Consider the following 121,896-nt stretch of genomic DNA (forward strand, 5'->3'; position numbering starts at 1 on the left):
CCAGAAGGCATTTCTGCTGGCGTGATAGCTGTGGGAATACAAAATCTACCCCAGCACCTACAAAAATTGATAGATTGAAATAACATTATGTAAAAAAATAGAGAAATGCTATTGATTTAAAATGAGTAAATTACAGAAAATAACTTCTATATTTCTATAAAAATTGGAGACCTTAGTTTTGGGATTACCCTCATTTACTGGAATAGAGACAACATACACAGCTGAGGCCAAACTGAATATTTTATAGTTTTGAGACTCTTGTGTGGGCAACTATTTTCATTCATAGCGATTATCCACAAAAAATTTACTATGATAAAAGTTTGTGAATTAAAAACTTTTAGTTCTTACAAAAATATCTGCAACCGTACATATTGTTCACCCATCCAGTAAATGATATATCTGTCCCATAGAAATAACGTTTTTTTGGCTCACCCTTCCCTACAAATCCTATCTATAGATAAACCACTGGTAGATTTAATTGTAATGTATTAATTATTGTTGAGATAAATCTAATAAATGAACTTCAGCTATATTTTCAGCTTTAAATTAGTTTTATAGGGAATTATATCGGGCATTCATTTCAAAGGCTTGTTACAAGATGCCTTGATGTCCCAAGGATGGAAAAATCACAATTCCATCTATAATTCAGTAGGTACTTTGGCAAATTGCTTCTGTGCATGATGTTAGGCTAGGTGGTAATTGCCAAAATTGTATGACCAAGGATATGGTCAGATCCGTCAAATGATCACAATGATGCACACATCCCTCTTTGAAACAAATTTCTGTAGTCAATAACATTATGAAATTCATGTGTGAACTTGACATTTTCAGCTGCCATTCCAAAGGTTTTCAATATTTTACATAATTAGATGATTTAAATGAGTTACCATGGCATACATTTTATATAAATGTAGATTCATTTGAGTGAAAGGGGTGTGATATCATTTACAATAGAGCATTAAACGTAATATAATTGTCTTAGCCACTTATTTTACAGATGGGTAATATTGAACTAGTAAACTCTCATCAGCGGTATTTTCCCCTCTGACTATGAAGAGGCCATTTACAATTTAAATGCCAGCACATTTTGCCAACTTTGATGTTAAAGATTATCTGGTTTTCATGCAAATCCAATGACAAGTACCATATGGATTATTGTTGCTTCAGAAAAATGATTCAGATTTCCATACTTACTAGGAAATCAAACAATTATTTAAAATGTCCGCGTCCTCAACAGCATTTCCATTTGGATTCTGAATTTTCATAAAAATTTTAACTCGATTGGCCCCATGGCAGGCTTAAATATTGTCAGGCTTAAATATTGTCAGACTTAAAAAATATTCTGCATGGAAGATGCATAATCTCCATTTTTGCGATTTATCCCTTCAAGTGGGGACGGAAGGGAGGGATGGGGGGGAGGTGGAGGACTCATTGGGGTCAGTTGCGAATGGATGTGGGAGGGGGTGCGAGAGGGGTGGAAAGAATGTATTAATGCACAGCATATGACGCCTGTTCAGAAAGTATGATGAATTTTAGCGGGTTACGTATATTTGATTTTTTTGTGGTGGTATGTTGGTACTTATGCCGAAGTTCAGCCATTTCGAATGTTCACTTAATTGTTCACAGCTGTTTTGCTTGGACGTGTTTTGGCTTGTCTTCGATTTTTGCCTGTTCCAAAAAAATGGATCATATATCTGTATTAAATATTGCGTAAAAAACAAAATTAAGTGCGGGGACGCATTCTGAATGTTGACTGTGGCATATGGAGAAGATACCTTGGACCAAAGCAATGTTTATTGGTGGTACAAAATGTTCTAAGAGGGCCGAGAAGATGTGAATGGCGAAGAGCGTGCCGAACACCTGACACGTCAACAACAAACAAAAACATTGATGGAGTGAAGGAAATAGTATTGGCCAATCGTTGAATCACCATAAGAGAAGTTGCCGAGGACCTAAACATATTGATTGGCATTTGATTTTTACCAATGATTTGGGCATGACACGGGTCGCTGCGAAATTCATACCAAAATTGCTTAATTTCGACCAAAAACACCAACGCATTAACATTGCTAATGAGGTGTTGGACTCTAGTCCATGACGGCCCTATTGGCTCCAGGGGGTCATAACTGGTGACGAATCATGGGTTTATGGTTATGACGTAGAAACTGAAGCTCAATCATCCCAATGGAAGCTGCAGCACAGACCAAGACAGAAAAAAGCACGCCAAGTTTGGTAGATAGTGAAAGTTTTGCCTACAGTTTTCTTCGATTGCAGGGACATAGTATATCATGAGTTCTTGCCACAGGGTAGCACAGTAAATAAGGAATATTACTGGCAAGTTATGCACCATTTGAGCGAAGCAATCCACCACAAACGCCTGGATTTGTGGAAGAACAATAATTGGCTAAAGCACCATGACAACACCCCTGCTTACACATCATTACTCATGCACAAAATTTGGGCCTAAAACAACACACTAATGATGCCGCAACCACCGTATTCCCCAGATCTGGCCCCCAGTGACTTTTTCTTGTTCCCGAAACTGAAGAGGCCCATTAAAGGATGACCCTACATTACGATTGACAAGATAAAGACTGCATCGAAGGAGGAGCTGAAAAAGATCACAAAAAATGATTTTTTGAAGCGCTTCAAGGATTGGAAAAACTGTTGGCACAAGGGTATAATATCTAATGGCGGTTACTTTGATGGGGTTAAACTAGATATTCATGAATAAATAAATAATTTTTGAAAAAACACAAAAGTCACGATACTTTTCCAACAGGCCTCGTATATACCAATTTTCACCAGGCACAAATATTTTTTGGCTCACAATAATATATGAAATTTAGTACGAAGACGATTCAAAGAAATGCAACTCTTGCAAATTTAAAATGACCTCTCTTCTGAAGAAATTTAGGTAAAAAGGATGCATTGACCTCCTTTTGGACTGATTCGTGTCCAGCTTGAGACTTTGCCCCAACGACCAAGTTTCTTCATCGTTCAAACCAATGGCCCACACCAAAATTTTGGCTGATCATTTGTTAATGTTTTCATACAATAACCCCATCACCAACTAACTCCCTGCCAAAGAGTCTTTACCAAGTAGAAATCTTCTATTGTAATTTCTACTTAAACCTTCATACTTCACTTCCTTCTACTTAACACTTCCAAGATATGTAAAACTGCACTATCTGCTCTAATTTATGCCCTCTTCAAACTCGACCTTCATCTTTCTCAAAAAATCATGTTTTGTTTTATATAATTGATGCTCATCCTATGCCTACAACATTGATTTTCCTAAGTGCTCAGCAATGATTTTAACCCTTGACTGACTGGAAAACTTAACCACAAATTTGATTTTATGAATTCCAAAGACTTTCATTTTCATCTGCAGCCCCCCCTTTCATCATTTCATGCATATAAATTGAAAAGCACGGCCTCACCCCCTTCCCAACACCGCCCATTCCAAGTACTTGAGCAGTCTGAAACACATAGAGGTTGTAGATAAATATACTAACCACAATCTTTTCTCGTATTTCTGTACTTCAACCATGAATTATACCCAGTTTACTCGACCGAAAGCCCAACCAAAAGCCATTAAAAAACTAAATATTTGATAATACAAATTAAAAACCAATTTCTAAAATCACGAAGCTAATGAATGTTATAATTTCATTTAATGTCCACGTCAGCAATGTTTAGGATAAATCAAAGCATAATGCTAATAAAATCAGAACACTTATTGGACTGCAATGAAAATAATTAAATGCAACACAATAAAACCAAATGTTTTCAGCAGGCTATTGACTAGAGCCTGGACTTTAAGAGATAGGCATAATAAATGTACGTGCATCAGTACAGGGGATGAGGAATGGCAGCCAAGAATATTAACAGTGAGATAGTGACCAGCAATCCACAATCCATTGTTACACGTGAAAGAACCAATAGTTGAGCAGTTTAATGAAAGTGAATTGGTCCTTTTGAGTGGATATAATTTGGGTCACTCGGAACAGGAGAATAATGGGAAGAGAGCAAAATCGGTAACAAAATTTTAGTCATAACACGCATTTGCTACCACAATATCATCCAAATAGTCATTTGCCCATCTTTCTTCCCTTATACAGTCTCCTAGGCTAAAACACTGATTAATAACCACTTTGCTTCAACTCTAGGGACATATAGGCCACTTTAATTATTGCTAAACAGAAGATGTATTTAAAAACTTTTAATTTCAAAGGAAAATATATTTTTAAAGGTTTTTAATTCTAAATAATGTTGAGTTGCACTCAGCAATGAAAATATTTCTCCAGCTTAGAATTATACTTTTTTCACAATGCCTCTTTTCCGAAATCATTAGGAGCACAATAAGAGTACCATGGGTTTCCTAGAATAACTGGTCCACCAACAATCCAGCCAATATAGTATGAAGATATTTTATTAAATTGCCAGTGAATGCCACATACATGACGTATGATATCAAGACAGCAAACACCTTCACTTCTCCTGTCCACTAGCATTTGAGTCAACCTCTACTCAATATATGCTCAGTCACCCTTTTTCACTTCTGTATGTAAGAACTTGATGTAATACCAAGTGATAACATGAAAATTACTATATAATTTCCATCGACCTTTCACATTACACCACACACTGCATGTACTCACAACACAAGAGTATCATAGCCTACAAGTTCAACTATTACTGAACTTTATGCAAAAGGCTTGCATTCATGGTGATACCTGTCATGAAATAATAAACATAATCAGTATTCTAAAATGAATACCATGGAACAATAAGATTTTTGGGGCAATATATTTACAAGGAATACATAACGTCATAGGATTATCTATCCCCGATGTTTTACACCTATCATATTGCTAACCTTGGTGACTTCCTAGCAAAACACCACCACCGGCATCAAAAAGTTACTTCAAGCATGTTCAATGCACATATAATCCCATGGGGACTTAAAGGACTTGCTCATCCATGGGGACTTAAAGGACTTGCTCATCAACTTCAATAACAAGTCACTACAATGACAATCACTGTAATGTGAATAATTTCACAAAAATGCAAATGAAAAGTGGTGAAGAAGTAAAAATAATAAGTTCGGGAATTACATAGAAATGGAATCATTTCACGCACTGGCAAAGAAATCATTGAAGTTTTCATATTTATAATGTACATTCATCTTCACTCCACTCAAGGCAGACCAAGGATGGACAGAGTTAATACCATCCATTAATCTTATCAGTGACATCATCACTTAAGTCTTGTCGATAAATAACATTTTAAAAACAGGAGTTCCTTCCAATTCCATTAAAGCATCACCATTGACATTTAATGATTTTTTCCTGTGAAATCACCATGAATTTGTTGCCTAGGAAGTTATTGTGAAATCATAGTGTGCAACCTCAAATAGTACACCCAATTCAGAATATTAAGAAAATATTCACATTTTTATCTTGGACTAAGTTTCACGATTTCACGACCAAATCAGCAATCAATGCCCTTTCAATTCACCGTCAAGAAAGGGCATGCGTGTGACAATTTTACAATGAAACAATAATAGACAATAAAAGGTAAACAATGAGGACTGCTAACTGAAGGTTTATATCAAGAATAAGTATATAGCTTATTACCCAACTTCAACTCTTTTAAATGAATTACCACTGCAAACAAAGGTCATTTTAGCCAAAAAATTAAACAAGTAACAGTTTTCCAACAAGCAAAAGCATTCTGTTAGTGAAGACACTTCCCTTGTACTGGAGACATTCCTGTTCAGCGTTTGTACTCACTTTCTCCATAGTTGATAATGATCACTTACAAGACTATGTCCAACTTATACCAACATAGCAGCTCATTTATTTTACCCTTTATCCTTTTGGAACTGTAACATCCGAATAATTCTTTTATCCTCATTTCACTCATACTTTTGACTGACACACCATCACAGTGCATGCTGCCAACTTCGGAACCCAAACAGGTCCAATTGTGAGGATAAGTTAAGGCCACGAGAAATACCCAGAAACTCCCGTTGCCATGGCACCAAATTGTCCATTAGAGTCTCTTCTTTGACAAATTAATCTGTGTACACAATGAACTGTTGGTCTTCAGGATTAGCAACCTCCACCTGCACATACTGAGGTTGTTGTAGCTGTTGAGCTTGGAGACCTTGAACAGGACGACTCATACTGTTTCTTGACCTATAAGAAGATTTAACATTACCATTTAATGAACAGATGTGAATTTGACTGTAAAATTCTGAACAATCACAGGATTACTTAAGCATTGACATACAAACTGTTTACCCACTAAGTTTTGCAGGATAAATTTAATTTTTTTAATAATTAAAATATCTGTGAAGAGTGGATAGTTGTCCTCCAATGCGCTTTGATGCTAATTCTAGTACAACTACCTTACTACACTAACACATAATAACACTATTAAGGGTATTCCTCTGACATTTATTTGACATACACTATTATAGAATTGCATCGGTTAAATTTTCATCTAAAACTCTACAATTTTGCAGCCTGAAGCATTACATCCAAAATGATAATTTGAAGTGCAAATAAGTTGGGCCATTTTACAGAAAACATTTCAGGACTGGAAACGATAACTTTTTGCACCAGGGCTTCAAGGTTAATCTTCACTTAGGAAAATATATCCCACTGTTATGGAGAAATTGACTTTGTGGAATTACAATATTTGCATTAGTTGAGAAGAACTCCTTTTAAAAGTTATTTTAAATAATTTCATATTAATTACTAAGAATTTGCTAGAATTAAATAAATAACTTTAATTTATAGTGAGCATAGACTCAAAAATGAAGAGGTCTATTGAGAGAAGCCTCTAGGACTCGCAAAGGGGATAAAAATCCAGTTCGGATGCACATCAATTTCTTAAAAATATCTGATCATGAGAATATTTTCATCAGGTCTTAAAAAAAACGGAGGCAACCACCTTGAAAACAAACTGACTTTAAACATCCAAACATCAATGTATGAGCATAAAAAAATGAACTAAGACATTTTTTTTACAAAGCAGCACACAGGAAATCATTATTTCACAATTAATATCATACAAAACACCAGGCACATTAAATCTAAAATGTTAGATTTAAATTGAAATATTTTTAGGCTGCCAGTTTTAAGTAAGGTAACTATGGTAAATACATTTTGTTTTCCCCAATAAATTCTATGTCGGTAGGGAACTATGTAGGTAGGGAACAAGGTAATCCAATGGGATACTGTGCTGAACCACTGCCCCCAGGAGGGCCTGGGTTAAATTTGTGGGGATGCCTATAGGTACCCTTAGCCCCATTTTCCAACAGCCAGTTCTTCTAGGGAAACGTATTATACAAGGTACAGAGAAAGGAACTGACCCCTCTACCCTGCTAAGTGGATTGCCCACACTGTTGGGTTCAGTACTGGGTGAAAACCCCTCACTTAACAAACTGACCTTAAGGTTGATAACTGTGGTTGTCTTCCCACATTCTCCCCCAAAAGCCAACGGATATTGAGGGATCTGGGTTCGAGTCCCAGTCAAGGCGAATGATTTTTACGCTCTGAAATTGTTGCATTAAAATGCACAATAGCGGATGACTCCGTTAAAAGTTACTGTTGCGGCATCTCCCGCAGTTTCTTTGGAATTTGCCAAAATATCTGATTACAGTTTCTATATTTTCAAATTCTTGCAATTGAAAAACATAAATTACTTCATACACATCATAGGCTGTGAATTATCTACCATGAAAATTGGCTAGTACCATGTATAATCCACTTGACTCTGTACTTATTCGTAAGTTTTTCAGCTGACCACACGTTTAATAAAAAATGTCACCTCTATTTCAAGTCTGCTGTATATTCCATTCCTTTGAAACCAAACATTAAGGCAAAAGAATAAAAGCCATTGATTTGTGTCATCACCAATGCGAATCCACATTAACATTTGCTATACTAAGTATTGGCAATCCAAACAAGTACATAATGAGCACTTCACCCTTTAGAAAGCAGTTTTATGATTGCGTTTCAATCACCCCTCACATAATGAATTATAAACATTGGACGTTGTGTCTTTCAATTCCTTTTTAAATGATTACCAGTTTGCGGTCTGTGCCTAATTCTTGGAAAACAAGTCTACTTTTACATTATAGGCGGAGCATCAACATCAGTCATTGAATAATTAACATACACGCTTAATTAACAACCCAAATTTTAATATAACAAGAGAATGCAATAGAAATGTAAAAACAATAGTTATTTGCAATAAATTAATAGAAATTTCTTTTAAATTTAATAAAATAATGATAACCCATATTCTTTAAGATGAAATGCATGGTCCTGTGTAAATCAAAGAATTTTTTTCTGAGGCTCGAACATAGGTCTAAGGGTGATATTTTAACCACTGTTTGCAACAAAATCCATCAACTTATACATGTAAGTGTAAGGGCATTATACAATACACTTTGTATAATTTATGTTCAAGATATGATTCATATTTCACACAGTTATCATTTGTTGTTAGAGGGTGACAAGCAGCAAGTTTCTAATCCCAAGTTCTCAAAGACACAAAAATCATTGTTCACAATTTTTGCACTGTCAATTGTACTACCTTGGTTCTCTAATTCAGCTGCTGCTACATATGCAAATATTTAAGCATTTTCCCATGATGCACAGCCATCCATGGGTGTATATAATTGATTAATAAAAAGTTTTTAAAATCTGATGACTTGATAATCCAGCTAATGATGAATCAATACCCTTTCCATGAGTTTTGGTGTTCTACATTTGAGTTTTTGAGTCTTTTAAAAATCTAAATGAATACTTTGTTTAATTTAGTATTCAGAATATTGATGCAAGCCCATTTAAACTCTGAAAATGAGATAACCATGACCCTTTTGGAAAGTGATATTTCTGTAAGGATTAACCAACAAAAACACAAGTGGAAAAAACTATGAAGTTGCAATCTCACCAAAAAAAAAAGATTTTAAATAAATGAAAATTTGAATGATGCAAGAGTTTTATGTGCTGCTTATTAATTGAATTGGGAAAGACTCTATGCCCATGTATAATACAGTATATCAGTAGTGATGTAGTGTTAGAAGGAAATAATCATTCTTAGGAAGGGGTATGCACCTGGGAAAGAGTATGGATTCATATTCTTATTTAAAGAAGTACATAGCACCTACCCAGGTGTACCCTTGCATGGTCAAATACAATTGTAAACACAGCAGACCTGAGCTAAGGTAAGACATGAAGGAACGAGGAAAATGACCCAACAAAAAATTATTTTACAAAATCTGGAATTTCAAAGACATTCCTACACAGTAACACCTATTATATTATTCATTTTCATTCCTATTCAGGTAAATTTAGAATTGATAAAATTGTGAATTTTGTCCCAACAATACCAACCGTTGCTAGAAAATATGTACAATGGGACTAATTAAAAAAAACGAATGAATGAATTTCAATGGTTAAAAACAAGTTGTTTATGACCAGGATACTATTTTTGATCTGCTTATCATGTGGCACAACATAAAAATGAAAAGATGTTTTCAATTTTGAGCTTAATTTTTGTCGTTTGGAGGACAAATATCCCCAAGATATACATTTTCAAACACTCACAGTCATATATTTACTGCTTATACATAGAGCAACAACACCAATGAATCAATTACACTTGCTGGGGCCAATTTCACCATTTGTAAATTTATAGTGCGATTTTCATGTAGACTCAGCAGGCTATGAATGGAATAGGTATCACAAATACAGGTGCATTTGTAATCTACACCAGAGCAAATGGCACTGTTATTAAAACATTTGGAATAAAATTAGTAATTTCAGGCTTGAATCCGTGTACCTTATCCATTACAGGAAGAAAAATTGCAGCTTTGTTACATCAAGTGAAATTGACCAAGTTGAAATTTTTCTTTCTGTGGAACATTTGGATGAGAATCAGACTATTTCCAACAAAAATACACCCCAGAAAATAAGAAAACAATAATTTTAAACATTGATTTGAAAGTGAGGTACTTACTTTGCCTTAGCATGGGTAAGAATATGAGATTTGAGGTTGGTAGACTGAGCGAATTTCTTGTTACAGCCATCGAATGGACAGACATAGGGACGATCACCAGTGTGTATCCTTACATGGGTTCTTAAATTAAAGTCTAACGAAAAACGCTTGCCACATCCTTCAAAGGTGCACTGAAAAATAAGATCAAAATAGTTAGTCTTAAAACAATTAAAAACAAACAGCAATGCAAATCCAGGCACAGTTTAATTTTCTCTAGACGTTGAAACCTTCATTGACTTTCAACAATGAACCATGTAGTTTGGCTCCCATTAACAATACAAAATTCTAGTGAATCCAGGTCAGAAAAGCAAAAATTAAGGCTCCAAAACTTGGTTACCATGAGCATTAAAGAAAACTCAACATATTAAACAGTTATAATAAAAAATGCAACAAGGTGACATCATCAACAAGTTGTTACTTTCTCTAAGCATTAAATAACCTAAACTTCAACTTTAAATAAATATTTATTCAAACTTTATATTAATTTTCAAACATAGGTCACAATTTGAAAGACTCTCCATTCTCGGGATGTCCTTGGTCACCTTCGACCTGAAGACACTCATTGAAACACGGGTGAAACTGTTGTCAGAAAAACAACCTATGCGGTGACATCCCGAGAATGGAGGGTCTTTCATCTGAACGCCGTGAAAATCTACAATCCCATAGTCACAATTTTACGAAAATAGTTGAATTGGCTTCAGGACTCCTACACGAATCTTCCAAATCGAAAAATAGTAGGTATGGTGAAATGACAAGGATTTCTCATTGGTAATAAATACCAACATCAATGAAATTATCTTTGATTTAAAAAAATTGAGGTCCCAAGCAAAGCAATTATAACAAAGTAATTACACAAAGCAATTATAAAAGGAATGAAATCACATGCCACCATACTTGGTTCTGGGACTTATTTTCTCATTACAAGATATTTTCAAGGCACTTGTTTATATATATTTTTCAGAAAAATAATTCATGAGGAATGTATTTAAATGCACAAACACCACTTCAACCTGACATGATCAGCTTGGAATAAAGCAATAATTTTATGAAATAAACCTACAAAAGAAATAATAAAATAAAAATTTCTAAGATTCATAGTTTACAACTGAGGTTATATCACTAGAGTGATTTAATATAATGTGTTGATATTTTTAACTCCAGCAAGTAATGCTCTGAATACCAAGCCACACTTTGGGCAAGGACAACAAGCTTGGTCTCATGCACTTCATGCATTAGTGTTCAATAATAATTATCATTAATTTAATAGTTGAAGTCAACCATTTGGTCTGGAGATAACTTAAGGAGGCAAAAAAGAGATGATACAAATATTAACAGTACAGGAAATAAAAAATATTTACAAAGACAAAAACAACAATCTCACAAAAATATACATGAATTTTTTCTCAGCCAAGTTGTTTACGTTGCAACGTTAGTTGGGAAGGGCACTAGGATATTTAGGGGCATAACATTCTGTTCTTCTATCCTGAAAATACAGAAGGAATGCTTTCTGTATTAGAAAAATGCCTTTGCGGCTCAATGTAATAACTATGGTCTTCCCTTCCAATATAATAGGTCTTTTCAAATCTTTCTGAAATATGTTTCCATGCAGCATACCTAATGTAAAAATAGACATATGCACTTAAGGCATGCTCTCCTTAATAAATAACTAAAAATATTTTTCATTTTCAATTAACGAGATTTTGAGTTAGCCCTCAATCAGAATTCTACTCCATCGTCTGAACCTACAAACATGCAGTCGAAATAACAGAAAGATAAGGTGTTTCACAGACAATTTACAATCAAACAATGTCTAAATTAAATACAGTTAAATCCCATATTTGCATTATCAGAATACATGTTTTCCCACCACTTACAATAATATTATCAGACCCCTTAAAATTTCCTATCATATATATGTGGAACCTTATATTTATGTAATTTCATGCTGTTTTCCCACTCTTAACATCACTAAGCGTTGGATAAAAAATTTCAATTTAAAAACAGCCATAGCTAAAGCTAAAAAAAGATGGGAGGGAGAAGATATGTGAATGGTATAGCGAAGAATTTGAATATGGCAGGCACTAGTGATTGAAATGTGAATTACTTGAACTCATAACCTCAGTCTGACAGGTAAAGATTAGTGCTATGAAAGAATACAGCATACGACTAGGAGTTAGCTACAAATTAATGCGCTGTAAGAACACCTGTGGGAGACTTCATACCGAAACACAAGTTGAACATAAGAGGAATGAAAATGACTTTGACCCAACATGATGAAGCATGAAAAACACAAGAACTGGAGACTGACAACCGGGGTCATTTGCACTGCCTTGATGGATTAGATATAACAGCGATGGGCTCCCGAATAAGTAGTATTGAAACTTGCTTTATCACATCAAAGCTACACAGAATCAAAAATAATTATGTTTTCTTCACATAATTATAACGTTGGATAACTGTTTGCACCAGTCGAAAAGTAGGACAACTCAGATTCCCAGGTCTTAAGTGATTCCCAATTACCAAAGAAACTGCGGGAGATGCCGCAACAGTAACTTTTAACGGAGTCATCCACTAATGTGCATTTCAATGCAACAATTTCAGAATGTAAAAATCATTCGCCTTGACTGACATCCCAATTAAGGCAAATGATTTTTACACTCTGGAATTGTTGCATTGAATTCCCAATTACTTTGGAATATACATTTTATTGTGCTTGACAATGGATAAATAAGGCGAAAAACATTTTCAACCAAGGGCAAAATAAAAATTCTGAAAAAGCTGATTTTCATGATGGAATCTGAATTGATATGGCAAAACATCTGTGATTGCAGGCCTCTAAAATGAACACAGTAGCGAAAAACCATAATTTGATTTTGAAACGTTCAAGCCAGAAGAATTCCTGTCAAGAATTCCAAGTATGACGAATTACTGAAAGAGAAGTTTTTAATGGATAGATGGTCAAATATACCTGTGAATAGTGTCATCGAAATAGAAAAAGTATTGCACCTACCCACAATATTGGGAATCAAAGATTTCACACTATCCCAATGGTTGGTTAGACAGGTTTAAATATGGGCACAATCTTGTGTAAAAAGGTGACGATGGCGAAAGTAGACACGTTGACATCGAGACTGTAACTCAGTGGAAAAAGTTCCAATTTACTTAACTTCTTGATGGCTATAGCCCAACAGAAATTTCCAATACAAATGAGACATGTTTTAATGTGATGCCAGCAAAAACACTGCTTCAGAAGTAAAAATGTCATGGAAAGTCATGGAAACAAACAAGGGCACTGTCTCATTAATCACAAATGCAGAAAAAGCGAGAAGCTTCAACCACAAGTGGTTGGCGTACCAAAGAATCCTCGGTACATCATATATGGGAATGCCCAGAAGTACCTGGCCTGACCTAGAGATGGCAGTAGTTGTTTGAAAAATATCACCATATCAGAAAGTATGCAATCTATATATGTTTAAAGTTTGAAGATGCCACATTGTTTAGTATTTGTTTGGTAGCCATCAATAGTGTACACTTTCAGTGAATTAGTGAAAATTAGTCATCATTATGTGATACAATGCCTTTACTTGAGAGGCCTCAGCCTAACCAATATAAAAGCTGTAAAAGTTTCACAGCAACAAAGTAGAATTTTTGTGCTATTTCATAACCATGGATGAAATATAGGTCCATTACTTCACACCCAAGACAAAAGAACAATCAAAACAATGGATTCAAAAGGGAAAACCGGCTCCAAAGAAGGTTATGACCATTTCAACTACAGGCAAGGTCACGGCGTCGGTTTTTTGGGATGCGCCCGCGATAATTTTCATTGAATATCACGAAAAAGGGATAACTATCAACAGCAAGTATTATGCAAACTTTTGCAACGTTTGAGCAAAGAAATCAAGCAAACATTGCCACATTTGGCTAAGAAGAAAGTGTTGTGTCATCAAGATTCACCAGCTCACAAATCCGTCATTGCTATGGCCAAAATTCATGAATTTAAGTTTGAATTGCTACTCCATTCACCTCATTTGCCAGATTTCGTCCTCTCAAATTATTTTCTGTTCGCAAACTTGAAAAAATGGCTCAGTGGTCTAAGATTTTCCAACCGTGAAGAAGTGATGTCGGCAGTTAATGGCTATTTTGAGGAGCAAGACAGTTATTATATAAGGGATATTGTACTTATTGAACATCGCTGGGAAAAGTATATAGAGCTGAAAGGTGATTATGTTGAAAAATAAATAATTTTTTTCCCCAAGTTTTTGAGTTTTCTTCGTAGGGTTGGTACTTCTGGGATTACCCTCGCAGGTCAAACATGTAAAAACGTTTCTCACTAGACATACAGTATTTTCCAAAACATGAATGTTCTCAGAAATATTTCTGGATGAGCATCAAGCTCTGGATGCTATAATGATCACCTACTAAACCGACCTTCGGGTTGATTACTATGCTTATGGTTTTTATGGTGACCATTTAATTCCAGTTGAAATTATTAGTGATGATGATAATATAAATAATGACTTCAGTAATTAAGAATGTAAAAATGAAAATTCTCCCCACTCAGCTATTTGCATTTTCTCACATTTTACCTAGAATGCCCCTAGAAAAGTTCAAATGAGGAATTTTAGTGAATTCATTTCTCATGGCTACAATGCAAAATGTGATTACGAACTCTGGTAAGTTATCCAGAAGTCATAGTTGAGCTCTGCTCACCCATATTGGAACTCACTGGTATGACTATGCCTTTATCAGCAATTAAGAATTTACTGCACTCATCTTCAAGTTATCTCAACTTTGGTATGGTGGAAACAATTGTTTTAAAAAAATATAATTATCCTTGCAAAAACATTGTAAAGAGAAAGGAAACCTAAGTAATTTAATGTATAGTTTTGTTGGAAAGACAGTTCGAAAACTATCTTACTTATACTATGACTGGGCTTTAAAATGGTGCTCTGCGGCATAAACATAAATGGAATACAGAAAGACCATATTCCTAGGACACCATTCACTGAATTTTCCAACACATCACTGTCTCAATTATGTAATGAAATATAGCCTGCTTCAAGAAGATAATATAAATGGATTTGCAAAATGGATTCATATGAGGCGAAAGCGTGAGCAAAACATTAGTTTACATTTTTACTAGACTCTCCCCACTATGCCTTCCCCAACTGCTCAAAACACTACCATCTGGCGATCAAAAAGAAGATACCCAGCAATACCTTTTTTGCACCTGTTCCTCATCAAAAACAGATATGGACAACAACCAAACAGACACTCAGGTGGGGAGCATGAGGCATTTTGCCAACCTGAACTAAATCTTCCATCCTTCTCTTGGATGCATCATTGCACTCGCGCCTCCTTCAGTGGCATATACACCTTCAATTGAATAAATGGACTGAGAAATAAGTGCAGAAAAGTTAACTTTTTCAGGTTTTGAGAACGAAATCTTAACTAACAAGGAGCCAGTAAATCTTACTATTAAGTCAATTTCAACTTAAGAGCACACATACAAGATAACTGAAAGCATCTTCCTAAATATATACTTTATTTTCGAGAGACATTCCATCCCCTCCCCAAGTAACACCCAAAAGTGCTTTGTCATCGCAACATTCTGCTTGGCTAAGCTGAAAGCTCTTTTTCCATGAAACTAACAATGGCATTCTTATTAAAATTCTCCCTCCACATTCCTCTCTCACTTAATATAATAACTTAGCTCTGTTGTATTTCATTTACGAGAAGAATGCTATTTAAGTGCAATGGCCAATCCATTTTCAACATTGATTAATATTTGTTCCATTGTATCACGATATTTGCCAGAGAAGATCAAAACAAATGCTCTGAAAACTGGTTCTTACATAAACACAATCCTAATTATAATACATTAATCAACATTGCAGTATTCTGAAATGTCAGCAACATTACCAAATACTTAATGTTGTAATGCTAGTGAAAAGTAAAGTGGACTGCATACATGGAATAGTTATCATTGTTAGTGTACCTCATTCATCAAAGGTAAATTGGTCCCATTAAGGTTCCATTCTGCTCAATATAGTCAAGATTAATTTGAAACTTAAGCTGTACCATTTAGTAATCTTCAAATCTGTAACCACACAGGGGTACACAGGGAGATGGTGGTCACGTTATCACCAAAAACAAGGGAACCTGAACCAATCTAAAAGTCTCTGGACTCTCATGAGCAACACAAGCTCAACATTAAAATCAATGCATTACACACTCCATGGGATGCATCTCCCAAATAATCTCAATGAATGTTTTTGATCCAGTTCACTAAGGGACTATATATTTTGCAATAAAAAATTATTTCAGGTGTTATGCTGGGGCATACAGTTCAAGACTATGGTGAAAGGGATCATAAAGGGATTCTGGAAGGCCATCTGGCAGCTCAACGCCAATCAGTTTTCTGATACTCTAGCTAAACCAGAACCCACCCCTTCCCAAAATAACAACTGTTCATGGCATGCCTCTACTTCAGCGTCCCAGTGTTTCCCATCTTTTCCATATCTGGGGACCAAATCACCTAGAAACTTTTTCCAACTTGGTAATCCTTTGCTTACAAGGTGATAACTTTTTTGCAATGGAGAGAATTAATTGATACATAGCAAGTCATTCTTCACTGTTTAAATTAATTACGTTTTTTCAGTGTTTTTCTTTGAGATAAGCTTCAAATAACACAGAACCCCTATTCTCCCACCATTCTTGCTCATGAAAACCCCCAAATTGATTTTCCATTATTAGATTTAAAGAAAAAACATAACTATGTCTAAAGGGATGGGATAGTTAAGGAATTAACTACTAAGTATCCGTTAAAGATGATAAAAAAATAACTTTTACTCACTTGAAATGGTTTCTCTCCAGTGTGCACCAACTGGTGTCTCTTAAGTTTTGAACTCTCAACGAAAGCCTTTCCACACTCAGCGCACACGTGAACACGAGGCCCATGTGTGTGTAAATGCTTCCTCATGGCAGAATTGTCTCGGAACATTTTGGTGCATCCCTGAAAATGAAGTCATACAAACTGAACAATGATATTTAATAAAAACAAATAAGTCACACTGTAAAGACTTCTACAAAAAAATGAACTATGTAATGGGTTAGCATGGATATGCAGGATTAAAGCTTCATGTCTGAATTGGAGACAATTAATTTTAGATGATTAATACAAATACTTTGTACCAGATGAAAAATAGCATAGATAGCTGGTAAAGAAGGTGATTATTATTTCAGTTGCTGTTTCAACTACATGCACTTTTGCATGCCTTACCACTTAAATACAAATTACCCAGGAGAAACCCACCACAAATCATTCCCAACAATAATTCTATAAATAATGCAAATTCAATTCAATGTGAGGTAAATGTGCACATTTCATTTACATTAAACAATTAAATACTTTGTTCAAAAGATTATCTTTTCCTGAAGGTTGGCTCCTAACGCGACAGAGATGGTGGACTATTACTTGAAAAACTCGAAACATTAATTTAAAATCTTCTTTTCTTATCTTAAAAGGATGTCAGGCACCCACCCCATATGGGTAATATCTCCACGTTGAAAATTCTATTTATCCCTGAACGATTTCCCAGCCAGTAACTTTCATTGGTCCTGCCATTATGGATCAAAATGTGGAATTTGATTGCAAATGTTGATAAACTTCTTCCGGAGTTGCCCAAAAAGGTGGGTCTGACATTGCATTATTTCAAACCCAAAATTAACTCCAGCTGAAGTTAATCATCAAAGCTGTTTTAAACGGTGTGATCCCCGGTGAAGATTTGGCAGTCATGATAACTCACATTAGCCCCTTACTCTGTGGTTACGAGTGACGCAATAACTCTACCAGAATGTTTCAATTTAATCAAAAATAAGCAATTAAGGTAAGGCTATATATATATATATATATATATATATATATATATATATATATATATATATATATATATATATATATATATATATTACATATATATATATACACACATATATATATACTCATACTGAATGAGTTGCTCTACATTAAAAATTCAAATATGTTCACAATAGAAGAGGCTACCGGTTATATATCAAGTGGCAACTGGCTCCAGGTGGTGGCAAAAAGGCGGGGAAATTTACATTTATATTCCAGAGGAACCACCATTCTAGAAAAACATGGCCAGTCATGAATGTGACCACATGGTGGAATTGGTTGCTAAGACATCTAAACATTCATTTTAAGCAACGGAATAAATAAATTGCAATATTCAATAAATGCAAGTAAGTATTATATGAGTAATATGCTAAAGAAAAAGAATACCAGTCAAAATGAAATTTCATAAAAATTTATCACTGAAGTAATTCAATTAGAAACATTAGGCTATAATATTGAATGGAAAATAGCCATAAAAGGTAATTTATGAATTGCTATATTTCAAGCCATGGGACTGGGCTTACATAGATTAAATACATTTCCACTTTCTTTAGTGTCCAAAATCCAAACAGAGAAAAATCATATTTTTTAATCCCATTTGTTAGTTCACTTTCCTTGAGGCTCTCTTATTCAGCAGCATTAACAAAGGCAAAAATACGCCATAATCAGTGGAACCCTACTAAGATATGGAAATGATAAAAATGAGGTCATGGGACTAATTTGTAAGATAAACTCATGAGTATTGATAAATATGATATTAACTGCAGATGAGGAATTAACTGGGAATGTATAATTGGCAGTCATAGTATACGAGTGAACACAATTGATCACAAAGGACACTGCACTCAAATTATTAGAGATGGCACATATTGCGTTAATGTTCCAATTATACTGATCAACTCATCTGATTCTGCGTTCATCTCATTAGAAATGAACCTAACTATTAACACATAGTTTTCTACTTACCTTGTGAGGGCATGCTATGGTCCTGTCAATACTGTCGCTTTGTTGCTTCTTTGGCTTCACTCTGTGTCCCGGACTGAAAATAAAATACCAGAACGTCAACGCAAATAAAATACTGGCCGACGATCAGTAACATTGCGAAAATATAAAACAACGCGAGTGGGGCGGCAATTTAAATGATTGTTCAGATAAATGCTAAATGGAATAATTAGGTAACATTTACTGCAAAATTGGAATCATTGAGCAAGCAAATGGATTTTCTTTCACATAAAAAACGCGAACAAATTTCCTCCATAAGGTGAAATACATAATAAAAGAGATATATATAAATGAGAAATACACCAATAAATACTTACCGAGCAAATTCGGCTAACTGCTTCGGATCGCTAAGGTCCAACCCTGGAATTCCACCGGGAGGTATTTTCTTGCCAGTCATATATTCTGTATAGTCAGGATCTGGTTCAGGATTACTTCCTTCATCTACAAAGAGAAGTGTATACTCGGTCAAAACTGCCAGAGGGAAATTGGAACGACAATAGGACCATGATAAGTACTATTATCAACCTTGTTAAGAGCCCCACGGAATTTTTCGCGGGAATTTTCCACTACACAGTTTTCGCGTAGCATTCATATTGATCATGAAATTAACTACAGCTTGACATGAGGTGCACATTTCTTACGAAATCTTGACTCACAAAACCTCCAAACAATTTCAGCAAACATCTAAAGCGACCGACGACACCACGACCGGGATGGGAATTCAATCGATTAACTAGTCTGCCATTGCGCGTTCACAGGCCAGTCAAGGACAAACACTTAAATAGTATTTGTGAAATGAGCAAGGCATACAGTAACATATCATATACAAATAATTTAATATATGAATGAGTAATTTTAAAAATTCCTCGTTTTTCCAGTAATATACACTTCCACTCAATGCCTCGAAAGGGGTATGCTAGCGGAGCATGTCCGGATCGCGAATGAAAATGGCTACCCTCCGCCATCATATTTAGGAAGCCATTTTCAAAATATGGCTGCGCCCATGTATCCTACATGGCCGGCGAAGTATCAAAACAAAACAAACCAGTTGTTAACACGCCCCAAAAACATTATTACATCAATTACCCCAGTATTCTACATCACAAGAGTCCATCGCCCCATATCGATCAATGCTGGTGACGCATGTACCATGGCTATCACCAACGAAGACAAAGGCATAATGACATTCAAAGATACTTGAGCTGTCTAAAAGCAAATTTGAAGTTAAGTCACTGCAATAGTAATAACGACTCTTACCATCGTCTGTCCCGGAGGCCCACATTGTTACGGAGAATTCACCGTCCAAAGTCTTTATTTGAACTTGTTTCTGCTCCCATTTTCGAGTTTTTGTTTCCGAACCCACATCACTAGAAATATGTTCACTTGCACGTAATCTCCCACCACGTCTAGATTTTTTTGATCCTCTTCTAGAAGGTCCAGGGCTTGATTCAATGTATATTTCGTTTTCCGAGGGAACAGGAATTTGATCATAGACCGATAAAGGGTCAACACCACCAACTACTTCCTCTTGTGTTTGCAGAATTATTTCTTCACGTTCAGGGAGGGGCTGAAGTGCTATCATGGGAGGCCCTTCCACGTCACCAATAGTTGTTTCAACAGTCTCAACTGGTATATCCACAGGGATTTCTTCGATTTCAACCTCTTGAATTTCTGACTGTATTTCTACTTCACTCATAACATCTGACGACGCCATGTTGAAATTCAAAATGGTTGACCTTAGCTTGGATGCAGCAGCCAATGAAAAAACCTGCAATTACCAGTCACGTTACCAACGCCTACCGCCAATGCTACTGCTAGAGCGCAGCGCTATTTTCAAATGCATGCTAATTTTATTTTTCTTAGCCAGTTTAAAGGGAGAATGGACGACAATCGTACCTCCCATTGTATGAATTCCATATTTTATATTTTAAACACATTTTCGGAACTAGCGTATCAGGAAAATAACTGTAACGAGAGAGAATTAACATTATATTAACGCATAACTACCATTAGTGAAGAGACCTGAATTAGTCCTCCAAGCGTTCGTAAGATTTTTTTCTTATGTGCTTTATTTCTTCACCGACTATTGCTTTAAGGTAGAAAAGGTATATTTAAGGCAATTAATGAAATTTATATGTATCGAGGTAATAAAAAGGTGTACTCATGAAATAATTATATCCCTAACACATTTGGTAAATTACTCCTTCCTGAATTGTGTCTTTACAGATTATCTCAGAATGACCTAAATAAAACCAATATTTAAGCATTGAGACAAAAACTGTATCACAAACTATTGGCCAAATTCTGTACTGACTAATTTTTCTTATATATTAAAATATTGATGGTAATAGATTAATTGTCTTTCTAAATAGGAATAATGGATTAGATGAAGCCCAATGTGAATTTATGGAGGGAAAAGGACCCAATATGCATTGTGTTTTCGAAAATATTCAGCCCTGGACATGGATGAGTTCTCCATTGGCATTTTAATGGATCTGAAACAGTTATTGACACTGTCGATCATGCCATTCTATTGAGGAAATTAGAAAATATGGAGTGAGAGGTAGAGCCAAGGTGGTTAAAGTCCTATTGATCAAATAGAAAATAGTTAGCTCCGGTGGCTGATACCTTTTAAGACTCTAAGATGAAATAATTACACCTTGGAAAATAAAACCATAAACCTTGGGGTTCCACAACCGTGAATATTAGGCCCTTGCTTTTAATCATGCATATAAATAATTTACAATTATCTCAGGTAAGTGAAGGAATTGTCCTCTATGCAGATGATAAAGATGATATTGTAAATAAACAGTGATCTTCATAATTTGCAAAATGAGATAAATGAATTTATATCACAAATGATGAGCTGGTCTAATTCTGAAAAACTAACCTTAAATGCCAGCAAAACATTATTACTATTATTGGTAATCTACTGATTAAGGTAGTTTTTGGATGGGCACAAGCTGTCAAAAGGTACAGCGACAATTCCTTTGTTTATATTAACAAAATAAAACCTGACATTCAGCATTACAATAAGCCCTCTTCAATTCCAAATAATTCCTTCCTCCCCTCATTCCATCAAAAATACCTATCCTACCCATTCCTCGTTTTCCTCCACTCTGTCACTGTAATCAACATCCTATTACCCATTGAAGTGTTCAGTATCCATCTTTCCTGCAGCATTTTTATTTCTCTCCGGAGACCTCTCTCCTCCCCCATCATTCCTTCAAATGCCTATCCTACCATCTGTCACTGTCATCAACATCCTATTACCAATTGAAGTGTTCAGTATCCATCTTTCCTGCAGCATTTTTATTTCTCTCAGGAGACCTCTCTCCTCCCCCACCATTCCTACCACTTCCTCATTTGTCTCCTGTTCAGTCCACTTCACCCTTTCCATCCCTCTCCACGCCCGCACTTCAAAAGCAAACGACAAACTTTAAAAATAAGTATCACGTGTTTCCTATAAATGTTTGTGTTGGTGCAAAAAGTGGATTCAATAAAGTTTCTTAGTCTCCTTATTGTTAACCACCTCAATTGGAACAAACATGTTGCATAACTATGTGGAAAACTGGCTAACACTGCTTTTGTGTTTTGTAATCTTGTGCAATTTTTACGCATCACCTTGTTAAAAATATTGTACTTTGGAAATTTCTAGTCTCATCTTACTTACAGTATAATCCCCAGGAGGACATCCTCAGCTCTCAAAAAGGCTTTCAAATTACAAATACTGTAATATGACTCATGGCAAGAGTGCCTAGGGGGGAATCTTATAAACTCCATTTTGAAATCATTTGGAATATCAAACTTGTCTATACATGCATCAACTTGGTATATTTATTAGAAAACAATATTATCCACAAATGAAAAATGCAAGTATTCACAAATATGCAACCAGACAGAGATTGGACATTCATTTATAATTCCATACGACAAAATTATACAGAGGAGGAGGCCTTTCCACTTAGGAATTGTATTTTATAGTCATATACCAAATTATATGTAAGATGCCATGTCTATTAGTACATTTAAAAACCAGCTAAAATTATTCTTACAGGTAAAAAATTACTACAGTGAAAAAGAATTTGTAAATGATAACAAAAAATCTTTGAAATGATTCATATTTGTACATCATTATGTGCTTCCTGACCTGTCCCATATTTTTAATATGTGAAAAATAATAGAACTATTAGAGATATTATTGTAATGATACTACACTGAAAGGACCACTGTATTAACATATATTTTTTGTCTCATCTTATTCCTCATGTAAATGTTGATGAATGAAAAAAATGGGATGAATAAATATTACTTAGCCTTACAAAAAAATGAGACCTATCATTTAAAGAGGGTCTGGTTTCACTTGGAAGATTATTTGAGGGTGTGATTTATTGCTCTAGGATTAGTATGAAGGAATTTAAAACTACAAATTTTCAGAGGAATGTGATTTTAAGTTAGATAAATAAATTTATTTTTATTCTTGTTAGTTTAATGAAACTGAGAAATGGTGAACTCTTACCATCCTTGATTCAACTTCAGATGCCCTGGGTTACTCCACATTATATATATAGAAAAGTATACACTCATCTGGAAATGAACTGTTAAAGAGATACCAGCTAGGGAACATTGGAAGCCTTGGGGACAAAGGAGCTTCTATGAATGTGAAAGAGGCAAAAGAAATACGCAAGGACAGGGCAGTATGGAAGAAATTAGTGCAAGAGAGGGTTTTTCCCAAATGAATTCAATCAGGCATCTTTGACTTTGCATATTTTTTTCAGTATTAGTTCGAAAACAGCACATTTTGGCCTTTACATGGAACTATTAACAACAATAACAATGGTCACATTTACAAACACCCAAGCCCTAGGTGGAGGAAAACTCACCCAGGCGGGAATCGAACCCGCGACCCTTGGAATGGCAGACGAGGACGTTACCCTGCCGCCACCGGGGTCGGCAATCATGCATGGGAAGTCTGAATCAATGGAAGCAATTTCTCTGCTCACCCTATTAAATGGGCTGGGATGGTAGGTTTTAATGGTTTCTAGATACCAAAAAGTACAACATTCCCAACTCGTCAGTTATCATTTTGGGCACATTATAATGGATCTACCTTTTTTTATGTTTTTTGCAGGTCTTGGGTAACCCTATCACTCATTCTGAATAACATGAAACAACTTCAAGCACTTCACAGCACCTTGATATTATTTATTTTTAAAGAGAATTCAAGGCATATGCAGGTTTGACATTTGATTTTGAAATGGTTGAACTATGTTTTTTCCTCACTTAGATCTAACCTGCCAGGGATTATTTTTATGTCATTAGATTTATAAGGAACTCTTTAAGTACCTTTTAAACTGCTGTATCAATGTTAAAATACTTCCTGATACTTCTTTGAGCAGCTTCTGTAATTTTACCTTCTAAAAGGGTGCTGTTTATAAGAGGAAGAATTGGGGGATACTGTAAAAGTGTGCAGGTGAAAGTAAGAGATACCATCAGAATACAATATAGAGGCTGATTTAAAAAAACTTTGAAGAAAAATCAAGGAAAAGGATGGTAAGTTCATTGGGAAAATCCAGAGAATGAGGGGCCATCCTGGCTTATTGAGTGGCAAATTAGTCAAAGACTAATATTCCTTCCAATCTAAGTATATCTCTCTGATATCAATTCATAGTAGCCTCAATATGAAATTATTTCAGACATGACTTAGTGGAACTGCTGCATGATTGAAAAGAACTCAGCCTTGTTAATTTCACATAACAAACTATTACACAAGCCAGGTTTTGTTGCTGTTCATCATCTTTGGGGGAGTTACAGAAACTTAACTGCAGGTATACATACTCCACTTTTGGGAGGGGTGTAGCGGGACATGATGGAAGTGAAGGTGGTTGAGTACAATGCTGTTGCAGGTGAAAGAGTGGCTGGAGACAATTTATTTATTTAGAATTAATCCGAAAACAGTACTTCTTGGCCCTTACAGCCGATTTCAAATGGTGTCAAATCTGATAAGGTATCAGCCATAAGTTTTGCATATGTAAGTGGATCAGCCACAAACAATAGTTTTGCGTACCCCTGAAGTCTTAACTATAGTTTAGGCTGCTGTAGGACCTGCATGCATGATGGCTTACTGCAACTCACATGAACTGGTGCAATAACTAAAAGGGATATTCTCATTTATAATGCCAAGTTCTCATATTAAAGTCTGGACTTAAAAAAAATATATCTGCTTTTTCTCGATTTTTTCTGAATTTATGACCAAAATATTTGCCCAGGCATCTGCTAAATGAATACAAGAACCTTTTGGTTATCTAATTGAACACTTAAGTCATTGTTGAATAGTACTAAAGTACACCATGTAACGCAAATAAGGGATTTGTTCCCATGGGAAAAAATGGCTATTGCTTGGGTATCAGGAATGAAACTTAAGGACCTGATCCCTGGTGTCTAAGACAAAGGTCTCAGGTATCCATGCAAGGATAGCTAGTCTTAGATGGGTGGTTTTTCCTTTTGGTCACAAAGTTTTATATATTGTTAAAATATTAGTATAAACTATAATCACAATTATGCTATGACCCACTTGAAATTACACATTGAAGTCAATGGGACACAGCTAATGGTGCCTCAGTTCCAGCCCCAAGAGCAATAATCCTATGCACTGGTGTACAGGGCATTTCTTCCTTAAATACATATAAACTTATTCCCAAATATCATTTACAGAAATATTTCAATGGTCAAATAATTTCTTTATAGTGAAATTTTCCAATTTGATGCATTAACTCACACCAATGCACAAGCCTAGGAGAAATACACATATTAACTCACGTAATTCCCTAAATACTATTAGTTCGTTATGCATTAAAATGGTTTACATAAGAAGTGCCATTGGTATTTGAAGGAAGTACCACAAAGTCCTGCTCATAAATAAAATATAAACCATTCATAACAAATCAGTAACAGCTAATTCGGATCATGTTCTCTATTGTCACCTGACAGTCTTGTGTGACATATAAACCCCAAGAAATCAAGTGTGGCCCAAACTACGAGGGTCATCCGGAAAGTAGTACCCGTTCGTGAAATAAAGACACAAAAGTAAATATTAACAAACATAAAAAATTTTATTTGAAAGAGGATACTTTAAACTACTTCTCAACATAATCTCCAAGCAAATTAAGGCATTTGTCATAACGTGTGACAAGTTTCTGTATTCCTGCTGCATAGTCCTTCGCCGCCAGCTCATTGAGATACAGGGTCACTCCTTCTTTAAGTTCTTCATCGCTGTCAAATCTTTTTCCTGCCAAAAAGTCTTTAAGCTTTGTAAAGAGATGAAAATCTGAAGGGGCCAAGTCCGGGCTATACGGTGGATGGTCGAAAGTTTCCCATTTGAATTGCTGCAAAAGTTTTTGTGTTATCCCAGCTGCATGAGGCCTGGCATTGTCATGAACGAGAATGACACCAGTAGACAATAGACCTCGCCGCCGATTTTGTATTGCCCGCCGTAATTTCTTTAATGTTTCACAATACGCATTGGCATTAATAGTGTCTCCACGGGCCATAAAATCAATAAGCAATACACCTCGTCGATCCCAGAAAATGGTTGCCATGAGTTTCCTGGTGGACAGAACTGTCTTGAATTTTTTTGGTTTGTTTGGTGAATGAGCATGATGCCACTCCATTGACTGTCGTTTACTCTCAGGTGATGCATAACAAACCCATGTTTCGTCACCAGTAATTATGCGAGTCAAGAAAGAGTCTCCTTCATCAGAATAACGTCCCAAAAACGTCAGTGCTGCAGCCATACGCTTGGTTTTGTGCTCATCTGTAAGCTTGCGAGGGACCCATCTTGCACAAATTTTTGCATAATGCAGATGGTGTTTAACAATTTCATGAACAATTGTTCGAGAAACATTGGGAAAATGCTCACAGATGTCATCAATTGTGACGCGCCGATCGTTCCTCACGAATTCGTCAACTGAGCTCACCAGTTGGTCTGTAATGACAGACGGTCTCCCCGAACGCTCATCGTCGTGTGTGTTCCCCCTCCCCATGTTGAAGTTGCGACACCACCGCCGAACAGACGACTCGTCCATTACATTGTCTCCATACACCTCCTTTAATTGGCGATGAATATCACATGGGCGAACGTTTCTTGCATTGAGGAATTTAATCACTGCCCTCACTTCACAACTGGCGGCGTTCTCAATTTTTTTAAACATTGTAAACAATCACAGAAACAACACAGGCAATGCTAGCGTCACGCAACTTGGCTCAGAGAAGGCAGACAAGCCACTGAAGCTATCTGACCTCGTCCAGCGGCTACTCGCGTCGTCAGCACTTCATGCGGCACGAACGGGTACTACTTTCCGGATGACCCTCGTATTACTTAATTTAAAATAGTAGTAGAAGAGTCAGTGACTTACCTGTAAAATCCCAGGTAGGCAAAATTTGTAATCACCAATGATATCAGGGTCATTGTTGAAACAGGATATTGTTAGCAAAAGTTTCCACTGACAATCACAAGAAACTCATAGCTTAGCAATATCAAGGTTGAGATAGAGTAAACAATTGTTGTGCATGAAAAAATAAACCTGTGCCATTATGGAAAATGACACAACAATTGAAGCATAAGATCACTTTTTATTACTTCATAAAAATCACAGTCTTGACAGCATTTATAACTGTATCATATTATATTTGAATATGAGTGTAATATATACAGCTTTCTTTTTAAAAAATAAGAACAATCTATTCAACCATGTCCATCTCATGAAATTATATGGTTGTAGTTACAAATATGTACCTCATTTTTCCTAATTTAAGGAAGAGGTTAGGCTACAAAGTAGTCAACCATCAACAACCCAACAGTGGGAATTACATTAATGAAGTTTGATAAGCAGCACCACACAATGATGAAAAACTGTTTGGAATCAGTCAGTTTTATGAAGAAGAGGCACAAGATGGAGAAGAAGGATGGTATTTGTATTGCATTACACTACATGCATAGGAACCCATAAACTTAACAGAAAATATCTTCCCATTATATGCATGTAATTACACATTTGTTAAATATTTTTTTCAAAGTCAGCATAAGCAAAAATTACCAACAATGAATACTATAAAATAACATGAAAAGAAACAAATAGTTGTACTGAAAATATTGCCAATAAACCTCGAGAAATCAAACATTCAATGATATAACAGTAACATTCAAATGCTTACATAAATGACCATTGGGCAACCATTTCTTTTTTTAATGTGCTCCTTTATCCTCATTACAAAGCCAACCATCAAAAATGTTTGGCTCATCGCAAAAATTGTGACAATCAAAGAAGAACCTTACCTCTAATATCATTTGTTATCTTTGGTATTTTCACATTAGAGTCTAACTGTCAGCACATCTATTAATTTCACTTCAACCGTATCTCTTGAGAGTTTTTAAATAAAAATTTGGGTTTTGCTCCACAGTTTGAAAAATTTCAAACAAATGGTTTTTATAACATTTCAAATATGCCATTTCATGATGCTAAAAATGAGAGTCTGCAATACATTCCATGAGTGTAATTTATGATTTCAGCCATTTCACTCAAAGTTTAGAACAAGATAAATAACAAGGCAAGGAACAAAATATATTTTATTCAAAATCTGCAACAGAAATTCAATGTGATAGTCAATTGGATTTAAACTTGAACTTTGAGCAAAAGACAAATGCAACACTATAGTGCTGAAGAAGCAAGCTTAAAGCTTAAAATACTGACGCCCTAAAGATTTCAACATAAACAGAATCTTGAATGAGTTTATTGATAAAAAATTTGGAGTGAATTCATAACAATTTTTCAACTGTAAAATTCATATATCATGTACAAACACACAACAAAATAAATAATCAAATATGAACGGCACCAAACATTCCACTACCAAAATTCAACACAATCTGCTATCAGTGGCCATGATGAGCCACATTAAGCATATGATTTATCTGTTGTAGTAAAACAACAAAAAAAAAATAAGACCCTTTTAAAAGTGCCTTGGGGTGATTATAAATGAGGAATGTTGAAATTGAGGTTTAAAAACATTTTTTGAAAATTAATTCCTTACCACACACTTTAACGAATACATACAAGAGGAAAGAGTTTCACATGAAATACACAGGATAAAATGTAAGAGTAAGTAATAGAAAGATTATTCGGAGATGATAAATACCCCATTCAGCACTCGGTCACAGAATGCATTCTAGTTTATACACCATTTGTCCAATCATTTGCACAAACCTTATGCACTCGATATCTAAAGAATCCATGAAATGGGATAAATTCTAGGAATGTTGCAAATACAAATAAATAGAAATTGTAGACTTGACTAGAAATAACTTTAAAAAATCAATTCTCACTTAATCATAACACAAAAAAGTATGACCCCAACACTGTTCAACATACTGTCCTTCCTGTCAACGTTTCATAAAATATTTTCTAAATCAAATTTATCACACTACACACATATTATTATACTTAAAAACTAGCATAAAAAGATGTTCAAAATGTAACAGCAAATAGACAATAATATTTTAGGCATGTGGAATGTCTTGGAAGAGAAGTTAAGCATGAACAGCTTTAATAAATTTCAATGGAATGAATCTAAAACATAAGCAAAGATGCTTAAATCACTTATTTCAAACCAATTCATTGAATGGCTCACAAAAATACTAACATACATAAAATCAAACCTGGTTCACCAGGATTCAATGAAAACAGCTTGATGAAAATTATGCATATGTAATCCAAGATAATAAAATAAAAAAGCTCAAATAAGTTGGGATGACACAAGAAATAACTTCCGCAGTAAATATGGCAGGCTATTTGAAATCATTTGTTAACAGATTTCAAAAGAATAATTTAAAGGGAAGAATCCTCCTTTAGTCCCAGTTGGTTCCTTAAAAAAAGGTGATTTTTGAGGCAAATAAATGAACTCAAACAATAGCAGTTATAGCATACAGAAAGCCAGTCAATGAAAATTATAAGGAAACATTTACGATCGAGATAGCTAAAATTCTGAAAGAATACAATGTCAAGGTGGCTATCCAATGACAACAACACAGAAAAATGTGTGCTTTGAAAAACTATTTTTTTTGTTAAAAACAAAAAATTATTAAGAATCATTTTGATTGGTGTGTACTTCATCTTAATTCCATGGTGGCCTAATATTTTGCAGTGCAAAATTGAGAAAAATACTTCAAAGACATACATGAAATATGGCTTTGAAGAGATATTTCTCAGATGGCGGAAGCACAAGATGTCAGCAACAGAGAAGACCATTAAGAATTTTCAAGATAATGCGATCAACATACACCAAACATTTTTGGAAGTGAGCCAAACTAGTTATGTTTGAGTTTGCTAGTAGTCACCCAACGACATACTTTTTATGTCTCAGCATTACATACTTACTTCAAACAGCTGGACATCCATTTACCGTGAGATCTATTACAATTCATTCCACAGGAGATATAGCTTATGGATAATTCTTAGCACATTTCATTCTGCAACTAAAGAAATACCCTTGGCAGCATTTTCCTTAGTTTGGGCAGCACTTAAATCTGTAATCTCTTTAGACTTTCATTACCATCCTATACTTCCTGGAATTTCCCATTGTGCTATTTCCAGGCAATTGAAGGATTTATATAACAAAAAATCTCACTCACTGACTCATACAAGAGATCAATTCTTGACAGAGAAGGCTGTATTGTAAGTGATCACCAGATATCCTCCTTACGCGCAGTCCTTTACCATCTCCCATACCAGTGAAGTCTAAATCCTCTTGGGGGTCCTGCCCACCAAACACCATCACTTCCGCTTGCACCCCCTCAGGTGATCTCAGAGCTAGACCTGCTCCAGAGGCTACCGGCCTACACTCAAATCCTGGAGGGGCACGTGATTCCACAACCTGTTGCACAAGTGCCAGGATATCTCCTGTGTCCAACCTTGAAGCTCCTGCTGAAAGGGCCACTTCAATAGAACCACTTGATGTTTTCCGAAGACGGCACGTACCACTACCACCCATGCTCACTCCCGAACCCATCTCCTGGCTCTGCCTTCCTATACCCTGAACAATGGAAGGACGGTTAGGATCCACAGATTGGAGGGGTATGGTTGACACTGGGATGTCACCCATCCAGAGTCCTCTGTGTTCCACTTCAGGCACACCGTCCACTTCCTGATCGTCACTTGATGAGGACGAGGATGACAATGAGGGAGATGAGGGGAGGTGCACCTCATCTCCTGTTTCATCCGTTATCGAGATCTGAGGATTGGAAAATGGGATTGTCTGAAAGGTGGACAGACCTTGGGACACAGCTAGCAGTTCTTCCCTGGGGACGTTGGGAGGTGTGGTGGCTGGGGGAGTGACCGATACATTTGGGGAATGCATGGAGGATTCACAGTGCCTCTGGATTCCACTTGTTCCTCTGGTGATGGAACCAGCACCAGGCAAGGTGCCAGTTGCCCTGGTGGTGACTGGTGAAGGGTGTCGCAGGTGAAGACGCCGCAGGTGGTGGGTGAGTGATGGCTCCGTTGCGTGGTGCACTGGTGAGCTCGGAATGGAAGAAGGAGTGGCTGGGGGAGACAGAACAGGGGACGAGGGCGGGAGGGGTGATGCTGGTGTTGAGGCAGGGCACTGCCTCATCCTGCGGATGTGCATTGAATGTAGAAGTTGCATTTCTGCTTGTGTGCGTGGATCAGGAGTAATACCGATTCTCTGGAAATGCAAATTGAGCCACATTAAAAAGGAAACGGGTATTTCAACGACCTCATGCTGCACCAATCCTTGACAATCAATAATCTCCATATTTAAACAATACCAGGAGCACTTTTACACAGATAATATTGTCTAAAAGTATAAATATTAAAATTTTATTAATCTTTATGGAAGACATATGAAATAGGATTCAGAAAACACATTGGTAATTGCTCAAGTTGCACTAATGCAATTGGTAAGTGGCTCAAGTTGCACTAATGAAACATGAAACAAGGAAAGAAAAAGAAATGTCAAATCACAGCCATTGATTTGATTCTGTTTCAAGTATAATGAAGATTGTTCCCCAGTTCCTTGTTGTGTTTAAAGTACACCAGTGGTAGTTTTAGGGGAGGCAACTGACAAATAAGGTCATTTGTGCCATTAGGGATGGATGGGAAAGGAGAAAGGGTGGAGAGAAACCCGGCATTAGCCTACTCTTAACAAAAGGTGCCAAGAAGTCTGTAGTTTAATGTCCTATCCAATGGATGGCGCACTCCCTCAAAGTGCTCTCCACAAAACACCTCAAGTAGGGATTGGGAAAACTGAAAAATATCTGCCAGCTCCAGGATTCAAACCCAGGTCCTCTTGGTGGGAAGCCAGTGCATTAGCCATCCCATCATCCCGATCCCCTTAAAGTATACCACTTCAGACAATAATGCTCTGGGCTTGTTATGGATAAAATGTTTGCAAATAAAAAAAGATACAATAGCAATAAATATATTATCTAGATACAAGATAGAAAATCTGCATTATCTCAAAATAAATGAAAATTTTCAGCCAGCTAAGTTTGCACAGAAAACATATAATCCCTATTATGGTTGGCTCTTGATTTCCAGAAAAGAAAAAAGCAATATGTTTGCAACAGGAAAGCTTCTTGCTCTACCACAGTCATAGAAAATGCTTTAAGCAAGGTTAGCTGGTCCATTTACGGTATTATTTGTAGTTAAATTATTAATAGAATACATATGGTGTACTCACACAACGTGCACTCATCAAAAAAGATCAGAAATGCCAAAAAATATATTTTGTGATATTGCATAATTGGACCATAAATGCTTTATGGCTAATAAATGAAATTTCTATAAGGCAAGTCAGATCCCAAAAGATTTTCTAATTAAGAACTGTGTTTCAGAATTTCATTAAAAATAGAATAATTATGAAGAATACTTTAGAATATATTTTTGTTTTTCAAAATAATGTGAATGTGTGTCAGTTCATTCACGAGCGTTGCATTTATCCCTTATATGACACAAATGAGTAATCCTGCATTGGGTGTAATTTTCCGTGTTGTTTTTTTTGCATGTGGTATTTTTCCTTTTTACGGTTGGTGACCTAACAACCCCCGCCACACGCCCTTGCGGCGGCTCGCGGGGTATTATGTAAATGTAAAAAAAAATGAGTAATCTTATTTCACTGGCATTTATAAATACAAGAACAGCTCTATTTATTAATGCTTCAAGCAATGGTTTTAAGTTTAATTTTTTATCTCCATTAATTAACGTTAGCATTAGTGTACTTCATCACTAATTTCATATCCTTAGAACTGAAAAGATATGTTGTCTCTGATACAATCAAATAATATCAAAACTTAAGTGAAATTTTATTTAAGTTTGACTGTATGCACATTTGCATCAATGAATTTAGTATTTAAAAAAATACAAACTAGTTATAATTGGTTAAAATACACTTTTTGCTATCCAAAGAGTAATACGTTAACACAGAAAATCATGAAAAAGATACTAATATCTTATTAATCATTGCACCAACTAAGGTGATTGCCACTGTTATAATGACAATTTGACAATTATTGAAGTTAGTTTTCCATCCTACACAGAAAAATATGACCAGGCATACACGTATTACCAACATTTTTAACACTATTGATCTCTGCAAAATTTTTACATACAATGAAAAAAATACAATTTTCATCACACTAGCTCATTTTTTCCTTCTAGCTTTGTCTATGATAGGATATCGAGTCATGGGACAAAATTATGGCAAATGTAAGTCAAAAAGTTCATAACAGTACAGATAAGGTTACAAAACTACACCCATTAAATCCTTGCAAAACTACGTAAAATGAGAGCTTCTTCTGTCGAGGCACAATTAATTTCTTATATCACTGCCTTTACCTGTAGCCTTTGACACTCTTGCTGAAGTGCTTTAACTTCCGAACCAGGAGAGGCAGAGGAACTTGATGAAGGAGTCGAGACTCGTTCTGACTGACATCGATATTGTCCTAAGGATGTGCACCCTTCGCTGGCTCGTCTTACAGGACTGAATCTTTCCAATGGAAGGTGCAGTGTGTTCGATTCCTTGTAGCTTTCACGACCTATGCCCAAGAAAAGATGAAGACATATTTGGGCATATAAAATTCATTATAATACCCACAAATGTTTGTTTGCATTTGGTATGTCAGCTTTTATTATTTCACATTATGATTAAAAATATAAATGAGAAATCAATCTACATTAAAACTGAAGGAAACATGTAACAACAACAGCTACATAGCATGCTTCAATGTATTTTTCAATAGGCTGAGTCATGCCGATCCATCATAAATGCACATGCTTACCATATTACTAGACACATTCAACTTAAATTAAGTATACAAAGGTAATCAGGCATTACACCCTCTAAAGGGGAATGATTTATACTCTTAAGTCTGACATCACAACAACAATCACATGTAAATAATAAACAAAGCAATTCAAATCATAGTGTGAAATCATATTGCTTTAAACTACCAGCTTTAATTCATAAGAACAGAGCCATTGATAATTTATTTAATAACACATACATATAAACTTTATTCCGGCATCTTTCTCCATGCATACTATAAGGGCTCTAGCAGTTTCAAGTGCCAAACTCAATTTCACTTGCTTGGAATTAAAAAAAAAAACATTAAATATCTCTAATATTTGGTACATTAAAAAAGACATTTGCTAGCAACATTGGAATCCATTTAATTTCCATGATGCCACAATGATTACCTGAAGAGGCTTTTTATGGAAATTAACAATCTGCATATAACTCCTAAATATTGTGAGAGAATAACTTGTTAACCTCATCCCGCTGGAACAAAAGGGCTTTTTTTAAAGAAAGACATGGACTCACGAAGGTTGCACATAATGTCATAATGGCCTTGTGTCATACAATACCATGAAAAATGGGCCCAGATTTCAAACACTTGTGGACACACACTGCTTGGCGGTCACGACTGTCTACTGTACCTCCAGTGGGATAGGTGGGCCCTATTCCCCCGACACCTGCACTCATGGGAGAGGACAAGGATGCATGAGAGCCTGCCTCCCGTACTGTGGGCAGCCCTGACCACTTGGTCCGTGCCACTCCCCCCCCTGGATGATGATGTGGCGTGGGTGCCTGGAGGGGCTGCAGGCAGGGGGGGGCATATTGGCGATTCATACGGGCCTCCACTTCCATCACCAACTCGGGACTTATCACTATACACAATTTTGGATTGGGCATTTTGGTGAGATGAGAGTGTAGCCATTCCCAATTAAGACAAAAGAATCATGGATCATGAAGAGTTTTTTTTAAGGAGTGTTGGTAGTGAGAAATTTGATGTTGATGGCCCAAAGAAAAGGGGAAAGGTTTGGAGAGTTTGGTTATAACCAGAAAATGGTATTAATTTAGGATTGGGTGACAAAAAAAAGAGAAAAGAAAAAAAAACAAAAATAAGATAAATATTTTTAAGAGCAAAACAAAAATAAACAAAGAAGCAATCACATAGCTCCTATGAATTAAATTATAAGATGCAAATATTACGCCAATGAAAAAATAAAAGAAATAAAATAATTAACTTGCTATGTAAACTTAAGCCAACAAAAAGGCACGTACCTAGCATACAATTGATTTAAAGCAGAACGAGGAAATATAAAGGACTACCAAACATCTTCATGTGACAAATGTTTCAAGTACTCGCTCAATTCAATATCCATGGCACATATCAACCCTTTACCTATACCTATATATTTCAAAAATTTTGCATTATTTTCCATTTTTGCACTCTTGAAAAACATTCAATGAGAATAGCTAACTACATTTAAATATTTTACTCATAAGCAGATTTGGACATGAGGTTTGCCAAAAGTTCAAAATTAGATACAAAAATGTATGCGTAAAATGTCACCTTCCCAGCATTAAGTTCAGTCCACTAATCTCCTTTCCCCCCCACACCTAAACCATCCCCATTTCATGAGAGTATATTAATGTATGAAAATAACTTTTTGTACTTCACCTGAAGATGACTTAGTAAAGTCAAAACCTGGGTAGCAAAAATATTATTTTCCATAGAAATATTAAGAATTTCCAACCTCTGAGGATTCGTTGAGAAACATATGTTGTGAAATGAGCTGTGGAAGATTGAAGTTCAGAACCCCTTATATTTCATGCAGCCCTTGGCCTATAAAAACCAAAGTTATCAACCAAAGGCTGACTTGATTGGTGAGGGTTGAACTCGCATATTACTAAGCCCAATGGCATGTGAAATTCAAACATAAATATAGGGTGGCCAGTTCCTTTCCCTGTATCACCTATGATTTCTCAGGAATTAGTGGCACCTGAAAAATCACAGATTTCAGATAAAGCTGAGAGTACCCATAGATGTCACCCAGAATCGAACCTGAGCCCACTTTACAGTAGTTCAGTGCTCTACTCACGGGACTATCACGTTCCCACCCTTGGCTCTGTAGATAGTTAAAATGATAAAATGCAGAATAAAATAATTGACACCTCAAGTAAATAAAAACACGAACAAGAGTAGACATGCATGTTGATGATAATTGCCAAATTTCAGCAAAAGCTGATATAACATTTAATAAGTAGAAATGTCAAAAATCACTAGAATACCAAAGGGTTACAGCTCAAAATGAAATTTAAATAACTTACTCATAATTGATTATGTTGACGGTTACCATGCATTACATACTTTTCAAGTAAGAACATACCACATAAATGCACAACAGTACAGGGTAGCACAATTTCATTCTAAACTACATAAAATTGGCAAGCATAATAAATACAGACAATATTAAATGCATTTATGATTAGCATATTGTTTGATTGAAATCCTATCAAACAAGATGTAAATATTGTTTGCGGATAACTAAAAAAAAATACTAATTCATAATCAAAAAGAGCACCTAAAAATAAGGATAAAATTGACTTTTTTTTAACATAAACTCATCGTATCCAAGATTTGTTTTTTAAAAATGGCATTGCTGAGCATTGGAAGCCAAGCAACATGGAGTGTTCAACTGGACTTCTGTAACTATTATAGATTTTTTGGGCTGTTTGTGAGCACTGAAGATATTTGAAAGACATTAACATAACTTAATGTAAATTCACCATAAATTAGAAAATAACAAGACAGTATTTACTGAAAATGCTCGTGAAATGATAGGCTATCATTGACAGTGAATGAATGTTCTGGTACTTAGTTCAACGACGTAAATGAAACCTTTGGCAATTTTTCTTTGATCATGAAAAAATATGCAACACATCAATCATTAATTGATTGCATACATTCAATATGGGTTAACAACACGTCAGGTGAATAAAATTGCAACATACTTCCACTTACTAAGTATGATCTTTTCAAAAATCAAGTATAATAAAAATGTACATTTCAAAAATTGAACAATGGCATGCACTCACTACCTTCAACAAAAGAGCATATGACAATAATATCGGTACTTCAATAAATATTCTTCGTATTGTAACATATGACTTCCTCTACATGGAAAGGTTACTGTACCTTAAATGTTTTGAATGTTATATTATTGCATCTTCTGAGATAGAAATATAATTTATCAAAAATAATCATTGTTGTGTATGTGTAAGGTTTACACAAAATCTCACTCGTCAAAATGGTGTTTATGCAATTTAGAAATCCTGACATCTCCTTATGCTTGCATATATGATACTGAGTTAGCTAAGAGTCAATTGTATACCACAATAACACGTTGGAAGAATACAGCCTTATGCAAAAAATTGTATTAGTTTAAAATTTATACTATCCTTGATGCAAAAATCAAATTAAATACTATGCCAAACAATGCACATTGAAGCTATACAAGACAAAACACAAAAATTACATACTTATGAGCATTCATAAGATTAAATTAATGAGCAACTGAAAAGTTGGCCTTTCTCAAACAAAAAGACTACATTACCACCGAGAGTTTGGAGACTACATTTATGAAAGTGTTTATGTCTTACATTAAGGTATTTCAGTTATAACTCATGCATTTTCAAAGCAAAGGTACAGAAGAAAGTATACCTGGGGGCCTTTCGATTACAGTATGCAAGCCAGTCCTCCTTGTCCTAGCCTGACCACCAGTTACGGTGCCTCGACCCACTCCTGCACCACTGCCACCTTCTCCTTCCACCAACATCATTTTCCGTTGCTCCTCCTGCATTTCTTCTGCACTTCCAAGAGCCAGGGTGTGCCGCTTACCGTTACCACGTGTTTGCAAATATCTGTTGAAAAAGGCATGCCATGACTTCAATAAGTAATTTAACAAAATGCAGCACATTTAAGGTAAGAATACTAACACTGTAATAAAGATGAAGAAATATTATGAATGCGACTTGGGTAATTCAGAGGTGAGATAATAAGTTGGCAGTTTCTCATCAGATTCAATGAATTTTTTTATATGCATAGAAATTAAAACAATCTAGTATCATATGAAAGTACAGATTTCCTTTATCCCATATGAGCTACCTGCTCTGATCATGAATCTCATCTCCCTTACCTCCCTTTCTTTACAACATCTCAACGATAGTGAAATTAACTACGACTCAACGGTAACTATTTTATTTTCAATAATAATTTTTTAAGTAAAAAGAAGACATTGCTATACATTCCTATCTCTTCTTTGTCTAGCCAATACGTTTATGGAAGAACTTTTAAACAATGAACAGGAAATAATATTTTAGCAATATGCAGCATTTATTAGGGCCAATATATTAATAACATAACATACTATTGGAATGCCACCAATTGACATTGAGATAACTTCCTTAAATTCTCCAACTGTAAGAAACACTGATAGACGATGTTGCACAGCCACCACTTAAATTACCTTGATTTAAAAAAAATCATTCAGCAATTCATGTGCATGATAGTTGGCAAATATTTATCATATTTCTATGAATTAATATGTATTAACAACTATGTTTTAATTAAGAAGCAATTGCTATTTTTACAATTGACTTTATACATGACATATTGGGGAATGGTTCTGTTTAAATTTCATAAAAATTGTGCAAAAATAAAAAAGTAATGGGTAGTGATATAAGAGAATCCACCGCAGGGTAAGAAAAATTAGCGATCTACTGATATCTGCAAAAGATGCTCTTCCATCTCTCCAAACAGAAGGTGTAAATGAGTGGGAAGGATCAACAAGAATACACAATATAAGTAACTAACAAATGGATCAGCATGAAAGATTACTTCCATTTTGGAATAAAAGACAACTTTGTAATATTCCAAACAATTTTCATTCCAACATGGTAGAGGTTTACCCATGAAATAGCCTTTTACCCTCAGAAAGGAAGGTTCAATGATGAAACCATGGTCATAAAAATAACAAATGTGTGTGTGTACATGGAATATTTCAAAGGTGATTAAGAGTTATGAATTCCACTAAGTTAGGTCTGAAGAATTACTAACAACTCCTTCAATTATTTGATTAAAATCAATATCTCATCTAAAGATGGAATATGATTAGGCAAATGAATTTTTTCAAAATGCTTAACTAAGATAACATTTCCTCATTTCTCTAGTAATTTCCTGCACTTAAAACATGAGTGAATGGATTTGAAGGCATGAAATCAGAAAGAAATGCAATGATAAGCAAGCTCATCTGCAGTAGGATTAAAGTGGGAAATTCAGTCATGCTAGTGAACACATTCAGTTACTACTCCCTCCTTATGTTAATTCTATTTCTATGTTAACTGAACTTGTATTAAGTGGAGGATCATTTACTAATTCTCCTGTAATCAATTTAGAAGGTAAAAAGGGAAGTGGATGTACTGCCTAAGAAGTGAAAGTACCTGATGCAATACGACTAATGAAAAATAAATCAATGAAACATGATATAAACCTTGCTACTGCATATGGATCTGGCTGCTCTTCTTCAGAAACCATTTCAGCTCCATCTGTTTGCCTTCCGCAGTTGACCTCATCGTCTGGTTGACCAGAAACAGATGAACCAGGGACCGAGCAATCAGACATGACAGTTATTGGCTGTGACCTTTGGGTTTGATTTGGATTTGTTGGCTGAAATTTCAAGAGAATACCATCAATATAATTCACTCAAAACTTTCTAGCATAAATATAATATGCATAAGAAAAACTATGGCAGCAGCCATATACAGCTCATGCACACCTTATTCTCCTCAAACCATGGTCACAACATTATCATATTGTCAATGGTTTGAAAAAATTCAATCAGAAACCTTTAAGCTAGCTGTTGCTGACTTTTAAATACAAGCATTTATTTCCAATAAACTTAAAATTTCTGGGGAAACATTAGTATTTGACATTCATTTTGGTGATCAAGAAAGAGGTGTGCATATTACATAGGTGTGTGGGATATAAGGGCTTGCACAATAATAATATCATAAAATTGTAAAACTTCGGAATAAAAAAATGAATATGTATTAACCAATTGCAGCTGTTCTCGACTTCCTGGTTGACTCCATATCCCCTCAACTTGCCGCTGAAAGTACATCTGCAGATTGGCTCCACCATCAGAAGCTCTTCTGCCAAAGCCACCAGCTACATGTAAGAAAAAAATATACCCTTATAAGAAAAAAATATACCCTAATAAGATAACATACAACCATAACCTCATGCGTATACTTAACAAGTATGTACAGCGAGCCTCCACTTTGTTTGTTTACAATACAAAACATTTTATTTATGATGTGCTTTGTGAATAAGTTCATAGCCTACTTTATAATAATAACAAATCCGATGTAGATTCTGTTATATTTATAGACAAGAAGAAAATATGGCAGGTACTGCTATAAGTGGCGAGTAACCATACAGCAAAATATTGCACTGAGCCAGTGAAATACTAGTTGTCATCAGAATATTTCAGCATTTAGTCATAATTTATTTTTTTCAGTTGACCATTTTAAAACATTAAAAAAAACCTTGGTTAAGGAAAAAATTTAGATACTTGAGCCCCCTACGAGTAAGATAGGCAGAATAAAGACAAATAAATATACATCACTGGGTGTGGCTCAGATGGTTAATCATTATCTACAGAAAAAAATATCACATTCCCCCAAGTTTTCTCCTTCACCAGAAACAAATAGGCGACACATTTTAAAAGCAAAGCTTGAATTCGAAATTTAAACTGAAAAGCAATAAAATATCATTTCTATTTATACCACTAAATATTGTTTCATAAAGACGTGCTTTGAATTTTTGTTCTCTACACAAAAGGGGCCAAACAAACCAGTGGTATTATTGTATTGTCTAACATTAAATTTTCATCAATCATGAATACGGAGCTACACTAAAAATGTCATTTTCACTTAGCTTACCACATTTATGTCTACAAAGATATGTAACATGTTCATTCAAAATAGGTCAAGGCATTTAGGAGTCGAGTGATAAAACAGAAGATATTTTAACAAATTGTATTCAACATTATATTTGTGATTTTTATATCCATTTTAGAATTCTACAAGGTCTGTCCCATAAGTAGAATGACTTACTTTTTCCTGGATAGATGGACGGGCGACGGTTTCTCTGGCTGGATTTGAGGGAGGGGAGTCTTAAGGAAAGGCTAGAGGCCCATGGCAGTTGGCTCCCAGCCTTTGTGGAGCATGGACCATTAGTTGGTGAAACCTCTATATCATGACCTCATTACACTCCCTCATGAATCCATTATTAGAACAGCACTATGCCATCAAAGTTTGCGTGAAACTGGGTAAATCCAGGAAAGAGACTCATGACATGCTCAAGACAGCTTATGGTGATAACCCCATGGTTAGATCAAGAGTTTTTGGGTGGCACAAGTTGTTTCGGGAGGGTAAAGAAGATGCTGAAGATGCCTATTGACCTCAAAAAGCGATGAAAATCTTACAAGAGTGAGAGATTTGTTGGACAGGGATCGCAGATTGTTTGTATGGTTTCTGATGAACTTGGCATCCTTGAAAGTGATGTGCATCAACTAGTGACTCAAAAAATGGGCATGAGAAAGGTGTGTGCGAAGTTGGTGCCACAAGTGCTCTCAGACAAACAAAAGGGAAACTCCCACGCGGATCTGCCAAGAGCTTCTCAACCCCGCCTCAGCCACCCTACTGCCCTGACGTTGCCCCACCAGATTTATTCCTTTTCCTCTGCTTCAAATTGATGCTGAAAGGACGTCACCATGGCTTGGTGGAAGCATTACAACAGGCTGTTACAAGGGAGCTTATCAGCATTCCAGGCGCCGCCTTCCAGAAGGCATACGAGGCGTGGAAAACCCACTGGAAGCGTTGTGTGCATGCACAAGAGTGCTACTTCGAAAACTTTGGAGTGGATGTATGAATTCTGGCAATATTTTTTTTTTTGACTCAGTCCTAATACTTTTGGGACAGTCCTTGTATAGACAGGACAGATAACATGATTAATAAACTACTTTTAATGGGAGTTAACCGGAATATGGTGTAGGCATTACATTAATGGGCCAAACAGATATTGAGACCATGGGTAATGTGTGAAATATTTGAGATAAACCAAATTCTTTTGCCATCAAACCAACACGTCATCTCCATCTATGGATTTTACTTTTACTCAACAGTCTCATACTCCTTTACCATAAAATACAAATGTTAACTTTTCAGACAATACAGGAATTGAAATTTTGCTACTTACCCACTCCCATCACAGGCGGTGGTTTCAGCAAGTGATGATCCTTGATGCAGAAGTTTTGCGGTGGTTGATTCTGAAGAAGGGGAAGGTTTTGGGGCAAATTGGTATCTGGAAGCATGCTCGGGTGTAATACAGATGGATCCACTCCCCTCCATGCCCCTTCCCAGCCACCCTCCCTGAGGTGGAGGGCTCCTGTCCTGACAGGGGGTCGCCGCTCAGGAGAGCAGGGTGGCCAAATTGGGCAGCCCACTGAAGGATCGGGGGGGCCATGGCCCCAGCCAGCCCAGCCGTGGTGACGATGTGTAGTTTGGTGTACTGGAAGAACTGGGTAGAAGGCAGTGCGTCTTTCCCAAGCATCATTACGCTCAAAGAAGGGAGAGCCAGGTGAGCCATCAGGATTGGGAGCTGGTGATGTAAGCTGGTGAGTATGTGCTCCAAGTACCTTTAATGTTTAGATTAAAGAAAACTTAATGTAAAATAAATTGATTCACAAAACAAAGGCATCGTTCATTAAAGAAGCACATACTACCTTGATCAAAAAGTTCCCGGAATAACCACCGTGTGGCGCTCCCATCGTTCCGATTTGAGTTCTGTTTTTTTGTTAAATTGGTACATCTGTTGTCGATATTCCCTTTAAATCTTAGTGTCATAACTTGACATTTGCAAAAGTTACGTAGCCAAGAGTACATCTATCTCTGTGTGTGTTGGCGATTTTTTACAATTTCAGAAATGGATTTAAATTTGCAACAACGAACTTGTATTAAATTTTGCGTAAAAAACGGATTTAGTGGCGCACGGACGTTGGAAATGTTGGAAAAGTGTTTCGGCAACGATTCTCTAAAAAAAAACGGTCGTTTACCAGTGGCACGAGCGGTTCAGAAGTGGTCGTGAGTCAATCGAAGATGATGAACGCAGTGGCAGACCATCGACATCGAAAGTCGGTGAAAAAATTGATAAAGTAAAAGAAATGTTGGTCAATAACCGCAAATTAACCATCAGAGAAATAGCGGAGGACTTGAACATTGCCTATGGATCCGCCCAAGACATTGTGGTTAATGATTTGGGTTTCCGTCGTGTAGCAGCAAAGTTGGTGCCAAAAGACCTCAATTTCATGCAAAAAAGAGACCGTGTTGACGTCGCAAAAGACATGATTTGCGAGGCTGAATCCGATCCCACATTCATCAAAAGGATCATTACTGGAGACGAGACGTGGGTTTATGAGTACGACACGCAATCCAGACATCAGGCAAGTGAATGGCGTTCACCAAATGAGCCGAGACCAAAAAAACCACGTCGTTTTCAGTCAAAAAAGAAGGCAATGCTGACGGTTTTCATGGATTACAACGGTGTAGTGCATCATGAATTTTTGCCAGAAGGCCAGACAGTAAACAAAGAGTATTATTTGGGCGTTATGAGACGTTTGCGTGAAGCAATTCGCCGAAAGAGACCAGAAATGTGGGCAGAAAACTCGTGGATTTTGCACCATGATAACGCACCGTCGCACAGTGCTATCATTATTCGTAATTTTTTGACGAAAAATGCAACAAATACCATCCAACAGCCACCGAATTCACCTGATTTGGCTCCCTGTGACTTCTTTCTGTTCAATCGAGTTAAAAAACCATTACGGGGAACGCGTTTTAGCAGCCGAGAGGAAGTAATGGAAAAATCGCAGGAAGCACTGATGGACATACCGAATATAAAAAATGTTTCGAGGATTGGATCAAGCGCTGGCATAAGTGTGTTGCAGTCGATGGGGATTACTTTGAAGGGGACAATATAGATTTAGATGAATAAACTTGTATTTTTAATTTTCTGAATAAATTCCGGGAAATTTTTGATCAAGGTAGTATGTACATTTCATCTAAGCTAACTAATCATTAAAAAATACATATCTATTTAGTTTGGACAGCAATAATTCCTCCACTTGCAGATGTATATAGATTTTAAGGAATTGAATATTTAAATCCTTTTTATAAGGACCTAGCAATAACATAGCAGTAATGGTGTTAATGGTATAACCAGAATACAAAGTAGAAGAATATTAAGTCTCTGAGGATTTCAAGAAGACATATGGGAGATGATATAATTTGGGCATAATTAAAAAACACAATTCAGAAGATAAGAGTAAAAGCAAATGAACATCATTTTTAAAAAGAAGTGTAAGTGCAGCTACAATAATCAATGAAGAAATTATGACTGCGGAAAATACAGCATTTGAAATTACTTCAACAGGTATTATTCCTTTTCTTTTAAATGGGATAGAAAAGAGTATTTTTTCATGAAAAATAATAGAATTTGAGAATAGGAAATAAGAGAATTTGTTCAGGATCAATTATCATATCATATACATCAAATTTTTAAGACCCTTTTTGTACGCCCCACTTTTACAGTTGACTGACAAAATACTTTTCCATAAGTTTGGTATTGCTGGAAAGCATCATTCACAGGCTTGTAGGGAAGCATATCTTCATTTCATACTAACTGGGATCTATTTTACACTTAATTGCTGATTTCAAATTAAAAGCAATTTTCACAGGCTTCGAGGAAAACTCTTGTATGGTAGACTCCAATAAAACATTTTCATCAAATTTGTTTCGTTTTTAGAAGAACATATTTTTATTATATAAATTTTACTGTTTTGAAGAAAAATTTTTTCTATTCACCAAAAACAATATTACTCTTTGTTTGTGCAGTGATGCTAATCACTAAATATGGTTTCCAAGTGAACTTTAAAAGTGCTCAGATGTATTAATTTTCTACTAGCTATTATTGACGACTGAACCCATTGATTATCAACAACATCCTGGAGAACATTTGAGAAAATACAGTCGTTGTGATATCAACAATAATAATATTAGTGGTGTGAGATGACACTGGACAAACAGCACATTATTTTTCTTTGTTGATAATGATTGTAGAAGCAATATTAATTTTAATAGTGGTTTATTATGTGCAGAGTACTTCCTATTCATAGCATCTCACAAGTTACTGACTACCTATATCCAGGAGGGCATTTGACAAAGTTTTCTGATTGTAATTGTCATAACTTTTGTTGCACGGTGACAGTGAATGATCAGTTCATTATTTCTCTTAATCATTTAAGGATAACATGAGTGTATACTGAATTGAAAACAAATCAGGTGCAATTACTATCACACAAGCCAGCTTGTGAACAAACATGAACCATTTTGTGATGCCTTCCTATGAGAGGGAATTTGATGTCAAAGCAATTCAATGTATAATGAAATCTTAACACTGAATCATGGACTTCATTTGGACTAGAATCATGGCTTGCAGTATATATATTTGCCAAATCAGTGAGGTATGCATTCCATTTCCAATCCAGAAGAAATTTACCCATTAGCAATGAACAAGAGCTCCATTCTGTCACAACTTGAATTCTTTGGGTTTTAGTAGTTGCATGAAGAAGAAATGAGCAATAGCCTCTTTCAGGACTGCATTGATAATCCTCCTTAATTAACCATATCAAAATAGAATTACACAACAAAATAGCAGAAAAAAACATTACCTGCTCATGAGCTGTATCTCCAGGGCCAACAGTGTGTCTTCTGGTCATTGTATGACGATCATTAGGCATTATTCCCCAACCAGGGGCAGCACTATTTCTCGCACTCTGCTCTTCAGGATGCAATTCAACATCACCAAACTATGAAGAAGTAAAAGGGAATACCAAATTAAAATTAGAAATGGATTACATACTCAAAATCAGTACAGAAATAGGAGTATGAAACATATTTGGAATATTCATTTCTTACTGTTATTTATAAAAATAATTAAAAACTAAAACTGAATTTTATTTCAAATTTAGGGGAAAAATTGTAGTTATTTTGTTTGCAAACTCATATTTGGCTTTTTCCATCACTTTATTTACTAAATCCATCGTTCAAAGGCAATGAAGGTATTAACTTGAAAGCATTTACGCCATTAGAATGGCATTGCAACTGGCTGTGCTTCATGCATCACTAAGTTCAAAGGAAAAGAACAGCATTAATTTCTAAAACATTCAAGATTATAGCATGAATATATCTGAACAATTAAAACCTGAAAATAGTGGAAATCTGATTAGGTGAGAGAACAAGTCTTAAAATCTCTTCCAAGTCATCACAATCGAGACATTCATCATAAAATGTTGAAATCAAAAGCCCCTGTGAAATGATTAATGATTGCTGCTCTAGTAAAATATCAGGGTTCCATGATGAATGAACATGAACCATTATTTACATCAAATCACATAAGCGACCGATGGTTTACATTAGGCAACCCAGTTCATATACTTTAAATTCTATTTCATATAGGAGAAGCTAAGAGAGATCTCTCCCTTTATTACTTCAATGTAAAAATAAATGGGAAAAAACAATTAGTGAAATGATGATCAATATCATATTTAAATTTCAGTTTGCCTCCTGGGACTCATGACGGTAACATTGCCCCTGGTGAAATAAATGACCAATTAAATCAAAAACCCATTTAATGACAAGGTGGCTTGATGTCAATTACGGCCAACAGTTTTTATCCCAGTTGAACACCTTGAAACAATAAGAGGTTCTTATTTAATGTTGGTACTACATGAATTCCCAGCAATAAATAAATAAAAAGTTCCCCTGATAGTGATGAGAAATGCACAAGAAAATTTATTCTCAAAGCATATATATGAATAATAAAGGCAAGAGCTATTCCATGCCTATAATTCTCACCTTCTCTAGGAACTGAGAGTCATCAAGAATGCAAACCACAGGCATAGCTGCAAGTGGAGAAGATGATCCACCTCCAGCGCTCACTTCTGATTCCACAGGACTGCGATCCACAACACCTGCAAGCAAGCATGATTCGACTCAAACTACATCAAAGTAATTCATTCATTTAGAGAAGTGCTTGATATACAGTCAGCATACTCTTTGTTCAAATGGAGCATGATGTACCCATCTCAATTTTTATGAGGAGTGAGACAAACTCTTTACAAACTTTGTGTGCAAACAAGACAATGAATAAGAACAGAGCAACTTTTAAAAGATTGAAATTTGATATCTCTTGAATGTTGTGCCAACTAATACGTTAATTTAAATATAAATCATCACACATTTAAGACCCACTCATCCGTAGGGGTGCATGCATCCCTAATTAAGGACATTAGATTAAGGGATTAATATACAGAATAATACTTTATAGGTTTCCTCACAATAAAATAGTTCATCTTTCTAATGACTATAATGCTTTTGTGTGAATTTCACATACGGGAGAGTTGAAAGTGAAGAGTTGAAACAGTAACAAGTAAGTTGTACAATAACCTTTCAACCTATAACTCTTATTGAACACTTTGGATATCTAATTCTTAATTGCATCTGCTAAGCAATAATAGGTATTGTTAATAGTATACATACAAATGTGTAAGAAATAAATCAGGAATTACAGTTACTATTTTCTAAAAAATTCATAAAAATGCACAATTTTAGGATGAAATTTCAAACCCCCCACCCCCCCAAAGGGACTGTTTGGAAAAGAATTTCAAAACATTCAAAAAGGGGGCTCCTTCATGCGACTCTCTCAAATTATATATAGAATTGTTAGTGCTGCATCCATAGAGCCACTACTACTCTCAGAGGGATGGAATAGAAAATAAAGATTTCTAATGACGAAAGACAAGATTGAATCAGATGCAACCTTACTAGCCCTTTTTTATTTATTATGCATTAGTCCGAAAACAGCACTTCAGCATTTAAACAATGATATAACAGTATTACAATTATATACACCCAAGCCCTAGGTGGAGGAAAAACCACCTAGGCGGTAATCGAACCCGCGACCTCTGAATTGGTAGGTGAGGGCGCTACCCCGCCACCACTGGGGTCGGCAAAAATTTGGGAAGCTACTGAATTCCTCAATGAGGTCCACTTCAATAATTTTATAATCAACGTTTTTATATTATTATGTTGCCATAGGTTCATTAGAGAAGATCCTGCTGTAAGAATTACACTCCAAATATGTCCATAATTTTTACTTCAATTAAAAGATGGACTAAACTTGTGGCCTCGTCATGCATTCCAATCGTCCATCAATCAATCTTGCTGAAAGGCTCACAAAATGTGTGTCCCATCAAGCTCGTTGATATTGGCCACCACCATGGAAATTGAGGCACACAAGTAATGGCAGTGTGTGATTGCAGCTAGTCAAGTATGAGAGAATGATTTCGAGAGTTCCCATTCATGGGCTGCAGCTTGTCCCAACCAAAGGTAGAGTGCAACATGTCACTGAATACAATGCCTCTCTCTCAGTGAGGAGGGAGTTTCCTTACCAGTGGTGATACTAGCTCTGCGTTGAGACATGGGGAGTGTCGGGGATGGCAGACACGGAGGAGATGGGGTGGCACGAGGAGGAGAAGAAGAAGGCGTCGGTGGAGATATGCCCCTTCTCCTTTTCCTTTCCAATCCTTTCTTTTCCAGCTTGTCCAAAATGAGGTGGTATATTGCACTAACATTATCAAAGCCATTCTGGTAAACAGCCTGAAATGGTAAACGTGCTTAAAATGGAGTACTCATTATTGTTCAAGTCTTAAGATAGCTTTACAAACACACAGCAACCATAATAAACAAAAATATTAACGACAAACAATGTCTCTCACCCCTTTCACAAATGTCAATGATACTGGTGGCATAAGGACAATAAACTGATAAAATATTGCAATGACAGACCAAGGTATGTTTAATGGCTAAATAAGCCTTTTTTGTACACCCAATTTTTCGCACCTTTAAAAAACCACATGTATTTTCAATGGTCCACTCACACAAGCCGGTCTGTCATCTAATGGGCCACCAACTCATTGCAAAGTCCACCCACAAATACCATAGTTTCAGGTACAATTCAATGGAATTAGAACACTCCACTTAACTCTACCTGCACACTAAAGACCCATTTCTTAAATGACCATCTCTTCTGGTTTAAGAAGCTATTGGCTGTAAATGTGAAGTTAGTTTAATACCTCGTAGTAGTGTTATTTAGGGGAGACAACATACAGCAGAGGTCATTTGCACCATTAGGGATGGACAGGAAAGGATGAAGGGTGGAGAGAAACCCACCATTGGTATTAGCCTACTCTTAACGAAAGGCACCAAGGGGTCTGCAGCTTAACGTCCCATCCGATGGATGGCGTCACTCACAGTGCCCTCCACAAAGACCTAAAGCTAAATCTATGGCAGCTAAATCGAGATACTAATGATATACATTCGATGCCCCTGGGATTCGAACCTGGGCCCTCTGGGTGGGAAGCCAGTACAATAGCCACCCTTTTTGAATATTAATGATGAAAGGTACATAGCTGGTACATAGCTTCATCTGCCTTAATGTCAAAGCTTTAAGCATTTTTTAATTCAAATAATGGCTAACAAATATTTGGCCATTACTCATGCATATAATTTGTCAGGCCAAGTAGTGCATGATGGCATCCCATATTATAGTTTTGATGTCAAACTTCTCATGCCATCTAAATGATATTATGTTTTGGGAGTAAAAGAGATGGTTCCTTAATGGAATATAATCATAAGGTAAAATAGCATTGAGCAACTTGTAACCATGAAATATATCTACAAATCTAAAGATTAAAAGAAATGTGACTTCAAATGTTGTGACCTTCATCTTACAAGCATATAAGCATTACAATTTGAACTGTGGAAATTCAACAAATTATATTCCTAGAGAGATAAAAAAAACTATACCTGAGAACTATCAATTTCTCAAAAGATATATTAGAGCATGAAATAAAATAGTAATTTGTTTTCAGCTGGAGTGTGATTCTGAACCACACATTCTGAGTTCCGCATTCAGGGAACAACAAACATTTCAAGTGTACGAAGACAAGTATCACCCTGGAAAGCAGGGAGATGCCACTGAGCATAGGGAAATAAAAAGAATAGAACCGCATAGGGGAAGAGTTTCCTGCTTCTGAAGCAGATGCCTACTCATTAGACAGGCAGGTTAAATGTGTTTTGCTGTCACAATAACAGCCCTAATTAGTCTGTTTCTGCAAACCTAACAAACAGGAACAAGTTTCTCTAGTGTTCACTTCTATCAGAATTGGCATTCCATAATGGCTACATATTCAGGATTGGCGGCATAAACAACTTACTCCATAGGCAGGAAAGATTTCTTAAGGTATTCTGACCTGTTTTAGATACATTAAAAGTATAGCATTTCTATCTGTTAAATAAAAAAGCATGCATGTTTTGGTATGTTTCCATATTTACTAATGAATGTATACCATCATTCTTCACAACGAACAATTCAAAATAATGCTTGCATACCTTGTAAATGACATTTTCTTCAAGCCCTGGCAGCTGAAGCATGTACGCCAGGACCCTGGAGTCGAGTGGGGGTGGGTTGAAGTTTTCTTCATTTTCCTCCAATTTCACCACAGTCTGACCCCCCTCTGTCTCAGCTTTCCCTTCCGCAATCTCACCCCCACCTGGCCCTTCTCCTTCTGGCACTGGGCACTCACCCACAGGTGGCATCATCCATCTGTGATCTAAAACCTGCTGGATGCTAAGTCTTCGTTCCGGATCAACTACTAACATATGCCTAATTAAATGCTCACAATCTGGAAGAAGATTGAGAAATCAAGTTAAGCCAACAATACAGCATCCCTCTGTGTAATATAAAATACCATACTAATGAGTAGTCCCAACTGAGTGAAACCCAAAAGAAAAAGTACATCACAAAATAACCAAGCATCAGATGACCAGAAAGTACATAGTTGGAGGTGAAATGATGTAGCTCCATTTTTGCCAACTTCATGCCTTTTTGACAGTTAAAATTTCAGTTTGTTAAAAACTAACTGCTTTTCATTTCATGGAAATGCAACGTACATCAATGCTGTATGCTACTAGCTGAAAGCTTTTAAGTAACTTTTTATGGATACATGATGATTGAATTGGATGAAAGAAGGAATAATTACTCTTAAATGGCACATGGTAGAGCTCTTTCATGGTTTTCTTACAGACAAAGAGAAACTTTGTTGTTCAACAGAATAAAACTTTACTCTTGACTGGTGTCAATAGGGGGGGATCGAGATGGTGCGGGGGCTAACGTACTGGCTTCCCACCCTGAGGGCGCGGGTTCAAATCCCGGCGGTGTTGAATATTTTTCAGAGGTATCTCGATCCCTACTTGAGGTGCTTTGTGGAGGGCACTTTGAGTGAGTACGCCGTCCGTCGGATGGGACGTTAAGCCGCGGACCCCTTGGCGCCTTTCGTAAAGAGTAGGCTAATGCCGACGCCGGGTTTCTCTCCACCCTTCATCCTTTCCTGTCCTTCCCCTATGGCGCAAATGACCTTAGCTGTCGGTCGCCTCCCCTCAAAACTACTACTACCTGGTGTCAATAAAGAATATCACTCTGGCCTTTCATAGACTTGGCTTTCGAATTTAGCCAAATTAAATAAAACTAATTGAATTGCATTCTGCAGATATATACTTGGTAGGTGCAAAATAAAGCAACATCGAATATTACAATACCAAAATTGAAGGCATCATTTCTAGACGCCTTGAATTTTCCCCCTTCCCATGCTTATCATGGTGGTTATGAAATATTTGCTTTATATTTCCCTGACTTTATCCAATTTTCCCAAAAACATTCTCTAATATTATTCCTAACAAACATTACTGCAGATATTTGTGATGCCACTACCTGTCCCCGAGACCTTTTTAGCTCTTGAGTGAGAAGGAGAGAATGAATAACTTACAATGAAAAAATGGATAGAGTATTAAAATTGAAGGGATTTTCCCAGGAAACCCAGCTCCAGCCCTTTGAACAGGGGACCAGTGAACTCTTTCCTATGCAATTGAACCCAATTGTAATGATACTGTCCTGTCATAGGGGGCCCTTACACCATACTAAAGTTTGCAAATCAATCAGGATTGCCAAATTAAAAGTATTGCTAGGGCAGTAAGGATTTCTGCATTAAAAACCTTGCAGATGGTTATTTGACTAGATGTAAGGTATAAAAGAATCAAGAATCAATGCATGATTAGTGTCACTACTAATAAAACAGCACCACACACTTTTTGGAAATGTAGGTAGAAAATATATTTTTCATGTGTAATAAGACATGACATGATTAAAATATGATCTTATATAAAATAATCTCCCATGTAGACAGTTAAGAAATCCAATTCCTGGAAAGGGTGAATATTGAACTCCATTTTAAAAGAATAATTGGAATGTCACACTGCTCTTTTCTGCATTTGTAGGCCAATCACCATTGGAAAAACTTTAAAGGCCCCACTGGATTCATTCGAAATCCATTTTCGGTCACACTGACACCTGAGACTTTTGTCATGAAAGAGCAGTGTAACAGAAAGCCATTAGGCAAAGATGAATTCCATCATAGAAAGACAAAAAAAGTATAATTAACAGAGGCACATCATATGATAGAATTATTTTCTAAGGATAAATTAAAAAAAAACTAGTATGTATGTACTCTTGTATAAGAAAAATGAACTACATTAAACAATGAGTATGTAACAGAGAGAGAAGAGGGTTTGATTTGTGCAATGAATATAGTAGAGTTTTGGTAATACCAGCTCCAATTAAGACCCTTTTTGTTATGTTCATTGCTTACAAATATTTAAATGCCATTGGAGAATAAATCCTATTTTTTATATTTGAAGGTAACAATTCTACTAGTAATTACTTTTGCAGAAAGCTAGCTTCTTTGCCCAGAGTACGCAAGGCGTTAACTTTTGAACGTGCAATTCACTACTAACAAAAACCTCAAAAAAATATATACCTACATGTCAATACCAACTGGTGTTCATTAGGATAAACTCTAAATATGCTCAGATCAAGAACATTACTTCAACTTAATATGAAAACATAAAAAATGACAGTCACAAAAACATTATTAGAATACTGCAAAAATACTTTTCCATCACACTCACCAACAGACATGAAGAACGGTATGCGGAACATGCCTGCAATTACACGAGCTCTCAGTGACTGCAGAGTGTCACCGTCAAAAGGTAAGACTCCACAGACTAACACATACAGGACCACACCCATGCTCTAAAATAAAATATCGGTTTTAGTTTACTTGAACAAATATCACTCAAGTTTCTAAACAACGCCTGAGAATAGTTAATAAGACAAATATAACGAGCTATCTACCAATTTACACCTACCCAAATATCTGCTTTAGGACCATCGTACTTTCGGCCTTCAAAGAGTTCAGGTGCAGCATAAGGCGGGCTTCCACACCATGTGGACAGTTTTTGTCCAGGAAGGAAGTGGTTGCTGAACCCAAAATCTGAGGAAAAGAGAAGGAAGAAGAGTGTGATTAATAGTGGAAAATAAAAATGGAAACAGGCAATATTATGCCAGAAACATACTTGTATAATAGGGTAGATATCCATGACATTTGAGAAAAAAATTGCTAAGAGATCACAAATGAATGAACAAGTCGAAGAGGGCAAACACATTTATCTATTAGCAATTATGTCATTAAGCCACAAATACCTCAAATTAATTTCATTACTCTAATTGAGGGATGTGCTATTTTTTTCAATATTACGTAATTTCAACAAAAAAGTTGCCCCATTCAACTTCACTCTGATGTGTAGGATAATAATGTCTTGACTATAGTAATTAATTATTACACGATTAATTTATTGGTTATAACAAAACAACACAGTAATCAACCCGAAGGTTGGTTTGGTAGGTGATGATAGAGTTCACCCAGTACTAAGCCCAATGCCGTGTGAAATTCACACATCAGGGTAGGGGAGTTCCTTTCCCTGTACCGGTTTTGGTTTCCCAGGAAGATCTGGTAACCGAAAAACCACATTGCTTGGGTGGAGATGCAGGTGCCCAGAGAGGCTTGCCTGGGAATCGAACCCGGGCCCTCTGATCAGTAGTCCAATGCTCTACCCCTGGACTACCGCGACCCACTTATGATTATATCCAGTTGAAAATCCACCACACATTAAGTGTCTGAATTGAAAAATATATGTACTTATGTCCAATTAATTACAGATGACAGCCAAAATGATATGTTTGAGACTGACCGGCTAACTTGATGTCCATATTTGCATCAAGAAGTAGGTTTTCTGCTTTTAAGTCCCTATGGACAACATTCATTGAATGGCAGTAATTAACAGCACTAACTATTTGCCGGAACACACGCCGTGCTTCTTCTTCGCTCATGCGCCCCTTCTCCACAATATAGTCTGGGGAATCGAAAACATATTATCTTAACTAAGCATAAGTGATTATGATTTGAGAAGAAAAATGCAATTACACAAATATATCATGCATATGATGGCCCAACAACCCGAGACACAATATTTAATGTCAAACAAAAGTAAAGCCTTATAAATAACTTACTGATAACACACCTTACTCAGTTCCACAAGAAAGAGTTGCCATAAATCCAAATCAACATCTAAAATTCACCGGGTAAGCTAGTAACACACCCTAAATGACACAATAACACAATGTCAGAGAATTCATCACTATCTGGAATAATTCTAGCCACGAAATTCTTTCAATAAGAATATTTTTACTGGTACGATGGAAACTGCAGCTTTTAAAATAACAGAAAAGGAATGAGGAAAAAATGTTTATGATTGATCTAATTTGGAGTTCATATAATCATTATTCACACATTATTGTACCAAAGAAACTTTAATGGACAATCTGGAAGCCCTGCTTCCCTCAATTTTTTGTGGGAAATAATCTCTCCATATTTATCACAAGGTAGGAATTACTCTGAAAGGGAATAACTTCATGACTGAATTTATTTATTTAAACATTAGACAAATGGATATCTCCCCTTTTTAGCCAAGATGCTTAAGAAATTTGAAAGAGTCACTAGGCTTCTATGTATACAAAACTTTCTTTCCAAGCCAGTGTCACTTCAGTACACAAGCTGTCTAAGCATTTCTATGCCAATGAATCCTGATGCATTACAGCATCTCTCGAGCGTGATGACGCCATTAACCCAGGAGTTTGTTTTCCCAATGCATATTCAGTGTTTTTATCAGTAAATTTTAACAATGGTTGGTTCTCAAAGACTTTCTGCTGACTCTTTACTATAATTATCCATTGTCTAAACCTCTGAAGATGGAGAAATGCAGTTTTTTGGATGTGAATATCCATTAGGAGATACTACTGTAAATATATGACCTCATCCCTTGGCATTATGAGGTCTACATTAAAAATTGTTGAAGTTTCTCGAGGTAGCTATTTCAAAGAATTTGGTGTAACTTGGAATATACAAAATCCAAACTTGTTTGGGATTGAAGGAGGCTATATTATGTGTTATCAATGTAAGGGCTGTTGATTAAGAAGTTCCCAATCCAAAGATATTTACAATTCGATCACATCCACAATAGAATATTGTACGGCTTGATGATTTGAAACATTTTGATTTGCTGCATTATATATTTTCTCTTATGTACATCGATCATTGTCTCATACTGATCCCTTGTCATTAATAAATATAAAAATCTTAAAAAAGGTTACTATAATCAAAATTAAAATTAAATGTTATGCATTTAACACAGAAAATCTAAATAAGAATAAAACTGTAAAGTTTTACAAGTCATTCTTTAAAGCCGCAACATATTCTAAAAGTAGAGTGGTTCCATAGGGGGGGATTCATTTATGCCATGGATTATTTTAAAACCAGTACGTATGACAAATAATGGAAGATGATTTAAACAAACTGCAGTTCAGCAATCGGATTATCCTCAAATTTCAGGAGTTCAGGATTCCTATCTTAGTAAGACAATTAAATTCACAGAACTCATAAAGTTTACATGAAAATTGATTGGATGTACTTGTGGAACAGAGTAAATATTGTTCAAGTGCCAATAGAATAGGCAATTCAATAGCTCACCAAATATTTCACCATTACTGGCAAATTCTGTGACTAGGTAAATCATTTTCTCTGTTTCCATAACCTAAGGAAGAAAATCCAATATGAACTACTAACCATTAAATATGGACTTGCCATCAAACAATAAGTACTAAATGGGGATACTAGTAGATATTCAAATTTGACCAATGTGTTAATTTAATTCCCTCAATCCCAATTTTCTTTAATTTCCCCAATATTTATAGAAAAAGGTCATTGATTACTACATAGTGATTGGCATGAAAATAAACAATTTTAAAAACCATTAAACCAAATGTCTTACCTGATATAACCGGATTATGTGTGGATGCCTCAACTTCTTCATTATTTGTATTTCCCTAAATATCTTTTTTAAATTTTCTTCATCTAATTTAGTTTTGTCTATTATTTTTACTGCCACCTGCAAAAGAAGAAAGTTTATGCTCTGTGAATAGATGGTTAATGAATATAAGTATATTGCTGATTATCATTATATCAGAAAAATTCTGCTACTTCTCTCGAAATCTATGCATAAAACAAACTATACAAATATGGGTAATTAAAAAATTGGGAATGGAAGAGTTTACCTGGCAATAAAAGAAGGTGACATGTAATGATGCCCACTCTTAAAATTATACAGCAAAAAAATGGCAATTGAGGCATTAGAATATTTGGGAGCAGCAATGACAGGATAAGGGGAGATATTTGAGACAGATTTACAATATATACTTTATAAAAAACGAAAAACAAATACGTATTCATTAAAGATTTTTCAAGAATGCACACCTACATCTGGAAAATCCTGGGTAACCTCAAAGATGATGGCTGACACAAGATGCGCGAGGTATATACACATACATACATACATATAATAAATATATTTCTAGACACACATACACATCTATATATATAAACCATAAACACAGTGATCAACCAGAAGGTCGGTTTGGTAGGTGATGGTAGAGTTCACCCAGTACTAAGCCCGACGGCATGTGAAATTCACACACAGGGTAGGGGGCCAGTTCCTTTCCCTGTGCCGGTTATGGTTTCCCAGGAAGATCTGGTACCCGAAAAATCACATAGCTTGGGTGGAGCTGTAGGTGCCCAGAATGCCTTGCCCGGGGGGAAGCGAACCCGGGACTCTCTCCGGTCAGCAGTCTAACACTCTACCCCCTGGACTACCGCGACCCACATCTATACAGGGTTCGTCCGGAAAATAAGTGTACTGAGCTCAGGAAAATAAATTTATTACACTTTTACATATCTTAAGCTAATATTCCTCAAAATAGGACCCTTGTGAGTCGATACACTTGTTCCAGCGGCGTTCCCATTCCTGGAACGCTCCCGCGAAGGCATCATCGGGAACCTCTCGAAGACTCGTCGTCGACCTCTTCTCTGCCCTCCACGAACATCTTGTGCCACCGAAAGATCATGTTTCTGGACATGGCTGACTCCCCGTAAGCCTGGTTAATTAGACGATTTCCCAAGCTTTACCGCAAATTTGATTGGAAATAACGCTGCTTCCAAAAACTTCGGCATCGCGTTCCGTGACGTGGGTCGAGCGTGGAGGATCGCGGTTAACAGAGCTCCTCACTACACCACAGCTCAGAGCCGACTGCCTTTTTTCAGCGTCGCTTATCAACATACCCCCCCTCCAATCGCAGCCCGTCAGAGCGGTGCTGGGCGCGCCTGGAGCGGCGCGCCCAGCCCAGGAGTCAGTACACTTATTTTCCGGACGAACCCTGTATACTATATATATACATGTATCTATATATGTATATGTATATATATGTATATATATGTGTATATTATATGTGTTATATATATGTATATATATATATGTATGTATATATATATATATATATATATATATATATATATATATATATATATATTATGTATATATAATGTATATATATATATATGTTATGTATATTATATATGTATATATATGTATATATTATATTGTATTACTATATATGTATATGTATTTATGTATATATTTATATATTATATATATATATATATATGTATATATATATTATATATATATATATATGTATATATATAATATATATATATATATATGTATGTATATATATATATATATGTATATATATATATATATGTATATATATATATATATGTATATATATATATATATATATACTACTCTCTACTATATCTATATATAAATCTCACTTGAAGAAGGGCTCTGAGAGGACCGAAAGCTCGCACACTTTACCGTGTGAGTGTCCTTTTAAATGTTGCTATTCTATTTAGTGTTCTATTGTGCCGTCCCATTATTGTGCCGCGTGTGAGTTTTTCCATATAATCGTTATAAATAAATAAATATATATATCTATATATATACCACCACACACACACACACATATACATACATACATATACATATATTCCTTAACATATCCTCCTGTACTATTCTTAAAGTCTGAGTAAACTTTTTACGCACATATAATTCGGATTCTCGCGCCAATACATCAACTGCAAACCAAAATATTAACAGGGGTATGCTTCTGATCATTGAACATATTTTTTTAAATAATTTAATATTTTTTGTGGTTTTTAAAATCTAAGATTCATACCATTGCATTCTACTCCATGTGTATATCAAATGATCATGTGAGACACGGACCGCTACCAAGTTAATTCGAAAATACGCTCTGAATTATAATATATTGTTCTCTGGTTTATAAGGCACAGCGCATTTTTGTTTAGAAGCCTTCAAAGGGTATATTTTCTTATTTCTTAATGTTTCACGCTTAATTCATAGGCGTTGACTCGGGGCACGATCGTAAATCAGACAGCTGGAGTTCTCAGATTAACCGGCGCTAATTCCAATAATATAACACAGTGGCCAAAGAAAGGTAAAATTAATTCTTGAGTAAAAATGCCACTGAGTCCGTATCTCTTATTTTCGAAAATTTGACGCGAAGGGGCGACGGACATCTAGTAGACCACATGGAGGAAAACGTGGAAAACGAAAAAAAATTGTTTCCATTTCCTTGGGACTCTTTGTATTCCACCAACAAAGCAATATGACGTGTAACATCCCACACGGCCAGTGTTTTCTCAAAGTTATTTCGTTACAGTGGCGAGTTTCAAGACATCCAGCTGCCACCACTACGCCCAAATATCGCTGACCAAGTCTGCTTACGTCATATTTAAACACTCATCCATATAAAGGGTCATTCGTTAGATTCGATGTTAGGGCATAGATTAGATTATGCATGGTACAAGGTTTAAGCTTCTCCGTGGAAATGTGAGGTTTTTATTGTTCGAAAAAAGCTTCCGAGAAATGGCATGCTTCAAAAATCCGCGCTGCAAATATGAAGTTCACCAACGCCGTTTCAATCGAAATTCATTGAATGACAAAGCATTCTATGAAGGTTAAAACATTGGAAATATTACATTATCCTTCCAGGACGTTGCTGATTGTTGGTAATACCCACAGGAATGCCATGAACCTACACGCGACTCGTCGCTAGGTTTACCGTGGGCTATCCCGCATCCACTATCGCAAAAGAAAAACAATGCTGGGACTTGAACCCACGATCTTTGCGTTACAGGCGGACGATTACCCCACCAAACCTAACACGACGTGCTATCTCGTATTGTGCAATAGTTTCCAGAATCTGTAAAGAAATGAGCTGCCAACTTTGGGGTTAGTGGCGCACATCGCGTTTGTGGTGAAAGTATCATAATATATGGTGGGTTTAGAGAATTAAAAGATTGCAAAAAAATGAAATTAGGCAGCTGATAGCAGGACGTGTGATGGAAAATTAGTCATTTTATTTCACACTAATAAGACCAACTATATTGCGCATATTAGGGGACGCATCGGAATGTTTCTAATTAAGGAACTCGAAGTTTGAAGGTGATCTTTACGATTTGTGATGAGGTGTTACGAGAAGAAAGCCTCTACAGGTCACGAAGAGGGCTTTAGGAAAGGTACCTAAAGTGGCACTCTTGAGACTGAATGCATTAATCAACTATTTTCATTGAAAACATGAAAATGGCGTGCACAGGGAATCTTCACATTATATTGCTTTGCAGGGATGTTAATATTGACAAGCCAAGAGTGTGACCAGGCAAAGCCAAAAGAGAGCATTAAGAGCCAGTACCACGTAGTTATAGGAGTTCCCGAGTGTCTCTTGTCTATCTGAAAATCTTGATGGATAAATATTTCGAAAGTGTCCAACCGCGCTCCACTTCAATCTAAATCAATTATTTGGAGTGAAAAATGTGATATTCTCATTAGTATCGAAAAACCGAATTTAAATGAACTATTTTGTTGTCCCTAAAATTTTAAGTTCACCCTAAATAAGAATCAAATCATAGGTTCTTATTGCCATTAGGTGAGTAGCGAATAAGAAGCACTTAGGTCTCCAAAGTAAAAGGTCTTGGGTTTGATTTCTCGGTTAAGGTGAACTTTTTTTCAATTGCAATCAAATTTGCATGAATTAAAACTGGTAGTTGTTACGTTTTAATCCTGTTCCTAAGGCCGTGGGGATGGATAAAAATTCCCGCGGAACTATTGAAATATTTAGGAAAGTTTTGGAGGAGGAAGAGGCCATATGGGCTGATTTCGTAGTATTTACGAGGAAGGAATCTTGCCGGAAAACTTTGTGAGATCAGTTTTAGTTTCCTATTCCGAAAAAGGTAAAGGCTACATCATGTGAGGACTACAGGACAATAAGTTTGATATCCCACGCAGCTAAAGTTGTTCTCAGGATCATAAACAAATGGATAGAGAGCAGGGCAAATGATTACTTAGGGGATGATCAGTTTGGGTTTAGGAAGGGGAGAGGTACGCGGGATGCCATTGCAGTAATGAGATTATTCATCGAGAGGAATATAGAACACAACCAGGAGGTATTTGCCTGTTTCGTAGATTTCGAAAAAGCGTTTGATAGAGTGAATTGGGAAAAACTAATGAGTATATTGCAGAAAATAGGAATAGATTGGAGGGAAAGGAGGCTAATCCGCAACCTGTACATGTCTCAGACTGCTCAGGTGCGGGTGGGAAACGGGGAGTCAGGATGGGCAGTGTTAGGAAGGGGTGTAAGGCAGGGTTGCCCATTATCACCGTTGCTGTTCAACCTGTATGCAGAGGAAATGATCAAAGAGGCATGGGAAGAACTCGAGGTAGGAATGAAAGTGGGCGGGGGATTCGTAAAATCAGTTAGGTTTGCTGATGACCAAGCTTTAGTTTGTCAGTCAGCCAAGGGGCTACAAGCATTGCTTAGTGAATTGGAAATTCAGTGCGACAGGTATGGGATGAGAATCAACATTAATAAAACAAAGGTTATGCGATTTTCTAGAAAGAAAAAGGCTAATCTTAACATTAAAGTAAGAGGGCAAAAACTAGAGCAGGTAGAACAGTTTACGTATCTCGGTAGTGTTTTGGACCAACACGGTCAAAGTAGTAGGGACGTAAGGAGAAGAATTGCGCTAGGCAAAGAGGCTTTCACGAGGAGGAGGGAGTTGATGACGGGGACTTTGAGTAAGGATGTTAAGAAAAGACTCGTAAAAACTTTGATATGGAGCGTAGCTATGTACGGCGCGGAAACGTGGTCATTGAAACAGGAGGATAGACGTAGACTGGAGGCTTTTGAAATGTGGGTGTGGAGAAGAATGGAAAAGGTGAAATGGACAGAGAAGAAAACAAATGAGGAAGTACTTGGTATGGTGGGCGAAGAGAGGGGTTTGTTGGGAGCAATCCTATGGAGGCAGGAAAAGTGGATGAAGGGGGTGTTGACCGGCAGTGGGATGTTGACGACTGTGATAGAGGGTAGAATGTTGGGCAAAAGAGGAAAGGGAAGGAACAGGATAGGGATGTTGGACGGGATGAAGGGAGGAAGAAAGTACTCAGAGATGAAGAGGGACCTGGTGTAGAGTAGAATTTAGGGTTGTGTTTTGTTAGTAGTCACAAAATATTTGTTTGGTAGTTGTGTCCATCAAAAAAACCTACCTTAACCGGTAGATTACCTTAAAAAAAATATATATATATATATATATATATATATATATATATATATATATATATATATATATATATATATATATATAGTAGTAGTTTTGAGGGGAGGCGACCGACAGCTAAGGTCATTTGCGCCATAGGGGAAGGACAGGAAAGGATGAAGGGTGGAGAGAAACCCGGCGTCGGCATTAGCCTACTCTTTACGAAAGGCGCCAAGGGGTCCGCGGCTTAACGTCCCATCCGACGGACGGAAAAAAAAAAAAATATATATATATATATATATATATATATATATATATATATATATATATATATATATATATATATGTACACATACACATCGATTATACGGAAAAACTCACACGAGCAGTATAATAATGGTGGGACGGACAATAGAACACAAATAAAATAGTAACATTTAAAAGAACACTCACACGGTAAATTGTTTAAGCTTTCGGCCTTCTTCAAGTAAGACTTACTTGGGTTGATTACTGTGTTGATAATTATATATATATTTATATATATATATATATACACACACACACATACACTTACACGGGAATTGGGTATCAAAGGAGTTAAGGCAAATGGAGATGAAATCAACATGCTCCGGTTTGCAGATGACATCGCAGTAGTGGCGGAAACGCGAGAGCATCTGCAAGCAACTCTAAGTGCTATGAATCAAGTACTGGGGGAATATAATATGATCATCAACAAGAAGAAAACTAAAATCCTTGTTTGCGGAAGAGAGAAGCTGAATGATATCACCCTTCGAGGGGTGAAACTAGAGCAAGTGGCACCCTTCATCTACCTGGGTAGCAGCATAACATGGGATAGAAGAAGTTCGACCGACATCAAGCGAAGCAAAAGCTAAGAACGCATTCATGAAGAAGAGGTAATTACTATGTTCTAAGAATCTAAGACTTGAAACATGGGAGTAATTCGTCAAGACTTTCGTGTGGAGCATTGCACTCTATGGTTCGAGACTTGGGACATTGGAAAAGTGGACCATCGACGGATAGAAACCTTTGAAACATGGTGCTGGAGGAGAATGCTGAAGATTAAATGGACAGACAAGGTAAGGCACAAGGAAGTATACAGAAGAGCAGAAAAGGATAGGACCATATGGAGAACTCTATGGCAAAGAAGAAATAGATGGATTGGACACATTGAGGCACGATGGATTGACTAGGAATATAATAGAAGGAAAGATCCCACGAGGAATACCAAGAGAGATGTACAAAGGACAAATTAAGAAGGACGTAAAACAGAGAGGGTATCAAGGATTGAGGGCATTGACATTAAAAAGAGTAGAATGGAGGGCTGCAGTAAACCAATCCTATGGTTGAAATACTGATGATGATGATACATAAATGTGTGGGTATGCATATATATGTACATATATATATACATATATATATATATATATATATATATATATATATATATATATATATATATATATATATATATATATATATATACACACACACCGTAGACAAAACGATAACATACTAGAAAGACCCCGTAAACGGAAAAGTCGATAGGTCAGTGGTCAACGGAGGACGAGGCTAGGAGAGGAAATTGCCTGTCAATTGATCAGGCTTGGATATTGAAAATATTTTTTCTACATTTAAAGGAGTTATTCTTTTGAAAGATGGAAGTTTTGTTGCCGCACCCTGTACTACTGCTACCTTACAATAAGTTTTGAAACCCACTCAAACATTAATAATTGTTGACCGCATTGCTAATAAGCATACTATTGGATATACATGTACGTCCTTCGAGCCCAACTAACAACACTGCATACGTGCTGCAGTTCTAAATGTCACTTGGTAAGTAACAGGAATGATTAGCAAAAGGTTATAGCGCAGGAATTAATTATTTGAACTGAAATATTTTTTTTACAGGTCATGAACAAATAAACATTCCTGCAATACATAAATGGGAATCTCACGATAGAATTAATAGTCATTGTATTTTGTTCGACAGACGGTCGGAATAGTTGGTGTTCAAGAGATATCGGACTGATAGAACTTAAGGGTAGTTGTCGAAGCTATTTCATGGATGATTCGGGTTTTCAAACCCGTGGAATGGTTCCGGCTAACATCCTATCGCAATGGCGAAACATATTACATGCTGCAGGACAAAAATGCTTTCAAATGTTATCAGTCGGATCAAGATGTGTCCTTCCACAAAGATAATTTTTATTTTCCGTGAATCACGTTTTAGTGCATTTCCAAGTAACGATCACGTTGTCATTCCATTTTTATACCTTTATTCTGAGGCTTGAGAATTTAATGTCTTTGTATATATAGTAATGCGAACTCCTAGCAATTAAATTCAATACAAGCGTTCCTTCCGCGGAATCTTCCGAAGGGCTAGTTGAAGCGTATTAGCTGACTTTTGAACGCCACCTCTTTGGGACCGGATTCAATCAACGACCAGAGTGAGCTTCATTTTGAACTTTTACCTGTCTATTACTGAGTGCGGAATGGTGACAGTTTCAGAAAAGGCGCTAAGGGACATGAGCATTTGACCCTATTTGTCAGGAGTAGGAGAACTGCAGGCTGGTATTCTATCAATTTGTAAACGCAAGTGCTATAACATTAATTTTTGCATTGCCGAAGAATTATCAAAATGAACCTAATCTGGGTAAAGCGCCGGTTTTTTGTTTTACTAAAGGCGCCAATTCGAGATAAAACTGTTAGGCCACTACGTACTTGTGCGCAGATGTGATCGTTTGCTCTATAACGTCTCTTCCATCCTTTTACTCAGGGATGACATTTGTCTTGACAATTCAACTCACCACAATAAGCTGAAATTGGTTACTAATACAAAAAAATTGTCCTTTATTTGTGCAACGGCGACGAAATGACTTCCCACATACAAAAAAACACCAGATGCCCAAAAGCAAAGTTCTTAACGATAGAATTGTCATTGGACCGTGGGTTGATTACAAATCCAAATTAAACAAGTTTCCCTAGAGTTTATGATTTGAATCCACAGTTATTCATGCAATCACTTGCTGAAATTACGCTATTTGAACTTAGTTTTTCTACTGCTTCCGTAAAGCTTATCTGCTGGTTTCATAGCATGCGCCCCTCCTGGGGGATACATATTTCTCCGAACGTTCTCAGGCAAATTCCTCCACTTTCAGTATTCATTGAAACACCAAAATAGAAATAAATAAAATGCGTACCGGAAACAAAACTGTTTCACCAGGCATTTTGTTATCTCATTAACTAGAAGAGAAATGACACGTGTAGGGAGCTGATACATAATAATTTGTACATAATGACGATAGTTTATCGAATAACAAATCATTAATTGGGAATACGCTTAATTTGATACTTAACCAGAGAGTTCACTTTGTTGCCTTCATACACGGACATGGATAATTTAGCAATCGTTTTCAAGGTATATGTAAAAATAACCCTAAATAATCAGTTATATGCTGACATTTCATAAAACTTTGTTTGCCAACACTCTTTACAGTTAGTTTCAAAAACCGCGATAATTTTCAAGTGTCTTTTGAGTGAATAGAGAAGCTATGTACAGGGTTCGTCCGGAAAATAAGTGTACTGACTCCTGGGCTGGGCGCGCCGCTCCAGGCGCGCCCAGCACCGCTCTGACGGGCTGCGATTGGAGGGGGGTATGTTGATAAGCGACGCTGAAAAAGGCAGTCGGCTCTGAGCTGTGGTGTAGTGAGGAGCTCTGTTAACGCGATCCTCCACGCTCGACCCACGTCACGGAACGCGATGCCGAAGTTTTTGGAGCAGCGTTATTCCATCAAATTTGCGGTAAAGCTTGGGAAATCGTCTACCGAAACTGTCGGTATGATTAACCAGGCTTACGGGGAGTCAGCCATGTCCAGAAACATGATCTTTCGGTGGCACAAGATGTTCGTGGAGGGCAGAGAAGAGGTCGACGACGAGTCTTCGAGAGGTTCCCGATGATGCCTTCGCGGGAGCGTTCCAGGAATGGGAACGCCGCTGGAACAAGTGTATCGACTCACAAGGGTCCTATTTTGAGGAATATTAGCTTAAGATATGTAAAAGTGTAATAAATTTATTTTCCTGAGCTCAGTACACTTATTTTCCGGACGAACCCTGTATAACGATTCCCATGATGAGGGACTCTACCATCACGATAATCATTAGCAGTCTTAAAAATATCAATCATCTATATATATAAAGGAGAGTGTTTGTTTGTATGTATGTAATTTGTTTACTTTTTTGCTGTCATAGAAACAGCATTTTTCCAACTATGCCAGCAGGATACTTTTGCAAGAACACTATTGTATTCAGAATTGCCGAGATATTATAGGTGGAATACATCAAGGAAAGTCTTTTGTAGAAGAAAAATGGGCAACTTTGATCCTGAGAATAATATTTATTCATGTGACGCATTGGGCCGAGTCTACACAGTCCATCCTAACAACGCCGAATGTTATTTTTTAAGAATGCTTCTACATACCATTAGAGGACCTCGCTCATTTGCAGAATTAAGAACGGTAAACGGAGAAATATGTGAGACATTCAGAGAAGCTCGCCAGAATTTAGGGTTGCTAGAAGGAGATCAACACTGGGATGACTCATTGCGAGAGGCCAGTTTGATTTCTCTTCCAGGACAAATCTAAATTTTGTTTGCCATCATAATAACCTCCTGTAATCCATCTAACACAAAAACACTATGGGGAAAATATAAAGAATAAATGAGTGAGGATATACTGGCTAAAGTTCGAAGTGAAAATCCTACATTGGATATTACGTTTAACTCCGACATTTTTAATAAAACTTTGATTATTTTGGAGGAAAAGTGTATCACAATGGTTAACAAGACTTAGTGGAACTCGGTCTTTTTGCACTTGTACAAGATCAACAGGGTGTATTTTATCAAGATTATATACGTGAAACTAGCTACAATGTCTTAGACTTAGAAGCATACATCGCGGATAAAAAGCCACTTCTTAATGAAGATCAGAAATTCGCGTACGAAACAATAATGGATTAAGTAGATAAACAAGAAGGAGGTATCATTTTTCTTGATGCTGCTGGTGGCACGGGAAAAACATTTTTAATTAATTTAGTTCTCGCTGAAATCAGGGTTCATGGAGAAATTGCTCTAGCCGTTGCATCTTCAGGTATTGCAGCGACATTAATGGAAGGAGGAAGAACAGCCCACTCTGCCCTTAAGTTGCCACTTAATATTTCCCGACAAGAAAATCCCACATGTCATATAAATAAAACAAGCGGCCAGGCACAAGTTCTTATAGAATGTAAATTGATAGTATGGGATGAGTGTACGATGGCTCATAAAAATCTCTTGAGGCCCTCAACGCAACACTTCAAGATCTTAGAGGAAACTGCAGTTTAATGGGAGGAGCTCTGGTACTCCTGTGTGGAGACTTCCGTCAAACTCTTCCTGTCATTCCAAAATCGACTCCAGCCGATAAAATGTATGCCTTTTTAAAACATTCTGTTATATGGAATCATGTCCAAGAAATTAGCCTTAAACAAAACATGCGAATCCTCTTAAGAGATGGGAATGCTCAAAATTTTGCAAATAAACTTTTGGAGATTGGAGAAGATAGATTAGTTATTGACGCATCTGGTATGATAAAATTGTCATCAGATTTATGTGTATCGGTGAAAACTGTCCGCGATATGATACAAGCAGTCTATCCTAACGTTAATCAAAATTATAAAAATTTAGAATGGTTGCGAGAAAGAGCCATTCTTGCTCCTAAGAACGATGATGTTAATGAAATTAACAAGGAGATACTAGCCATGCTGCCAGGAGACGTGATTGAATATAAATCGGTTGATACCGTAGTGGATGCTGACGAAGCCGTCAATTATCCAACGGAATTCCTAAATTCACTTGATCCAGCTGGATTGCCACAACATCGCCTTATACTTAAAGTAGGATCTCCAATCATTTTATTGCGAAATTTAGATCCACCAAAACTCTGCAATGGGACACGATTGTGTGTGACAAAATTAATGAAAAATATAATCCAGGCAGTCATTTTAACTGGAAAATGAAAAGGTGAAATAATTTTTATTCCACGGATACCTCTAATCCCAACTGATCTTCCCTTCAACTTTAAAAGATTACAGTTTCCAGTCCGGCTAGCTTTTACTATTACCATTGATAAATCACAGGGACAGTCTTTAAAGTTTTGTGGTGTTGATCTAAGATCGCCATGTTTTAGCCACGGGCAACTTTATGTTGCTTGCTCCAGAGTAGGTTCGCCTAAAAATTTATATATTCTTTCTCCTGGATATGAAATAAAAAATTTAGTTTATAAACAGGTGTTAAATAAAAAAGATTCTTAAATTTGTATGAAGTAGTGTATTATTGTACTTTATAATTTGTTGTTTTTATTTATGTAGTATATTTATATTATTGTTTCTCCCTAACCCGTACAAAGCCGGGTATTCTGCTAGTATACTAATAACCGTCAGCTCTCGTGATATCGATTGGAAGAAAGTTAAACCTAAAATTTTACGCGGGTAGACTTCAGAAGATGATTCAACGACTCCAAGACGACTTCCCAAGCAATGCTTAATTCCACGAGTATTGCATGTTTTACGAAAAATAGTTCCCGTAATGAAAATATTCAGAAAAAAATTAACGAAACCTCAAGCCAAAATAGAATTAGACAATCTTATTTCCCTTTCAGCACGATCACCATGGTAACCTAAAACAGTGTAACTAATTTTATGCCAAACGACTTCCTTCAGGAAACTTAAGGAAGACGTTCGACGTAAAAAGTCCATCTTAGTCCAACCACAACAGATTATTCACTCCACGTCAAGAAAAAGAAATACAAGGAGTCACACACATCAGTGAAAAGGCACAGCGCTACGTATCACACATAAAATTTCGCTTAGGAAGAAAGATAATCGCGAATAAATATATTTCACCAGAAAGTAATTCCGGCAAAGGAAGTTGAGAAAAGTGTGGATTGAGGAAATGATAATTGGGATGGTGGAATTATGGAAGAATAATATGTAAATTACGAGAAAAGGGTGATACTATGCCTACGCTAGCGACGCGATGGAATAGAAAGCGATAAGCGCGAATGTGGTCAGCTTAGCGCAGATAAGCAGGCGTAGCCGCCGTTTTTGCTCTGAATTGGCAGACGGAATGTGTACGCGGTCTATTGAACAATAAACATACGCCTGCATTCGGGGAATATATGTCCATGCATTCATACTGATACATCCGAGGGCAGTATCTCAACATATTGGGACCTGTGCATCATTAGGAAAGCCTTTAGAGAAGTCACTTTTGAAAGATCAGCAACCTGCAGAGGTAAAGACCTTCAAAAGATAAAGGAAGGCGCCTCTAGAGCTTCCCGATTCCTCGCAAGGGAAGTGCCAACGGAAGTGGGGATGCAAGAGGGATGAACCAAAAGCCTACCGCAGTACTCAGGTCAGCTGACCGGTCGTTGGACGCATTATTCCAGGCCAAACTGACAACATTTGTTGGAACGAAAATTCAACTCGATAGTTTCGAAAATTCAGCATCGCAACGTCAAAAATATTGAAGACGTTGAATTTTCTAAACCAACGCCGAAACTATGATCGAAAGTGTAACAGGTGCATTAAATTTTACCGCAGATTTACTGTCACACGAAAGGAGAGAAATCAACGGTTAAAACCGGTATGGGGATGGATGTTCCAGGGTGATGCGCAGGAAGAGCACGACTTACGCAAGGAAAATACAACGCCCAACAAAATAACCTTTTTTAATCCAGCGCGTGGAATGACCGATAATCAACTGCATCGTTGACAATTATTATTATTTGGTAATCAACTGTTCATGGCAGGTTTTGCATGGTTACAGACTGAAAACCACGAAATTTCTCAAACTCATCTAACAACACAAAACCTGACGAACCTCTCTAATTTCGAGAAATACCTTTTACCGCCCTTCATTCAATTCAAAATGCCTATACTATTCCTTCCCCTTCCTCGTTTGCCTAACGTCATCCCCAATATCAGTCTTCAATTCAATCCACAGTCTTCAATATCCCACTGCCAATCAAATGCTCTGCATTTCCCTTTCCTGTCTCCTTTGGATTTCTCATAATAATACCGTCTCCACCTCTACCATGTCTAGTACACCTCTTTGCATGATTTCCTGTCCTCCATTTTACCTTTTCCATCTTTCTCAACTCCCACATCTTAAAAACCTCCAATCTACGCCAAACATTTTGCTTCGATTACCACTTTTCCGAGCTACACGAAATCACATTCCATACCGAAGTCAATTCAGAGTCAAATTTGAAAATAAGTAAGAAGTAAAATAGGAAGTGTGGCAAAATAATAAGAGTAAAGAGGTCTCCTTAAAAACTTTGACACGGAGAAAAGAGGGGCGTAGAATTTCAAATAACGCGAAACGTAATGTATGGAGAGCTTTAAGGGTCGACATTATTCTCCAAGTTCGTAAAAATGCTGCAATTCTTTTTTTTAAACCACCCATGACCTCTGCTTTCTGATCATTCCTTCTCTGCAGAAGACTGCTTGGCAGTCGAAACACAGTGTCAGTTTCTGGGCACCACCATTACCTTTCCCAAAGGGCAAATCACAGGACTAACGTCGGGAGATCCAACGACAGACGTGTTTGTGCGATTGAGATTTGCACGGGTTAATGCGTTTACGCATACCCAACCAAGTGAGAGATTGGCGGGCCACTGGCGCAGGGAGATATCTCTCGCAAGCACTGGGTGTGTGAGTGCTTGAGACCAGCAAGGATCAATGCTATTTAGTACAACCAAGCTAGAGAGTGCGTCATTAATTTTCATTTATTTTATTACTTGTAATTGGTGGGCCGCTGGCGCAGGGAGAAATCCCTCGCAGGCCTAGTCAGTTTGAGTGCTTGATAAGGGCGAGGGTCAATGGTATATAGTACACCTTAGCCAGAGCGTTTTTGCTATCGTATTTTGTTTAATCATTTGTTCTATTCTACCCCCTATATCATTTTACTTAATTTATTTTTACTTATTTATTTTTCCTCTCTAATTTCCCTCACCATTACCTTTGCCCACTACTAAGAGTACGTCTGGGGTTGGTTCTTCCTATAATATTCATACGGTCGAAGTTACCGTTCCTTCTAATTCTGAGAAGTATGGCCGCCAAGAAAACATGAACTCAGAGCCACGACCACAATCCCTGGTGACAATGACGAAATCAAATCTTTGAGATCGAGATTTCAACGACATCATGTTGAAAATCATATATATTTAGACAGATATTCTAGATGGAGTGAGAGGGAGAGACTACTCGGGGAGATATTAATTATAATAATATTACTAGGGCGAAAGACTTTCTATCATTAGAAAAACAACTTCTAGTGGCATATACCACTACCATTGGATCTATGACTAGTCCACCGACTGTGGAATTTATAAGTTCACGGCCGACACTTGGACGGCTGGGGCAGAAGAGAAAAGAAGATGGGAAGATTTAGAAACGACGTTGCGATGGAAGGAGTATGAAAACAGACATAGCGACCGACCAAAGGAGACAATCTTTTAAGAATCAGCGAAAAGAGAATTGCCAAAGAAGACGATGATAAGCAGGAGAAAACTACCTGGAGGCATTCTTGCAGACAATAGGTTACTGGAAATTGTTAAAAAAAGACCGAGGAGGAAGGTCATCCGATAAGTGTTTTACATAAATTATTTAAAAGACCCAGCATTGCAGCAAGAAAAATACTGATATCACGGTATTTTTGTACGTTCGAAAATACCAATATATGTATTGAAAAAATACGCGAATAATTAAACACTCCTAAATGTATTTAAACAAATGTACTAAACATAATACCAATACTCATTGTATCTAGGGTATAATTAACATTATGGGATGTAGGTAATGTTAATTTACGAAAACTGCGACCTAAAAATATGGTAATTATGCACGGCCCTTAAATGAATGCCAATCAACCATTTAGGATACAAATTCGAAGAAATCTATTGAAATGCAACAATTGACGAATTTTTCAATAATGGAATAGAATGTGTTGAATTCAAATGCTAGTCCTACGCATGCCTTCCCAGTCCAACTAAATTGCTTGAACAGTGAGATTCAACGTTAAAAAGGAATAAGTTGGTCTCCTCGGGCGACGCACTGTTGATGGGGTCGATTTTAAACACTTTACCGTCGCATCAGAGTCGGCTAAAGGAATCGACACAGTGTGGGGAAAGAAAGAGTGGCAATACGAATTATGGAAAAGATAGAAAAGGTGAATAGAGGAGATGTTGGGAGACGCTGGAATGTTGAAAGATGAGGTAGAAGGGATAACATTAAACAAGCCGGGAAGACGAAGGATGAAAATTGTATGGGTGTTCGGAAAATACGAAGGTTGGCCACCAATCCTATCATCATCGAACCAGTTTCTTAAACTGCTGGTGAGATGGTACGGGGGCTAACGTACTGGCTTCCCACCCTGAGGGCGCGGGTTCAAATCCTGGCGGTGTTGAATATTTTTCAGCGGTATCTCGATCCCTACTTGAGGTGCTTTGTGGAGGGCACTTTGAGTGAGTACGCCGTCCGTCGGATGGGACGTTAAACTGCGGACCCCTTGGCGCCTTTCGTAAAGAGTAGGCTAATGCCGACGCCGGGTTTCTCTCCACCCTTCATCCTTTCCTGTCCATCCCCTATTGCGCAAATGACCTCAGCTGTCGGTCGCCTCCCCTAAAAACTACTACTACTTAAACTGCTGGTGGGATCTACAATCAATGTCTTCAATTGTTTCATCTACATCTACATCAATACCCTGCAAGCCACCAAAAAGGTGTGTGGCAGGGGGTGCAGCATCAGGAGGAAAGGGTAAGGGATGAGGGGTTAGGGTTTTTCAAATGGATGGGGAAAGGTAAGGGGAACCTGCAAAAAAAATATACATAAAAAATATAAATATAAGCGTATAACCCTGCGCAGTCGCTACCTTGTAGGTTAATACTTATTATGTCGAGCCGGATCCTGGGCGATTTCGATTAAAAGAATTCTGGTCTCTTATTGTTCTTGGAAAAAATGACCATTTAAATCTGTCTGTCCTGCAGTCAATCTCTCTAATCTTACATTCGTGTTTAACTGATGTAATGCCTCCTCAGTTGACACCCATATTTTTTCTTTGTAGTGACCTATCCGTTATTGTTAGAAGAAAGTCTGGTGTCTCTTTATATGGCCTATCGTTTTAACTTCCTTACTACGGTATTCCATTTATTTACTTACATATATTCAGATTTTCCTCATTTGAGACCTCATCTCCCAGCTTATTTTACTAAATCTCTTGACACAACATGTTTTAAACGCTTCAAATTTTCTCTTGCCCTCCGCCGATGCCGTCCATATTTCACAACCACTAAGCGTCCTGCTTCGGGCATAGGTCTTGATGAAGTCAGTCAGTCGACGACAAAATCAGGTAAACACGTCCCACCTACCAGTAAATGGCGTAGCTAGTTTGTGCTTTTGGAAATCGTAAAAGTAAAGTAAGATAGAAACAGGCGCTATAAGCAAGACAAGGGATAATTGTAGCGGTGAAGTTATTTGAAGCTGCACGAGGGATTTGCTTCACTATTATAAGGGAGGCAGAAAGTACGCGGAGTAAAAAAATAAGTTATGTATGTATGTGTGTGTATATATATATAAAAAAACCATAAACACAGTAATCAACCCGAAGGTCGGTTGATGGTAGCAGGTGATGGTAGAGTTCACCCAGTACTAAGTATATATATATATATATATATATATATATATATATATATATATATATATATATATATATATATATATATATATATATATATACTCATATATACAGAAACAGATATAAGGAAAAGGGATAGGAACACATATACAGGACGAACACAATAAAGGTGGGGAAGGCGGAATCGAACGGATCACAAGAGTAAAAATATTTCCTTGACCGGGACTCGAACCTCGGATCTTTCCACTTGCCGGGCGGATGCTCTTAACCACTTGAGCTATCTAGGAAACGTAATTTACCCTGAGATCCGTGGGTCTAATATGTCGCCAAGCGCCCCGATTCTTTAGCCAAGAGATGGCGTCAGGGGACTGTTTCACCCACCAAAGGAGAAATAGACAATACACAAGAGGAAAGGTCAGTAGTTAGTCCTCTAGTGTATTGTCTATTTCTCCTTTGGTGGGTGAAACAGTCCCCTGACGCCATCTCTTGGCTAAAGAATCGGGGCGCTTGGCGACATATTAGACCCACAGATCTCAGGGTAAATTACGTTTCCTCGATAGCTGCCTTGATAGCAGGACGTGCCTGTGTTCACCGAGTGTCTAAAATCGCCGGCGTCCGAGGCTTCGGTCGCCGGGGTTTGGAGAGCGGCACTGCCGGACTCTCTCGGAAATCGAGGTTCCGATCGTGTTTTGTTTCGAGCGGCGGTTGACCGCCTAGTTCATCAAGAAGCGCGCAGTTTGACTCTCGACTTCTTCCGCCGGGAAGGCCGTACTTTTGTTTTGTTTAGTGGATCAAGACTGACCTTGACGCCTGGTGTAGAGCTTAGGCTCCTTTTGTTTGCTACCGCCGGGTGCGTGTGGCGGGGAGGGAGCGTTCGTGAGTGTTTCATTTCCCTTTAAAGTGCTCGTTTTTTTTGTTGCGCTTTCCTTCTTCATGCTAGTGTGCTGAATTTGATTTCTTCAAATGGCTGTGCGCCGTTTAAACACGCTCGCCTTGCAAGTTGACGAGAAGGCGAAGCCCCCTACCCCGTTGGAGGTCCACCTCTTCACGTTAGAGTCGCTGGGCCTCACACCCGAAGAGATAGTGGCGATCCAATTTGGATACAATCGCCATTTGATATTCCTGAAGTTGGCAACCGAAGCTACAATGACTAGGATTTTAGACAATACTCCGCGGAAACTACCGTTTCCGTCTTTAAGTGACCAGAGGACGACAATAACAATTGACGAGACTTCCGGCAGCCCGTGTAATGTCAGGGTTCTTTGTCTCCCCGTGGAGACCCCATTGGAAGACATAACAGGCGAGCTCCAACGCTTTGGTAAAATACATCGCTCGTGGGAGAACAGGTGGGAGGGAGAAAATATGGCGCGGGTGCTTACTGGCACCAGGGTTGTGCGGATGACGGTCGAGAGAAATATCCCCTCGTACCTCCACATCGGCGGCAACCGGGCCATCATCATCTATGAGGGTCAGCGCCGCACTTGCGCCCGCTGTAATCAAGAAGGCCACGAGCGCAAGACCTGCCCTCGGAACCAGGGAGGTAAGAGCTATGTGGAGGCAATGATGATGCCCTCCAACCCTAACGCCGCCGTGGAGATGGATCAGCCCGAAGTGGCTGTGGAGGAGAGAGCGCGGTCGCTTCTACTCATCGAGGGTGCGGTCCCGGCTGCTCCCGTTGGTCCCCCGCATCTCCCTTCAATTGGAGGGAAATGTCAGCGGGAGCGAAAATCGTCAACGGAGGAAAGGGAACCGAAAAAGAAGAGGACAGACAAACCCAAACTCCTGGTCTCGAATACCGTTCTACAAATGGTTCACATACCTACCACCTCGCCTAATATCACACGACCTCCAGCCCCCGTCTCCGTGAGCTCGTCAAATGAGGAGGGATGGTCTTTCGCCCCCCTTCCCCCCGCTCTCGCCATCGACGCCCTCGCTACGCAATCCTTGCATCACGGGTTTCAAACACCCCAAGAACCTCTGGTGACAGGTGAGGAGGATGCATCTGATTGCGATGTTTTCCAGTCCCCAACAGCTCATCCCTCGACCCCTTTATCATTGACTGTAAAGGAAGCGTCACCGACCCCGGAAGTCGACCCGCATACAAGTTTCTCAAAGTCAAAAATCCCACATACCCCATCTTCTTTCCCCATTAAGGACAGTCAATGTGTCGACGATCTTCCCAGCGCTTCTCAAGATACGGACCACAAGCAACTATCTCCCCTGATTTTTCCCGACCACAACCCTTCCGCAGATGAGCCCCAGTCCGCCATTCCGACCCTCCCCGAGGGTGCGTCCTGCCCCTTGGCGGCCCCCAGCGGTGCTCCTTCGAAGAGGGCCTCCTGTGGAACGCTGCCGAGTTACCCGCTCTACGTGGAGACCACGGCTGGCTCTTCCTCTTCGGACGAGGCCGGGGGGGAGGGATGCGGCGAAATGCCGCGTCCTCGCTCGTCGACCCGTTGGACGAGGCGTCCCGGGAAACGGCGAAGCACTCGTCGCCCGGGGTCGAGTCGCGACCGGAGCGACGCTAGCCACGATCAGAACTCTGGGAAGTGATGTCCGGTAGCCACCCGGTGCCGGACACACTTCGTCGTTCGTTGAAGAGTTTTTTTTTTGCTGAATGACTGATTGAATCGATAATTTCAACCCTGCCGTTGATAATTTCTTACAATACATAATTTTCCATTGCTAGCTAAAATCTCCCTCCTAATATCTGTGGACCTTGTCTTCCTTTCTTTTTTTTCTTTCTAAATGTTAATGGTCAAATTCACGAGTATGCGTCTGTATGCATATGCTTATGTATGTGCGTGTGGATATGCATGTGTGCGTATGTATGTACAAGTGGATATGTATGTGGTATATGTATCATATATGTATCCATGTATACACTTATACTAAAGAAAAACATGATGTACCCATAATCTGTGACCTGATATTATGCATAATGCTAACAAACTCTGTAATATAGTATTCTGAACCGAATAAAATAATTTATATCATAGCTCAAGTGGTTAGGAGCATCCGCCCGACAAGTGGAAAGATCCGAGGTTCGAGTCCCGGTCAAGGAAATATTTTTACTCTTGTGATCCGTTCGATTCCGCCTTCCCCACCTTTATTGTGTTCGTCCTTTATATGTGTTCCTATCCCTTTTCCTTATATCTGTTTCTGTATTTATGAGTATTTATTCGCCGTTTGGCGGGATTTCGTGTTTGAATGCGTATATATATATATATATGTGTGTGTTAATATATATATATATATATATATATATATATATATTAACACACATAAAATATATATATATATATATATTAACACACATATGTGTGTTAATATATATATATATATATTTTTTTTTTAAGTAATCTACCGGTTAAGGTAGGTTTTTGGACTGACACAACTACCAAACAAATATTTTATTACTCCTAACAAAACACAAAATCAATCATCCTACTCTATATCAGGTCCCTCTTCATCTCTGAGTACTTCCTTCCTCCCTTCATCCCGTCCAACAACCCTATCCTGTTCCTTCCCTTTCCTCTTTTGCCCAACATTCTACCCTCTATCACAGTCTTCAACATCCCACTGCCGGTCAACACCCCCTTCATCCACTTTTCCTGCCTCCATAGGATTGCTCCCAACAAACCCCTCTCTTCGCCCACCATACCAAGTACTTCCTCATTTGTTTTCTTCTCTGTCCATTTCACCTTTTCCATTCTTCTCCACACCCACATTTCAAAAGCCTCCAATCTACGTCTATCCTCCTGCTTCAATGACCACGTTTCCGCTCCGTACATAGCTACGCTCCATATCAAAGTTTTTACGAGTCTTTTCTTAACATCCTTACTCAAAGTCCCTGTCATCAACTCCCTCCTCCTCGTGAAAGCCTCTTTGCCTAGCGCAATTCTTCTCCTTACGTCCCTACTACTTTGACCGTGTTGGTCCAAAACACTACCGAGATACGTAAACTGTTCTACCTGCTCTAGCTTTTGCCCTCCTATTTTAATGTTAAGCTTGGCCTTTTTCTTTCTAGAAAATCGCATAACCTTTGTTTTATTAATATTGATTCTCATCCCATACCTGTCGCACTGAATTTCCAATTCACTAAGCAATGCTTGCAGCCCCTTGGCTGACTGACAAACTAAAGCTTGGTCATCAGCAAACCTAACTGATTTTACGAATTCCCCGCCCACTTTCATTCCTACCTCGAGTTCTTCCCATGCCTCTTTGATCATTTCTTCTGCGTACAGGTTGAACAGCAACGGTGATAATGGGCAACCCTGCCTTACACCCCTTCCTAACACTGCCCATCCTGACTCCCCGTTTCCCACCCTCACCTGAGCAGTCTGAGACATGTACAGGTTGCGGATTAGCCTCCTTTCCCTCCAATCTATTCCTATTTTCTGCAATATACTCATTAGTTTTTCCCAATTTACTCTATCAAACGCTTTTTCGAAATCTACGAAACAGGCAAATACCTCCTGGTTGTGTTCTATATTCCTCTCGATTAATAATCTCATTACTGCAATGGCATCACGCGTACCTCTCCCCTTCCTAAACCCAAACTGATCATCCCCTAAGTAATCATTTGCCCTACTCTCTATCCTTTTGTTTATGATCCTGAGAACAACCTTAGCTGCGTGGGATATCAAACTAATTGTCCTATAGTCCTCACATGACGTGGCCTTTACCTTTTTCGGAATAGGAACTAAAACTGATCTCACAAAGTCTTCCGGCCAGATTCCCTCCTCATAAATACTACGGATCAGCCCATATAGCCTCTTCCTCCCACATTTTCCCAAGCATTTCAAAAGTTCCACGGGAATGTTATCTACCCCCACGGCCTTATTTAGTTTCATCTCCCTTAATGCCCTTTCTATCTCATTGTCTAGTATGCCTGGACCTAAGCTATCTTCCTCTACGTCATGTTCCTTTTCAATGTCTAACTTTGTTGGTCTAAGCTCTTTACTATACAGGTCTTCTATATATATATATATATATATATATATATATATATATATATATATATATATATATATATATATATATATATATATATATATATATATTAACACACATACGTATATAGTTTTAGGCACGTAGTTGCAGTGTCTTCGAGGGTGGAGTTTGCTACAGGAACGAGCTGGAGACTATAAATTATAGCAACGCATTCAATACGCGCAAAAATGATCAATTTTAGGCGAATAATTTGCAAAAGACTCCCAAAGGCCACAAAAGCCGACAGCAGAAAAAAATGGTGAATGGAATTTGGCCTTCAATGCATTCGTTTATATTACAAATTTTACTCGTATACATATTGAGCTTTCATTGCCCCAGAAATTTCCATTTTTTACCCCATTTGGGGTCGTTTGCCCCGGTCCTCCGACCAATGCGGTAAGTTCCGGCACCAAAAGTGCCGCCCGGAGCAGTCCGCCCTTCCACACCTCCCTTGACTTCGCCAATGCCTCCTGCTGAAGTGAGGCCGACGCGCGACCGGCCGCATGCGAAATGGAACGTCAGGCTGCAACGCCGTTTGGCGACCCGCGATTTGCTCCGCCCGGAGGGTCCTCGGGTACAGCGGCCGTGCACTCTTTCCTCCCGCCCCCCTCCCCTCCCACGAAATTGCCAGGGGCGCCCAGGACATTCATGCGCGCACGGACGCACGCGCAGCAGTGTCACCCACCCCACGTGATGCCGGCAACCCGCGCGCCGTCGCGGAGCCAATTCCACCGAATTGCTCCGGAAAGCGGAAACTGACCGCCGATCGCGATTAATCCAATTTGCCTGCCTCGCACAGCGACCGTTTATTACACAACCGCCGTTCAAGTTTTCACCAGTGGCAAACACTTCCCGAGGGCGTGAGGCACTAAGCGACTCTCGCAGTCCCCTTGCAATGAGCATTTTGCAAGAGCTTGCGGGGTTGGATGGATGGACTCGACATTCCCGTCGGAACAATTCGCCCAATACACTCAAATTTAGTCGATGTCCGTGATTAAATTGACAACTCATAACTTTGCAGGAAGACATTTGAGGAAACTAAGAAGTAGTAATTTTAATCCTGGATATGCATAATTGCCACTAAGACAGGCCAGATTCTATTAAGGTTACTAGGCGCTGCAGCACCAAGTTGAGTCCGCCACGTAGTGGCAACTGCTACGCTCAAAGAAGGTAGGTTAACCAAAAAGGAAACGGCTCGTGAATTAATAATGAGAGTGGCAGTCTGCCGATTGCAGACATGGGCTACTGGAAAAGAAGATCAGAGGTGAATAGGAGCCTACGAAACCTGGTGATGGAGATGGAAGCATACCGACTAACAGAATGATGAACGAGGAAATGTACAGAAGAATAAAAGAGGAGAAGGAAATCTGCGACACAATAAAGAAAAAAGGAACCAAATGAATGGGCTGGCCTAAAGGCTTAATGCATTTGTTAGGGACAGAAAGAAGAGAGATTATGATCGATGCACACAAAAGGAAGGCCGAGGGTAAATTTACGGGCCACGTAAAAAGGGACTCAAGATGGAAAAGATATCAGGGCATAAGGGAGTTTACAATAGAAAGAGATAAATGTAGGGTTGCAGTCAACCTATCTCCCAAGTGAAACAAAAATGATGATGAATGCTTTCGACAGAAACTTAAAAAATCGTCCATTTTTTCGTTTAAACTCTCAAATTTTTCATTAAAATAAGTAACTCATCGTAATGGTGCGCATGCGGTATTTTAACTTGAGAAATAATCATGTATCGAATCTTCAGTTATTTAGGTCTCAGTTTCTCAAAGCTCAAAGTAAATTTGCGAGTCCTATGAAAACAACTATAAATATTAATACGAGGCAATAAACCACACACTATCTAAGAAGTGGATGTAATAAGTGCTGGAGCAAATTTTTTCCAACAGAAAGTCTTACACGAGTAAACTACTGTAGATTTTAGAAACGGGCCCGTGTACGCTGAATTGATCGAGAGATGAGAGATTACATTTTAATATTAATAAGCACTACGGTGTGTGACATTCACATAACGCGAGTAGGGAGGGCCCATTTAATGTCCCATTATTTGGGTCGTCAAGTGTATCCAAGAAAGTTCTGATATCCAGAAATAAAATATCGTGTTTTGGCTGACGTGTGAAGAAACTTCGCCAGGATATGAATATTTGACTCCGGTCCATTGACCAACGTACATGCCACTTGTCTACCATGCCTCCACATTTACGGAGCAAAGGAAAACTCGCTATCCTTTAACTATGCCGCTTACGATGAAACTAAAACCAGATAATAAACGGTATGGAAAATAAAAAGAGACGTTTCAGGTATGGAAAATGTTTTTCGAAAACCTGACAATTTTAATCATTCACAAAAAAGCTTACTCGATTATTTTACCAATTGATTTGCTAGATGAAACCTTTCTTAAAGAGTCATAATAACTAGGAGTAACCTAAAAAATACATGTTTCACAATAGTATCTGGAATTGGATTCTAAAGAGATTTTTATTTTCTAAAAAACTACTATCAATAAACATCACTGGTGCGGTAGCTAACGTACAGGTTCCCACCGAGAGGGCCCGGGTTCAAATCCTGGAGACAAAAAATATATTTCAGCGGTATCCCGATCCCTATTTGAGGTGCTTTGTGCAGAGTGCTTTGAGTGAATACGACGTCCGTGGGACGGGACGTTAAGCTGCGGACCCCTCGGTGCCTTTAGTTAAGAGTGAGCCAATTCCGACGCCGAGTTTCTCTCCACCCTTCATCATTTCCTGTCCATCCCTAATGGCGCAAATGACCCTAGCTGGTACCCTAAAACTACTACTACTTATAAGAAAATTCAATTTTACCTTCAAATGTTCCAGTTGAATCTACATAATTTTCACAAATCTGAAGAGCTAAAATTAATGATTTTTGACAGAATTTACGAAATTCAGAGAAATGGTATAGATTTAAGGCCCGCAGAACTGACGGCGGCTTTTGATGACGCCTGTGTCCACGGAATGTCGATAATTTCGCGTTAACACCTTACTCTGCCTTTCATCATAGAATTTTCAATACGTATTCCATAAATTAATAAAAAAACTAAATGCAGTGGATCCTTTAGTCAACTCAAACAATTCCAAGTGAAGTAAAAAGCAGCTGGAATTGAATGAAGTAACTCAGAATACGTCACATACTCAGGGAGCAACCTTGCCTCAAACTTTTCATGGGGAGAAAATTAGAGAGATACAAAAGTATCTTCAAAAGGATGAAGATGATATACATTTAAAGGAGAGATGCTATTACACAATTATTGGGTCACATAGCGATTATAAGGCACATATTTATGTAGGTAGTGCCCTGCAAACCACCACGAGGGCGTGGCAGGAGGTAATCATACACCAGACTACTTCTGATACAAAATACCCCAGGAGATCGAAACAATGAAAATCTAAGCGGAAATATTCCCCCTAGCGTGTACAGTACTACTACTACAGTACAGTAGTACTACTACAGCAGGAGAAATATAAGTATATCTGAAACAAGGGATAAAGTATGCGAAAGAAACAATCGGCAGGGTCACTATGAAAAGGGTTAAGGCGTCAAGGATTGCAGATAAAATAGTCAGGAAAATGGATAAAAGAATGACATGACATAAGGTGAACTGAAAATTAGGGATAATAAAATACAAAGAGTTGATGGATGAGGCGAGTGGCTAATAGCACAAATGAAACCTGGGGGGAAGAGTAGAGCGAGAATATGAAGGAATCATAGAAAGGGTGAGAAATGCGAAGAAGGGGTTATGACAAGATGAAAGAAATATACAGAGTAACAATATGGTAAAGATAATGTGGTATGGGTAACAGGGATAAGTTTTGATATGGACAGAGAATATACACACGCGGGTACTTAAGCACTTTTATGATCATAAAAAAAGAAAGACAGAAAATGAGCACCTAAGAAAAGACCAGTTTGGATTTAGAAATGGGAAGGGTACGGGTGATGCCACAGCAATTATGAGGTCACCAGCGTAGAGAAACAATTAAAACCAAGATACATATGCTCCGTGGATTTCAAGAGGGCGTTTGACAGAGTAAACTGGGAACAATAAATAAACATTTAGTAGAAGTTAGAAGTAAAACAGACGGAGAGACGTCTTATTGGGAACCTGTACATGCCTCAGACTGCACTGGTGTGGAGAACGAATGAAGAGTCGGGATGGGCAGCTGTAGGTATGGGAGCAGAACGGGAATGTCCGTTATCACATCAAATATACATGCGGATGGATGGATGGTAAGGGAGGCAGGAGTTACACTAGCGGGTGAACTCATCAAAACATTTATATTTGCCGGTCATACTTTAGTCAAGCGGTCATCCACAGCGTTACCATCGCTACTTAGCGCCTTGCAGACAGTGTGATAGGTATCGTATGAGCACAAATCATTATAAAACGAAGGTTAAGGGATAATCAAGAATTGGTAAGGCTACTGTAAACATTAACGTTGGAGCAAATAAACTAGAACAATCTATCAGTTGAAAACACCTATTAGAAAAGTATTTTGGATGAACCAGGCAGAGTGGTGGGGTGATTCAAAGAAGAATTACGTTAGGTAAAGAAGAATTTACAGAGTGGCGGGAATTGATGAGAGGGTCTTAAGATGTAAAGAAAAGCCTAGCGAAAATGTCGAAATGGAATTTTTTGCATGGTTGAGAAACTTGGTCGTTGAGGCAAGAGCATAAGCGTAGTTTGGAGGCCCTTGAGATGTTAGTGATGAGGATAAAGGAGACGATAAAATAGGACGGAAAGGGAAACAAACGAAGTCCTTGGCAAGGTAGTGGAAGAGAGATGGCTGTGGGGAGAAATGCAAAAAAGGCACGATAAGTGGATGCAGGAGGAAATGTGATGCTGAAGACGGAGAAAGATGGGAGAATGCCGGAAAAGAAAGGTAGATGTGCGAAAAGATAGACATTTCGGATGAAAGTAGGTGTAGCAGGAAGTATGCAGAGATGAGTTATTGTAATGCGTAAAATGAGGTTAATGAGGTTTAAGGGTACTGTGTGTCAAGGTTTAGGCGTACAGCATATATTTCCAGAGTTTATCAAATATCTATTCCAACTCGGTAGACTAATGCTAATAATAATAATAGGAGATCATAGGTTAGAATTTGTATTTAAAAGGAATTATGTCTGGTTAGCAAAGTAAACATATAAGTATTGTGGTCCGTATTAAATACGGAAGGAGATATTCAACAGTCTATGGCATTCATCAATGAAAAAATATGCGTCATAGCATTGATGTTTTACAGCGCTTTTCCACAGAAAAAACAACCTGTTTTTCACAAAGAACTTTTTCATGATTATATAATCGTATTACTGTACACATCGTAAAACAATAGGGGCGATAGTATTACATCGTACTACGGTAGAAGGGATCATGTTAATAAAATTAGAGAGCTTAAATGTACAACAGATAGATTTAAGATGTCATTTTTCTCACGAACAATAAGGGATAAGAATAACACTATCTCACCGCGCTAGAGAAGTAAAATTATTTTGGATCGATACCAGTCTGGTGTGTAATTACCCCCTGCCACACACCTTGGCAGTGGCTTGCAGGGTTTTATGTAAATAAATAAATTATATATATATATATATATATATATATATATATATATATATATATATATATATATATATATATATATTTGTATATATATGTCGCCAAAATTGATTCTTGCGACCTTTTTACATGGGGATAAGTAAAAATACGACATTATGCTTTAAACAAGTCCTATTTTTATTTACTCGAGCATTAGCGATTACAACTTTTACTAAACCCAATCAAAAAACCCTCCATTTATATCAATTACACGCGCAGCAGTAAAGCTAAGTCTTATAAATAAGATATTGCCATTGAAAACTTGGCTTCTATAATTCTGAAGTAAATTTTCACAAACAGCAGAGTTTACGAACAACCTATTAAGAAGGAGAAAGGTTTATGTCCGACACGGAATTCCCAACCACGCGCTAGTAAACTGGTTAAGGGAAATCCCATTCAAACGTGACCACATTGAAACATCCTCTAATTTAACTTTATTTTTATTGCCATTATTTTCTGCAAATTAGTTAGTGTAATTAGACAATCGGTAGAAAATACGTACATAACCGACGTATCTTACGAAACATTTTAATTCTAACGTGAGCACCAATACAAATAATCTTTGCCCTGTCCAAACGGAATTTCCCAGAAGTGAATTGATGTTAGTAAAGACACCCGTGTTGAACATATTAGATTCATGTTCTTTTCTAAAATAATTAAAGATTACATGCTTTCAAAGAAAAGCGCAGAAGTATCACCTGAGATTACTTTCATTATTATTACCTTAACGTTTTGATGTGGGTTTCGGAGGCCCCTTGAAACTATCATTATTTATTGCAGATCCTTCAGAAATAACCGAAAACATAAAGAATGCCTTGCAACATACTGTAGACTCATTCAGCTCTCTAAAAAAATTGAATATTTTTTCCTACCGCTTCCTCTCTTAGCTACGAGCAGCAGTCTCCATTCCTTATCATCTATCCCTATATTTTCCATCCATTTCTCCTACCTTTTCCGAATTTTCGCCAACAACTTTCCCTCTTCCTCTATCATTTTCGATACCTCTCTGTCCAGTAAATGTTCTCCAACCTTCTTCTCATTAAACTAGCCTCTAATTTTCATTTTTATCCCCGGAGATTAGGCTTCAGAGCCATACAAAAATTTGCTTCATATTCACATTTGACTAATCTTGTTTTTACGAATAATCTGAAAGCAATCAGGTGATCTATTCTTCCCCAATTGATACTGCCATGCGATTAAAAATTATGGCAATCATTTGGCTGATTTGCTAAATAAAGCCTTACGTCCACGTATTTGGCTCATCAAACTTAGCTCTACCTTGAGATAACAATAGCAATAAGAACTACCTTTATTCATTTATATTTATTTATTGATATAGACTCATTAAAAAAATACGCACTTTAGTAATAAATGCGGTGGTGACGGAAACCACACGGGCGGAAGTATGAGCGCTTCTTAATCTTGCCCCACCCCAAGTTTACCAGTTAAACATGGCTACAAGCGTAAATTAGGTTTTTTATTCGAATCGACTTTCGTTTTTCATTAGAAAATATAAATGTCCCTTTGAATAAAAAATCGATAAAAGTCCAATTACATGACGATAAAAATATGTATGCGTTCAAGACGATTATAAGTTTGCACTCCGTGGAATAAATTTTCCAAATCCCTTGGAGACCGTCGTTCTTCATGCCTTGATAATTGTAATTTCAACCTGAATCAATAAAATAATTAAGATATCCAAGTTGAAAGCACGATGATATGCTAAAATCTCCCGAGGTAAAACGAACGTCGTGGTGTGGGTGATCCACAAGATCCATTCCATGAAATTTTTACTCTACGAAGGGTGTTAAGGTCATCGGGACAAATTCGAGGAACCATGTCTCGTGAATATTTACTTCTCGCGTCAAAAGGGTGTGTTGGCCTTAGGCCTTAGCCTCCTACTCTTCCGCAGTTGAGGCGCGCAGCGGAAGGTCCTCATTACAGCAGAGAGGTGATTGAATTGGTTGGGGAAGTGAGACCGATCATGAAGCGCAAGATATTTACAAATATAAGTACGTGTTGATAAGAAGGGGGGGGGAGATTACCCGGTTAATATAAGAGCCGCTCACATCAACCCACCACCCAATGAATACTTTGTTAGAGTGTCGAGGCGGCGACAGACTGTCATAGAGTGGTGACGAAATTGTATTCCTACCGAATGGAGTCAATTCGGCTTACCACGTCCCAATGAGAATTTTAATGACTTGTCCTATTCCTCTTGGAAATTCCCAAGTAAACACCATAAGACAAAATGAAAACTAAAAGGCTACAATTACAAAAATTTTTCAGAGAGCTGGGAACTATTCCACTCGCTTTTCGCGAACGCGCTGGTTCTTGTAAATTCTTTCGATCTTGATAAATAACTTCGTTAGACTGTTAGAGAAGCAATGAATTTACTGAGGATTTCAAACAAAATTATTCAAGCTTTCAACAGAAATGCATATTCATTACTTGAATGTTGTTATACTATTAAATTACGGCAGCATTCCGTCACATATTAATTACTTTTTACCCCTACGTTAAAATTTAGAGATTTGAAAATAATATAATCACGGGCGTGAGAAACAAATAGAAACATAAGTAATGTCACTCATCAAATTAATATAATTGACGAAGGGTAACCATAAGGCCAACCTGAGGTGAAGATGCGTACCATAACCTAAGAATTCGTACTTTACTTACCACACGAATACTAGCTACTCTCTTTTCTCGACTATTTTCAACACTCACTCTCATTCAGATACCTCAACTTTTTCCAATAAAAACATCGAGCTCATATAACTAAAAGCAAATGCGTCGAGGAACGCACTCATCACAAAGTTAATACGTAAAAATAAACATGAGCAATGAGGTGAGATGTGGAATGAGCTGTGTATTTGCGCGGCCGCTAGAGTTGTCATGCCAGAATATCACCTCCGGATATTTTCGGCAGACCTCCACTGCCGGTCATTTACTTTCTCGACACCAATATGCCACCGACTGCTGCTAATGCTATGAAAGGCATACAATGAAATCAGACTTCGATTTGAAAAATTAATCCAGATTCGAATCGTCTACTCAATTCGTTTCGGAGGTTCAATCTGAGGTTCACCCACCCCTGACGCACGTCCATTAGGACGGCGCCATTCGAAGATGCCCGGTTGAACAAGAAAGTTCCGAAGGTCTCTTGAGCCTTAGGTTCGACTCGGTGGGCCGAGCACAACTTCAGTCCCAAAGGACGGACTCCACGGCATCCGCACGCCGAGGCGAAGTGGGGAGGGGGGACGACGACGTTTTTGCGAAGAATCACGTCAAGGTAAGAGGAATCAATTGAGAGCACCCCACCCATCGTGGCCAAAGCGACGACGGCAGCCAGACCAACGTGGTCTTATCTCTTTTCTCTCCCCCATTCTGTATTAACGCCATCTTTATTCAGCCCAAATCCTCCTTTTCATTCTCCTCATCCAACGGGCTGGCGCGGGCGTCGAGGAGCGGATAGATAGATGATCAAGGGTTCCTGAGCGAGATACAGGGAGAGTGAAGCACACACAAGAGAAAGGAAAGAGGGGAGCCGTTTGGGAAGGGGGTAGAGGGGTAGGGGTCACGCTGACGTCACGTACCGACGCCGATTGCGTGAGGACGGTGCTAGGGGGTGTGTGGGGGGGCAAACAGGGGTGGACGGGAGAACGAGAGGGGTGGAGCGTCGCGTGACGTAGATCTTGACGTCAGCAAGGTGACGGTGATCGCAAGGGGGGGGGACGGACGGACTATTGTGGAGGGGGGCAGTACAGATAGGGATGCGGAGGACGAAGAGGAGGAGCAGGTGAGAGGGGAGTCGGAGGAGTAAGGGTACGATGTGGAGGGGGTCGGGGAGGTACGCGGAGCGGGGGAGAGGGAAGGGTACGGGAAGAGGGTTTTTTGAAAGGAGAAAATGAGGAAGGGGAGGATATGCCGACATCCTTTGTTGAAAGAGAGGGAGAGTGAAGCTGGGGCGGACGGGGGAATGGGGGGAGGAAGGGAGGGGCATGCGATACACGGTGAGGTAAAGATCGTGTGTCAACACCAATTGCACACACATACACACGTTTAGACATATAAAACCGTGGATATAATAAAAAAGGCATATTTACAAAAACACTCAACACGACTCCTCCCTCCAAACTTTTTTGTTATAACCAAGGGATTCAAGCTTCATCGATTGGTCGTTAAAGCGACATTATATCCGTCGGGAAATACAAAAAATTCCAAAGAAACATTAATTTGGGAGTTTCGAAATTTTCGTGCCTTCCAGAGGTGTTCGGGCAGGCGAGGGACGATGGAAATAGAGGGGTAGGGTAAGACGCCCTCCGATTAGACGACGCCTTAGAGAGCTTTCGGACGAGGGATTTCGCGAATTCAAAAAAAATCAATCGCCTCGACCGGAATCCCGGCTCAGTGATCCTTAATTGCGATGACATTTCAGATGAAGAGTGTTTATATACCACACATTTTCACGCGACTGGTTTAAAAAACCCGCAGCTGCTTTCCTCGCTATTCATATATAACCCTAATGACGCCAGTGCATTTAATCGTGCTACACGGCTTTATAATACAAGCTGGTCAAAGGTGTCCGGCGAAAGTTACACCTTCGAAAGGAGATAATATTTTTTTATTGGTATTCTACCTATTAAGGTAGGTTTTTGGATGGACACAGCCCATAGAACGATGCCTTCCCTTGACCCTCATGAGAACTCAATTAACAAAACATAATTTACGCTTACGTATACAGATATCTCAAGAAGCTACGAATGGAATACTACCACGGCCGGATACATTCCTCCATACGCGACGATAAAAAGAGTGGGATCGCTTAGTGTTATTGGGTACGGGCGAGCTAGCTTATCTGGTGACGGAATCCATCCGCGTGAAACAAGATGGGCTGGCCAACAGTCCGCGCTCCGAAAATGTTGGGTACGTCCGCCTCGAAGGGAAGAGAGAGACTCCTCTCGTTTCCTCGTTTTAATTATTTTCCTACATTTCTCACGGCAAAATAATAATGCCATAAGTTCTGATCAAGTGTATCATTGCAATACTGGTACTTTGGTGAACTCTGGAGTTAATTCCTAAAAAAGGAGCTTATCGCTGGAGTAAAATGCATAGCGTCACATTCGCAAAACAATGCAGGGAGGAGTTCTTAATCGAAAATCTCCTCCCGTGAATAATGTGAACGTGCACTTGCTTTTCAATTAAAAAAATAATAATTATCAGTAAGCCCACTCAGAGCTTGTGCCAAAAGCAAAGTATGTCATTATAATAAGTATAATTATGCTAATAATTTATGATTGTCAATTTCTTGCATGGAATCTACATCTTCATATTATTCTGAAAGCTCCTACCGAGAGATAAGGAAGAAGGTATGACGTCACAAGCCGTCAGGGTAACTTTTGATGCTACCATGAAAATTACAACGTGAATAGGCACTAATTAATTCTTGGAAATGCTGGAAGTTTTCCTGATCATATTGAACCGATGTGATCGAGAATCGTGCGCGGGAAAATAATTCTGCGCATGGGAACATCGCTCCCGGGAAGTGCAGTGAAATTAAAGGATGCACGTACGAAATTAATGAATATATAACGTGCGAGTAGGATCATTGTCTCCAACGAAAGATTGTCGAAAGAAGTTGGGATAATGCTTACCTTCGATGGTTTAGGCCTGGTGAGGGGAACTGCTCCGTCCCCCAAACTTGTCTACATGGATTTGTATCAGTCTTGCTAAAGTTTAAAAATCAATGACTGAAGCGCTCGTGGTTATTCTTCCGTAAAATGAAGATAGTGGCCAGGCAGATTCCCAGCAACCGCCGAACGAAGGCGAGAAAAGACGGTAAAGTCGACGGTGATGTAGCAACAATATTGAGATGCCCTGCCTTTTCAATGTCGACTATAGCGTAACAAGGTATGCATCAGTGATGAATAATCGAAGTCACGCACATTTCATACTTTCAATACCTAAGGTAGTATTTTAAACAATCTACATTGAATATTGATATTAAGTTTTTTCTTTTAGAAAGGTAAAAACTAACTGCATATAAATTTATGATGCCCATTTCAAAAACCAGTACTTCTGACGTAACGTTTTTGACTTATTAATCCCGGGAGGTGAGGAATATCAACGATATAACTGGTTTATTCCGACGCAATTCGTTGAAACTCCCTTTCATGCTGGTAATTGTCTTGGGGAAATGAAGTCTTATCGGAAAACTTCTGGCCACGCTAATGCTTTTTTGTTTGCCGGAAGAGCGATGCAACGAATATTCAAAAACTTGAATTTTCCGGAACGAGACCAGTACATACATATTAGTTCTAATATCCCATAACACTTGAAACAAACCACACAATTTCAACAAAATATAACGGCAAACAAAAGGAAACGTTTCACTCGAGCCAGTTCCACCTGTGAACAAAAGAATTTCGCACTTCAGATGACATGGACAGACATTGTTAAGACTTAAGATAATGTTCGTGCCTCCAGTGACATCGGACAGAGGGTTGACATTTTGTTTTCCCGAGAAGAAAGAATGACACGTGATTAATGATGAAAGATTTAGTGTATCTCCGGAATTCCTTTTGCTAGGACCTGACTCGACAATTCCGACGAAATGAGGAGTAGGAAGCTAGTTCAAAGTCAAAATCATTGATAATTCTTTTAACTAAATAGGTTACGGTACCGCAACGCCATTATATTCATATGATATCAACATATACTAACAGAAATATATTATGACATTGAAGTTCAAGTACGCCACCCTTTTTGGAAAACGTTTTTACAATTTTTCCCTAAGATTTGTGTAATAACATTTACATAATTCTACCTCCAACGAAACAAATAACTTCAATCGGTATACCTGTACAACTTTCAAATCGGCATATCTATCCAATTTAACAATAATAATTGCAGTTATCATCTCATTTAAATTTATCCGTTCCTAAGCTGTACCGGGGTCTTTCAGCCTATCGAAGATACGATCACATTAAGAGGGATCCAATTACAAAGAAGCAAGCAAGTGAATAGGGGAAAAACATATCCCATTTGAAATAACATGTCAGAACATGAAAGTCCCAGGCTGCACGAGGAGGATAACAATATTACTTAGCCTCGAAAAAACTCCTTCGGCAGCCCTCTCCTTCAATTCACTCACTCATAAAAGGTATTTAAATAGTAGGGCCCTGCCCTCTGAGATTGAGTCAACGCACGCTCATCTCTAGGCACAATCCGAGACAAAATCGATTAATCTCAACATTTCTTTCCTTCTTCCCAACAACCTTCTCTCCGAAAGAACGCGCCAAAATACAAATCCTCTCCAGAAATCCTTTTCATTTGGAGGCGCGCAAACAAAGCTACACATCGAAAGACGCAGGCGAAACTTAAAAAAAAGGAGCTGGCGTGAACAAGCACTTAAAGAATGAAACATTTCTGCCGAGCAAGTCCGACACCGCCGATTTGAATTCCGTCGGGGCACAAGTGATGCGGAGCTCCCTCCGATAACAAATGAGAGGTGCACCGTCATTAAACTGAATGTGTCAACTGGCATTTATTAATGAGGAAAAATTCGTGGTTGACCCAAATAACGATTACGAGAAGGCCACTGACCCGCAGGTCACAACCTGCAGACCACCGCTTCACAGCCAACGTTGCCCAGCAGACCGCTCCCGATCCAGAAACCCATGAATTTGGAAAAAATCCTCCCATTCGGTGCCCATCTGGTCACCGCTGATGGCACCAAGGCCATATTAATTCCTCGTACCCATCAAGGCCAAGGATTGCATGCTGCGAATCTCCTTACAATGTTTTGTGTCGGCGTGTTCAGCAAAAGAAATGGACAGTCCGGCTAGACTCTCCGCCAATGAGAAATGAATATTTCGTAAGGGATAAGGTAATATTTCTCAACGCTAACCGCTAACAATGATATCTCCCAACGAAATAACGTCACTTACCAGTTTATATTACGTGAGGTGCCATTTCTGACGCTTCCGGAAAACCATAATCGAATGATTCGCACGAATTTTGATAATTTCAGGAGAGAATCATGGTGGACATACGGGGAGAGGCAAGAAGTAGGGACTTCAAGGGTTAGGCAAGGCCGAGTCACTCATGAAATTTTGTTACCCAAGGATATCGTCTTTCATTTTTATGCCCCCGGAATGTGGATACAAAATTTATTTTCAATAACAATAAGTAGTGACGTTTAAGAAACGGAGAATAACATTTAAGGGGATCGAGATAGTCGGTGGGGCGGAGGTTATCGTACTGCCTTCCCCCCCAGAGGGCCCAGGTTCAAATCCTGGGAACAACAAATTTTTCAGTGGTATCCCAATCCCTACTTGAGGTGTTTTGTGGGGAGCACTTTGAGTGAGTACGCCGTCCGTCGGATGGGACGTTAAGCTGCAGACCGCCTAGCACCTTTCGTTAAGAGTAGGCTAATGCCGACGCCGGGTTTCTCTCCACCCTTCATCCTTTCCTGTCCATCCCTAATGGCACAAATGGCGTCAGCTGTCGGTCGTCTCCCCAAAATACTACTACTGCTACTACAACATTTAAACAAATGATAATTCACCAAAAGGTTTTTCTTGAACTATCTGAAAACACTCAAATAGAATTAAACATCCTTATCTATAAATTAGGAAGTGTTAGTCGGTTAGTCGGCATTTTTCGTGCTCTATCTATGCATTCCCATGACTATCACCACTGCTGCCAAAAATTCAATTACTTCACTTTGACTACTATTATTACTTCAATACTACAATTTCAATTTTTAAAAAGTGAAATAATAACGTCACTCATCTCTTACCACTGTTCAAGCTTAGAGACTGTTGTAGCTGCGAAGTTTTTTATTAATAACAACGGAAAGGACTAGGAAGCCATGGATCACGGATGAGATGATTACAAAGATGGATGAGCGGCGAAAATGGAAGAATATAAATACAGAATTAGGCAAAATGAAGTACAAGCATAGGAAGCATGGTGGAAGACGCAGTGCGAGGATATGGAAAGTCTGCAGAGGAAGGGTGAAATCGGTGCGCTGTACAGCAAAGTTAAATCGTTATCGGGAAGTAAGAAAGGAAGAGCTATGCTAACAGTTAGAGATAAGGCGGGTACGGTAATAGTTGACGCAGGGAAGATCCAAGAGAGATGGAAGGAGTATATAGAAGAACTGTATAGTAAGGAACTCAGACCAACAAAGTTAGACATTGAAAAAGAAATTGACGTAGAGGAAGACAGCTTAGGTCCAGGCATACTAGACAATGAGATAGAAAGGGCATTAAGGGAGATAAAACTAAATAAGGCCGTGGGGGTAGATAACATTCCCGTGGAACTTTTAAAATGCTTAGGAAAATGTGGGAGGCAGAGGCTATATGGGCTGATCCGTAGTATTTATGAGGAGGGAATCTGGCCGGAAGACTTTGTGAGATCAGTTTTAGTTCCTATTCCGAAAAAGGTAAAGGCCACGTCATGTGAGGACTATAGGACAATTAGTTTGATATCCCACGCAGCTAAAGTTGTTCTCAGGATCATAAACAAAAGGATAGAGTAGGGCAAATGATTACTCAGGGGATGATCAGTTTGGGTTCAGGAAGAGGAGAGGTACGCGTGATGCCATTGCAGTAATGAGATTATTAATCGAGAGGAATATAGAACACAACCAGGAGGTATTTGCCTGTTTCGTAGATTTACGGTAAAACCTGCTTAAGGCAAATAATTCGCAAAGCGAATTATTTGCCTTTAGCAGGTTTTACCTTAGATTTTTTAACTACCACAATAGTTATCCAAGAGCAAATAAGACGCCATTGCCTAGGTGTGAGGTCGTTCAACAAATTTTGTCTTTACACCATTTCATTTTCACGTCTACTCTCCATTACATGATGACTTTTCCTCATCTTATTTCACCACTCTCCAATCAGCTGCAGAAAATGTTTACCCCTCTCCCACGAGGGTATTCCGCCAGCATATCAGCGCGTTGAACAATATCCCAATGGATTAATGGTTTAATTTTTTTTCTTTTTTGAAATCTTGGTAGCTAAGGATTCTAGATTATCTACGAGGGACATCCGGAAAGTAGTACCCGTTCGTGCCGCATGAAGTGCTGACGACGCGAGTAGCCGCTGGACGAGGTCAGATAGCTTCAGTGGCTTGTCTGCCTTCTCTGAGCCAAGTTGCGTGACGCTAGCATTGCCTGTGTTGTTTCTGTGATTGTTTACAATGTTTAAAAAAATTGAGAACGCCGCCAGTTGTGAAGTGAGGGCAGTGATTAAATTCCTCAATGCAAGAAACGTTCGCCCATGTGATATTCATCGCCAATTAAAGGAGGTGTATGGAGACAATGTAATGGACGAGTCGTCTGTTCGGCGGTGGTGTCGCAACTTCAACATGGGGAGGGGGAACACACACGACGATGAGCGTTCGGGGAGACCGTCTGTCATTACAGACCAACTGGTGAGCTCAGTTGACGAATTCGTGAGGAACGATCGGCGCGTCACAATTGATGACATCTGTGAGCATTTTCCCAATGTTTCTCGAACAATTGTTCATGAAATTGTTAAACACCATCTGCATTATGCAAAAATTTGTGCAAGATGGGTCCCTCGCGTATCTCAATGAGCTGGCGGCGAAGGACTATGCAGCAGGAATACAGAAACTTGTCACACGTTATGACAAATGCCTTAATTTGCTTGGAGATTATGTTGAGAAGTAGTTTAAAGTATCCTCTTTCAAATAAAATTTTTTATGTTTGTTAATATTTACTTTTGTGTCTTTATTTCACGAACGGGTACTACTTTCCGGATGACCCTCGTATCTATAATGAGGTTTTTGTTCCAACTACTTCACCGCCAACTAACAATTGAAGTCAAGAAACGGACAACGAAAAGGCTTCCCACGCCTCCGTTAGCCAGCATACATGTAAGTACACCAACGACATGAAAGAACAGTTTTTCATGTTTTTTCACGAAACCTCATATCAACATGCCTGGTACTGTACACATACTACTCGAAGTAACCCTTGCATGAGAAATGCCAATCAATTAGACTTACTGGAGAGTTTTACAGAACAGATTTACAATAATTGTCCAAAGTATAATATGGGTGGAGCAGAGCAAATGTTTCGCGGTTAAATGGCATTTACCTAGACGAAATTGGTTGGCTATAAGAACAAATACATCCGTAGGTACAACACAAATACATTATGCACACCTAGGAAGATCCATTTATATGTTCTAATAGAAAGCGTTGGTATTCAACACACATAAAAATAAATAAAAAATAGTCAATTACAGAGTCATTTACACAAGGTTTTTAGGTAATCGATGTTGAGAGGCCATATTTTAATGTTGCGTGAAAATATGCTCGTTCACTAGATAGAACTATACAAAGGACATAGGCTCTAATATTAGTAGCTAAGCAAGTCTAACTCTTCTAGACGTTCATACAGACTTAAATATGACTTAGGAATAGTTTTGAAAAACCATGCTTCCAGCGGTAATTGGATAGTGTTAAACTTTAACCTCGGCTTGGTGAGTTTTTTTTCTTACGCTCCAAATTACAGAGGTCATTTCATCAAAGATAAAAGTTTAAACAGACCAATCGCGAGCAGACGGCCGAAATCTCCCCGTCAGGCATGATAATATACCTTACATGAAATAACCTCACGGAAAAGGTCATGAACTTGCAAAATAAATAGTAACTGTGTTTATATTAATTATTTTGATGGACGTTGCTAAATGAAATCTAGCCGCGTTGCTTTTCCGGACAAAGGCGGCTTGGCACGGCACATTCGAACTGTGTAAGGAAAGGGAGCTGCAAACCGTGCATTCTCAAAGACGACCATTTTGCACGTTTCATTTTAATGCGCATTCAGATTCACGCATTGGTTGCCTCTCGCATAAGAGACCTTGCACGCAACGTCGGAGGAAAGATGCGTCACGCACGCATTCCCTGTCTTACTTGACTTCTACTACTCTAGTATTTATTTTGTGAAATGGGATTGAAGTAACTAATAATGTTCTGATTGCCCACATCGTGAGCCCGCGTTTGAACCAAGGCGGTGTCAGATTTTTCAGCGGTATTCCCATCCTTATTTGCCCCACATATGGAAAGCATTTCTGGTGCAGAACCGAATGTCGGATTGGACTTCAAAACCTTCGACCTCTAGTGGGCACCTTTATCTAAGACTATTGACTTGCCTGGATTGATTATTGAGCGTTAATAAATCCCGCTGAAATTTGGGAAACATTTTCCTAAAAATATTCGACACACATTCATAAAAAATTGTACACTACCAGGTTTTTTTCTTCTGTTATTCCTTGCTTCTAAAAAATGTCCAACTTATCAGCATAACCTATTATTCGTTGCATTATTTCAGCTTTAATTTCACTTTCTGCATTAGGACGTAAATTAAAAGGTAATATATGCGACACCATTTTTATATTATCACATATTTTCTTAAATCAGCGCACGCTGAAACTTAAATTTTCATGTGCATTTGCTGGTAACGAATTTATATTGAATTTATTACTTTCGCACGGATTCAGTGGCATCAAAACAGCCAACAAAAGGTCCAAGTGCAATCTCTCGGTCGCATGAATATAAACAATTTAATCTCGACTATTTACCCGGGCAGACAAAAAATGAGATTCCAACATTTCATAGGTCGTAATAAAAAAATCAGAGAAGTCCACATCACACAAGCCACGATTAGGGCTTCAGACATCTTCATGTCGACGCCGGATTCTACTTAACCGTTCCTGGCTCCGTAAAAAAAATTACATATGACCAACTTATACAGGAATTACCAAGGTTGAAAGTGGTCGCATACGCAATAAAATGGCGTCACATACAATAACTGTGAATAATGAATGAAGCATTATTTTATGCACAAGGGCACGCGGGTTTCAACTGATACGAAAATATGATGTGCAAAAACGACGGTAGCATTATGAATATCCATGGGTACTCGAGTAGTAATTACTTATACACGCATGTTAATGGAGTAATATCATATCCAAAGTCTACGCAGTTACCGGCGATCCCAGAATTGAGGAAATGTGAAAAGGTTGGTCATGCTGGAATTTAGCGGCTGACAGACCCTCTGGTCTCTCAGACCAACGACAAATTGATGCGCCCCAAGCGCCTACCTGCCACTTAATGTCAACAAAACAAAAGTTTCACATTTCACCTGATCTCGGAATGCCGGTGACTGCCTACAAACTTTGGGCGTGAAATTACATTCATTAATGGGTTTCTAAGGTCCCCCGCGGGATTGGGATTAAATAATCTCTAATTATAAATTACAGAGTCGAAAATCAACTGCGCTCTCGCAAAATATCCGTGCGGGTTGCGGGATTTGATCCTCGGACTTGCGGTTCAACCGGCATGAAGGCTGGAAAGCATAGGGTAATGTTTCGAGAGATAGAAAAGATTAAGAAAATTCGTTGATTTCATTCCATCTTCACATTTATGGATGACTTTAAGGACTCACCATTACCCTAAGTTTAAACAATGGTACGAGTCTTAAGTATTAAAAGAAAGAATTTTGCTAAATTGCAAGCTCATTTTTTTATTTATTCACATCTTCCTCATCAGCTCTCTGAAAAATTCAAGGTAAAGAGACAATGGGAAATTGATCCTGGTTTAATTATTCTTATGTCCAATCTTTATTCTAATTCCGTGAGTCTAACTAAATAAATTCCATGATGCACAATAGTTTACCTAAATGAAACAGTTTTTGGCGTCACTTGGTGGAAATTCTTCATATTGAAATTAAATTTAAAATACTTCGCCTTTCCACATAAATCACTTTCATTACAACCTAGGTTTCGTTATGGTGATGCTATACCATAACGAAACCTAGGATGTAATAAAAGTGGTTTATGTGGAAAGGCGAAGTATTTTAAATTTAATTTCAATAGTTTACCTACTTAATGCTCAATTCAATCCATTTAGATACATGTGCATTTATTACCTACAAATTACTACGTATAATATGAAATGATCAAAATAGTAGTTTTCAACGTAAATATATCAAGATTGTATGTACCCACGCAAGATAAGTACAAATCGCATCAAGGACTGGTTACTAGCTTTCAAATCATGAAGGGACGACTCCAACATTAAGTATATTAGATTCGGGAATAAATTCACTAATCCAAGGAACGAAACAGCCGGAAATCAAAATACGAATCAATTAGAGTAACAACTTACCTAAAACCGTTCATCTGTCATAAAAATAAATAAAATCTGTGAAAACGCATTCAACTTTACTCGGCACTGGATTCCGGTGTGCAGGACTTCGGTTTAGAACCCAACTAATAATGATACCAATAGTTTGAAAGAACTTAGGCATTAAGGGTAAAATAAAAACCCCGGGTTCGAATTCCGTTTTGAGCCTGAGTGGTCTTCACCTGTTGCTTTAGCACTCCACCGGTGGACATATGACGGCAAGTATTTTATCCCCTAGCATCAGTATAAAAGGTGCTTTAGTTTTTATAATAGGTAATATTGCAAAAATATTCCTCCTAAATGAAGAACAAAACACGCCATTGTCATTCCGCAACCTAATGGCTTTTCCTTTAAATATTCATTTACAATCACTCAATTCACTTTCATTTGTAATCTGCTGCCTACAGATAAATTTATAGTACATAGCCTCACGACGATCCCTTTCGGAGCAAGTCATCGTTTGATTTTTAGTTATTTCAGGAAACTAACATCTCTTGTACCAATTTCTTACGCACCCTTTCTAGCATTTTTTTTGGTATCTATCGTATTTACACATTTTTCCACGCTTGCTCTACTGCTCCTGTGACTTCTAATATTCCTCATCTTGTGAGTCTCTTCGACAACAGAAACCCGTGAATTTCTTCCGTCTACCCCTTTCCCCCAGACGCATTCACTTTTGCCTCGTGTCTCTTTGATGACTTGACTCTCGTCGGGCTCTAGACACGGCCAATACAGCGTAGCACAATACTGTCACACTCCTCTGTTACTGGTGCATTCATTCCACATCCTTCTCATGGACCAGTCCTTCATTCCCTATCCCTACTATTTCTACGTCAAATTCTCCTCAAGTATTACACACCCATTGCATTTATTCGACTTTTATGTTACTCCTGGCATACATAACCCGGATAAACACATATTACTTGTACACTCCCATAAAAATAGGAAATCCAAAGGTATGATAATTTCGACGCACGAGATATTGAAATATTTCCTAATGCTGTTTTTCAAGTCAAATTATTACTGGACTTACGTCGCGCACGTTTATCTAATACTGAAGACAATACGCATCTTTAGCAGGATGTCTTGCGACTGAATAATGGAAGAAAATGATTTTACACAGGACTAATCGCTTTTGATATTTTAATCAATCGTAATCATGTGAACATTTGATTTCGTTCAAACATATTGAGCTCACTGTTCTTTTACGGACATATCATACTTACGCTCAAGGAATGACAACCAAACTGCTAAACTGAATAGTCCCCTATGGAGGCTTGCTTTTTACTCCAATCTTATGTATTCATTTAAAAATACATGGGATCAAACAAAAGGAATTATTAATTATTCAGGGTGCTGCTACTTCGGGCGATGCGCCAAATCTTAGCGCCCCCCCCCCCCAACCTACTCCAAGTGGCTCGATCCCGCTCCGACTAATAGGAACTGAGCGGGAAATTCAATTGCATTACTTTTGGAACGCACCCTATATTTATAACTTAATCGTTCGTCTTATTCTCCGCCCAACTTTCTCGATTCTTTTCCATACTTATGTCAAAAAAGCCTTTAATCTACGCTTTCCCTCTAGCCACAGAGACCAGGTTTGGGACCCATTCATCGATCGCTACGCTCCAAATTAAATTCTTAACTAACCATTTTAGATTTCTGCATCATCTTCAGGTTTGATCTAAGAAGATAAATAAACGTATGCATAGCATGTAAAATTTGAATTGCTAAGGAAGGATACAAAATTCAAGAAATAATAAACAAAATCCAACAATCACTCAGTTTAGCAGTGTGCCCCTACAGAAAAGTTTGAATGTAGTGCTTCTGAGTTTTTCTCATATTTTCCTTATTTCCAAGGTAAAAACTTGAGTAGTAGGGCGGGGCAGTGAGCCAATTTTTGGTGCCTGACCCCACGGAATAACTTAGGTAAGGTTCCAGGTCCCCTTCTGAAATCGTTAGTTCCGAACTCTAAATAGCTAAACTACAGAAATATCTTTTCTCTCCCAAGTTAAGGCAGGAAGAAATGTTTTACCTTTCGTTTTCGGTCATAAATTATTTTCGCCTTGTGGCACCAAAAGGAGTAACAGGAAAAGCTAGCATGAATGAAAAACGCCGCGTGCCTTTTAGGTGTTTCCATGCACGTGACTGAAGACAAGATAACATGATGCTATACATAATGATAAATACTCTGCTAGACAAGCATGTCATGGAGTTTCGATTCGCTACCTACAGCGCGAATAAATCGTGTATTGCTGAGCGTGTGTACGATTTTTAAGTGGGTACTAATAACACCCAGTCAAAACGCTGTCGCAGAAAAGAAGAAATTTCATAGGCCAATTAGGTTATACTGAAATCAAGGCTGGAACTGTTTGAAAACGTAATTAAAATTTTCCCAGTAATTCATTCACGTCAATGCGTTCCGATATTTTGTCTCTTGAGTAAATTAAATGTGAAAATATTATTCACGTAACGACCGAGGCGAAAAGACAAGAAAATAACTTGTCTGTTTTTCGTACGTTATGCTACGAATATGTTGTACGCGGAAAAAGTAACTCAAACTGGAATCAATTAGCTCGTTCTTGGAACCATTAAATTTTCATGACAAAGGACAGTATGAATTGAATACAAGAACTTCCCGCGACAGTCATCCACGGAATGATTTTGATGGCACCCGGCTTCCCACAGCACAACTTTTCTCCTCCCATGTTTGGCTTCCAAAATACACCTCGAAGCAACAAGTGATTCAGATGGGACGCGCCGCTGCCAAATGAAATTTTTAGGGATGCTTTCGACGAAGCTCATCGTTCCGTGCTTTCACCACAGGCAACACGTTCCCGCTATGGATGGGTAAAATCCGAAAGCCAGAATTTGAATCCCGAATCCTTTTCCCTCAGTTAAATGTTTTACCTGAATAAAATTTATAATGTTCTGAAACCGCTACTTGTCTTTTTTTTCCCAAGGAAATATAAATTCTGTCATCTAAATTAAAAGTGAAGGACGAAGCCGATTTTTAATCAACAATTAATTCATTTTTAAATATGCAACACTAGTGTTCGTTCATTTTCGATTGAATAAAAAATCATTCACGAAGAAGCATTAAATATCCATGACCGTGACCAACTTCACATCCTGAATTCAGTTTATGTCTCTCAGGTCTCCCGTTTCTCCGTACTTGTCGGTCGTGGTCAAGGTGTGCGGGATTTTTTCCCCAACAAATCGCATACCAAAGTATTCTCTCCTCACAAATGATTCATTATCCAAATTAGACATATTCTTTCCTGGGAAGTGACTCTCTAATTTATCTATTTATTAGCAGAATTTGGCTGCATTGTATACAGAAAAAAACTAATGAAATTGATTTCGAGCGCAATGAGATAACGTCCTATCTATAATTCTATCAAATGGCACATAATTGCAACTGAGCGCCTCTGAATTCTCTTCAACTTCCCAACCGAATTCGTTGATCCTAAGCATGAAGACGAACATGGGATATCGCTATCGAATGAAATAGGAAGACAGGTCACGTATGATGTAATCTACACATGTGGTATTATTCGCTAGGCGTACAACATAAAATTTGCTGTTTCCCACCATATGGTCCACCTATAAAACACATGAAAATGCTTGTTTGAAAATGTTGACGATCGCCGGCACATGTTAACCAGTATTTAACTTTCAGTCTTTATTGAGGAACTTGCCGTTGATTTTACATTTAAAACTTCAAAAGTGGAATTGTGCGTTCTTTGGTACTTCTTTAAATTTAACATAGGATCAGAACAGAACATAAATATCGAATGATGAAATCCCCCAATCCAATGAAAAATATCCATAGAATACTGCCCGATTATTCGGCATGGGCAAACGAGTAAGAGGTGCCCTCGTACTGTCCGTAGGTTACCCAGCGTTAGGCATTGCAAAACCTTTTCCTAGTTAAACCAATAATCTTCTCATTAAGGAACCTCTTAATCCTACAGAATAAGACAGCACGTCCAGTTCTGTAGGAATTAGGTTCAACAATGCGATGGTTATATTTTCATTTTTCAACCACAGTAATGAAAATAAAACAACAATACAATCAGGGGTGGTTCCATTCCAAGTCACCAATCGAATATACCATACCATTTTCCATCTTATTTACTGTTTCAATTCTCAAAAAATAGCTATGCAGAGAAAGACAATTATTGGGAAAATAATATTTTATGCTATTGCAATTTCGGTTTAAAAAATTGTAAAGTTTTAATAAAATGGGTGCCTTCAATATGCGCATTCAGAAAAACTATCCATGTGATATAATGTCAATTTAATTATTTTTTATACATTTTTAACATCGTATACTCTATTATTTTTAGGGATAAATTTAGGAAATAAATATTAGTTGTTGGCTTAATTGAAATGTTTTATGTGTTTAATTAAATTATGGAAAGGATTAGCCGCACCCCAAACTATCTATGGATTACTGGTTCCTAGCCGGTTGGAGAGTTCGGTTTTCTAGCATAGGTATAAGGCTTACACATTCAAAACCATATATTTTAATACTCAAACACACATTTTTAAATTGGTAAGTAATACATTTCCACTCTAAATTTCAAACCGCATAAAGAAGAAAAGCACTAAATAATACACTAGACTAGCTTATATTAAACTTTTGAAAATCATTTGTGAACTATTATGAATAAAGTTACCTACATTAAAGCTAATACTCCTTATCTCCCTCCTTACCGTTAAGCCTTGCGCAATTTGTTTTTGGAAAGCAAGAATTTCTTTAAGTGCGAGCGTATTAAGTTCGGCCGGTTGTATTTCTTCAGCTAAAGCTGAATTTTTGATGCTCTCAAAATATCAGTACAATACCGAAGTGCACTCCCCACAATGTTAAAACGATACTTTAACAGCACGAGACATTAACAGCACGGGTATGAATTTTCTGCCAAGGGCCCAGAATAGACGTCTGCAAGTTAGATAGGGGCAGGGGTAGTCCATGAAATCGCACGAAGTCAGACAAGGGGGTAGGAGAGCGCCCTCAAATTCAACGTTTTTCCGCACAATTCCATTATTTTAGTATTTTTAAATCATAAATTACTGATTGTAAAAATTCAAAGCTTTGGCCTGAAAGTTGGTCGTCTCAAATAATTTCCGATATAGCTATTACTGGTTTAATCCTTCTGATGTCGAGGAGATTATTCATTAATATCGAACTGAGAAATGGGGAGTTATATGAAGTTGTTCTTTCAAGATAAAGTTGGTAAAAAATTGGCAACGTTCGAAACTTAATTGTGACTATCTTGAACACTTAATAAGATGGTTAATCATTATATCCTAAATATTCGTTGTCACATTCCGCGTAATATTTGTTATACATCCCGCGTACATCAAAAACTTTGATTCCGTGAAGAAAAATTATATAATTTCGAACAACTCTCGATAACCCGCATGCTGCACTTCGGTATTTACTCAATGAATGATTCATATCATTCCATTGTGGCCCATCACATTAAAGGTTTTTACAAAACAGAAATAGGGAAAGAAAATTCGATTAATCTGTCTTTTAAACAAAAAAAAATTACAGATATTGGCGGAGTCCTCGAAATTTAGGGCGGCCTTCTAAGTGGGGAGAGTCTACTAGAACGGAGTCGGATTAATCGGGGGAGGAGGGATAAAAAAAGTGGCCTTTTCAGGGCAGCGACCCGGGCATAAGCCACGAAGTGAGAAAAACTCAATCGCCGAATAAAACGCAAAGGAAAATGCGTATCCGACAGGAAGGAAAACATTATACTCCATGATAATGAAGTTGCAACAATGAAGAGCGCACTTGACTTGCACCAATTACGGTAGATAGTGTGCAGCGTCCATCTCCAAAAAAACATTCTCAAAATTGAAAAGATCGTGGCTTTGAAAGAATTTGAAAATGGGAAAAGTTTTCTAAAAAATATTAACTTGAGGAAAAGCACAGACAAATGGAGAAAGAAAACTCGGAGGTGAGGCCTGAGATTTGCTTTCATGGGTAACGAAAATCGTGAGCGAAAAAGAAACATTCCTGTCCGCCCTGAATAGCGAGGGGTAATTCCGACCCAAAATCGGAGGCTTTCCGTTTCACTATTTTTGCACAGTAATTGAAAACAACAAATAGTTCTTACCTAGGAATAGGAATCTTCAGCAAGACTTTTATTACATGAAGATATTCGTAAAAATGGTTCGCCAATGGGCAATAGCTACAGAGTAATTTATAGCGTGGAAGGGAAGAGGAGACAACGTGGAGTGGCCGCAGTACTAAATAGGAAATGGGACGAAGGGTAGTGAATACAGAGCAGATGAGTTATAGAATTGTACTGGGAGAAAGGAGGAGGCATTTTTTATGATCAATATGATGAAATAATTGCGAACGTGACTGGAAGGATAGTAATAGGGGATTGGAGCGCAGGGGTACGTGAAGGCTGAGATGGAAGGGAGGTAGAAACGTGTAGTTCAGGAATTAAAAGGGTGATCACAAAGGAAATTCAATCGAGCACGGGATAGGAAAGGGCTTGATAATAACTAACACCTAGTTCAAAAAACAACAAAGGGCTAGGTGTACTAGGAAAACTCCGGGAGAATCGGGTCGGCACCAGATATATCCTGCTTATACAAAGAGATTTAGGAATAGCGTCATTAACCCAAACAGCTTCACAGAGGTTGGTTTTGGACTATTATACAGTTGTTATGAAATGTAATTTAAATTCATAAGGAGTGGGATGGGTACGATAGTTACAAGGAGATATGTTAAGGCATTAATAGAATTGTAAAGGAAGGAGTACCGATAAAACCTTATTAAACAGTTTAAGGTGATGATAGGGGGATGGGAACTGTCGAAGAAAAAGTTCATCATAAAAGGATCACCTAAGAGATGATTAAGAGGATGGATGAAAAGCGGAAACGGAGAATGGTAACACAGAGATGGGAAGAAAACTAAAGAGAATAATAAATAATAAACTAATATCGCCCAGGAGATGAGGTGGAAAGATCAATCATGTATTCACTAATAATCATTTGAGCATGTAAAGACATTTCAGATAAAGGGAATAGTACTATAATAGAAAATAAGAGACAGGTCACAATTAGGACGTAGAAAGAGATTAACTACAGGTATACCGACTACAGGAGATACGGCAGGAATTTGAAGGGGAGAATCAGAGCTTTTTTACATTTTTAGGATTCCCATTCGCGGCTTCATCCCGATGAATATGCCAACCTTTATCTCGAGGGTTAGGAAACTAATTATTTATTTTTTGTGGATCACCCCTCATCGCTCCGTGTGACACTGGTATCACTGAAGACGATACGACTATAGATTTGTTTTTCTTTATGTCACCTGGAGCTTATCTGATCCCTTGCTTGCAATCTTCCACGGTCAACCTTTCCACATCTAGTGTTTACAACTCGCTATCTCTTTCGTAATGTACGGTTTCTGCTATAAAAAATCTCTCTTAAAGGGCGCAAGCAAAACGGCAGTGAATGAAAACAGTAAGAAACACGGTTAAATAGTGGTATTGGGTTACTTTGTATCCCAGCGCTCCTTGGATATACTTATATTTTCTTCGTGCGCTAGTGGGGGCCGGGAGGAACTCCAATCAGGAAACACATCACAACGACGTGTGCTGCGCCCACCAGACAGTCGCTTCGTTCATCACTTTTAAGCCAAGAACAGTGGTGAAAGACAACTCAGCGCAACTCTGATTTGCAGAGGAATAGTGCGGTCCGATGATACTGACTTCGGGGTTTTTTATATTCTTTCTAATGTACGCCACTAAAATTGGGAACCTCTTATAAGTACAATGTTTCATTGGGAAGTTATTTTGCTTTGTTGAAGTCTCTTTGAGTATGGCAGAAGAATTCCTATGACAGTGGATGTAAATATTTCACGAGGTACTCGACTCCTGAGGTTTCTAGTGTATTTTTTGGGGTAGTCGGGAGAGTATTCAATCTCAGAGATTACTCAATTCTCGAAAATGCATTATTTAATTCCTTTATGGATTTCGCCTTTGTGTCGGCGACCATTTTGGAATGAGGGTTAAGCATGGGAACGGATCATGTGGCAATAGACCGTTCGTAGATACTCCGCATTTTCTGACAGGTTTAAGTCTATACGCCATAATATACGGTGTAGCTCGAAGAAAATAGAAAATATCGAAACGACAATCATGTTATGTAACAAGTGAGTTGAGTGCTTCCCACGAGAGATGTATGGTGAAGATAAACAAAAAGAAAACAAAAGAAATAGACAATCGACAAGTAGGGCAGCTACCCTTATGGAATGAATAAACTACAGCGGGTGAAACAGTTCACGTATTTGGGTGGGCAGTGTATTGGAGGAAATTGGGCATAGTCGAAGGCACACTAGGCGATGAATACTGTCGACAAAAGGAGTGACCGAAAGAAGGGAACTGATGACAGATACGCTAAGTAAAGACTAATTTAAGCGTCGCGCTCTGTCTGAAAATTGGTCTTGGAGGAGATGGAACGGACGAAGATTGGAGGCTTCTCCAACGGTTAGAATGAAGACAATATGTAGAACAGGGAAGAAGGCAAACGACGTCGTAAATATTGAGGGAAAGGTGAGGAAGCCGATACGTGAAATAAAAAAAAGTAGAAAAAGAGGGCGGAGAAAATATTGAGCGGTAGTTTGGCATTGACGGCCGCGATAAATAGAATAAGTAAGGAGAATGTTAAGTTAGTCAATAGCAGAGTAGAAAAAGGAAGAGAACAGGAATAGGATAAAGGCGTATGAAGAAGTGAAGAAGGAAAGTACGTAAGATAAATAAGAGGAAGTGCGGAAGACTTCGCTCGTGGAGATAGTGGTCCTTAGGAACCGTTCAAAACCTCATTATGATGAATATAATACCACGAATGAAAATATTACTCACAAAGATCAAAAAGGATCAAAGAGAAAATGTAATATTTCCATGGGCAAAGTGCTCTTTCATCCTGCTATCAATGTGCGAAGGAGAAAATACAATGCAAATATTATTGAAAAGTGTATCCGCATTTAAAAAATTAATTTCATCAATATTTTAATTTTATCAGGGTGAACAGCTAAACATTTTAATATCTATTGCTAACGTATCGGCCCTGGGGGGTCATTATAGCTGGAAGATGATCAGTTATCTCACTTTTAGGCACAAAATCTCATGTTGCTCAGTAATGGACTATAATTCGCACACAACAACGGGATAATTTAAAAAATCACAGATAAATAGAGGCAGAACATCGGTAAAAGAGTGAAATTTTATGTATGTTGATATTCACAAATCGTATTTCTTTGAGCATTTAATACTTAACCAATAATAAAATGGAGGAAGTGGAAAAATAGTCGAATCAAAATTATTAAACTCCATTCAAGTTAAACTAGGGGGATTTCTACACCAATAGCGATATACCTTCTCAAAATTAAATAATCTAAGCCTCTACAAAATAATTTTTCAAATATATTGGGCTGATTCAAAATTGAACACTACTGCGTTAAGTAAGCATGCTTGGCCGTTGCAAAAAAATCACAGCGACGAAGATGTGGGCGCATCCTATCTTAAGGGAACTCCTTGAGATATCCTTCAACTCTTGGAACACGTTACGCTAAAATAAATTCGAAAGTGATGAATGAACCAACACCAGTTGGCTCATTTTTCACCCAAAAGAAAAACGCAAAGGTGACTTATAAGGTGATTAAGTAAAGCACAGGAAGAATATGAGATGTTTGGGGCGTGGACAGGATACTTACTTAACCTGCCTTTATGTATTAAATAAATATATTTAGTTACTTTTCTCAACGATTTCCGCAATTTGTTCGTGATTAAGAACCAGCCATGATAAGATATCACTGGTTTCTAAAAATACGGTCTTTTACTATTCCAAAGAGAACGCCAAAGACGACAGTGTCCTCCTCCTTTTGTTTCTTACAACAGTCATGTCGACCCGCTGCCATCCCACATCCGAAAACACCAAAAGAAAAAGTTATCGCACTTCGACTAAATAATAGCATTCACAGGAATTCAGTTTCTGCGACCATTTCAGGGCCACCATGATATGATAACCTTTACCATTAATTCCCAAACCCATCGCGCTTCATCAGAGGGTTAGAAGTAGACAACGCCATTATTTTTCGAATGCATTGCGCTTCATCAGAGGGTTAGAAGTAGACAACGCCATTATTTTTCGAATGCATTGCGCTTCATCAGAGGGTTAGAAGTAGACAACGCCATTATTTTTCGAATGCATTATATTCCTAATAATTGATATTTACTCACTTGTTGAATATTTTACATTACTAATGCATTCATGTTCATTCCTCATCCCTATCAGATTATTGTCACTATTAATTTTGCTCCTATCATCATTGATTGAACCGTTGAATTGTTTAGTTCTGAGTTTTGTAGTTCCCAAAACCGGAGGCAAATAGCGAGTAAAAATCAAAGACGTGTTCTGGTTCTTTTAATCAAGTTTATTACAACATTCGCCTTGACCGGGATTCAAACCCGGATACCTCAATGTCCGGTCGAGTGCTTTAGCCAGTTATCCAGGCGTCCTCTTAAACTCGGACACTTTGGGAGCTTTAAAGGAACAAGATGTTGTGACGAAATACCGTACATACAATGTCACAGGCATTCGTAGTCGTGAGCGACGCGCCACAGTCCAACAGGTTAAAGCCAACTTTTAATTGTTGCATTGAAATGCATATTAGCGGATGACTCCGTTAAAAGTCACTGCAGTTTGCAGCGCATTGCCAGCTTCGTGATATCCTCTTGAATAGCACGCCCACTATTTCGTGGGTTTATGTCACTATTATCAGCGCCATTAAAGGTGAGGTGAGTCGCCTGCACGAGTTAATCAAGGGGTCGAGATTACAATCTTAGCAGGAAAAATGCCACACTATGGTTCCGGAAATTCACCCTATGCACCGATCAATTAATACAGATTATCGGAAGCAATCACTCATTAATTTTTCAATCACTGAAACAATTTTCGCATCTGATTAATGCGTAGGATGTGGTATTTGGGATGTGAACTGTATGCTAATATGCGATTCCCTATTTAGTAGGTATATCTCACAATAGGAGTAAATTCTCCCTTTCAGATGAACAAATTTTGCGAATAAAGGATAAACGGTGAAAAAGAAATTTTTCCGTGCACGAGACACTCCAAATTGCGAATAAATTGGATTCACGAGGGTACATTTTACGAGCATTGTTAAATAAATTTTCTCAAAGAGCACCTTTTCCGGAAAACCTGTTCTATAGTTCCAATTATCAACATTGATAAATGGACATCCAAGCGAATGAGCTAATTAATATGGTTCTTCGTTAAATAAATCGCATTTTCAGTTGCCCCTTGGAGGTGTAAAAAAAGAAGTGAGATCATACGACAGAAGACACAGTTTCGCACAATTTTTACATAATTCACGTTGAAGTGCTGCAATTTTTAGATTAACCTTCCCGTCAACTGCAACCTCTGTCGGAGGCAATCGCATAAAAATATTAATTTCATTAAACGCGATAACTTCGCAAAGCGTGAGAGCGAGAATACAGGCAATTTTACTCAAGCACACAACTGTCCCGTGACGCGCGGTTGGGTACCACAAACAGGTGACAAGCCAAGCGGTTAATCCTTGTATGAGTGATATTTATGCGGCTGACACCGGAAAATTGGAATTTTCAACTAACCCAAGAATCGTTCACTAAGCTCCGCTATCTCTGCTGAGATTTATGTCACCTGCTCACCTGTTGGGTTCCTGTGACACATGGAAACGTCTCCACCCGGTGTGGAGGTTGCCGAAGCGATCTATCGGTTGACAAAATCAAAACATTTTCATTCAAAAGCTTACTCCTTTCAACTACACGGAAATAATCGGCGCAGGGAATAAATAAAATCGTACATCTCTCAGAAATATTCATTGCGTATGAGTTGAACAAAAATTCTTCCTTTGAATCGAGCCTTCGAAAGCGGAGAAATCAAAAAAGTCCTACGCGACTTTCAATTTAATTATGAACGAGTATGTAATTACGGCGAATCAGCAATCGAGGTGCGAATAATTAGCGTCGAATGAAATGAACACCTATCTTTAAGATAGGAATGTGATTTCAACTACCTTAATCGTTTCATAATGTGACACAACTACTGAAACATACTGAATCGGTGGGAGAATAAATAGAGAGGAGGGCATATTCACGTAACATATTCAATCGAAATGATGCACAAAACGATTTGAAGCAGGAGTTTGGCAGACGCCACGCGCCTGCTAAGGATTAAACGAATTCATGCGGCATTACATCCCTTCGCGTTCCCTTTTCCACTAGACCTTACTCAAAAATGAAAAGTAAGAAAACTTGGTTCAGCCTATTTTTTACAAGCATTTTTTTCTTGTCAACAATCGGCGAATTTCCCTAATCATCAAGATATTTTCGATGCTTTCGAATATCAGCTAATAGCAAGCTATGTTTTTTTCTATCTTAAAAAAATGAGGATTTGTTAATAGTGCTTGTTAACAAGGACTTGCGTACTATGAAGGAAAATTTAATGCCTAGATGGTTTTTATACTAACATTCCTTGTGGCGCTAATCCCGACTTCAAAATCTTGGCCTTGCCCACAACCGGGATACTAAGCGGATATGCATACTTCTAACAAATTAATGCAATGACAGATAGCAGACCATTGTGGAAAGCCACTGATGAAGTCATCCGTACGACTTAGGACATTGACAATTGGGGCAAGGTAAGAAATTGGAAGATGGATTGAGTTGAGTGAAACCGGGAGGTGGATTTACCAGACTTCTATTCCTAAAACTACTGATTCGGTTGTGTTTCCAGGACTGATTGATTGTGTTTCCAAGTTACCAATGGAATCAGACATGAACGAATATCATAAGGCTGAGAATCTAACATTTAATGCAGTGGGGTAATGAATATGCATATCTATTCTCCTTGGAGACAACACAAGTTAAACCTGTTTTTGGTACACACAGGGGTCAAACTTGTAATTGGAATATAAAAAATAGAGGAAATTAAATACCACAGTGAAGGATCTAGGGATTTCAAAGTCTATCTAGAAATAATTCAAGGGTAACTTCATCGCAGCAAAATTCAGAGCAACATGAAAGCACACACCTTTACTTCTATAACTGCGTGCCAGCCTAAATCGGCCGTTTTTAACTTGATCTTTTTTTCCAATTTTTGTGTCTAGCTTCTCCTTGAACGGGATCTCGGACTCGCTCTTTACTATCTTTAATGTATTCGATGTGTACATTTTTACACACCTTATACCCTACTCTTTACTTATTGTTTAGATACGACCGAATAATTTGAGAGTTAAGCTGGTCGTACGAGTTACTCCATTGGGATTACATTAACACGAAAGAACAGAAAATAGAAACCACATACACGACCATGCCGACCGCATTCTCATTCGCTCATATTTGATCCTTTAAATGGAATAAAAGTTATTAATCGCAACTGACGATTACTTATTAATGGAGAGTTTATATCCAATAAAGAAAGTGATCGAAGCAATAGCTTTTGAATCGAATAAAATTTACGCAGGTGAACTTATTAAATGAATTGTTGTACGTTCCTGTCCCGACTATTTATAAGTCCAACACATATACGGACGGTTGTCCCTAAGTATTTGCTTCGTTGGATCTTGCGTCTCCATTAACTAAAAAAAGATACCAACACGAGACAGAGCATTCGTCTACTTGAAATGTTTTATATAATCAACAAACATCAAAGTCTAATTAGGATTCGCGCCCTGGTGGCATTCCAAATAGAAACAATTAAAAGATAAATAAGGAAGCAGGCAGGCAAGGAGCTGGAGACTTCTCCTCATTTCCATCACTCGTCGATTACTCAAAACTAACTGATGCTGGCTGGACATCGCTTCGCTAACCGAGCGGCAGGCGATGACAGGTTGGAGTCGCCCCCCTTTCTGCTACTTTCGCATTCGCGGTGCGATGGACTAATGGCCCTAAATGGAGTGATCAGAAGGATTGTGAGCGAATGTCACCAGGAGAAACTTCAAGGTGCCCAAAATTCACCCACGCAAGACGCGATTTTGGAGTGACACTGTGCCATTCGAACGAATGGAGCCCTCGTGAACGTAAATCAAGCACTCGTCGTTTTGTAAGTGAATCAAGACGGGCTTGCAACTAATTCAGTTCTGCCCAACCCATTTCAGCGTAATGTTTTACACCTTCAATTACCACCTAAACTGAACACACCTTCCATAAACGACTTCCATTTGTGATCCAAAAATTTCCAAACGTGCTTGCAATATTTCATTTACCTTCGTCTTGCTTAAATCACCCTTGATTGCCTACACTTGCTTCATTTCGAGGTACAATATCCCAATTACTGATCTTAATTTACAGAACTTTTTCTTTAATCTGAAATGGGAGGTTACGAAAAATATACCCTTTCAGTGTTTCTAATATACATTATTTTCGCAGTCCAAGGTGCTAAATGAATTAATGTGGAATATTAATAGGAGCAGGGCGTTCCCAATGAGTCAATAATTACAAGACAACAAACTAATGATGCAACGTTCATTTGCATTTGGAAACTTTGGACAATCGAATTTGAATCGAATTGAAAATTCGCAAGTGAATATACAAATTATAATTTTCGTAAGCCATAAATTGAGAAAATATAAAAATAAAATATTCTCATCCAAATTATTCGTTCATTTTGACTGATAGTGCAACTATCCCGACATTGAATATCCCAATCTACGAGGGTCATCCGGAAAGTAGTACCCGTTCGTGCCGCATGAAGTGCTGACGACGCGAGTAGCCGCTGGACGAGGTCAGATAGCTTCAGTGGCTTGTCTGCCTTCTCTGAGCCAAGTTGCGTGACGCTAGCATTGCCTGTGTTGTTTCTGTGATTGTTTACAATGTTTAAAAAAATTGAGAACGCCGCCAGTTGTGAAGTGAGGGCAGTGATTAAATTCCTCAATGCAAGAAACGTTCGCCCATGTGATATTCATCGCCAATTAAAGGAGGTGTATGGAGACAATGTAATGGACGAGTCGTCTGTTCGGCGGTGGTGTCGCAACTTCAACATGGGGAGGGGGAACACACACGACGATGAGCGTTCGGGGAGACCGTCTGTCATTACAGACCAACTGGTGAGCTCAGTTGACGAATTCGTGAGGAACGATCGGCGCGTCACAATTGATGACATCTGTGAGCATTTTCCCAATGTTTCTCGAACAATTGTTCATGAAATTGTTAAACACCATCTGCATTATGCAAAAATTTGTGCAAGATGGGTCCCTCGCGTATCTCAATGAGCTGGCGGCGAAGGACTATGCAGCAGGAATACAGAAACTTGTCACACGTTATGACAAATGCCTTAATTTGCTTGGAGATTATGTTGAGAAGTAGTTTAAAGTATCCTCTTTCAAATAAAATTTTTTATGTTTGTTAATATTTACTTTTGTGTCTTTATTTCACGAACGGGTACTACTTTCCGGATGACCCTCGTACTAAAGACTTCCCATGCCCAATTTTTTAAACTAATCACCATATTTTCCCGTCGAGGAAAAAACCGTCGTAAAGTGGTTTCTAAAATTCCTTACACAAAATATAATTTTCAAACGTATTTTTGTTCATCAAGTTGTGGGAACTAACTTATTAACAAAAAGTAGCTTAACTTATATAATACATCAAGTAATGGTTGATGGACTGATAAAACCAATGGGTATATTTCCGATAGTTCTTGTGAATAGGTTGCACCATTACCAATACAGTCGTCTTCATTAATAGGGCCATTAAAACCTCTCGTATATTTTACTTTACGATAAATCTACGCAATATGTCCGCATGCAAGGCAGGGCTTGAACCGGTGATCTTCTGCTTAGCGGACGAACGCCATGCCATTTGGACTAATCCGAACGACTAACGTGTGCACCGGAGGGTCATATCTGAAAGATGCACATGGGACATCCCTAACCAAAACCAAGGCGCGTCATTTTCTCCGTATCGAAAAACAGTAGGAAACCGCATGTGGATCAAGCGACTGCCACCGATATACTGAATTTTGGGATTTTACACTCGTTGGGGCTGGTTCCCGGCGAACTCCTACGCAATCCAGACGGACTTCCTCGATTAAAACTTGTGATTTGGAAATTCTTGCTATGCTTGACATGCGGAAGAAAAAATAAGCAATCTTTATCTGATACACAAACTGTAGCGGCTGTAATTCCTCCAAAAAACAATATTTTACCCGCATCAAACAACATTACTCGCACGGTTTAAGGAGAAATACACTACATATACGAACATGATACAAGACCCATTGAAACAGGACGACCAATTTTATACACAGCAATAATAATGTCTACCCCTCCCTTATATTTCAATTTTGAACTCTGAGGTCTCAGGCGTCACTTAGAGATATTTTTTTAACTTAATTTCTAAATGAAAATATATGTATAGAGTCCACTTTTATTAACTGGACCAGGTTTCGACATTGACGGTACGCTTACATCGATAGTAAGTGTCGAAACTTCAGCTGGTCAATAAAAGTGGAAAAAACAAATATATTCGTACTGACAAAGTTCTTTTCAAATTTGAACATGTATTTCGGTGGCCAATTAGCCGACTTAACCAATGGTCGCGGTTTGGAGCAAAGGTGGCGCCATTCAATGTCCCAAAATTCTTTACTGGGTTATTAAATGTAGAGAAATGCCAATCACAGCCACAAAACTAAAAAAAAATGCACCTCTTGGCCTTCGAAATTATCTTCCTTACTAGCCAAACACAATACTTTTGGTGATGAATATTGCTCAAACCACCGAGGGCGGCTAAAATTTAAATGCTGGATGGCACGGGGATCCGAAGAACCAGACCGGGAATAACGCGGAAAGAATAGCAGAAAGATTAATTCACCCAGTGTCGTCACAAAATCGAGCGTAGGTGTGCGACGAGCGAACGTTGTACCACCTGCGTCGCTACGGGAGCTACAAAGCGATAACATGATTCCGTGATATCTTATCAAGATAACATTAATACCCTGGAAACATCGGATTCTGTACTTCAGATCCGAGCGTCACACGTTGATTGTCACATTTTCACCGTCCAAGGTTATTTTTTTGTGCATCATCAAAAGTGGTAGCAACTCTCCCAGAAATTTTTCGGGACACCATTTCAAAACTTCTTTAAAAGGAAGTGCATGGTGGTAACAAATAACGAAGATAATCGGTAGCTCTTAAGACGTAAACGAGAAGAATTGAACATGCGATCTTGAACTGACAACGGTTGTAATTGTGGTCCTGACCGGCAAGTTCACAAAAACAGCGGGTAATAACTTGTACACCCAACAAAGAAACACATTATACTCGATAATGAGAACCTTTTCAATGTAACAAGTGGGTGAATACACACAAAGTAATTGAACAAACAGGACTCGATGGGCGGAACCTTCAGTTTTTGGACGAATGCACGAATTCAAATTAACGAGTAATACGCATTAGATTGCTAATGACATTAATATTAAACAAATGCAATCTATGGCGACTGAAATTCAATATTTCGCTAATTTACTATTCTAAAACCGTTCTTATTCCGTAGGCTTGCAAGTGGTCTCCTCAGCACTAGGCTGAAAAGGGGACGGTAGGAGCTTGGAATAAGATTGATTGTATACACTGTAGGTAAGTCTCTAGATTTAATTCAGGTTATGAGGTGACATGAGCGTAATGTCAACTTATCAACACCTGAAAGAGTAAAACTCAAAGGGAAAGTGTCATGAACGGCACCAGGTCAGACCTCACTCTAAACACCAGCTTATTTTTACTCAAATGTTAGCAATTCACCAAAACCCCACGGAAAACATTATTTTGACAATGCTATGGAACGGGGTAGTAGTTGAATAGTCGTAAATTTTCGAGTGCTTTTCGTTTGAGTTTCTTCACAGCCAATTCAAGTGAAATACCTGTCGTGAATTTTGTTAATAAATATGCAGGAAAATTTGAATTAGTTTTTTATAACTCTTTGCAATACCATTGCGTCATTTTTATGATATTCTTCCCATCTTGAGATGAAAGTGATACGAGGGTCATCCGGAAAGTAGTACCCGTTCGTGCCGCATGAAGTGCTGACGACGCGAGTAGCCGCTGGACGAGGTCAGATAGCTTCAGTGGCTTGTCTGCCTTCTCTGAGCCAAGTTGCGTGACGCTAGCATTGCCTGTGTTGTTTCTGTGATTGTTTACAATGTTTAAAAAAATTGAGAACGCCGCCAGTTGTGAAGTGAGGGCAGTGATTAAATTCCTCAATGCAAGAAACGTTCGCCCATGTGATATTCATCGCCAATTAAAGGAGGTGTATGGAGACAATGTAATGGACGAGTCGTCTGTTCGGCGGTGGTGTCGCAACTTCAACATGGGGAGGGGGAACACACACGACGATGAGCGTTCGGGGAGACCGTCTGTCATTACAGACCAACTGGTGAGCTCAGTTGACGAATTCGTGAGGAACGATCGGCGCGTCACAATTGATGACATCTGTGAGCATTTTCCCAATGTTTCTCGAACAATTGTTCATGAAATTGTTAAACACCATCTGCATTATGCAAAAATTTGTGCAAGATGGGTCCCTCGCGTATCTCAATGAGCTGGCGGCGAAGGACTATGCAGCAGGAATACAGAAACTTGTCACACGTTATGACAAATGCCTTAATTTGCTTGGAGATTATGTTGAGAAGTAGTTTAAAGTATCCTCTTTCAAATAAAATTTTTTATGTTTGTTAATATTTACTTTTGTGTCTTTATTTCACGAACGGGTACTACTTTCCGGATGACCCTCGTACATTTCAAGTTACACAGGATAATTACTTCCACTGCAGAATTCACTCATTTTTCTCGCCCATGCAGCATACTACTTTAAATGACACTGAACCGTATACACAGTTCGAATGGAAAAAACAGCGCAAATTGAAACCTTTTCCAAGTTCTTCCTTAAAACTGATATTCGTTCAGTGTGGCTTTGCCATTGCCGACTCAATAAGATCACCTAGTGAAGTGTTATCCCATTAAATTTCCACCGCTGAAAATGTATTATTAAACCCTTCGTACAACGGTAGGAGAGATCATGTTAGTAAAATTAGAGAGATTAAGTGTAGAACACCTAGATTTAAGATGTCATTTTTTCCACGAACGATAAGGGATCATAATAACCTTGTCCGACCGTGGTAGGGGTAAAAATATTCCGGTCAAAATTAGTCTAGTGTGTATGCACACCCTGCCACACACCCTAGCGGTGGCTTACAGGGAACTATAAAATACAAAAAAATAACATATTGTAGTTCCTACTTCTGAAGTCGATATATCGAAGTTTATGAGAATTCCGAGATTAGTAATTCGTACAATAAAACCAGAATGTTACGTTATTACACATGGGTGTTTACATAAAAATTAAAATTCGCACACACATTTCAAATAAAACGCTAAAAAAATGAGTATTCGATTGCTAACATTAGGTATGAAAAATTCTTGATTTTTTCAAGGTTGAGGGAGGGGAGTTTGCTGCCCCTTCCCCTCATGGCTACGCCCACACTATTACAGGTAGCAGTGCAAGATTTCATAATTTGGCGCAATTAATTAACTATCTTAATCGCCGTTGTATATTCAGTTATTGAATTCACTTGAACATCGCCAGCACATTAACTGGTTTTAAATAACTGGAAAAGAAAAAATTATCAAGTTTGAAAATCTAACAGATTTCTAAGAAAATTGCACTTAAATAATTCATTAATTTAAATAATATCCCCCGATATCCAGAATGGATCAATAAGGGTTTTCAGTTTCAAGGACAATAGTAGCCAATGGGATCAATGAGGATTTTTTTTAAATCCATTGCATAGAAAATGAAAAATTTCAAAGGCAAAATAAAACTATTTTCAACTACTGAAATGAAAATGGGAGTTTTCTACGCGAAATTATTTATTGGGAGTAACCCAACACAGTTGGAAGTATTAATGAATCTAATGATCCAGATCTGGCGCCAAAATAACTATCCACGGAAAAGTTATACATTTATCGAAATCATGAAGAGATTTCACATTTTTTTCGAACTACTTCTATGGACTGTGTGAAACGGTTGGCATCAGTTTTTCAGCTGATCAGAAGACGCGTAAGCAGGCCCACATTGAATGACCGTAACAGCCGTCACTTATCAAACGAATCTTGCGGAAGTGAGGCAAGGATGACAATAGGAAAACCACAAATCAGAAACCAACCCGTTTATCAGTTTACCACTTTCTTCAGCCTGTTAAACCCTATATTCTAGGATCAACAAATGAGGTAAAACTCACCCAGTTGACATTAGTGAAACGCGATTTTCGAATCACTGACAATGAATATAAAAATAATACTGACAAACGCAACAACATTCTATTGAGGTTATTGCGATGGTAAACCTAATGCGGAATTCACTCATCAAAACAATACTAATCAACAACCAAAGTATAGATCCTACTATTAATTGAGAAAAATTTGAAATGTAAAAATCCAACTGAGATTTTTCGAATTTTGATAATTACTTCATACTTATGAAAATATATTAGCAGGGATGGAATATCCGCCGCATTTCCAAAAGCAGGTTTCAAAGGCATCGGTCGAAAGAAGGGAAGCGGGAAAATCCTCGCACGCGGTCGGTCGCCGAGCTTAGTGACCTTACGGTAACGACCGTGGCGGTCTCGCCTTGCCTTCTGTGGAGGCCGGACTGCAGAGCAGCGTGGTCACTAGAGGACCTTCTAGCGCTAATCACTACGACGAGATATGACGACTAAGATGGGCAGGAGGTACACAAAAAATTTATTAAGAGCACCAACCAAAGTTTCCAAGCGTTGCTGTAGTAACGCTACTATTTTTAATGATCAAACTTATCATAAAAATACTCCCAATAACCAAATGGCGTGTCTATGAAGAACCTAAAACACCGGCAACAACATTGACAAGTACTTTAAACAGGCCCACGAATGTTTTCCCATGTTCTTTCGAAAAAGACTTCACTGTTACGTCTAAATAGGGTATTTATCGATTCAGCTGCTGTGGAAACCAATTTGTACATTCCTGTTGCAACAGGGGCACGTTCAGTTCAGTCTGAGCAGACAAGTGTAAATGACAGATGAATGTGCTAACAATAACATACAAACATAAATGGATCGATAAGAGCCCAGTAAAGAGCTATCATTAGCAAGGAAAGAGATCTACGTGACGTTGGAAGTGGCTTGTTGTGATTACATTTTACGCGACTGTGATGCATAAAAAGTGTCTACTTAAGAATTAAAATACATGACATATAATTATAAATTTTCGAATTAAATTGGAGAACATTCATATGGCATCCTTCATCCAAATATTGTCACATAAATAAGTCTTAAAGCTATATGTTAAATCTACAGTCATAATAAAGTTATACAAAGACAGCGTTTTTAGGTTTTCATGTCAAATACAAACTTTAAATTACACAAAAATTGATCATAGTGTCTATTCCTATCCAATTCTGCCGACCATAATCTGTTATATTAGGGCCCTTGCCCGCCTGATGGTTAGTGATTATTAATTTTAGAGGAACATAGTAAAAAAGAAATCGATAATTAATAAATTTTCGAATTAAATGAAACCTTCTTATACGTAATCAGGAAAAACGTGACGTTATCAAGGTTCGTCACGGGGCAGGTCAAGTATGAAAGAAAACAGGACGTAAAGGCACTTACCTTGGTTTTCGTTACAATATGCGTGGCAAGCTTTACTACAGCAAAATTCCCTTTTCCGATAGTCCCTTCAAATTCATAGTATCCAACTCTTTTAAGTCTATCAACTGGAAAAGACTCCACGTCCTTGCTTAACTTTGTTGCCATTTTCACTATCTTTCATTCACTGACCGAAGTTGTCTTCCCGAGATTCGATGTTACGGGGTAGGATGAATAACGGATGCGCATCAGTTGAAGCGCCGTGCAAAAACAAACGACATGACAAATGCGCCATTACCGGCTTAACTTAGTACCACTTAGCCTTTGTTATGTGGCTGCATTAACTTACACAAATTATTTGTCCCTGCAAATGGGAAAAACATCTCAAACTGTAGAATGTAACTTAATCATAAGTTTGTAAGACTAAATTTACATTTTATGCCGTTTTTATTCCCTTGATAACTGACTATAGTTAACTCTAAACGCGATTTTAAAATTTACGTCTAGTGTGGTTGACAAACTTTTGCGGGTCAAAATATAGATAATGAACTTGCAAAATCATGTATATTCCATCAAATCTACTTTCTTCTGAAGACAAATGTATCCTATATGAAAATGTTTAGAGTAGGAAAAATTAAACTTGCATAATGTACTATTTGCTAGATGATCTCGCTCACAATAAAGGCAATTAGTTGGCTGAATTTAATCTGATAAGCCATTTTTACTTTAAATTTACGAATAATCAGTTCGAAGCCAATTCTCTACAAAGTTATTTCCTGCAAATTTTCTCTGCAGATATATTTTGAGAAAATATTATTAAGCACCTTAAATTTCCATTCCATCGGCGTTAAAAATAGCTAAGTCGGGAAGAGTTTCGCATTCACTTCATTAGATGCTTCAGTTCAAACGAGCATTGAATCTTCGAAAATATTTTATGGGCTCTATGCATCTTCGTCAATACAATTCATTTTCTTAATTGGAAATTCCTGGGCCAAATTCGTTCTTTTGCCTGCTTTATCTGCAGCAA

The 121,896-nt window shown here is 38.0% G+C and overlaps 2 protein-coding genes across 3 annotated transcripts; both read right to left on the bottom strand.

Annotated features, from left to right (window-relative positions):
* Positions 1-3,763: 3,763 nt before the first annotated feature.
* LOC139688334 (transcriptional repressor protein YY1-like) lies at positions 3,764-20,720 on the bottom strand. Its single transcript, XM_071585835.1, has 6 exons — positions 20,264-20,720; positions 19,324-19,447; positions 18,971-19,043; positions 16,943-17,101; positions 10,045-10,214; positions 3,764-6,206 (listed from the first exon to the last, which is right to left on the bottom strand). Exons 1-6 carry the CDS (start codon positions 20,718-20,720, stop codon positions 6,083-6,085), a joined length of 1,107 nt encoding a protein of 368 aa, XP_071441936.1. The 3' UTR covers positions 3,764-6,082.
* Positions 20,721-27,660: 6,940 nt separating this feature from the next.
* On the bottom strand, positions 27,661-121,071 carry Sik3 (Salt-inducible kinase 3). Of its 2 annotated transcripts, XM_071585836.1 has the most exons (17): positions 120,894-121,071; positions 56,888-57,004; positions 56,587-56,650; positions 54,752-54,913; positions 53,870-53,994; positions 53,630-53,753; positions 50,999-51,291; positions 48,997-49,204; positions 47,402-47,517; positions 46,216-46,353; positions 42,687-43,125; positions 40,480-40,592; positions 39,916-40,091; positions 38,088-38,287; positions 35,017-35,247; positions 33,916-34,115; positions 27,661-31,744 (listed from the first exon to the last, which is right to left on the bottom strand). In XM_071585836.1, exons 1-17 carry the CDS (start codon positions 121,035-121,037, stop codon positions 30,689-30,691), a joined length of 3,906 nt encoding a protein of 1,301 aa, XP_071441937.1. In that variant the 5' UTR covers positions 121,038-121,071; the 3' UTR covers positions 27,661-30,688. The 2 variants fall into 2 exon arrangements, with proteins under 2 accessions (XP_071441937.1, XP_071441938.1); XM_071585837.1 differs by lacking the exon at positions 35,017-35,247.
* Between the last annotated feature and the right edge of the window lie 825 nt (positions 121,072-121,896).

The sequence above is a fragment of the Hetaerina americana genome, unplaced genomic scaffold (genome assembly GCF_022747635.1).
Source record: "Hetaerina americana unplaced genomic scaffold, ioHetAmer1.1.p SCAF_2, whole genome shotgun sequence".
Taxonomy (NCBI): Eukaryota; Metazoa; Arthropoda; class Insecta; order Odonata; family Calopterygidae; genus Hetaerina; species Hetaerina americana.

What these genes read in the sequence shown, in the direction of transcription:
- Sik3 (XM_071585836.1), bottom strand. Translation starts at nt 121,037, where the DNA reads ATGGCAACAAAGTTAAGCAAGGACGTGGAGTCTTTTCCAGTTGATAGA. An exon ending in ACATAATCCGGTTATATCAG is followed by an intron (nt 56,651 to 56,887) that starts GTAAGACATTTG and finishes TTTCTTCCTTAG; the next exon opens with GTTATGGAAACAGAGAAAAT. An exon ending in TGTAATCGAAAGGCCCCCAG is followed by an intron (nt 35,248 to 38,087) that starts GTATACTTTCTT and finishes AATTGTGTATAG; the next exon opens with TGATAAGTCCCGAGTTGGTG.
- LOC139688334 (XM_071585835.1), bottom strand. Translation starts at nt 20,720, where the DNA reads ATGGCGTCGTCAGATGTTATGAGTGAAGTAGAAATACAGTCAGAAATT. An exon ending in GGCCTCCGGGACAGACGATG is followed by an intron (nt 19,448 to 20,263) that starts GTAAGAGTCGTT and finishes TTCTCTTTGTAG; the next exon opens with ATGAAGGAAGTAATCCTGAA. An exon ending in CTTACCCATGCTAAGGCAAA is followed by an intron (nt 6,207 to 10,044) that starts GTAAGTACCTCA and finishes ATCTTCTTATAG; the next exon opens with GTCAAGAAACAGTATGAGTC.